We start from the raw sequence: 144,179 nt of genomic DNA, 5'->3' as shown, positions 1-144,179 counted from the left end.
TCACATACCATGAATAGTGAACAGCCAATAATCAAACATTTCCTGGAAAAAAAAAAGATGATTGAAATTTGTTTGCATCAACTATTGGGCACATATTTAGCAATAACAAATGTTTGTAGACATTAGGATCAGTTTGTGAATTAACCACAAACGGAAAGAAGGCTTATGTGCAACCATTAATTCAACTAGCTCTAATAACAATGATAGCTAGCTGCAAGAGTTGAGAATATACAAGTAGCCTTAGGATATCATGTCTCAGGGCTTTGGCTTCACTATAACTCGATTTACTGCACTTGAGCTAGTCTAGCTCCCAATGAGAGCAGCCACACTGCTAAACAGTACCGCACAGAGCAATTCGATTAGCAGCACAGAGTGATGGGATTAGCAGTTGATGAGTTGTGCTAACTCTGTAGCTGCAACTGCACTGTATTGTTAGCTTCAGTGTCAGCAACACTTGAGCTTTAATCCATACCTCTGAGTTCCACTTAACTTGAGCTAGAGATCTGTGTATATGAACAGGAGCTGGGTTAGGGGTAACACTTGAGGTATTCCTCAATACTGCGAATACTGCATTCAGATATGGCCAGGAGACTTGGAAGAAATAGATCTACTTAGACATCTTTAAAGAGTACAAAATGTGTAAATGGTCTTTGAGCTCTCCTTCATCCAATTTTTAATTCTGCGTACCTGCAACTCGTAGGCAGACCAGTAGAGAAGAGGTAATTACTTTCCTTCAAACTGTTATCTGGATATAAATGTTAATGGGCTATTAGCATCACAGGCTCAAGGATATTTGTAGATAGGAAGGATTGGATTTCCTGCAATAGCTCTTCTCGATATTGCTGAACTTAAGTGCACTGTTGAAGGGGACAAATTGGAGGAATTCATTTTTATTGCCTCTCAGTTTGCCTAAACGGGTGGACAGAGATAAGACAGGTAGATCCACTTTTAAACAAAGCTCCCCAATTGGATAAATGGAGACCTCTGCTTAAAAATGAATGGGATGATAAGATCAATAACTTCAGCATCAAGCTTACTTAATTTACAAATAAATTTTTTTAAAAATGTTCTCTCTTTACCTTCAAAAGTCAGACTGGGAGCTGACTGTCCAAGTGGGATCTTTTTGGCTTGCACAACATCAATAGTCATAAGGATTCTGTAACTGGAATATATTTAACAACTCTGTTGACATTAAGGTTAACTGGGCAGAAAGTCTGGTCCAATATACGTATTGTTTCCCTTCTACTTTATTTTTTAAAAAATTACTATGGATAAATGTATGTAAACACCATTCCTGATACTTAGTCCTCACTCAGAGCATTAGGCTCAAGTCATGACTTTCATGCTGACCAGCAAGCCAGAAAAGAATCCTGCTCACACTTCTACAGCTGTATTGGCCCTGTGGTGCTAACAGGATTATAGTGGTAATAACTTATATTTGAAAGCCATGTAAGCAGGTTTAACTTAGGAAAAATACAGGGAAGTGATCTTTTGAGAAGATAAAATTGTACCTACAGCAATTATTGTTATAGAGTCAACATTTACCAATAGTTACCACACTGTGATATCAGAGGTACCAGAGCATTTCCTTACTTTAGATGAGATTCTGATAGCCTTACTCATATTGAATAGTACTTTATTCTGCAAGCAACCCCATCAATTTCAATGGGACTCCTGGAGGAGTAAAGTTAATATCCAGGGTGTTCAAGAGTATCAGAAGAACCTCGTCCATTTTCATGTCTCAGATTCCATGGTCTGGCAACATGTCGACTTTTTAATCGCTATCACAGTAGTCATTTTCCTGACCATAACCAATATTTTAACTTCCTTATAGGCTGTTTTTTAGGAGTTGTGAGTTGGAGACTTCTTTTGAATTTACACTAGGAAATTTTAGAATCCTGTGTCAAACCTTTTTATTTGAAATTATTATTGTTGTAGTGTTAATCAAGATGGGCCATTTCCAGCAGTTTTCCTCCACCCCCACTCTCCTGCTGGTAATAGCTCACCTTACCTGATCACTCTTGTTACAGTGTGTATGGTAACACCCATTGTTTCATGTTCTCTGTGTATATAAATCTCCCCACTGTATTTTCCACTGCATGCATCCAATGAAGTGAGCTGTAGATCACGAAAGCTTATGCTCAAATAAATTTGTTAGTCTCTAACCAAAGTTATTCAATACATTTGTGTATATTTTACATTTCAGAAAAGGCTGATATTTTTCTATTCCAACAAATACTTTAAATTGCTAAATAATAAAAACAAAGCAGGGAGTTTAATGATCCTGTAGACTGTGCACATTTACATATACATATCTCCAGTATAATCACACATATAGTGAACAATGCATACAGTTTACACAAAAGGAGCGATTAACTTCTCATGTGTGTGTAAATCAGGAGCAACGTCAATGAAGTCAATGCAGTTACACTAGTGTAAAGATGGAGTGAGATCAGAAACAGGGTGTTTGATTATATACTGTACAATGTAAATATATTTATTTTGAGAGAGATTAGACTTCCTTATGATTTGGTCAACTGTTAATGAAAAAATATTTACACACACAGTTTAAGAGTGTTATTTCTTTACTCAAGATAATTAAAAGTTAAAATGTTACAGTGTCAGAATGTAAATTGGAAGCAAAGTCCAGGAAGCAAGTTCCTGTATTTTTGTACTATAATTACTTCTCCTGTTGCTAAATTTACTAAATCTTAAGACTGGAGCTTTCGAATTTTTTGTTACCAGCTATCAAGTGTGAAAATAAACTCTAATTATTCAGAAGTTCTTAAACTTGAAAGTTTAGTTTGGTCACTCTAATCATATAACAATAGTATAAGGAAAGGAGCTGAAACATCTGCTACCAGGATTAGCAGAGTTACCAGGACCTAAAAACCCCCCTCTATTATGCTGTCACTAATCCAGTTAGTATCTTCAAGTTCCTTTAGAATTCAGTGGATAGCTAATGTCTTTGAACTTCAATTATATATTTCTAAAGAGAACTCTAGAAACCAAGTACAAGTAAAAGAAACCACATGCATGAGCAAACTTAAAAAAGACAGATTGAACTAGAGAACAGTACCCCGGAGATTAAAGTAAGAGGGTCATGCATTCTTGCTGGTTTTATGAAAAAAAACAAAAACACCATTTTTTGGTTTTGAATAAAAATAAAAGGTGATTTTTGTAGACAAAATGCAACAATTTTGTTTTGAAGAACTGTTTTCACAGCAAAACAACAAAGTTTAGGTGTAAAAATTATGACTTTTCACCTGGGACAAGGTGGGAAAATGTGATTAATTCTAGTGTACAATTTCACTGTCGTCATCAGGTAAGTGTCTAATCCTGATCTGACTATTAATATACCAATTTTCTCAAAAATATCCTGTTGCTTTTTTTTTTTTTTTTTTTAAACAGTAGGGCAGCACTCTCTGCCCTCTCAGGAAAACAAGTACTCCTCTTAATTACAAGAGTTTTACATTGAAGTCAGTGGAGTTACACCAATGGACTTTTGACTTACGATTCAATTCTTCTCCTTAGACCAATGTAAGAGTTCCAGGTTGTATATATTGTTGAGCACATAACAGTAGCTGCTTTCTTTACAATATATGATCACTTCTCTAATAATTTCTTTGTAAATATTTTGGGGCACTTTTGGTCAAGTTCTCCCTTCGCGCTGGCACAACCTTACTGATTTCAAAAGGGATGCACTGGCATGAGTGAGGGAAATGTGCAAGGCACTAACACTACATTTTTTAAGCATTCTGAAGAGTTTAAGTTGTGTCCCTCACTAAAGTCAGTATCAGCTGTACGCAGCTAAAACCCACACCATACTTTTTGAAACTTTAGGGATTCCAGAAATTACTTTGTCACAATAAAATGTTTTAGGAGAAAATTGAAATGAAAATATTAATATACTGAAAGTGAGAATCCTTGAAGATGTGACCTTATTAAATTACTGTTTTTTAAAACCAAACATTAATTTAACATGACTGGTTATTTTGACCTGGAAGCACATTTGCAGAGTAATATCTCCATATACCTTACGGAAAATAAAGAAACCACAGTGAACAAAGAAACAACAACTAATACACAGAAATTTTAACAAAAGTTATGACCATTTTTCTAATTTTGTATTGTTCCCTATTTTTATCCTACATAAAACAATACTCATTAAGGTATGAATGCTGCATATAAAAAATCTGACAAAAATGACTAAGATTATGCAGTAAGAGTTTACAAATATGATTCTCCTGAAGTTAATCACAGGAGTAGGTAAGGTAGCTCTTGTGCTATTAGAAGGGGTACTTATGACACAGGGCAAGATTCAGCTACGTCACATCAAGGACAATATATGTAACCTATGGAAAACTAGGAGGAAGAAGAGGCAGGGTGTGGTGATATCAGAACACAGCCACTAAACATAAAAGCTTTGATTCTATTGCCTCTTATGTCATTTCCTGCAAATCCCCATGCTCAGATTTATTTCTATCATTTTAATGACAACCCACTTGTATCTGGTCTTAAGATAGGAAGGCCACATCCATCTCTTCTTTTTGCAGTTTAAATCCTTGGAGCCTCACATCATGCCCGGCAGAACCATTCCTAGCACTAGCTAAAAAGAAAGTCTTGGGTAAAGCTAAGTGAACATTTTCACACCTACAGCAAAACTGAGGATAACTGTGTACCATTTTGGTCCTGGGTAGATGTCATCATTCCAGTCTGACTCAGCATGCTCCCTTGCAGGTGAACATGGTGTTCTGGTTGAGCCCTTGCTTAATTTTTCCTTCTCCCTGGTACCAGCAAGTCCAGATCATGAGATGCTACGGAGCACCCCCAGCAGTTCTGTCAGTTCCAATCTCTGCCCCCTGGTATTAGACTTCTTGCCTGTATTTGAGTAAGATCCACCTCTGGATTCGAGGGTCCAGAGAGGTCCACCCACTGCAACCCTTCCAGAGACAGCAGGTGATCCTTTATCAGGCCAGACTTCCAGCCAGTGTCTGGGAAACTGCACACTGAAACCAGGCCTTCTTGGATGTCTGCTGCCTAGGAGGTTTCCCTCTCTAGGAGCACCTCTTACAGGTTTCCCATTTTGGTGGTTTCCCCAAAAAGCTCAACTGCTAGGCTCCCTGCTCAGGCCTCTCTTAGGATTTCATCTCTAGAGGAGACTCCTGTCTTCCTTGGAAGTGTTCCCCTCACTGAGCTTGGATAACCTTTATTAGGTCCAGGTGCTCATTTACTAATCAGCCATCTGGGGCAGTAAATTACCCCCAGGTGAGGCCTTCATAAGGCAGTCACAAAAAGACCGCACCCTAATTCCCTGTAAAGGGAAGCTACCCCATAACAGTAAAAATAATAATAATAATTTTTCTCTTGAGGCAGTCTTGTGGAATTTCATAAAAGTGAAAAACCATTTCCCAATTCATGAACCTATGTGTACCTAATTGCAGACACAGAATTGAAGGTCTAAAGCACTACCACTTTGAGGAGAACTTCTCAGAGGAAGAAGAAAATTACTAAGAGAGTACTAAATTATTTGAGTTACACACAAATTATGCAATACTTCAACCTGAGGGTCCATTTCTCCCACCCTTCCTCATACTGAGTGGTACCTACCTGATCCCCACCGGCATTAATTCTGGAGTAAGGTAATACTCAATGTAAATAAAGGTGGCAAAATTGGGCCCTGAGTAGAGCAAGCTAGCTGCTAATTAGGGCTAAGTGGGGACAAAAAAATTCTCAGATGTAGCAAAACCAATGAAAAACAACATAGTTTTTAATAAATAAATAAATATATAATGCTGTTGTGTTCATGCCTCAAAGTTTTCACACAAATGTCTTTCTTTCTTACAGTGAAAGTGGCAAATTTCCTTATCAATATTGTCTTGGAGTAATTTCACAATTCTGCCCATGAGTCGGATTTTGCCATTTTTCATTGCAAAAAGCTATGCTTACCAGCAAAATAAAAGCTGGCTTTGCTGTGCATACATCCTGAACATTATCAGAACTAAGAAACTCAAACTGGGACACTCATAGTCCAAATATAGCAACTCCATCAAGTAAGGTAAAAGGAATTCTTTCTTTTCATAAGCCAGTAGGAATCAGCTAACATTGCTTTCAGCATATCTAACTGTGGTAGCCTGGTAAGCTGTTTGCTAGTAATGCTATAGTTGTAAAATTCAATGGTCTGTGACAGAACACCTGTGAAGGTAATGTTCAAAACATGACTCATAAGAATTCTTCTAATCTTTGAAAGGATGCCCCACAGATGCACTGTGAAGCATTTCTTCTGCATGCAGTACACAAAAAAGTCCTTTGAAAATATGTAACTGCAATGTTTTAACCATAGTTCAGGAGTTATAGTAGGTTGACTGGTTTCAAAGTTACAACACTAAGCTGGGACTCAATGTAAAATACAGAAATTTTAAGAGACCTACATTTTAAACAAGCTTATTTGGGGGCAATATGTGGCAATATTTGTGGTGCAAGCAATTATGAACTATTATATCTTTGTTTTCTCTGTACTGAATCTGACTGTACTGACAGTAATTGTTCAGTGTCGCTGCAGCCAGATACATAAAATACACATTCTGTGCTTTCATAAAGATTTTACTTTTATTCTTTCTTCTTGTTGTTTCAGTGCTTCAGAAATAAAGGTAATTTGAACTGAAAGCATACAGTTGCTTTTTGGGTATGGAAAAACAGAGCAATAATATTATCTTTTTGTAATATTTGGAGAAGTCCGGTCGTTGCACTATGGGAAGAATATTGCTAAGAATGGAAAGATGCAGTGGAAGACAAACAAAGGCTATCTTGCAAATGGATGTGCTGGGGTGGAAACTTACCCTCAGTGCAGTGGCCCTCTGACTTCAATGAATGTGTTTGCAAGCATAAAGGTTACATCAGTTTATCTATTTGCAGACTGAGTTGCAAAGTGAAGTCCATTTAAGCAATGTTCCTTTAAAATTGATTGCGGGGGAGTAAATTAATGGCAGAATTCATGATCTTCCAACAGCTAGCCAATCAAATTATAGCAGTTCATACGAACAGCACCATTGGAAGTGGGGGAAAGTGGTGGTGGCACTGGGTGTGTTAGGAGTGGTCAGGAAATAGTATACAGCAAGCAATGCAATCAAGCCACAGGAGCTAGCAATGTTTCAGTAGTAGGGCAGGTGTGCAGAAGAGAATCAGTGGAGCTGCTCCCATTTACACCAGAGGAGGATCTGGACTGGACAATGATATACAGTGAGTTTTTGAGAAACAGTTCTAGTAGCAGAGCGATGAAGCTTGGAAGAGGAAAAGTCAAAGCCAAAAATAATCTTTCAATGACACAAAATGTAATGGTAATTATAAAAATATGTTTGATTGAACTGAGTCATTTCTATTGGGAAAAGACATGCTTCTATAAAAGAATATTTCATGAAAAATCTAGAACTTTTTAAAGATGTCCCAAAGTATTTTAGGTAATAGACACACTGGAAAAAAATGAAATGTTCATTTCCTGGCCTTTGAGGTATGATCTTTTTCTTTTTTCAATCTCAATCAGCAAGTATTAGGTACTATTTAAAAAATCAGAATAGATATTCAATAAATATTTAGAACTGCAAATTATTTGGGCAGAAGTAGGGATTCCACACCTGGATTTTTATAATTTATCATTCAGCTAGACCATTTTAGGTAAATTGTCAATCATCATGAAGTCTGCATAGGACATTGGTCAGATGACAGCACTGAGGTTTATTAAAATTCCTGTGGTTCACTTAGCCAAAGAGCTGTCTGGCATCACAGAAAAATGACATATTGTGACTTTCAGTTAAGACCGCCATCACTTCAACACTTTAAATAATAAATACATACAAAAAAGGCTGACAATTATCTTTAGATAGAAAACAATAGATAAACAATGAAATAATTTTTATACCAGAAACTAGCTGTTTTTCTTCACCAGATAATAGACATCTCACTGACAGTCCTGATCCCTCGCAGTGTGACATTGCTAGCAATATCTCATGTCAATGTGATGGCTCACACACAGCACAAGCTCTGCATCCGCTTATATTCAGGGGCACCAGAGCAGTGCTGGAAACTAAGCCGACTTCAAAGTTCTACAATAAGCTGTCCAGCCATACACAGCCGCACTGCAAAAAGCCTGCTCTGGAAGCAACCAAGTAAGATGCCAATCTCCATTTTGAAGAGCGTTAATTTAGTATAGGTTTAACAAATAATATGGAAAGCTTGATTTTTCTTTCATGGGACGTCCAGCATGTAAAAGTAGCCATCCTTCAACAAAAACTTCAAAAACAGACTTCAAAGAGAAACTGCAGAGTTACAATTCATTTGCAAACTTAACACCATCAATTTGGGCTTGAATAAGGACTGGGAGTGGCTGGCTTACTACAAAAGCAATTTTCCCTCTCTGGGTATTGATACCTCCTTATCAATTATTGGGAGTGGACCACATCCACCCTGACTGAATTGGCCCTGTCAGCAATGGTTCTCCACTTGTAAGGTAACTCCCTTCTCTTTATGTGCCAGTATATTTATGCCTGTATCTGTAATTTTCACTCCATGCATCTGAAGAAGTGGGGTTTTTACCCACGAAAGCTTATGCCCAAATAAATCTGTTAGTCTTTAAGGTGCCACCGGACTCCTCGTTGTTTTTATATAAAGAGGATCATCAATTAGAGCTTGGATTTCACTGAGTATCATTCGTTATTAGGCATGCAGTCTTCACAGATTGATGGCATAATGAACAATCTCAGAAAAGTTCAGACAGGGAGTATTCTGACTCATTTCTCTGAACAATACTTCTCCTAAAAACTAGTGAAATGTGCATTTTCTTGGCAACTTGGTATGTAGAAATAAGCCACCTAGAGATAAAACGTATCTATCTTTTATCTCTTGAACAGAGGATGGGATCTCTGTTAGTTTTTCTTGAGGAAACTGATATAGTGATATACTTCCAAAAAACATCCTTCCCCTGAGTTCTGGATTTTGCATTTGTATCTCTGTGTCAACTAACATGTGAACATCACACATAGACAGACAAAAGCTCTTTTTTTATTGACTACAAATCTAAGAAAGCTCCTTTGCATTGTTGATTTCAGCTAGTACTTGGCAAACACTGTGCTAATGAAATGTACTCATTTTTGCCAGCTTCTGGCAGGAGGATATTAATAATTAATTGGGCTAAACTCTGACTTTTAGATAAAACTGGCCCCTTACAGCAATCTTTGAGCACAAAAGCGTCAGGTGTCTTCTATAGGATACCAGTGTCCTGGACAGGCAACAGTTTTCTCTAGTTACTCAAATAAACTCTTGTTCAACGTTTTGGTGCTCAATATGCATGTCAGACTTGAGCCCTTACAGTTCAATTCCTTCCTCTCTGAATGTGTTAACTTCTGTCAACTTCAGTAAGAGTTCACACTCATACTTATAAAAGAATGGATTCTTTATGATGTGCATTCCCATAACTCCAGTTAGCAGGGCTAAAATAAAAAACTTCTTGTCTCCTTAGTTTTAATCTTCAAGAGTCACCACCAACTAAAAATCACACTTTTGTCTGATTTTTTTACCTAGTATCACTGTAAGTAAAACCTAAGATTATTATAATTTTTCTCTATTTTAATTTGTTATATGTATGCATTTGACAGTGCTTTGTGTCTTGCCAGTTTTACTGCTTTTTCTGATAGCCATTTGCAGTGTTGTAGCTATATTGGTCCCAGGATATGGGAGAGACAAGATAGGTGAGGTAATATATTTTATTGGACCAACTTCTGTTGGTGGAGGATACAAGCTTTTGAACTATAGAGAGCTCTTCTTCTGGTCTGGGGAAAGAAGCAGAATGTCTGAGCTAAATATAATTGGGACACATTCTTAAGCAGAAGGAGGTAATACATGTTGGAGGAGGTGACTTGAAATGAAGTGGGCAATTGGTGATTAGATTATTATGTGAACAATGTTATAGTCAGTCCATTTGCTGTGTTGTTTCCATGAATCTTTCACACAGCAAAAGAAGAAAGAAAAATTGGGGATTGACACTGCTGTGATTGATGCAGAGGGGGTCAATTTCATGGGTCTAGTGAAGACCTGCTAAATCAATGGCAGAGCCGCTCTGCAGTCAACTCTCGTACTCCACTGAAACGAGAGCAGTAACGTAAGTCAACGGGAGAGCATCTCCCGTCAACCCAGAGTGGTGTGAACACCGCACTAGGTTGACCTAAGCTACATCGACTCCAGCTATATTATTCATGTAGCTGGAGTAGTATAACTTAGGTTATATTATTCACGTAGCTGGAGTAGTGTAATTTAGGTCAACTTATCCTGGTAGCGTAGATCAGACCTAAGACATGAGCATTCAGCATATACTGCAACAATTAAATGAGAAACAAAGAAGCCTCATTCACATTGGACAATTGCTTTATCTTTTTTTCACTTTTTGAGGCTCGTACTTCATTGCTGGAATCTCACATTTTAAGGCACTGGTTACAAACGTGAGATGAATGCTGTAATTTGATACATCATTTTAACTTTATGTCTGGTTAGGAAATATAAAAAAGAGACTTTTTTTTAAAGAAATGCAGTTTAAAAAGCAACTCAAGACTTGTGAAAATACATGGTGTGAAACCTTGACTTTAGGGGGGAGGGATAGCTCAGTGGTTTGAGCATTGGCCTGCTAAACCCACAGTTGTGAGTTCAATCCTTGAGGTGGCCACTTAGGGATCTGGGGCGAAAATTGGGGATTGGTCCCGCTTTGAGCAGGGGGTTGGACTAGTTGACCTCCTGAGGTCCCTTCCAACCCTGATATTCTATGAGTCTATGTTAATGGGTGTTTTGCCATTGACTTCACTGGAGCCAGGATTTCAACCATGGTGGTTATAAGTGCAATTTTATTTTCAAAGCATTGGTGAGAAATAAAATGCTTGGAATGTTGTCACATACTTGAAATCCAATACCTCTCTACTAGGAGAATATGTAAACTTAATAATAATAATACCAGTCTGATATGCATGTCACCCTTCTCAAACTTGTGGTCTTGTAGTCTGCTGCTTGGGAGGAGGAGTTTTCTGGAGGTCCTCAGTCTGTAGGACTAAGCAGTTTTATTCGGCATATTATTATTGTGATAATGAAGAAAAGATATGGTGTGACCATATATGTTGCTTCCATCCTTTGGTGTATCACTTATTAAGCATGAATTAATATTTTGCTGTTTCCAGGGGCCAGTATCCAGAGTTGCACAAACAAACAATAATGGAGGAAGTGAGCAATTTTTAGCTCATGAAACCAAAATAAACATTTTTTTGGTGTTTTCTGGAAAATGTGACAAAATCAACTGGAGTGAAAACTTGTTAATTATTTATTTATCTATGCCTATGTATCAGACCCAGTGTGTTCAAGAAGATAAGCCTGTTCGTGGAACTCAGCCTTTGGCTTGTATGTGATAGTGACAAACACTGGAAGTGGTCTTAAAGCTGTATAGCTGGATTAGTAGTGAATACACACAGGGTTTTTTTAGCTCAAGGCAGCTATCACAAATACACTTTGGGGATGAAGTTTTTTACGTAGTCCGGGATCTCAGTTTCTCAGTAATAACCAAATAGGAAACCATGCTTTGTTTCTACTTCTGAATATGTTAGTGGACATGGTCCAGTTTTACATGATGTGTTGGACAACTGCAAACACGAATTAAGTAGATATTTTTGTCTTTTGTATAGGAAATTACGCAATATTTTCCCCTTCTCTCCAGTCTTTATGGTTAATACTTCCTTAATCAGAGACTCTCCTACTTGATGTTTTTCTCCTAATAATGAGCTTGATCTGAGAGACGAGGGAAAAGAAGTAGACAATTCCCCTAGTTGCAGATAGATTTCAATGTTTGAAAATTCATCAGTTGATTGTTTTTTCAGAGGCTTTATATATTTATCCAGAAGAATGTATTGCTTGTGAAAGGTGCTAGACTGACAGCTCTAGAAATGTAGCCTTATTTATATAATGGTTACTAACTGCTTAGGTAGCAACACGGTAAGCTTCCAACAACTGCCCTGCCACTTGCCATCTCAAGGGTTAAGCGGGTGCTTCTGTTTCCATGTCCTTTCAATCACTGGCCTTTCTGCTGAGATTGCCAACAAAGGGGTAATTGGTAAGTGGCACTGCTATCCACTAGGGACTGGAATGAAAGTCCCTTGTCAGCAACACAAGTGTCATGCTTTCTGTTGTTTTCTTATCAGTGTGAGGTCCTGAAGCTTGCAAATAAAGCAAGTAAGATACTCATTAAATCCTTAAAATTCTGAGGATGAATATAATCACCTTCAGGATCCAGAGATTGGGCTATATATATACCACTTAATACTTCTTATTGGATGTGGAGCTTAACAAGTCAATTTGCAGCAGTCTCATCAGCAAACTGCAAAGCCCTCAGATCACCATCAAATTTGATCAGAGGGCAGTCATCAGTGAAGTGTGACATTGACTGTCTTTGGCCACGACTGCATGTGGGATCTTGCCAATGGCCCCAGGTGTGTAGGCTGGCTGCATATTGACCCTGGCCCATTCCAAATTGGTTCAGAAAGGCCCATGAGTGGCATGGCATATCAAAGCCGGGTACACACTTGGTTGGGTCCATTATAAGAGACTGGTGTCTGATGTCAGCTACAGACCAATCTTCATGCCACATTGACATTGTAGAGAAATCTGGCATAAGTTAGCAGCCCTCAGACTGCTATAATTTATCTGGGGGATTGCCCTTTGCACTTGTGTAAGTGACTATACAAAGTAAAACTTGTGATGCTAGCAGACCAGGTGCCTACTTTTGACAAGGCTTTAGGCCTCAGCTGAGCAATGACAAATTCATTGCTGGAAACCAGTCTGTTTCACCTGTGTGTTAGTATGGTTAAGATGGGTATTAGACTTATAATAATGAGTTTAGTGTTTAGGCTTTATGAAATGCTTTAGTCTCACTTATAATACCTCTATGTAACTATAGCACCCCGGTGGCCAAGATGGAGTCTGCTTTGCAGGCAGCTCTGGCCAAGAAAAGACACAAGCAGGAATGAAGCAGGAAAACTCCCTTCCACCCCAGACACACCTGTTCTAAATCCCCAGAATAAACGCACACACTGGAATAGTACAATGAATATCATCATCATCATGTTCCTATTACACCTCTGGCGTTTAGGGCAGTGACGAAGCTCCTCTACTCCTGTCTGTTTCTGGCAAGTCTTTCAATGGCTCTCCAGCTGTGCCTCAGGCTTTGCAGCTTGGCTTCTGGAGCTCTTTGCCATGTTGGGCGGCCTCATTTTCACTTGCCTTCAGGTATCCATCTTATTGCTACTCTGGTGATGGAATCAATTTTCATCCGAAGCACATGACCGATCCATGTCCAACGCCTCCTGGCAATGATGGTGCTCAGATCCTCTTAGCTGCACTGTGTCAATAGGTCTTGGTTTGAGATTGTTCTGGGCCAAAAGATACAGAGGATTTTTCTGAGGCAGGTTGTATGGAAAGAAGACAGTTTGAACATGTCATACTTTCTCATTCCCCAGCATTATGCACTATAAAGTGGTGTTGAAAGTATGCAGCTCTGATAAATCTTGAGTTTGGTTTTGGTGTTGTATTTTGATGATTTCCAGACTGTATTAAAGGTGGTCCTGAAGGTGGTCCTGGCTTTATTGATATTGTTCTGGATGTCCTGGCTGTTCCACCATCCTGGCTGATAGTGCTACCCAAGTATGTGAATGTTTCTACATTGGTAAGAACATAATCCTCTATCTGTACTGGTGATGGTGAGGCAATATTAAAGGTCATGATATCTGTCTTATTGCAGTTGATTTTCAGTCCAATTTGCTGGATGAATATGTTGAGTCGAGTTGTTTTTTCTTGTATATGGTGTTTGGTGTGTGATAGGAGAGTGACATCATCTGCGAAGTCCTGGTCTTCAAGAGATGAGAAGAGTGTCCATTTAATGCCTCATGGCATGTCTTCTGTTGTACGCCACATTACTCAGTCGATGGCAATGTTGAAGAGGATTGCAGACATGACACACCCCTGACGTACTCCTGTTTTGACTTCAAAACCGAGCTCACTGTGATCAACACTGCATGTAATGTTGAAATAGAAGCTTTTGATTATGTTGATTATATGGAAAGGAATTCCATATGCCCACAGAATGCACCATAGGCTAGACCTGTGAATGTTATCAAAAACCTTCTCAAACTCTATCAAATTTATGTAGAGTTGCCGTTGCCATTCTAAGCCCTGTTCTATTATGTTTCGTAGAGTGAAGATCTGGTCTGTTCATCCACGCCCTTTCCAAAAACCTGCTTGCTCTTTTTTGAGAATGCTATCAATTGCCTCTGATATATGCTGGACTATGATTTTACACAATACTTTGCTTGGCACAGATAGAAGTGTGATACCACACCAGTTATTACAATCACTGAGAGTTCCTTTCTTTGGTATCTTCACTATAACCCATTGGTCCACTCATCTGGCACTTTTTCCCTTTCCCAGACTGATGTAAATAAAGGGGCCAGGATAGATGCTGCTAATTTAGGATTTACCTTGAACAATTCTGTATTTAAGTTATCCTTGCCAGGAGCTTTCCAATTTTTTAAGGCTTTGATGGCTTGAATGATCTCTTCCTTAGTTGGGGTGTCTGTGTTGATATCAAGATCTTCTTCTGCCTCCTGGATGTTTGTTTCCTCTTTAGGTGGCTCTCTGTTTAGCAATTCTTTGAAATGCTCTTTCCAGTGCATTTCTTGTTCTTTTTTGGTTGTTAGTTGGTGTCCTTGTTTGTTCCTGATTAGAGTGTTTGTTGGTGTCTGCTGTTTACCACTGATAAGCCGTGTCATTTTGCAGATGGTTCCTTGTTCACCACGAGTAGCTGCAGCCTCTGTTTGTGTTGCCAGATTATCAATCTGAAGCCGTTTGTCCGCTCTCACAAGGCATTTGACCTCCCGGTGTGCCTTGCTATACTTCTCGTGGTATTTGTCCTTTAGCTTCTGGGATTTTGTGTCTAAAACTTTTTTTCTTCAGGGCTCGTCTGGTTTCTATAGTGTTCTATGTGCTGGGTGTAATCCTGCCTTCCTTCTCTTCTGCCTGTAGCCTAGACAGGCTTCGCTGCTCTGTTTATAAATTCCTGTTACTTTGTCCCACTTCTTGTTGATCTCCTCATCTACATTCCCCTCCCCAATGAATACAGGAGAGGGAAATATTTATTTACAGAGGGATGAATGGAGAAAAACAACAGGTGGGAATATAGGGGGAGCAGTAAAACAGGGTTACATCCAAAGGCCCAGTGGTGTCATAATATGAAAGGACAGACACCGAGTGCTGCATCTGCACAAAGAGTTCAGGAGTCCTAGGCAAAGTTCCAGTCCAGTGGTGAGTCTTGGGTGCTCTTGGTTATCTTTAGCACCAGTGAACTTTCCACAACAAACCCCTCCAGTGCCCTCTTCTGCCACTCTCTGCAAACCCACTCAGAGCGACAACCTCCCCACTTAGCTAGCTACAGCTTCCCGCCTTATTCCCAGTGCAAGGTCACAAGCCCCAGTACTCATGGCCCCATACAGCTCGCTTACCCCTGAACCCCATACAGAACTGCCTTCCATGCTCATCCCACACTCCCCCCCTCAATTCCTCACATGTTCCCGGCTCATCACAATACCCCATGCACTCCATCACAAGGTACATGTTTCACAATGACAGCTGGACATACACCCAGCTATGAGATCTTCACTGGCAAATGTGCTCTTGATTTTCATGTCCCTTGCAGAACGTAGAAATGTTTGCTTCGGCGTTTAATAAAAATGTACTTATAGAAAGAGAAGGCATATTTATAGAAAGAGAAGACATCCTACACATGGTGGTTGCTGCTGAAATTCATACACAGTGTTAATCGGTGTATTTGCATTGTAAAATTAATGCACACACAGCAATCATTACAAGATTCATACTTCGGTGCAAGAAAACAATGCCTAGCTCAATGCATTACAGAAACCCACATTACTGAGGCTCATTGTCAAAATGCTCCTTTAAAGCCTCCCTGATTCAAATAGTTCCCCATTGAGCCTCTCTAACAGCCCTGGTTTCTGGCTGCTCAAAAGCAGCAGCCAGCTGATCCACCTCAAGGCTCCACCCCTGCAGAAACTTCTTATGCTTCGCTTCACAAATGTTATGCAGATCACAGCAGGCTGCTAGGACTATGGGAATATTTTCCTCATTGAGGTCTAACCTGCCAAAAAGGCAGCACCAGCAACCCTTTAAGCAGTCAAAGGCACATTCAATAGCTATTCTGCACCCGCTGACACTGGTGTTGAAACGCTCCTTGCTACAGTCAAGGTTGCTGGTGTAAGACTTCATGAACCACGGGAGCAAGGGGTAAGCTGGGTCTCCAAGGATCACTTCTGGCATTTCCACATCCCCAACTGGAATCTTCTGGTGTGGAAAGAAAGTCCCTGCCTGCAGCTTTCAGTACAGGTCAGGGTCCCTGAAGATGCATGCGTCATACACCTTCCCTGACCACCCTGCGTTGATTTCAGTGAAATGACCCCGGTGAGCCACCAGTGCTTGCAATACCATTGAAAAGTAGTCCTTTCTGTTGATGTACTCCATTGCAAGGTGCTCTGGGGCCAAAATGGGGATATGCTTGCCATTTATTGTTCCGCCGCAGTTGGGAAATCCCATTGCCACAAAGCCATCCACTATTTCCCGCACATTGCCCAGAGTCACAGTCCTTCGTAGCAAGAGGCGATTAATGGCCCTGCACACTTGCATCACTGCAACTCCCATGGTGGACTTCCCCACTCCAAACTGGTTCATGACTGACCAGTAGCAGTCTGGAGTTTCCAGCTTCCACACAGTGAACACCACTTGCTTCTCCACGATGACTGCAGCTCACATTTTGGTGTCCTTGCACCACAGAGCAGGGGTGAACTCTGCACACAGTTCCAGAAGGTGGCTTTGCACATCTGAAAGTTCTGCAGCCACTGCTCATCATCTCATACTTGCATAATGATGCAATCCCACCACTCAGTGTTTGTTTCTCACACCCAAATTGGACTGTCCGCTGTGTGCAGCTGCGCCATGAATGCCAAAAACAGTCTTGAATTGTTTCTGTCTATGGCACACAGCAGGGCAGACACCAGGGTGTCATCATCAGATTTGAAGCTCATGAAATACTGCAGGATAGCTACCCACGGTGCTCTCTGTTTATGTAAGACTACCAACTGTGGACGCACTCTGCTGTCACAGGGAGAATTGTGTGGAAGGTGCAAAAGTGTTTTAATTACAGTGGTGGATGAATGTCGATGTAACTAGGGCCTGCTCACTGTATCACTCTTGTCTGGAGCTACAGACACACACATACTGTCACTCTCCCCCCTCCCATCCCCCGGAACAACCAGCATGTCCTCTTCCTGGAACAATCAGCACTTCCTCTGCCTCAGGACAAGGTTTTAAAGGAGCAATGCTCTTTAAACCCCCAGGGGCTTACATTTATCACATGGTAGATAATAATATTTAAGTTACTGCTTTGTAACTGTAAAAAATGTTTGCTCTTGTGATAAATGAAGTGGGAGTTAGCTCCCTTTTGTGGACACCCAGCCAACCAATTAGCTGTAAAATCCCTGTTTGTAGCTGTTCTCTACATGCTTTACCTGTAAAGGGTTAAAATAGCCCATAGGTAAAAGGAAGTGAGTGGGCACCTGACCAAAAGAGCCAATGGGAGAGCTAGAACTTTTTTAAATTGTGAAAAAAAACTTTCCCTTTTTCTGTCTGTTGTTCTCCGGAGAGAGGATACACAGAGCAGGAACAGGGCTGAACTATGCTGTAAGAAGCTTTAAGTCAGGTATAAAAACTATCAGATCATACCTAGAAACTACTTATTTGAAACCCCAGATATGTAAAAAGATTAGGAATATCTAGGAAGACACAATTAGGTTGATCTCTTTTATATCTTTATGGCTTGTGGACTCCTCTATGCTAACCCCCAAATGCTTTTGTTTTGCTTGTAACCTTTAAGCTGGACCTCAAGAAGCTATCTTGATGCTTAATTCTGTAATTGTTTTTTTTTAATCAAGCAAAAAGCCTAAATTCCAGATGTATTTTCTTTTAAGAACAGGATTGGATTTTTGTGTCCTAAGAGGTTTGTGCATATGCTGTTTAATTAGCTGCTGGCAACAGCTGATTTCCTTTGTTTTCTTTCTCAGCTCTTCCCTGGATGGGGGCATGAAATGGCTTGAGGGTATCCTACAGGAAGGAATTCCCAAGTGTGCCTTCCTAGGTTCAAAGGGGTTTTTTTGCATTTGGACGGTGGCAGCATCTACCCATCCAAGGTCAGAGAGAAGCTGTAACCTTGGGAGTTTAATACAAGCCTGGAGTGGCCAGTATTAATTTTTAGAATCCTTGCGGACCCCCACCTTCTGCACTCGAAGTGCCAGAGTGGGAAATCAGCCTTGACAGCTCTGAAACTGTGAACCCAGTCAGGAGGGATCATCTCTTGCCATCAAGAAGGGCTATCGAAACTAAATGGGCCATTATTGGCCATCACAATACAAAGATTTTGTTAATTTCCCCCATACCCATGAAGAAGCTACATGCAAAGGGCTCATTCCATCAACTTGAATTCTGGAAGAAGGAAATAAAAATAGCTGACAAGAAAATTTTTCATCTTTTGCCGTTTGGACTCTCACAGGGCCAGAGCTACGAAACAGAATATGAGATCCCCAGGGTCAACCTGGATTAGACCTGAAAGACATTCAAAGCTGACAGATTACTACAACTCAGTCACCTTTTGAAACCACAGACTGTAACTAATTTGTGTATATATGTCTGCCTGCTTTACCCTTGTAATAATTCTCATTTCTTTTCTTAGTTAATAAATCCTTAGAAAGTTTACCATAGCATTGTCTTTGGTGTGAGATCTACAGTACAAATTGACCTAGGATAAATGTCTAGTCTCTTGGAACTGGGAGCAGTGTGAATATTTTGTGATCTTTGGTATATAGCAACCATCTATCAATAAGTCCAGCTTGCCTGGGTGGCAAGATAGACTGGAATGGGTGGACTGTCTGTGCTCCATGACAAGACTGTTATAGTGCTCTGGGAGTTCACACTTGTTACTGTGTTGGTAAAATCTAATTATAGAGCAGACAGCCAGTTTGGGGTCTCTGCCTTGCTTCTTGACAGTCTGTCTTGAAGTTGGCACACATGGTGGTGAGCTACTCCAGACAGCATGACATCCAGGAACAGCTGGCACAGCACTGGAGGAATGAAAAGGTGCTTTACTCCACCTGTTTATCCTAGCCCCTACAATTTGAGCTGTGTGTTCCTCAGCCACAACTGAGACTCTAGGACTTCTATTCTAAGGTGAGAGAAAAGCGCCAATTTAATTTAATGCAGCCCCTATCCTTTTGACCAGAAGTTGCATATTGCAATTTTGCACAGGTGTGATAGACCTTGTGCAAGTTGCAACAGTGCAATGCATACTAGCCATTCTGTTTTGGAGGCACAAAGCTCACCATGTTCATGCACAGCAGTTCCTGCCATTGTTGCAGGCTTTGTAGAGTGTTGCATGTATCCCACAATTTCCAGCACAGCTTCCAAAGACAGATGGATATGTATATGACATATAATGCACATTTTTAGTTCACTGGCAGGATTAATTGTACCACTGCAACTGCACCACTTTCATTTCCTCTTCACAGGAAACTGGTCCTGCAACAGTGCAAGGTGATATAATGGTGCTTATACTTGCTCATTTTATAAGCAGTACAAGCCTGCCAGGCTGTTGCAACAGCTAAATGTTAGATGTAGTGTAGACAAACCTTCAAAAGCAATGAAGGCACACACCTCTTCCAAGCAGGTGAAAAAGTCTTACTTCTACCTGTGCTCACCACTTGGCAGCCTCTTTGCACAGAATTGTTTGGGAGTCTGTGACGCTCCTTCCAGTGCTCTGTGAATCAATCTCTCCCTTCTCCCAAACGTCTTGGCCCAGCTTGATATCCTGTCCACAACTGACATCCCAACACAAAGGTGGATATCCATGTCTTAGTGCATCTCCATTAATCTCATGGCGGCCTTCCAGACTTCTGTCCTGTTTGTCTCTCTCCTGGGGATTGTAGTTGTTTGGGGATTATGCCATCCCATATATTCATGGGCTCCCTGCCCGTCTCCCTAAATGTACTGTGTATTTGGTGCAAAACCCAAGCTTGTTACAGGCAGCAATCCAAAGAAGCTACAGAGCTGCTGCCCTGGCAACAAAATTCCTTGCCAGCCTCAGTACAGTGCCATAGTTCCTCTTCCACTGCCTGCATACTAACTCCACCCACTTGCAGGAGGCCCAGAACTTACAAAAACAAAAGTAATAATAATAAAAAAACCTTTTACAATTAAAATAATTCCCTGTCCAGTCCCTGCATATGATTGGTCATTCATTTCTCTCTCATTACATTGGCTGGAACATCCGGTTGACAGGATAATTTCTAAAAATCTGGGACTGCTAGGGCCAAATTTGTTAGATGTTATCTAGTTTTGGCACTCCAGGGAGCCTGAGCCTACCAAATCCCACATGGAGCAGTGGAGGGTCACGGACTAGGAAAGGGGAAAGACAACAACACTGAACAGGAGATTCTTCAGGGAACTTTATTCCACTCTGAATGGAAATGACCTATGAGGAAAGACTGAAAAAGTTTGACATGTTTAGTCTAGAGAAAAGATGGCTGAGGGGAGACATAACAATCTTCAAATATATTAATGGCTACTATAAAGAGGATGGTGATCAGTTGTTCTTCATGTCTACCAAGGGTCTGACAAGAAGTAATCAGCTTAATTTGCAACAAGGGAGATTTAGGTTAGATATTAGGAAAAAATTGTAATGATAAGGATAGATAAGCAATGGAACAGGTTACCAAGGGGGGTTGTGGAATCCCCATCATTAGAGGTTTTTAAGAACTGTTGAGGGAAACATGTAAGAACATAAGAACGGCCATACTGGGTCAGACAAATAGTCCATCTAGCCCAGTATCCTTTCTTCCAACAATAGCCAATGCCAGGTGCTCCAGAAGGAATGAACAGAACAGGTAATCATCAAGTGATCCATTTCCTGTTGCCCATTCCCAGCTTCTGGCAAACAGAGGAGAGGGACACCCTCCCTGCCCATCCTGGCTAATAGCCGTTGATGGACCGATCCTCCATGAATTTATCTAGTTCTTTTTTGAACCCTGTTATAGTCTTGGCTTTCACACATCCTCTGGCAAAGAGTTCCACAGGTTAACTGTGCGTTGTGTGAAGAAATATTTCCTTTTTTTTTTGTTTTAAACCTGCTGCCTATTAATTTCATTTGGTGACCCCTAGTTCTTGTGTTATGAGAAGGAACAAATAACACTTCCTTATTTACTTTCTCCACACCAGTCATGACTTTATAGACTTCAATCATATCCCCCCATAGTCATCTCTTTTCCAAGCTTAGAAGTCCCAGTCTTATTAATCTGTCCTCAAACGGAAGCCATTCCATAACCCTAATCATTTTTGTTGCCCTTTTCTGAACCTTTTCCAATTCCAATATATCTTTTTTGAGATGGGGCGACCACATTTGAACTCAGTATTCAAGATGTGGGCGTACCATGGATTTATATAGAGGAAATATGATATTTTCTGTCTTATTATCTGTCCCTTTCTTAATGATTCCCAACATTCTGTTAGCTTTTTTGACTGCCGCTGCATATTAAGTGGATGTTTTCAGAGAACTATCCACAATGACGCCAAGATCTTTCTTGAGTGTTAATAGCTAATTTAGACCCCATCATTTTCTATGTATAGTTGGGATTATGTTTTCCAATGTGCATTACTTTGCATTTGTCAACACTGAATTTCATCTGACATTTTGTTGCCCAGTCACTGAGATTTGAGAGATCCTTTTGTAGCTCTTCGTAGTCTGCCTGGGACATAACTATCTTGCATAGTCATAGGCGCTGACTTCTACTGGCTCCGGTGGGTGCTCAACCTCCCTCTGCCTCCGGCCCTGCCCCTGCCCTGCCCCCTCCGACCCCGCCCCCACTCCAACCCCTTCCCCAAAGTCCTCGCCGCAACTCTACCCTCTCCCTGCCCCTATTCTGACTTCTTCCCCAAATCCCTGCCCCAGGCCCACCTCTTCCCCACCTCCTCCCCTGAGCACGCCACATTCCAGAGCCTCCCCCCTCCCTCCCAGAGCTTCCTATGCTGCCAAACAGCTGTTTGGCTGTGGGAAGCGCTGGGAGGTAGGTGGAGGGGCGAGGACGTGGTGCACTCAGGGGAGGAGGTGGAGGTGGAGGAGGAGGTGGAGGAGGATCACCCAAGGAGTTGGCGCCTATGTGCATAGTTTTTTATCATTTGTAAATTTTGCCATCTCACTGTTTACCCTTTTTTCCAGATCATTTATGAATATGTTGAATCGGGCAGGTCCCAGTACAGAACCCTGGGGGACACCACTGTTTACCTCTCTCTCCATTCGGAAAACTGACCATTTATTCCTACTCTTTGTTTCCTATCTTTCAACCAATTACCAGTCCATGAGAGGACCTTCCCTCTTATCCCATAACAGCTTACTTTGTTTAAGAGCCTTTGGGGAGGGATCTTGCCAAAGGTTTCTGAAAATCTAAGTACACTATATCTACTGGATTCCCCTTGTCCACATGCTTGTTGACCCCCTCAAAGAATTGTAGTAGATTGGTGAGTCTAGGTATTCTTAGTCCTGCCTCAGCATGACGCGGCTGGACTAGATGACTTCTCAAGGTCCCTTCCAACCCTATATTTCTATGATTCTAGACGTGAGAATACCATCTCTCAATATCTCATATTGGAGGATGGATTTTTCAGCACCTTTTCTAATTGCCAGGTCCTCTTTGACTGTACCAAATCACACTTCACATACCTCTTGATCTCCATGTGTATCAAAGATAACATTCTCCCTACCCCTTCAACTAACTACTGAGCTATAGAAAATACTATAATGCCATAAATTATGGAAACATTGATTTAATAAGCTGACCTTTTTTCCTCATGACTTTAGATTATTTTTCTTTTTTCTTTTTTTTCATTTTTCATTTCATTCATATGAATCTGATCCATTTATTTTGTTATGCTGATATGATTTATATGTATGAGTCTAGTTTGGATACTTTTATATAGTCAAAGCATCTGCCAATTCAATGAAATAACATTTATGGATCAAATTTTCCAACATAATTTCCTACCCTTAAAACAACAACAAAACTATGGCTTACAGGGGAGACTGCCTTTATTTAGAAATGCTCATTAACATTAATATTCATGTTTTATATGATGCGTATAACCTAACCCAGTATAAAACTGGTTCTTTTGCACAACTAAGATTTTTGCATGTTCATTACTTCAGCCTACAGAAAATCACACAGACATTTAATATATTGTATGGTGTCCCTTGTGGTTTATTTGTAAGGATATTTCAATATCCTAAATTCAACATTTACAGTTATGAGTGTCTAATTTTAAACTGGGTCATTAAGACTTTACTGGCTCTAGAGCTTTTTATTGCTGCCTCAAGCAAACCGACCTGCCAGCTCAAGTGTTATAGCCCTGTGGGTCCCAGGATATTAGACAAACAAGGTGGGTGAGGTAATAACTTTTATTGCTCCAACTTCCCTTGGTGAGAGAGTTCAGCTTTGGAGCTTATAAAAAGTGTTTCCCAGACCTGAAGAAGAGCTCTGTGTAAACTTCAAAGCTGGTCTCTCTCACCAAGAGAAGGTGATTCAATAAAATATATTGTCTGTCACCCACCTTGTCCCACCAATATAAGGCACTCCTGGCGGGAAACTGGGAAGGGGGTATACAGATACCTCTCTTGCTACGCTCCTGTCAGAGGGGTTTCCTGGCAGCAGCTGTCGCTAAAGACCCGCCAGTGATTTAGGAGACCCCGATCAAATTCCCTCAGGAAAAAAATAAACAGGCTTCTGCCTTGAGCTGCGCCCAGGAGAATTGGACCCTAAAGCATGAGCCCCAGGATGAATTGTTCCAGTGGGCACCGGGCATTCCTGAGATCAAGGGCGCAAACGCGTTGGAGGGGGTTGTAGACCAGCTGGGACAGCCAGCCAGTGTCTTGGCTTTGCCCCTCACGTCGGTGCCTCCCCCAGATCCCCAGCCGGAAGCTGAGGTGGTTTGGCAGCCGCGTTCACACCCCGTTTTTGTGTTTCCTCGGCAGCCTTTCAAATCAGCGAGATGCGGGAATAACTCTGCGAGAGGCGGCCCCGCTGCTCTGGGGGCAGAAACACCGGCGCTGCCGGGCCAGGGGGGTGGGACGCCGCCGGGGGTCAGGGCAGCAGGGGCGCGCCCTGCGGCGGGACGCGCGGGGACTGCGCCGCCTGCGAGAGCAGCGGCCCGAAGAGCAGCGACCCGAGGGCACCCGCGGCCACCGCCGCAGCATCTGGCGCCTCGCTGCTGCTGGGTTTCCTCCTCCCGCCGCCGCCTCCTCCCACAGGCGGCGGCTGCTCCAGCGGCCGGGACTGGCCACGCCGCGCGCCGCCCCTGGCTCAGAAGCGGCCCCGGCAGCAGGGCGGCCGCGGCGAGCAGAGCAGCGCTCCCCCGCCGGCCCGGCCAGGTGAGTGCCCCTGGCTCTGGGGGGCGGCCGGAGGGGCACAGACGCGCGGTCTCCTTTGCACGTTCACTTACGGGCTGTCCAAGGGCTGCGAAGTTGGGAGTCTCCCGCCGGGGTCCACCCCGAGCGGCTGGGCTGAGGTGAGCGAGGGGGGGACTCGCTGGGGATGAAGGGACCTGGCTTCCTCCCCACTGGCCCGTCTTGCCCCGTCTTCTGGCAGGGCAGGTGGGGGGAAGCGGGTCCCGCTGGGTGCGGAGCGGAGAGGTACCTGGGGGGAAGTTGCCCGCTCAGGCTGGTGTTTGCAAGGGCAGGAGGCTGGCGCGGTGTGTCTGGGGCTGGCCGGGCTGCGGCGGGGGATCTTGTTTAGCAGCCCGGCTCCTAGGCGAACGGGGATGATGCGCAGCCCCTTCCCGCGGGCAGCAGGCGGCATGTACTGTACACCTCTTCACTTGAGCTGGGAAGGAGCCTGATTGTTATCGTGGGGGCCAAAGCACAAGGCGCCTCCTCAGCTTTCTCCTCACTCGTTGTCTGGGAAATGTGACTTTTGCCAGGCTAAAGGAGGAGAAACTAAGTAAGAGCCCCAGGATCTGGCCCTGGGAAAAGAAAGTCTGCTACGAAATAGGGCTCACAGGTGTAAACACAGCTCTCAACCTGCCAAGGACCCAGCTTTAAAATATGCCACTGACCCGCCCATAAGAAGAGGCAATCGAAATAGCAAAGGTGGAAAGTGTGGGGCCATTGATCTACATGAGTTCAGTGGGGTGGCACAAGTGTAAGTGCGGACAATGTCTTGCCCATGCCTTCAGTGGGACCAGGACTTGGCCCAGTGTCTGTCACCTTTTGTTTAGCCACTGTTCTGGGGTTGTGTTTCTGATATCAGGAATAAGCAGTGAGATGGCAGCAAGTTTCATTATGATGTCGACATCAATATTGGTTTGAAATGAGTGGCTCCCCATGTAATTGGGTATGTTTGAGAGGCACTGCTGCAAGGGGTTCTTTCTGTCTAATCAAGAGTGATAAAATGATTAACTTCTCAGAAATAGCCAGTGCGTTTCACAATAGAGCAGTGGTTCTCAACCAGCGGTCCAGGGCCCCCGGTTTCAGGAAGTCCACCAAGCAGAGCCAGCGTTAGACTCTTTGGGGCCCAAGGCAGAAAGCTGAAGTCACACCACATGGGGCTGAAGCCTAGGGCCCTGAGCCCCACCACTTGGGGCTGAAGCCAAAGCCTGAGCAACTTAGCTTTGCAGGGGCCCCTGTGGCATGGGGTCCCAGGCAGTTACCCTACTTGCTACCCCCTAACACTGGTCCTGGCTTTTATATGCAGACAACCAGTTGTGACACAAGTGGGCCATGGAGTTTTTATAGCATGTATCGGGGAGGCGGGAGGGACGGCTCAGAAAGAGAAAGGTTGAGAACCTCTGCAATAGAGAATACCTTATTTCTCTAATGTTTTGACTGACAGGTTTTTAATGTTTGGGTAGATCATACTTTTTAATACCTGCATCATGGCCATGTTTCTGTATTAATCACAGTAGGCCAATTTTGCTCTCGGTTACACATTTTTTTTCTATGGGGTAAATGGGTGTAACCGAGAGCTGAATTTAGCCCAGTATTTGTTATTGCTTATCTTTTCATGTTACATTCTGAAACCAAAATCATGAAACAGATGCATTTTAAACAAGATATTTTGAAAGTCATCTGTGTATGGTAAGTCATTTGATACTCCTGAGGGCATTCTGTGCCAAAAAAATAAAAATTTCCTGCACAATATTTTAAAATTCTGCAAATTTTATTTGTCAAATAAATGTGGAGGCTCCAGCATGGGGAGCCCGCGGCTGCACAGAGGTGGGCGATCACTGGGCAGCTCCCCCCCCCGGATATGGACTCAGCGGTAAGGCTGTACCCAATCCTGACATAGCGCAAGGAGCGGGCCTGCCCCAGAAACACCCCAGGGCCCTGCCCCTCTGTGCAGGTGCACCAGATGTGGGGAGGCAGGCTCAGCAAGGCAGGATCCAAGTGTGGAGGGGCTTAGTGTGTGGGGATCCAGGTGTGGGTTGAGAGGATTCATGTGGGGCAATCTGGGTATGGGTGGCTCATTGGGGGATCCAGGTGTGTGTGTGTGTGTGGGGGGGGCTTGTTGAGGGGTTCTGGGTGCAGTGAAAATGGCACTCTGTAGGAGGGATCAGGTGAAGGTTGGGGCTCAGCAGGCTGGAGGGTCTGGGTGTGGGGAAGAAAGAGCTTGGCGGTAGGGCATGGGTGTGAGGGGCTCAGTGGGGGGTCCAGCTGCAGCTGGTTGGGGCTTGGTGGGGTGGGGATCCAGGTGCAGGTGGCTTGTCGGGGTGGTCCAGGTGCAGCAGGAGTGGGGCTGATGGTGCGGGGGGGAGTTCTGAGTGGGGTCATGAGGCTTGGCAAGAGGGTCTGGGTATGAGGAGGTCTGGATGCATGGGGGTTGTATGGATGGGGGAGCAGCTCCCTGTACAGGGATAACTCCCCCTGCAGCTGAGGAGCGAGGGGTGCAGAAAGAGGCGGGGGTGGGGGGCTTTGCAGAGCTTCCTTCAGCTGTCCCATGCAAAGAAAGAGGAAGTCCCATCCTCTCAGTCCAGATGGGACTAGCAGCTGAGCCTGGCGCAGGGTAGGAGCCACCAGCTAGGTCTTCCCCAGTCCCGCCTACTGCCCCACAGTGATTTATCTCTCTGCCATTTGCCCTGGGCCCCCAAAACATACTGCTGGGGCGGGTTGCATGACCACTCTTCCCTTGTGGCTTCCCTTTGCTTTCCCATCAGAAAGTAATTTTTTTGCTGTGAAGCAAAGAAATCTATGGGTGACATAAATTCTGCACATGCACAGTGGCGCAGAATTCCCCCAGGAGTAAAAATTTGAAACTGTGTATAGTGCAGCCAAACCTCTTATATTTCATGAGGAATGATGTGCATGCTAATTACTGAAACCATCTTTCCCTGAGTTTAGAGAGAAAAGGTGGGCAAAGTACAAGCTTTCAAACTTACACAGGTCCTGAAGAAGAGCTTTGTGTATGCTCAAAAGCTTGTCTCTTTCACCAGCAGAAGTTCATCCAATGAAAGATATTACCTCACACACCTTGTCTCCCTAATATCCTTGGACTAACACGACTACAACATCACTGCATTTCTCTGACTTTGTCATTTTGTTACACTGAATTAAAAGAAAATGTGTATCTTTTTCATCATTTAGAGACTGTATTTATAAATGGTTTTTATATACAATATTTTTCTTTAACTCTTTTTATAGTGCACAGTTTTACATTCATTGTTTCAAGTTGCTGGCTGCTGTATGTGTGGGGATGTTGTTTTGCTTTGTGCAAAGAACACTAAACATCTTGTATATTCTTAAGGTGCCAGATCCGCTCAGATTCCCTTTACTGTTTTTATACCCTAAAATTATGGGCCAAATCCTGCTTGCCTTCCTTTTGTTTTTAATGTCATCACTGGAAATATTTGCATGAGTAAGGTATGCAGGGTTTTGTCCTATGCAAGGTGACACTGGTGGTGTTTTTGTTTGTTTAAAATTTTTTGTCAATAAAGAGTTGGAAACAGTCATTGAATTAAATCAAAGAACAGAAACAGCTAACTTTGACATGTTATCATTAAAATATTACACATTGCTAAGAAAGTACACATATTGTAATTTATGGCTGAAAATAGTTTAAAGAGTGAAACATTTGAGAGATGGCATATATTATAAATAATGTGTAAATCAAGTTTTCTTAGGTGTGAATTGGAGCCGATAAAATCTTTTCACATACATGAAGTGGCAGTTAGATTCTAATATTAATATTTTAACTGGATTTCTATAGGTCAGATGGAACCTGTTAGCAAATTTTTCCTCCTTAGTACATTCCAAATTGAATTTCAGGATTTAGTATTTAATACCTCAATATATGTGGCTCTAGTTGGGTGAGTGGAATGAAGAAGGGACTCAATTCCCACTCTTAAATTAATTAGCTTCATTTATGCCACGTATATTATGGGGGATAGGGGTTTATAGGCAGAACTCCCCTTGAATGCAGTAGTAATTTTGCCTGGCTAAGAACAGAATGGCATGAGAGGAAATATAGGAAGAAGTTCTGACAGTTTTAGCTCTCAGTATGAGACATGAGTAGCAGCCTCCACAAATATGGTGCTTTTAATATTAAACACCATATTTGAGTTATGAATGTTGTATTTTCAGCTAAAAGCTAGACCAGAATGCATTTGAAGGGCAAAATCCTAATCAATAATTTTAATGTATAGAAATATGTCTAAGGGTTTTGCTCTTATCTCAAACACATGAACTCAAAAATATTGCTTATTTTGTAAAATCAATGTTGTGTACACATCAAGAGATTTATTTTTATAAAATATAAAAATAATAAATGTTTTATATGAAATTGTGTATTAATGCTACTCATTTGGGAATCAGGCCTGCATTTCTTATATACCAAAAATTCCTTCAGAGTAAATTAGAGACAAGGTGGGTAAAAGAATATCTTTTATTGGACCAACTTCTGTTGATGAGAAAGACAATCTACAACAATTTGAAGTAAATTTAAATTCTGGGTGCTCAAGGAATACAGGATTGATTATACCCTTTGTGCAAAGACCAAGGGACAAATCCTGTTCTCCGTGCTCATGAGCAGTACCACTCATGTGAGCGGCTGATCAGACTTTGCCTCCAAATGTAAACTAAGGATCCAATTCTGAAATTCTGCAGGACTTCATGTGAGTGTAATCTGCATCAGGACTGTGGGATCAGGACCAAGTTTTTCAGTCACTGTATCTACAATTTGTAGGCATTTAAAAGGTTGAGAGATATTGGACTTTTCATGTGTTTGTTTTAGTCCCCACTTCAAGCTTTTCCATACATCTTAATGGTTATATGAGCTGTAACTACACAGACAGTTCAGGTATCTGGTATATGAGCAACTCTGTGGTGTTGTGCCATTGTTGTTCACTCTTTGTTTCAACAAGTGGGACTCAAAATAGCACCTTATTAAAGTGGTGGTCATCGTTTCTGCTCTTATGATGCTCTTGTGTTTTCGGAGACAACTGTTCAATTGCAGCCTACTGACTATTACAGAAAAAAAATCCTATCACAGTAGTTGGGATCATTTTGTAACTTAAAAAATATGTTTTTGAAGAAAAGAGACAGCAAACCACATGTAGATGAAAGAGTAGATGGGAAGAAAAACATACTAGAGTTCTGGAGAAGTCTGATTAAGTTAAAATACTTATTTACTTCATGGCCTTTAGAAGAAGTTACTAAAATTTGTACTTAATATTTATATTAGTAAAATTAGAATGAGATCATTTTAGTTAATTTTTTAGTCACCAAAACACTAACCACAAATGTAGCATTAGACGTGTTCTCATTTATAGAGTTCTGTAGAGGATATTCATTGAAGAAGCAATCCTGCAATATGTTATGATGGGCGAACCTGAAGTTGTCACACAAGATCAAACATGAGTGTTTAGGAGCAGCACAGACTGCATGTATCAGGAAAATTGAATAATGTATATATACTGATTAGGAACATATTATTGTGGACTCATTAAAAACAAAACCTGGTTACTGGTATCTATGGATATTTTAAATATTCAAAAACCCCATGTTTGTACTGAAAATAGTTTAGGTTGGCTCTCTGCCTGGATTTGAGACTTCTGGGCATGCTGGATTATGGCTATTGCCAAATTTTCCAGTTTAATTTGTCTTCCAACCTTTGGATTTTGGATTGTTCCATGTAGATTTTGCACCAAATTAATTCCAAGTGTTATTGTTGATTTCAGTGGAGTTAAGAATAAACCTGGCCCATTATGTTTGAGATTTTTGAGTTTTTGTTCTGTCATTACAACAGTTATTCTGTGCATACACCATCTTTTTCACAATGAAAGGAAAAAGTGAGATTATATTCATGTTAAACTAAGTCAGTACTTTCCTCAGTGTGACTCATTACTGAGGAAACTCATCACTTTAACTGTTGATGATGAGCAAGAAGGAAAGAACCCAGATTGAGTGTAAAATTCCAGACTGAGTTTGCCAAGTTGACACTTATGCCTGGTCTACACACAGAAATTGAATTGGATTTAGCTAAATTGTTTTCTAAATCAGTGGCTCTCAACCTTTCCAGACTATTGTTCCCCTTTCAGGAGTCTGATTTGTCTTGTGTACCTCAAGTTTCACCTCACTTAAAAAGTACTTGCTTACAAAATCAGACATAAGAATACAAAAGTGTCATAGCACACTATCACTGAAAAATTTTGCGTACTTTCTCATTAGTACCATATAATTATAAAATAAATTAATTGGAATATAAATATTTTACTTACATTTCATGTATAGTATATAGAGCAGTATAAACACGTCGTATGAAATTTTAGTTTGTACTAACTTCACTATTGCTTTTTGTGTAGCCTGTTGTAAAACTAGGCAAATATCTTGATGAGTTGATGTAACCCTGGAAGACCGCTGTGTACCTGCAGGGATTTGCGTACCTCTGGTTGAGAACCACTGTTCTAAATTGAGTTAGTTAAACTAGCCTAATCTTCTTGTGTGGACACTCAGACTGATTTTAAAAGTTGCTAATATTGATTTAGCTTAACTCAGTTATATTAGCCCAACCTCAACTCCTGGTTTGACCTGACCTTTGCCCCTCCCTTTCTCAGACAGTTTTTTGTGGAGCCTCTCTGTCATGTACTCCTTGTACACCCTAGTTTTGCGGGGCTGCTACTAGCCGGTCAGGCTTCTGTACTGTAATATGAACTGGCTACAGAGTTTCCTTCCCAGAGAGATACACCAGATGCATTCCCTATTAATATCTTTTAATACACTGCCAAGAATGGCTGTTGTGAGCTTAAGTATATTATACACAGCACCACTTGGGGGTTGAACAGTAGAATACAATTTAATATCCAGTTAAACTCTCCTTGTAAGGGAGCTCTCCGTGCGCCACATACTGCACCAGCCAGGAACAGCACTATGTGCTGCCAGGAGCTCTGCTGAGACAGCATTTGGTGCAGGAGAGGCAGCATGTGTCTGCCCCTTCAACGGCACATGCACTAAAGTTAGAGTAGTTCCCAGTGCAACATGTTGCTTAGGCCATGCTCCCCCTGTCATGTCAGATCAAAGCTATATGAAGAGAGTGAATCACTCCCTCAAAATGAAGAGGCATTAGCTTCTGTGCTTACCTTTCATTTGGCCATTGGGCTACAATAAAAGTGAACTTTGATTTTTTTTTAAAAGTCTGTTAAATATTGCACCTTGCAGCTCCTAAGGAATGCCAACAGCTGCAAGGATGGGAGATAAAAGACCTGCTGAATCCATAAAGTGATGTATAGGATGAAATCACATCATTTTGCTTTCTTTGCTTCTACTTCTGCTGCTGTATGAGCCAGGTGAGCATGGAAAAGAGAGTGGGGGAGACTGTTTCACTATTTGCATACGTGCACAAACACAGGAAGATGGAGGAAGTTTAAGTGTAAGTTTTCAGGAGAAGGCCAAGAAGTGTAAATTAAGCATTCGTCTCTCTGGCATCCGTGGCTCTCACCATCTTGGAGAGACTGAAGTGCTGTGAAAATATCTGCCTTGCTCACTATTCTGGCTGTGTACATCTCCATCTTCAAAACCTCTTAGGGTATGTCTACGGGGCATCTGGGAGCGAGCCTCCCAGCCTGGGTAGAGAAACTCATGCTAGTGGGGCTTGAGCTAGTTAACTAAAAATAGCAGCATGGACATTGTGGCTTAGGCCCGAAGGCCTTGGTGGTCAGGTGGGCTTGGGAGCCTGAACTTCAGCCTGAGCCATAGCATCCAGACTGCTATTTTTGGCATGATAGCTCAAGTCCTGCTAGCATGAGTCTGTCTACCTGGGCAAGGTGCTTACTCCCCACTGCAGTATAGACATGCCCTTAATGGTTCCTCTTGCATTCCACATCAAATTCAAGCCCTGTAGCTGAATTTCAAGCCTTTGTAAAACTTTGCTTTTCTCACTTGCCACTTCCTCTCTTGTCCCTTCTACTGAACTCAGAATACATGCCTAAGTGCTTCCCTAGTCTCCATCTTTCACTTACCTCCTTGACAACTTGCATGAGGCCCTATATGTTTGGAATTTCCATCCTGACTTTGTCTGCCATGCCTTCACACTTTTCATGAAACCTATAGCACTACTTAGAGTTTAACAACGTCCAACCCCTGAGGCACTGAGACATAAGCAAACATAGCTACTTTGCTGCTTATTGCAACCCTTCCTCCTCCTCTATCCATATTTTGTCTATTTAGCTTGTAAACTCCTTGAAGCAGAGACCATGGCCCCAGTTATATGTTGCCTTAAGGCTTTTATGTTGATCCAGTCTTAAGGACTCTTAATAGATCTCTCTCTGGGGGATACCTTATGTGTAAGTTGATTTCTTGGTCAGTGTAGATCTTGTGAAACAGCTGTAAAATGTCCCCTCTCTTATTCCCCAGCATATGGGGTATGCAAGGTAGGGGGAAAAGGAGAGACTGAGGCTGCTCTCACTTACTATAGACAACTATTTCCAGAATGGCCTTGGAATAAAAAGGAGACACAAAGGTGACTTAAGGCTATAAACTCCCCCATTTCTATACTGAATGCAAGAATTCAGGAACTCAGAATTGGGGTCTTTGTCTCTGGAAAAGCACTATCTTCACTTCTAGTATTATGTAAATAAGTTAAAATAATGCAAAGTCTTACATTAGTTCCATATTAAGGTTAAGATTTACATGCTCCCAAAGTCAGGAAATACAAAAGTTAAGGCTGAATGTACAGTCTTTTGGATTCAAACGAAACAGCCTTTGTGTTTGATTATTTTTTTTATTGTGTCTGACACCAGTCACTCAGCTTGACACTAAGTTTAGGTTCACAAGAGTCTTAGTCACTGAGTAGATGCTTATTGGAAAAACACCCATTACACTCATGAACTGCACATATGAATTTTATATGAGTTTGTTTATGCCATGTCTCAAACTTTAACACAGTTACATGGGTGTAACTCAGGCAGAACTTGGCCCACTGTGCTTGGCTTCTTTGCATTTGTAAGAGACCATCCAATACTAATAACCTAGAATAAGTCAAATATAGATTCCCTCCCAAGGTTTTCCCCCTGATTACCACTAGCAGTTAAGCCAATGTTTTGAGACAGTTTGCTGTGCTGTACGTACAACATTTTGCTCACTTTGAGCTGCTGTTAGGTGTTAGGATATAGCTTTCTTAAAAATGAAGTATTAAACATCTTTTGAAGTATTAAATATTACTTGCATCACTTTTAGCCATTCACAAAAGGCCTACAAAAGCTTAAAACTGAAGAAAAATACTTTGTACTTCTAGACAAATTGATCTGAGAGTGCTAAAGGAGTTGGCGGATGTGATTGCAGAGCCATTGGCCATTATCTTTGAAAACTCATGGTGATCGGGGGAAGTCCCGGATGACTGGAAAAAGACTAATGTAGTGCCTCTCTTTAAAAAAGGAAAGAAGGAGGATCCTGGGAACTACAGGCCAGTCAGCCTCACCTCAGTCCCTGGAAAAATCATGGAGCAGGTCCTCAAGGAATCAATTCTGAAGCACTTAGAGGAGAGGAAAGGGATCAGGAACAGTCAGCATGGACTCACCAAGGGCAAGTCATGCCTGACTAATCTAATTGCCTTCTATGACGAGATAACTGGCTCTGTGGATGAGGGGAAAGTGGTGGATGTGTTGTTCCTTGACTTTAGCAAAGCTTTTGACACTTTCTCCCACACTATTCTTGTCAGCAAGTTAAAGAAGTGTGGGCTGGATGAATGGACTATAAGGTGGATAGAAAGTTGGCTAGATTGTCGGGCTCAATGGGTAGTGATCAATGGCTCCGTGTCTAGTTGGCAGCTGGTATCAAGTGGAGTACCCCAAGGGTCGATCCTGGGGCCGGTTTTGTTCAATATCTTCATAAACGATCTGGAGGATGATGTGGATTGCACCCTCAGCAAGTTTGCAGATGACACTAAACTGGGAGGAGAGGTAGATACGCTGGAGGGTAGGGATAGGATACAGAGGGCCCTAGACAAATTAGAGGATTGGGCCAAAAGAAATCTGATGAGGTTCAACAAGGACAAGTGCAGAGTCCTGCACTTAGGATGGAAGAATCCCATGCACCGCTACAGACTAGGGACCGAATGGCTCGGCAGCAGTTCTGCAGACAAGGACATAGGGGTTACAGTGGACGAGAAGCTGGATATGAGTCAACAGTGTGCCCTTGTTGCCAAGAAGGCCAATGGCATTTTGGGATGTATATGTAGGGGCATTGCCAGCAGATCGCGGGACATGATCGTTCCCCTCTACTGGACATTGGTGAGGCCTCATCTGGAGTACTGTGTCCAGTTTTGGGCCCACACTACAAGAAGAATGTGGAAAAATTGGAAAGAGTCCAGCGGAGGGCAACAAAAATGATTAGGAGACTGGAACACATGACTTATGAGGAGAGGCTGAGGGAACTGTTTAGTCTGCAGAAGAGAAGAATGAGGGGGGATTTGATAGCTGCTTTCAACTACCTGAAAGGGGGTTCCAAAGAGGATGGATCTAGACTGTTCTCAGTGGTAGCCGATGACAGAACAAGGAGTAATGGTCTCAAGTTGCAGTGGGGGAGGTTTAGGTTGGATATTAGGAAAAACTTTTTCACTAGGAGGGTGGTGAAACACTGGAATGCGTTACCTAGGGAGGTGGTGGAATCTCCTTCCTTAGATATTTTTAAGGTCAGACTTGACAAAGCCCTGGCTGGGATGATTTAGTTGGGGATCGGTCCTGCTTTGAGCAGGGGGTTGGACTAGATGACCTCCTGAGGTCCCTTCCAACCCTGATATTCTATGATTCTATGAAACAGGAAATATCAATTCAATTAAGCTTTACTTGTTACATGTTGGATAGACTAGCTGAAACACACATTCAGGGACATACAAACACCTGTAGCAGCCAAAGAAAAAGGTGGTATTTTATTAGAAGATAACTGATTTTTACAGACTACTTGTATGTCTCAGTTTGCAGTCTTAGGTCTTGTCTACACTACAGGGGAAATTCGATCTAAGCTACGCAATTTGAGCTACGTGAATAGCATAACTCAAATCGACGTAGCTTAGATCTACTTACCATGGGGTCCACACTATGCAGTGTTGACGGGAGACACTCTCCCATTGAGTCCCCCTACTTTTCTCGATCCGGTGAAGTACAGGTGTCAACAGGAGAGCGCCATCTGCAGTTGATTTAGTGGGACTTCACTAGACCCGCTAAATCAACCGCTGATGCATTGATCACTTTCTTTTACTGGAAAAAAACTGACTGCCTCCCACGCAAACTTAGGACAACATTTTTTAAAGGATGGTGTTATTTCTGCTGTTAAGTCAGTGGATGGTGCACGTGCCAGATTTTGCAGTGACATAAGACTTTCCAACATAAGCATCCTCCCCATTACATCTCTCTTACTTCAGCCAATATTTAAAAATAAACTAGAAGCTTTACTACTTTCTGATGCCAATCTGGAAAATAAGGGAGCGCAGCAGATGGAAGAAGTTGATAGTCTTATTCTTATCCTGGAGAAAGCAATGGGAAGCACGGAGAGAGAGAGAGAGAGAGAGAGAGAGAGATACATACCTGCGCAGTCCCAGCCATCCTTCCTGTGTCTTGCTCCTTACCTACTTCTTGCAGCTGGCATAATGCATTTTTGTGACAGACAGCCTGTAACAGAAAAGGCTTACTATTCCAACACTTTCAACTTCAACAAAGAAAACATATCAAATTGCAATATGACTCCAGAAGAATAAGAAAGTGCTAAATATGTCTATATGTGAGTGATCTTTTGGAGACATACTGAAGTATAGTATGGTTATAAATGTGAAATCCTGGCTGCAGTGACTTCAGTGGAGCCAGGATTTCACTCCAGATCCTTTTCATATCACTGCTAATGTTCTGCTTTTATTTTAAAACTGTGTTGAGTTAATAAGATTGTTTTCATGTGGCCTCTTTTTGCTCCAATTATGTTTTTAACTTTAAATAAAAGCTAACAAAAATTAGAATAATTAAAACAGAAAAATAAAAATATTAGATTAACACAATTTGTATTAGGATTGTTTGCTAGAGGGAGCTACAAACTTTAACATTACAGTAATGCTATTTTAAGGTATGCAAAATACTGCATGGAGTTTTTAAATAATTCTGTAATGTAGGAAAATATTTGTATTAAAACCAAAGGTCTTTAATGGGGCTCTCTCTAAGTAACTGATGCAGGATTAGAACAAAAGAGAGTAAAGTGCAACAGTAGACAACAGTTAGGTATGAATGAGTGACCATTAAGAATGTCTGAATTTCAAGTGTTTGAAATTATTTTAAATGGTGAAAAGTTGTTCTGGATAAAGCTGGACATAGTATAACAAGATCCCAGTAATTTATTTTTTAAAGCGTAAAGAGTACAAAAAAGAGAAACACTTACTGGTTTAAGGTTTTCATATTTCATTTGCCTACAGTTGTATTAAAAAAAAAACTGTGAAGGCTTTATGGGACTTTTAAAATTCAGTTTCACAAAGAATACAATACGGTGCAGGACAGTAATATTCATAGTTCATCTGTTTCATCTAGAGAGATTGAATTGATCTTAAACCCACTCAAAAAGTACTTTTATCAAAAAAGCAAAACCTCTTTAGAAAATCGCTATTCTGTTTAAAAAGTGCTGGCACAATATGGCACATGGTTTGGAAAAAGCTGTGGATGGCACTATTGCACCAAATAAGGCAATAACTAATAAAGGTCTTCTCTAATTCGAACTAGCACATTGTAAGTAATACTGATAATCATCTTAAATGTCATTACTTCAGAACACCAGTGACCTGTATTTTAAATATATTCAGCTAAATCTGTAGTGATCCTTCCAGAGTTCTTTAGCTCTAGTTGTTGCAGCACTTACAGAGTGTAGTTTTCTCTAACACATTTGGGCTGCTCTGCAACGGTGCATAAGAAATGTGGGGAAGTTCGCTCACTGCAGGTTAGATGTGGCATAGCATATGTTCTCCCTTCCCCACTCCCTCCACTGTGGTCTGCTTCTTCTTGTGACTCATCCTTCTAGCCATGTTATGTTTAGTCCCACCCCTTCTGGTAACAGAGTGCATCAAAAGCAAGCATCCAATCCCTCTGTTCAATCTGCTGTCCTCAGTTCAGGGCCCAGTTGTCCATATGCCCTTTTCTCAGGGCTTACAGTAGACGATATGCCCTTCACAGTGGCTGGTAGGGGAATCCAGGCTCATCTTCTACACTGGGTTCCAGTCCAGAGACTCTAGGACAGGCAGTCAAAGTTCACACTGCCAGAGTCCCTGCTGCCACTTCCCTGGACTTCTTCCTACCAAGGCTTTCCCTGGGGGTTCTTGTCATCCTGCAGGAGCCTTCCTGTTCCTTACAGGTCTCTTTACTCCCTGCTGCCATGAGAGTGACAGCAGAGTTCCTCCCTCTTTCCCTACAACCTCTCAAACTTCAGTCCAAATGCCCCATAGACTTTACCATCACTCTTGGGCTTCACTGCCTCCAGCTGCCTTTCAGCTCAAGACAGGCCACTTCTGGACCCACATTTCACTGTTTCCAGCCTTTCTGGTTTCCTCCTGGCTCAGGACCCACCAGTTCTGACTCCAGGCCTCCCGGGCTCTCTCTGCCTTTAGCCTAAGAGAGGAAACCTCTCTACTGATAAGCTGGGTCTCCTCCATGGCCTTCCTTTCCCACTATCTTGTGCTCCTTTTTTTAATATAAGGATCCAGCACCAACTTAGCTGGGCTTGATCACCAGTTATGCTTAATACCCCTCCAGGTGCCATCCAGTGGCCTAATTGAGCTCAGGCTCCTGTTAATCCATGGTTAACCAGTGCAGAGTTTATACCCCCCATCACAAGAAGCTTCTGTCTAGTGATTCTGTATCGTATGTCCTCCATTTACAAATGAAAATATGCTGTTCTGACTGCCAACTCTGCAAATTCAGCCTGGGCACTGAGAGCCAAGCTGACTTCTTTCCTTTTCCTACATGATCACAGATACTAAACTGTAGGCCAAATTCTGTCCTCACTTATTACCTGCAACCCTTCTGTCTCCAAATTATGTCTTCAATTATACCTTTACAATTCCATTTACAGCTACATGCATCTGATGAAGTGAGCTGTAGCTCACGAAAGCTTATGCTTAAATAAATTTGTTAGTCTCTTAGGTGCCACAAGTACTCCTTTTCTTTTTGCGGATACAGACTAACATGGCTGCTACTCTGAAACCTGTCATTTACTAGTAATAATGATTCTAAAAGTTATGATGCACAGACCAGAACCCATATATGTTCTGTCTACAAATTTAATTGTATTCTTATTACTTGAAAACATTGTTTCCAAATTATTAAATCACATATGTACAAATTGTATTTCAGTAGTTAGTCATAGCTATTGGAATACTATTTGTACAGTAGTGTGGTGTTTGGTTGGGTTTTAAATACGTCTTAATACATTATCTTAGTTGTCTAGTTTCTCGTAGGTGTTATATCAGGAGTGAATGTCAAGGAGGGAATTGGATGAGGTAGGAGCCTTGTGCATCAGTATTCTATGTGACATACTATAGGAAATTTGCTCTTTAATCTTTTGGATGCCCCTTCAGATGTTCCTAGGGTTCAGGGAAGTTCACAAGGCAAATGTTGGGTGCTAAGTAGTACAGCCAATTGATGGTACAATCTATATTTGATGAGTTTGTTGTCTGAGAATATCACTGTGGGTAAATCCCTTGCCTTACAGAGGAAGGAATTTGCCTATAAAACTGGGGTAGTGGTTTACAACTTGATTTTTGTTAGGGGGAGAGGTAGTCTAAAATCTGGGGAAATTTGGTGTATCTCAAGGTAATGGCTGTATACCTACACCTTTTGGATGGGTACCTCATTTATTTATGAATCCAAATAAATAATGATGAAATATATTATGGCACTAAGATCCTGGGAGTTTAACTGATAACATTCCCAGGTTACATATATAAAAGTATTTAAGCACAGGGGTCTTCCTAATCAGTCTTGGGACAATTAAAGTAATTCTGCAGTTCAATCAAATGCAAATATATAGTTTTATTTTTAGAAGTTGTAACAGAGGTGAGCCGAAGACTTACTTGGCATACATTTCCTGTGAATCTCTGAGGTGCTTGTTTGTCTTTAGATTCTCGTGGTTTGTGAATTACTTTTTTTTATCTAGTTTCAACTCATCCTTGCTAAGCCCTGGTCTACACTAGGAGTTGAGGTCGAATTTAGCAGCATTAAATCGATTTAACCCTGCACCCGTCCACACGATGAAGCCCTTTTTTTCGACTTAAAGGGCTCTTAAAATCGATTTCCTTACTTCACCCCCGACAAGGGGATTAGCGCTGAAATCGGCCTTGCTGGGTCAAATTTGGGATACCGTGGACGCAATTAGACAGTATTGGTCTCCGGGAGCTATCCCAGAGTGCTCCATTGTGACCGCTCTGGACAGCACTCTCAACTGAGATGCACTGGCCAGGTAGACAGGAAAAGGCCCGCAAACTTTTGAATTTCAATTTCCTGTTTGGCCAGCGTGGCAAGCTGCAGGTGAGTGCAGAGCTCATCAGCAGAGGTGACCATGATGGAGTCCCAGAATCGCAAAAGAGCTCCAGCATGGACCGAATGGGAGGTACGGGATCTGATCGCTGTATGGGGAGAGGAATCCGTGCTATCAGAACTACATTCCAGTTTTTGAAATGCCAAAACATTTGTCAAAATCTCCCAGGGCATGAAGGACAGAGGCCAAAGCAGGGACCCAAAGCAGTGCCGCATGAAACTTAAGGAGCTGAGGCAAGCCTACCAGAAAACCGGAGAGGCAAACTACCGCTCCGGGTCAGAGCCCCAAACATGCTGCTTTATGATGAGCTGCATGCCATTTTAGGGGGTTCAGCCACCACTACCCCAGCCGTGTTGTTTGACTCCTTCAATGGAGATGGAGGCAACACGGAAGCAGGTTTTGGGGACAAAGAAGATGATGATGATGTTGTAGATAGCTCACAGCAAGCAAGTGGAGAAACCGTTTTTCCTGACAGCCAGGAACTGTTTCGCACCCTGGACCTGGAGCCAGTACCCCCCGAACCCACCCAAGGCTGCCTCCCGGACCCGGCAGGCAGAGAGGGGACCTCCGGTGAGTGTACCTTTTAAAATACTACACATGGTTTAAAAGCAAGCATGTTTAATGATTAATTTGCCCTGGCATTTGTGGCTCTCCTGGATATACTTCCAAAGCCTTTGCAAAAGGTTTCTGGGAAGGGCAGCCTTATTCTATCCACCACGGTAGGACACTTTACCACTCCAGGCCAGTAGCACGTTGTTGGGAATCATTGTAGAACAAAGCATTGCAGTGTATGTTTGCTGGCGTTCAAGCAACGTCTGTTCTTTATCTCTCTGTCTTATCCTCAGGAGAGTGATATCATTCATGGTCCCCTGGTTGAAATAGGGTGCTTTTCTTAAGGGGACACTCAGAGGTACCCATTCCTGCTGGGCTGTTTGCCTGTGGCTGAACAGAAATGTTCCCCGCTGTTAGCCTTGGGGAGGGTGGAGGGGCTAGCCATGCGGTGGGGGGGAGGCAAAATGTGACCTTGTAACGAAAGCACATGTGCTATGTATGTAATGTTAACAGCAAGGTTTACCGTGAAAGAGTGTACCCATTGTTCTATAAAATGTGTTTTTTTTAAATACTACTGTCCCTTTTTTTTCCTCCGCCAGCTGCATGTGTTTCAAGGATCTTCTCCTTCCCAGAGGCTAGCGAAGATTAGAAAGCGAAAAAAACGCACGTGTGATTAAATATTCTCTGAGTTCATGCTGTCCTCCCACACTGACAGAGCAGAGACGAATGCGTGGAGGCTGACAATGTCTGAGTGCAGGAAAGCACAAAATGACCGGGAGGAGAGGTGGTGGACTGAAGAGAGGGCTGAAGCTGAAAGGTGGTGGCAGCGTGATGAGAGGAGGCAGAATTCAATGCTGAGGCTGCTGGAGGATCAAACCAATATGCTCCACCATATGGTTGAGCTGCAGGAAAGGCAGTAGGAGCACAGACTGCTGCTACAGCCCCTGTGTAACCAACCACCCTCCTCCCCAAGTTCCATAGCCTCCTCACCCAGACACCCAAGAACACGGTGGGGGGGCCTCCGGCCACCCAGCCACTCCACCCCAGAGGATTGCCCAAGCAACAGAAGGCTGGCATTCAATAAGTTTTAAAGTTTTAAACTTTTAAAGTGCTGTGTGGCCTTGTTCTTCCCTCCTCCACCACCACCCCTCCTGGTGCTTCTCTCCTCCACCACCCCTCCTGGGCTACCTTGGTAGTTATCCCCCTATTTGTCTGATGAATGAATAAAGAATGCATGAATGTGAAGCAACAATGACTTTATTGCCTCTGCAAGTGGTGATCGAAGGGAGGTGGGGAAGGTGGTTAGCTTACAGGGAAGTAGAGCAAAGCAAGGGGCGGGGGGTTTCATCAAGGAGAAACAAACAGAACTTTCACACCGTAGCCTGTCCAGTCATGAAACTGGTTTTCTAAGCTTCTCTGATGTGCACCGTGCCCTTCTGTGCTCTTCTAACCGCCTTGGTGTCTGGCTGTGCGTAACCAGCAGCCAGGCGATTTGCCTCAACCTCCCATCCCGCCATAAACGTCTCCCCCTTACTCTAACAGATATTGTGGAGCATACAACAAGCAGTAATAACAGTGGGAATATTGGTTTCGCTGAGGTCTAAGCGAGTCAGTAAACTGCGCCAGCATGCTTTTAACCATCCAAATGCACATTCTACCACCATTCTGTACTTGCTCAGCCTGTAGTTGAACAGCTCTTGACTACTGTCCAGGGTGCCTGTGTATGGTTTCATGAGCCATGGCATTAAGGGGTAGGCTGGGTCCCCAAGGATAACTATAGGCATTCCAACATCCCCAACGGTTATTTTCCGGTCTGGAAAGTAAGTCCCTTGCTGCACCTGTTCATACAGGCCAGAGTTCCTGAAGATGCAAGCGTCATGTACTTTTCCCGGCCATCCCACATTGATGTTGGTGAAACGTCTCTTGTGATCCGCCAGTGCTTGCAGCGCCATTGAAAAGTATCCCTTGTGGTTTATGTACTGGCTGCCTTGGTGATCCAGTCCCAAGGGATATGCATTCTGTCTATTGCCCCACCACAGTTAGGGAATCGCATTGCAGCAAAGCCATCCACTATGACCTACACATTTCTCAGAGGCACTACCCTTGATAGCAGCAGCTCAGTGATTGCATTGGCTACTTGCATCACAGCAGCCCCCACAGTAGATTTGCCCACTCCAAATTGATTCCCAACCGACCCGTAGCTGTCTGGAGTTGCAAGCTTTCAGAGGACAATCGTCACTCGCTTTTGTACTGTGAGGGCTGCTCTCATCTTGGTATTCTTGCACTTTAGGGCAGGGGAAAGCAAGTCACAAGGTTCCATGAAAGTGCCCTTACGCATGCAAAAGTTTTGCAGCCACTGGGAATCGAGCCAGACCTGCAAGCCCATGCGGTCCCACCAGTTTGTGCTTGTTTCCCAAGCCCAGAATCGGCATTCCACCACATGAACCTGCCCCATTAGCACCATGATGCCCACATTGCCAGGGCCCGGGCTTTGAGAGAAGTCTGTGTCCATGTCCTCATCACTCACGTCACCATGCTGACATCGCCTACTTGCCCGGTATCGCTTTGCCAGGTTCTGGTGCTGCATATACTGCTGGATAATGCACATGGTGTTTAATGTGCTCCTAATTGCCAAAGTGATCTGAGCGGGCTCCATGCTTGCCGTGGTATGGTGTCTGCACAGAAAAAAGGTGCGGAACAATTGTCTGCCATTGCCCTAATGGAGGGAGGGGCAACTGACGACATGGCTTACAGGGTTGGCTTACAGGGAATTAAAATCAACAAAGGGGGTGGCTTTGCGAGAAACTGAATGGCCCCCTCAAGGATAGAACTCAAAACCTCAAGGATAGAACTCAAAACTGGGTTTAGCAGGCCGTTGATTTCACAGGGGGAGCGAGGGAGGAGAAAATGAATACAAAACAAATCTGGTCTATTTCTTGTTTTGAGCCACTTCATCTATCTTTATAGATCTTGCTGGCAGCAGACTGTGCAGTAGGACCGCTAGCCATCATCAACATCTGGGTGCTCAGCAGAAGACGGTGCAGTATGATGACTAGCCATTTAATTTAATTGGGGATTGGTCCTGCTTTTGAGCAGGGGGTTGGACTAGATGACCTCCTGAGGTCCCTTCCAACCCTGATATTCTATGATCTTCTGCTAGCTGCAGGTTAAAAGACAGTGCACTGCCAGTAGGACTCAATAGCCACGAGACGAAACAAGGGAAATGACTTGGCTGAGTCACTCCCATGTTTGCCCAGGCACCCGGTTGAAAGAGCACCCAGGACTACGTCGATGACGGCTACTAGTCATACTGCACTGACTGCTGCCAAAAGGCAATAAACTGCTGCTGTGTAGCAACGCAGTACCACGTCTGCCAGCACCCAGGAGACATACGGTGACGGTTAGCTGAGCGGGCTCCATGCTTGCCGTGGTATGGCGTCTGCATAGGTAACTCAGGAAAAAAGGCACGAAACAATTGTCTGCCCTTGCTTTCACAGAGGGAGGGAAGGAACGGGGGCCTGACGATATGTACCCAGAACCACCCGCAACAATGTTTTAGCCCCATCAGGCACTGGGATTTCTACCCAGAATTCAAATGGGCGGCGGGAACTGTGGGATAGCCACCCACAGTGCAAAGCTCCAGAAGTCGACGGTTGCCTTGGTACTGTGGACACACTCCGCCGACTACATGCACTTAGAGCATTTGTGTGGGGACACACAATCAACTATATAAAATGGCTTTCTACAAAACCGACTTCTATAAATTCGACCTAATTTCGTAGTGTAGACATACCCTAAGACTCATGACTTATGGTAGCTAACTGCCATTCTAATGGGATATTTCTTTTTGTGCAGTTTTAGGCTCTTATCCTTTGCTCAACTGAGTTTTCCTCTGAAGGGCCTTTCTTTGAGGTGTTTAATTTCTGTAGCACACATGACAACATTACCCATGATATGCAGTACCTTAACTTCTTCCAATTGATAAAAAAATATTGGGACATTTCTTCCTTCAGAATATTTCAGAAGGTGAGGATATTCCAAATTATAGGCTGCGTACTGTATCTCCACAATGCATAATATACTAGTTTCATCATTCCAATAAATCTACCTAAACCTATTGTTCCCAACTATGATGGGATTTCTTTTGTACTAGAAATACTGGTTACTGTATAGCTATTGGAAGCCCTGTCTGATGTTCATGCTGTATTTCTCTTATTAAAGTCTTTTGGGCCAATGTGTATTTTCTGTATTTGACTTCAAGATACATACAGATTGCTTCCATGCTTTTCCAACCACTTCCCCCCCCCCCACTCATTTCTTTTGTTTGGTCCAACCCTTCTGCAGTGCAGTTGGCACTTTTTAAGGTGGATACATTTGTTCTTTCCCTCCCAGATAACACATTCTGATAGACCTTTAAATATCAGCACCTTCTTGCAAGTACCTGCAAAGTCACTGGCCAAGATTTTCAAACACAAGTGCCTAAAGTTTTAAATATCTAAATAGATTTTCTTGATTTTCAAAAGTGCTGAGCGCTCAGCAACTCTCATTGACTGATGGGAGCAGTTCAAAGCTACATCTCCTGGTACCAGCACTTGTCTGTCATAGTTTATCTATAGTGACTATTCATTTTATGCTAATAAAATATTTTAATTAATTTGAATGCTTGCAATGGCCTATTTTTCAGCTGTAACCTAAGTATACAAATGTGCACTTTCTGCAAATAGGAGGGATCCTATCAACCTAAAATAGCATGTTGCTATGGTATATTTTTGAAGATTATATAATTTTGGTGTGTCGCAGAGTATCTGGTGTAGATTATATATATATATAGATAAATGGATATATTTTACAAATATATACTACTTGTATTAAAGGTACTGCTTTGAAATTTTGTTTTAAATTGTAATAGAATCCCTCCTAATTGCAATAAGTGCACATCTATAAACTTAACTTTTGGTTATAGCAGGGGAAAAAAAAGATGCTCAAGATTTTTTGGGTCATTTCCACATTCAAGCCCTCCACAGGAAGAACATAAGCCCCATTTGGGTAGAAATAGCTGACTTCAAAAGATTTACATCCATGTCTCGGAAGTATCATCTAATGTAATATCCACAATCCTGTCCTTTTGCTGATCATTGTTGTAGAATGATTTTTTTTTCCCTTGTGTGTTCTAGGATGATTGCCTGTGGAGCTCAGCACTGCTGTGCTGGCAGAGTCCAGAAGCTTTTACTGAAATTCAAGATTTCTCTAGCTATCATTTTACTTCACGTGTTTCTGGCTACCTCGGACATAGGTAAGATATCTTCTTCCTTACTCATCCAACATTGATAGAGAGAGTGTGTGAGAGAGATTATGTAATCATTAATTTTATGGGTTGGATTTTTTTCACATATGGTCATGATTGGCCAAATTCCACTCCCATAGAAATCTATGGTAATATTCCCATAGCATCAATGGGAGCAGTTAGGTCAAATCTGAGCACTTTCAAATATCTAACTCTACATTTACATTCTTTTACTGTTAATAAGATCAGGTATAAGTAATTTATAATTAGCTATGGTGAGAAAAATAAAAATGCAACTTATTTATTAGTAATATACCATGGAGGTGGTGTAACAGTTTCTGTGCCACTCTTTGGCTGTTGGGTGTTGCGTGGAAAAAGGAAGTGAGGTCCAAAGTATGGAACAAAATCATGTATCAGAATTTGGCAATTTTATGCCATTTTTGATTAAACTAAAATATGGATATTCTTCACAGAGTTATTTTGTTTCTAATAAAAATAAGGGAAGCAGCATTGTTGTGTATGTGGTACAATAGACATGGGAGACCAGTGATTTGGGTTTTATTCCCAGCTCTGTTACTGACTGTCTGACCTTGGACTAGTGATTTCACTCCTCTGTGCCTCACTTTCCTTTTCTAATGATGATTGTGTTCCTTTGTAAAGCATTTTGACATCTAAGGATGAAAAGTGATGATAGATAATTTTAGAGGTAAAGGTTAAATGTTTCATATATAAAATACATGATGGCTTAATTTTAGAAACTGACTCCTATGCTGTGTCATGTATTTACACTCCAGGAAGTCAGAGTTTTTAGAAATTTAAACATATTTAGCAAATGGTGTGACACCATTGACTATACTGGGTTATGCCAGTGGGTGGAATTTGGTACAATGATATGATGGACTAGTTCTGAACATACTGAAGTTCTCCAGATGGCTCTTACTCAAGCACTCAGGCGGAGGTGCCTTGAACCATTATCTCTATAAAAGACATAATATTTCTAGAGCTTTGGAGGAGCAGGTGGAGCTGTGTCACTTCCCACACCTACACAAACAGCTGTAGCCAATGCTCCCCCCAGTGCACCTAACCTGGTAAATGGAGCGATCAATGGCCTTAGCTTCACACCACCCTGAATTTTTTCCATTTTGGTTGCCAGCAGCACTAGGCATTCTTCCATACCTCATTTCATCCCTAATATAAGGTGCCAAATTATGCCTTTTCCCTGTCTATATACACTAGGAGGGAAGGCTGAGAAGGACTTCCAATACTGTCTGACTTCTAGAATACCATACCAGGTGGCATAATTTATCCCCAGATATACAAATAAATCTGCGGGTAAAAAGGAGGGAAAAAAGTAACTTTAAGCAAACAAGTTTTATTTTCAAACTTCCCAGTCATTCAAGAAAAATGTACGTGAACCATTTTAAAAAGGTACCTTGAATGCCTTTTTACACTCCAGTGAAGAAAAATTACAAGATGCAGAAGGTATATAATGAAGTAAAGATTTTTATGACTTCATTAGTTATAACGGCTTTTGTAAATCAGATGTGAACAATTGACAAGCATTTGTAGGTAAATCAATGACTCCTCTTGCTACTTATATGCCAGGTCCTGGCAACATATAAACACTTGATCAACTTTACTCATGAGACTAGTCAGTTCTGTTGCAGCCTTACTAATGTAAATAACTCAGGTGCTTAAGTGCTCCTGTGTTTGTTATTTCTAATTACTTACTAATTAATATTTGCATTTGCTTATAGATGCCAGTTATTATGCACTTGATTATCTTTGCAGAAACACAAAGAATATACATTTATTTAATATGTAATACTTTCACTTAACTAGTAAGTCATTTGAAAATATCTACATGTATCCAATAGTTTTATTGATGCTTGGGACAGCACATTTAATTGCAAATTCCTGGTTTGGGAAAATACTGAGAATCCAAGCTCCTGTGTCAGTTAAAGATGACTATACTGAGAGCCAGTGCTTCACACTCATGAAAGATGTCAAGGGCAGTATTGTTACAGTAGAAGCCATTGAAAAAAGTCTTTTTTTGCCAACCATTATTATTTCACAGTTTTTAAGTATAGGGAAAAACTAGTAGTCTCAGATACCACTATTTAACAGGGACAATTCAATTACCTTTCTGCTTATTCATTAAGCAGAATTATCAAAGGGATTTCTGTGCAAACACTTTCATTACACATAAGTGCCAGAGTGACATTAACTTTGGAGAGGTGAGCATATTTGGTCAGTGACTGATCTCTCAGTGTTTGGTTTGCCAAATTATTCTGCATTCAGATGCAAGAGAAAAATATCAGAGCAATCAACTCAGATTATAATTCATTATTGGTGTTCTGTATAGTGCCTAGGGGTACTGTAGCAAAGTGACAACATACCAGCATGGCACCACCTGCTGGTCATCTTGGGAATTAGCTCTTTCCAGCCTTCAGAGCACCCTGTGCAGGCTGGTGTCTTGCCTGCCACTGGCCTTGTGTCCCTCCCAGACCCCAGTTCCCTCAGGGCTCTGCCCCAGCAGTACCTCCGCACTCTGGGTCTCCCCTCCTAGGTGAGTGGCTACTGCCAGTCCTCATCTAGCCACCACATATCATTGACAAGGGGTTAGGACCTACTATCTTTGCCTATCTCTGGGCTCCCATCTGCAGCCACAGCACCTACCAAGGCCTGCAGCCTAGGAGTTTACCAGGCTAGAGCTCCTCAGCACCTTTTGCACTGCACTAGCTTCACATATCTTCCTCTCAAACACCTAGCCCTTCTCCCTTCAGGGCAGGGGAGAGAGATTCCTACAGCTTCTGGCCCACAGCCCTCTTATAAGGGCCAGCTGGGCCCTGAGTAAGCCAGCCACACCTGTGGTCAGCTACATAGTCAGCTTCCCCCAGCTGTTCTCACTCCTCATATCAGGAGTGGGGTAACCACCTTGCTACAGGTTCTAATAAGGAATCATCGCCCCACAGTACAAGGTGTTGTATGGCAAAGAAGTAAAAATACTATCTCTACCCCAAAGAGCTTTAGTCTTTGTTTATAACAGGAAACAACCCATGGACACAAGAAACAGGTTGGAGAGGGAAGTGGGAAGATAAGGTAACAGTATAATGATCAAGTTTTGCATTTTAAGCTTTAGTCACTGCTTGCCACCTGCAAAACAGTGGTCATCAGTCAAGGTTTTGTAGGCATCACGACAGGGGTGAATCTTAAAGAGTGATTTGAAGGCCACTTAAAGCTATATAATTATTTCATCTTGAACTTTTTATTATTTAAATTTGATACATTTAGGTTCTGACACTGGGCAACTGTGAAATAACATACAGGGTCAATACTTTAAATATTCACATAGGAGCTGTGCTGTCTCAAAGCCTTTACAAGCAGATGGAACAGAGCAAGAACAACAAAAATAAAGAAAACAAAGGGAAAAAAAGGACATTTCTTGAAATATAGTATGGGCAAATTTTACGTAAATCTAATAATGTTAATACATGTGGTCATTACAATGTTATATTAAAAAGTCATTATAAAAGAATTTATTTAAAAGTTACATTTTCTTTATTTAGCTCAGGATGGTTTCCTAGGACAATACAGAGCTGTTTTTAAGACTGCATGTGAAGATGTTTGGTCTCTGTCACCAGGAATTCATGTGCCTGCCCTGAAAGAATTCACAGTCTGTGTGTACCTTAAGCTAGTGACTTCCAGTAATCCCTGGACTGCTTTTGTATACAATATAAAAAGACCTGGTAGCACTACCTCTGCAAATGGGTATGAACTTGGACTTATAGGCGACCGTGACAAATTGACAGTTTGGATGTTTGGCACCCAAATAAACTTAATGGAGAAACTTAATGTGGACACCTGGTACCAAGTGTGCATAGAGTGGAGAAGTGAAGACAAGAAGATGAAGCTATTTATAAATGGAACAGAAAAAAGAAACCAAAAACTGGTTAAAAGAAAAGACCTTATTGCAGATGGGCAGATTTTACTTGGCTGTTCACAATCATCAGCCACATCTTCTGCCATGGGTATGGTTGGTGAGCTGTACATGTTCAGAATGTGGAATGAAGCAGATAAAATATCTGGCTGCAAAGATGGTAATATTATAGGCTGGAGAAAGAAAAATTGGGTCTATAATCACACATTAGAAGAAAGTAACACTTTGCCATGTGGTAAGTACCATATGTCACAATTAAAAACAATATTTTTTGCTAATGCTGGTGTGACCACAGATACCAAACCTCTGTATTTTTTATATTGGTTTTAATTTCATGAAATCTTTTCTCCATAAAATTCTCCAATTGTTAGTTTTCAGTTAAAAATTTAAAAAGGCAATATCAAGGTTTGTAGGCCTTACAGTTTATCCAATTTGTCTAATGTCAAATGTTAAATTATGTCCCCAGTCCTGCAAACAGCTTCACTTTAGCAGACCTTTATACCCACACAAAAAGAAAAGGAGTACTTGTAGCACCTTAGAGACTAACCAATTTATTTGAGCATAAGCTTTCGTGAGCTACAGCTCACTTCATCGGATGCACATCATCCCAGTGACTTCAGTGGGGTTCTGAATGGCTGCAGGGTCTGCCTGAAAAAAGTTAAAGGCCTACGTTAATTTAATGTTAGCTCTGTGAATTAAAACACATACAGGACAATATACAGGATAGGATGCTAATAGTAACATTAACAGGTCCATGTTTTGCACGCAAAGTGTGTCCGATCCTCAGCTAGTGTGACTTGTTATAGCCCTATTGATAAGTTACACCACCTGAGGATCTGGCCTATATTTTTAATTGCTCGTTACCATGCACCATATTTTCTTCTCAGTTTTGTCTGTCTGGTGTCTATCTAGGTTTTTATACTATGCTCATCACTGTAGTGTCTGAACATAATACAGAAGTATTATATTTCAGGTAGAATGATCTTTCTTTACCTCTCTCCTCATCCCTGTTATGGGTGGGAAACTATATGTCAAAAGGTGAGTCTTGCATTTGATCTTGAGGTTGTATGAGGATTTGACTTCAGTAGAGTTGCACGATGTATCAGTAAGAAGGAATTAACCTAGCAAGCACATTGTAGAACAGTTAATATCACTTATTAGAACTTTCTTTTTCATTTTCTGTACATAAAATACATACCTTAACTTAGTCTTAGATTTTATCAGTCTCAATGTCCTCTCCAACTTCAGCTAATGGGAGGGAGAAAGTAAGTGAGATGCAAGTTATAGCCTAGACGTGACGTCACTCTTCATGTTTGCAGTGTTATTGTAACCATATGGGCCCTGGGATATTAGAGAGATAAGGTGGGTGAGGTCATATCTTTTACTGGACCAACTTCTGTTAGTGAAAGAGACAGGCTTTCAAGCTTACACAGAGCTCTTCTTCTGGTCTGGGAAAGATACTCTGATACCTGAAGCAGAGCTCTGTGTAAGCTCATAAGCTCATCTCTTTCACCAACGGAAGTTGGTCCAATCAAAGATACTGCTTCACCCACCTTATCAATCTTCATGTCTTCCAAATATCTTACCCACTTCCTCCAGCAAAAGAGGGAGATATGAAAGTCTGCTGTTTCTAATATTAAAAATACCAAGTAGGAAAAAAAGTTGGTTGGAGAAAAGTGGGGGAGATAAATGTAACGATTCTAAAAATGTCTAATCTAGTTTGCTATTCAGTTTTAGGGAAGATTTTTGGTGATGGTTGCTATATGTGTTTCAATAAGGCATTTTTGAATTCTTTCTCATGCCACTTGTCTCATCAGCAGCTTGAGAGCAGCAACCCCTTTTCCTGTTGGGCCAGGAAGGCAGCTGTAATTTAGCAAAGATATCATTCCTCTTGAAGGATTGTAGAAGTATATCAGATTTGGAGATTTTTGGTTCAGCCACTTTTGAATTATTAATAAGCAAAATAAGTCTTAAATTTCCCTCTAATCTAAAGTGTACATGTTTCACTTTCCCTTTCACTCTTATTTGAAAAGTGGCTGGCTGGATTTTCTTCCCGTTTTCCAAAAGTTCACTTTTGAGATGAAGGCCAAGCATAAAAAGCTTCAGTCCAAAAAGACAGCTATGGGCATGTGAAAACTGTTATGATAGTCATCATAAAGTTATATTAGAAGTAAGAGAGTAACCTCAACTATTCTGCTGAGAAAGGTCTATGTGAAGAGAAGTTTGAATCTGTTAATCTTCATAATATACCTTTTAAAAGAAAAACTGTACTTGGTTGCTCAAACAAGTAATATGTAACATTACTCTGTTGGCTCATATTCAATCTGTGATCCAATATATCCCCCAGATCCTTTTCAAAAGTACTATGCCTAGCCAGTTATTCCCTATTTTGTAGTTGTACATTTGATTTTTTTGTTCCTGAGTGTAGTACTTTGCTGAATTTCTTTACTGAATTTCATCTTGTTGATTTCAGACCAATTCTCCAATTTTTCAAGGTCATTTTGAATTCTAATCCTGTCCTCCAAAGTGCTTGCAACCCCTTCCAGCTTGGTATCTGCAAATTTTATAAGCATACTTTCCACCCCGTTTTCCAAGTCATTAGTGAAAATATCGAATAGTACCAGAACCAGGACAGACCCCTGTGGAACCCCACTAGATACATCTTCCTAGTATGACAATGAACCATTGATAACTACTCTTTGAGTACGTCTTTTCAACCCGTTGTTCACCCACCTCACCATAATTTAATCTAGACCACATTTCTCTAGTTTGCTTATGAGAATGTCAGGTGGGAGTCTGCCAAAAGCCTTCCTAAGATAAATAATGTCTGTGGCTTCTGCCCTATCCACTAGACCAGTAATATTGACAATATAACATAGTGTTCAACTTGCATAATTTGGAGGTGTGTAGGGGTACTACTGGTGGGAGGAAATATCTGCAAATATACACAAAAATAGTGCATAGCCATCCATTGTTATATAGTTGTAAAACTACACATAAACTATGATAAAAACATTATTAATGTTGCAAAGTTAAGCATTCAGAAGTTAGGAAATGCAACCTTAACATGCCTAGCCTCCATGTGCATGCTTTATGATACCATCTTTAATTATATGATCACATACCATTTAAAGACAGGTCCCCTGTTTCAGTCAGTGCACAAGATGGACCTGCTCTGGGGATGAATCAGAGTTGCATCATAAAGAAAGATGTTGCCTATAGGACCCCTGCCTAATTTTTTGTAATAAGGCAGGGGATTACAGGAAGTGCAAGGATGGTTTCATGGGTAAGGCAGTTCAAAAATCGTTTCTTGGGGGGCCTCAAATTGGGCTCCCAAAATTAGTGGATATTTCTTACCTTATTCTCTCTGTGCCTCAGTTCACCATCTGTAAAATGGAGATAATACCACCCTGTCAACTCATAGGGGCTGTTCCATCATTTGGCATCATATTGACACCCCCATGACTTGCCAGCAGGCTTGTAACCTTTAGATCCACTGCACAATCCTCTGCCACTTCAGATAACACCTCTGGCATCTAGTTGTTACTTCCCAGCCCGTGTTCCCCAGTCCCAATGGCTCCCAGTTCCCACCCCATGCTCCTTGTCTAATCTCAGTGCCCCCCCCCACAACTCCTTGGCCCATTCTCTTTGTCCAGCGAGTCACAGTTATTCCCCTGCACCCCAGTTTCCCATCAGATCAGTGTTGTTCCCCCTTCTCCATCCCCCTGCCCCACTGATTCTCATTCCCAGTCTCCTGCCCATCAATCCCAGTCTCTCCCATCCCAAATCCCAATCCTAGTTTCCCTCTTCCTCCACTAGCCTCCTGTCTCACTCTTTCCTATCCCCAAGCTTCTTGTCCCAATCTATCCTTTTGTCCGTCTCTTGTCCCCTCTGTATTCAAACGAGGCAGTTTTCTCTTCCATGCTGCCTGGGCTCAGCAGCAGGGGCACTGAGAGCACTGGAGAGACAGGCTCCCTGCTTTCAGTTCCAGTGCTTGGACCCCGGCATGGCCCACAGCAGCATTTGCAGGGAAAGTCCTGCTCAGCCCCAGGCTTAAATGTCTGCAGGATTTGGGTTCAAAGGAATTTCCATAGCCTCCAAGATCATGACCAGGATGATCACATACCTACTTCCTTCCGCTGGTCTAGTATTGCTTTGCAACAAACAACTTTTAAGTCTGAGGTATAAATGTGACTCTTGCCTCTGATTTAATCACACAGACTCCTGGATCATCAGTTTATGGCAGACAATCAAAATGGTAGAACATATACACTTTGCACAGGTGTCAGTAACTACACAAGTTGCCAGGCAGGGGAGAATCAAGCCCACAAAGTCTGTGCCGGTACTTTTCAGTTTACATTTTTCAGGCTTCTGTTAGCAGCTTTCTTATTTCTGAAAAGTGATAACTAGTGTGACATGTGCCTTATAAAGAAGCAGTGCCACAGATTGAAAACTCAGATCCATCCTTTAAGAATCCCCTTTGGATGCTTTAAACAAATCTGTAATGGAAATGATATCTGCTCAATGTCCCAGATAGGCTTCTGTTTGGTGAGATGCTCTAACATGGACTAGACTAGTGATGTCACAACTATAGTGCATGCAGGGGAAAGCACAAATTGCTATAAAGCTATCTGTGACTTCATTGAATATAAAGGGGGGGGGGAATAGTAAGTTTAAAATTACATACATGTGGAAAGCCTATATTAGTTTTCCTATGTGGGACATTTAGCACAACTCTACAGTTAATTTTTTTAAGGGGTATTTACTTCTAATAATTTAACAATCAGAAGAAATTTACTGTTTAAACATTAAACTGTTAGGTTACATATTAAACAGTAACATGCTTGTACTAATTGTAAATATTAGAGTTGTTATTGTGTTGTATATTTTTATTTATGTAAGGACCACAGAGAGCATGGGATGCCTGTTATAATTCTAAAAAAAACCCCAAACAATTAAATACATTTTAAACCAGGAGTAAAGTAAGTATGGCTTTACAGTCTCTGGCTCGCTCATAGAAGCAGTGTCATTAAAAATATGTTATTTTTCACTACCACTAAGAGCCTAAAAATTGTTGATTTTAATTGCATTCTTTTACATGAACACAATTCAGTTTATATCTAGGCACCTTGCTTCCTCTAGGCTTTCCTGTCCAGTCCTCAAGACTGTATCCTGGTGTCCTCTTCTTTGTGCAGCCCTCTCCCTCTTCTTTACTTCAGCGCTATGATTGTAGTAATCACTCTAGAGCTACTGCAGGGGGTAGGGGAGTTGGTTCATGGGGACAAAGGGACTATTAGTGGCGGGGTAACTTGGAGGTGGTGAGTGGTCTATACAAACCTTCTCTGCCCTTGATTGCCCAAGGGAGAGGACATCTTCTGCCTGACACACAGTTCAGTCTGGCGCTGTCAATCAGAATAGTTTCTTGGGTCTGTGGAACCCCTAAAAGCTACACTGCAATAAAAGGCCGGTGGCACAACCACAGCTGACCTAGCTCATGGGGTGCAGAGCTATAAAACTGCAGTGTAGACATTCAGGCTCGGGCTGGAGCCCAGGCCCTGAGACCCCCTTATTTTTCTGCCATTATCCCCAAATACATAAGAGGGTGGGAGTGGAGTCTGAGACTCCAGCCCTTGGGCAGAAGTTTGGATTGAAGCTACTGGGTAGTCACGGCCAGTGCTCAGCTTGTGAAGGGGAATCCCAAGTGAGGATTTCAACTGTGTTTTACAAGTTGGGTGGAAAGAATTGCTTTGGGACTTATTGCTATGTTTATTAATATACAATGGAGGATATGGAAAGGGCATGAAACAAGCAAGATAGAGATCCTTTTCCAGATTGGGGCTAAAAAAAGAAGTTTAGTTTGTCATTCCTATTACTATATTTTCTTGAATTTAGAAATTTTAAAACCTTTAGAAACCTTTGTGTTTCAACAAGAAGACTAAACATGGGGAAAATTCTGTGACTTTAGTGTCCCTGTTTGCTGACTCACATAGCTTGTGCTTTGTACCCATTAGAAGAGCTTAAATTTGACCTTTCTCTTTCTTTTCCTGCTTTTCATTGTCCTCCCTCTTTTGTGATATCAAAGTGCTCTTTGAAAATCAGAAAAAATGAGGTAATCCGTTTCACCGCAGCCCCTAGGCTATATGAGTGGTAGACTCAAATGGGGTTTATTTAAATAAAGTCCCTGCATTTATAGTGAAATCTTGAAGGGCCATGTCATGTCAGAGCAGGGCTAAAGATATTACACCTACTTTTTCTATGTTTGCTTGGTACAATTCTCAGGGCTGTCAGAATTAGCTGGCCACTTTCACTGCTCATGTGTCACAAAGAGAAATGGGCCCCTGATGAACAAGCACCTTTGTGGTTGTCTCCCGTCCATTTTCCCCCAACAGTCAGTGACAAGTGTCACCGTGCCTCAGTGGGTCACAGCTGAGGATGCCCAATTCAGGACAAACTGCTGAGAAATAAGGCAGACTCACCCCAAACTGGTGGTTATTCTATCATTAGATTATGCCAAGCCAGTAACAAAAGTAAATCTATGTATCACCACACTGGTTAACAGGAAGTAAAAAATGGAGTCTCTTTAGGCATTCCAGCCCTTGTCTCACCATCCAGACACTGAACTCTATGATGAGTGATTATGGAAAATTTCAACCAACATAGGCCTCTTCTAATCCCAAGAGATCAGCCACACAGCCAGGTCAATATATAACCTAGATTTTACCATAATCATGCTGATGCCAATTCTTTTGTAACTAAAACTTAAGGTCTAAATATAAAAGAAAAGACGAGAGTTAATAATAGTTAAAAGATCATATACATACAAATAATTGCCAACTCTTTATATTAGGCTTGTAGCAGTGATGGAATAGACTTCTGGCTTGTAAAATTTCTCTGGTAACTTCCAAAAGATTGGAAGATCCTCAGTCCATAGTTCAAAATGCTCCTTTTAGCTGTAATACTACAGTCCAGAGAATCAGCACAGGAAAGAGGCAAAATGGAGATATCTATAGGGTTTTTTATATCCTTTGCCATGTAACAGAACGCCACTGTCCATCACCTTCAGCCCCCAACTAAAACCTCTCCAGCACATCATCAAGGATCTACAACCTATCCTGAAGGACGACCCATCACTCTCACAGATCTTGGGAGACAGGCCAATCCTTGCTTACAGACAGCCCCCCAACCTGAAGCAAATACTCACCGGCAACCACACGCCACACAACAAAAACACTAACCCAGGAACCTATCCTTGCAACAAAGCCCGTTGCCAACTGTGCCCACATATCTATTCAGGGGACATCATCATAGGATCTAATCACATCAGCCACACTATCAGAGGCTCGATCACCTGCACATCTACCAATGTGATATATGCCATCATGTGCCAGCAATGCCCTTCTACCATGTACATTGGCCAAACCGGACAGTCTCTACATAAAAGAATAAATGGACACAAATCAGACGTGAAGAATTATAACATTCAAAAACCAGTCGGAGAACACGTCAATCTCCCTGGTCACTCGATTACAGACCTAAAAGTTGCAATATTACAACAAAAAAACTTCAGCAGTCTCTCGTTGGAGTCTGTTTTTGAATTGGAATTAATTTGCAAACTGGACACCGTTAACTTAGGCTTGAATAAAGACTGAGAGTGGATGTGTCATTACACAAAATAAAACTATTTCCCCATGTTTATTTTTCCCCCCTACTGTTCCTCACACGTTCTTGTCAACTGCTGGAAATGGCTCATCTTGATTATCACTACAAAAGGTGTTTTTATTCCTCTCCTGCTGGTAATAGCTCACCTTAACTGATCACTCTCGTTATAGTGTGTATGATAACACCCATTGTTTCGTGTTCTCTGTGTGTATATATATATATCTTCCTACTGTATTTTCCACTGCATACATCCGATGAAGTGGGTTTTAGTCCCGAAAGCTTATGCTTATATACATTTGTTAGTCTATAAGGTACCACAAGTACTTTTGTTCTTTTTCTGGAAATTTACTCTCTGTTTGTGGAAAGTTACTGGCCTAAGATGGAGTCCAGGGTCACATGAGCATATTGCATGTCCTGACCTGGCTTGATGACTCACAGGGGGTAACCATTGCCCATACTCTTGCCAGTGCATTCACAGGAAGAGCTATCTGGAGGGAATGAGTTTCTTCTATGGCCCAGTGTGAGAGCTAAGTGTCCTTGATGGGACATCAACACATAGCTGTCTGGGCTTAATGTAAATTTTCCTTGGTGGGTTTTCCCCAGGAATACAACTCATATGTATGATGCCAGTACATAGCCAATATTCATAACTTCAGATACAAAAATGATACATGCATATAAACAGGATAATCATACTTAGCAAATCGTAACTTTTCCATTGACGCCTTACATGCCATACTTTGTACAAGATTTGTTGCAATTGTATAACAGTGGCAATATCAATAATATAAATGGTCATATTCAATCATACAGCATCACAACAGGTAGCCCATCTTTTCTTCCATAATGCCACCTTTAAGTCACCATAGGCCCTAGCGCCCACTACAAGCCCTAAGATGTAAAACTAAAACTGCTCTGAAAATATCATATGCACCTGAGGATCCAATCTACATGGAAAGTAAATGGGAATTTATGTGTGTGGAAGAATTTCAGGATTGGGTTTTTATTCCTCACCGTTATTGTTACCTTGCGTGACAGGATGTTTTGCTTTGACAAAAATTGTGGCAGTTTATTCATTGTTAGCAGCACTTTGCCTTTTTACAGAAAAATTGGATTAAATATGAATCTGAGCATTTAATATGATGTTAACTATACCTGTTTTTTATCTATATATGGCTGGAGTGCCGCTTTTAACCATTTAGAATAGTATCTGCATTGGTCTTTCTGAGTTAGAGCTGTTCAGTTTAGTTCATGAGCAAAGCTTCCGAGATTCAGTCATGGCAGGAATTTCCACTCAGTGGCAGTGTCATAGTAACATTAACTACAAATACAAAGCCAAAAAACCAAACTGACATTTTATTTCTGTTTTGAAATAAAATTTTTCATCTTGACAGTTCTTGCTGGAAGATAGAATTATTTTGTTGGAATTGACATTTCTCCACAAAAAAAATTCAATTTTGATTAAACTATATTTTTCAGTGGAAAGATTTTCAGCACAAATTTTTTTGATCAGATCTAATTTTCTAAAACCAATCTATATTTGTGTTCCTAACATGTTCACATAATATATCTGAGAGTCTAAATGACCTTCTAACACTAGGGATCTGCCTCCAGGAATTGGTTCTTGGCCCTACACTATTTAACATCTTTTCTCAGTCTCCTGATAGAGTGATGGATTAGCCACTGGGCCAACGGGGCCTGTGCCCAGGAGCCCTGGCCAATTGGGGGCCTCCAGAAAAATGCCTCCCCCCCACGCCCTGACCCGCTCTACAGTCTGTACTATGTGGGAGATTGGTCCCTTCCGGCATTTGAATATATCTATATCGCTAAATAATGTACAGTCTTGATCAGCTAGATTTTGGTATTACACAACACAGAACCCACTAACCACATTCTGTGGCATTGGGCCAAATATGAGTCACCAAATACTGTGTTCCCTGTTCAGTTGCCAAGGTGTACCTTGGAAAACTTCCATCCAAATACTGACCCAGCCTAGTTTGTAAAATATGACATGAACAGAGGGGATAGTGATGTGGCTGAAGTAGTCCTGTGTTGTATTATAGGCTGTTCTGTTCAAGCTCTATTCAAAATCAGAAATTTTGTGTAGTTCTCTTTTTTGGTACGGACTTTTGCAGTGGAAATTTGAAAATTTTCAATTTAGTGTGGAGCTAGAAGAAAATTGCGACTTGGAAAGTCAAACTTGGAAGGTTAGAGCTATGAAGAAGACTTCAGTTTCTTCAATTAAAATGAATAGGAAGCAAAGTAAGACAGGACAAAAGTCTTTAGTATGTCAGTATTACCTGTTTAGCTAGATACTAAATGCCTCACCAGTATTAACAAATTTATCCGCCCTGCAACTCAGAATTGCTCTAAATTATGTGTTTACCATTTGCTTTGAAAAGAAAAGGAGTACTTGTGGCACCTTAGAGACTAACAAATTTATTTGAGCATAAGCTTTTGTGAGCTACAGCTCACTTCATCGGATGCATGCAGTGGAAAATTTCCACTGAATGCATCTCTTCCACTTCATGCATCCGATGAAGTGAGCTGTAGCTCACAAAAGCTTATGCTCAAATAAATTTGTTAGTCTCTAAGGTGCCACAAGTACTCCTTTTCTTTTTGCGGATACAGTCTAACACGGCTGCTACTCTGAAACCTGTCATTTGCTTTAAGGGGCCATTGTGGGAACTGGGTGCTATTGTGGTGCAAGGAATCTTATTCCCCAGGTAAACCTTATACAGTGGCAGTATGGAGGGTAGTGGTGTAAAAACTGCTAAGCTGGATTTATATCTCAGAAAGACTTCTCCCTGTCCTTACACATGGAGGTCATTCTCCTGGAGTGGGTACTGTGGCTTTAGGGCCTATTTGTGCTGGAGCAGTGCAAAGTGGTACCAGCACAGGCTAGGAGTTACTGCTTTTGTTGTTTAATAAGGAATGTTATTGACCATAACTCCATCTTAACTCAGTTTGTGTTATTGGCTCTTCTTAAAAAATCTCCTGGAAATATGCTGTTTTTTCTTTTGTATAAAGGGAGATACATACCGGTCTGAAGAACGCTATTTTCTCTTTAGACTATACACAGATGATGAGATCCTCATGTAGCAATCTCTGCTTGTTGAAAATACTAAAATCCACCATTGTAAATTCATATTATGATGTTCAAGATGACTATATTTTTTTACTCTAGAAAAAGATGTGAGGAGATGGTGACATCAGTTATTTATATAAGGACTTTCTCTTTCCCTATCTCAACAAATTAATAACCTGAGAGGAAAATCCTACCTCCTTGGCACTAGTACAGTTTTTGTTATCAAACACTTTGTATGTCAGCCATGGGGAAATCTTAGACTGGACTTTTTAGCTTTCTTAAAATAAACTTTGGCTACTTCTTTGTCTAGAACTTAGGCCCAACAATGTGGGAGATGATTTGAAAATTTTAAGAGAGTTTGAATAATGCATAGATTTTAAAAAAAATATTTTTACAGTCTTAAACTGATATTCACGAATCTGGTAATGTAAAAAGTATAATTTATGTTTATCCAGAAAGATCTGCTTGTTTTATTTCTGTTGAGAAATGGCAAAAACCTGAACAACAAAGAAACTGTTATTCATCTAATGATTATTTGGCAAATTAGAATATAAAATACTAACAATGGGCCTGAACCTGCACTTTGACAAATAGAAAACCCCACTCGCGGTAATAATTCCTATCCATACTCCCCACACTGCTGTCGGAGAAGTGGAGGCAGGCTTGTGATCCAGAAGAAAATGCTCTCTCCCCTTGCATGCGGTGCCTCCAGATCTGCAACTGGCTTATAGTTTATTACTCCAGGAATAACCGGCTCTTTATGTATTCTAATGCATTCAGTGATTAATGGTGCTTGACCTGATAAACATTACAAAATCCACATAGGGGGCTGAATGAGGAGGAGAGTGAAAGTAGAAATTTGTTTATATGGTTTCCTGTTGCTGTGACCTGAGTAGGGAGCTTTAGTCCTAGAGAATATGAATAAGTAGCATTTTGTTTTTATATAAAAGGGATGCTGTTGCTCTTCTGTTTGTTCCTCCCAAGCATGTCCCCTTCACATAGTTGTTTTCATGGTAGCAAAACTATTGTAGGGGGAAGAAGAGGTGTGAGTTCCATGGGCCCTACCCTGAAAGATGCTGACCATTTCAAGATGCGGGATGCTTTAAGGAGCTTAGTACAGTCAATGCCCATTAATTTAATTGGAACTGAGGACCTTGGCAAGAGGTACTCAGCACTTAGTAAGATTGGGCCTGTGGTGAGCAAGCCTGTGCAGGAGATGGATTTTACTTTTTATACTAGCTTGCATGCACACTGGAGCATAATTCTCCTTCTCACCCACTTAAACCCCACAGATTGATTCCAATAATGCTTATTTAGCTGTTTCCATCTTAATAATTAATTTATATATTTTATAATTTTATAATTTTGAAAAGGTATGGAAGTAGCTGATGGTAAAGAGAGGTGTCATGTTCTGTGTCTACAGGAGGCAATGGACAGGGAACGCAGCAAAGGAGTTAGGCTTAGATTGCAAACTTTTCCATGTGGGTGACAAAAGGCGGCGTAAGGGAATCAGGGTGGTTGTTAGAGGAGAGCTGAAGAAGATGTTATTTGAAAATTACGAGAGTAAGTGACAGACTGATGGCTGTATGAGTCCAAGTTAAAGAGTGAGTCGTGTTTGTGGTATTGGCATATTCACCTCCACAAGGATGTGATGAGGAAGAAAAGAAGAGTCTCCTCCAAGACTGGCAGGCACTAGTGGACACAGCAGCACCTGAGGGGCTGGGTGATCTGAATGCACACAACAGCCAGAAACAGATGGTGCTGTGAAATGTGTTTAGGAAAATGCAGTCTATGCACTATAAATGAGGAAGGGAAAGAGCTACTAGACATTTGTATTGTCAACCAGTGGATGATAACTCATACATGGTTCCAAAAGAGAGTGAGTCATTTGTTTACATACATCAGTGGTGGAAATCAAAGCCAAATTGATATGATGTTGGTAAGGAAATCTCAGAGGAATTGAGTTATGGACTGCAAAGTGATACCTAGCAAGACGGTAGCACTGAACACAAACCTCTTGTGGCAAAAATTCCAGCAAAGTGTTGGACAAGGAGGGAACTAATCTCAAAAGAAACAATATTAAAGTACGGGAGTTAAGGGGAAGTCCAGCAGAGATGTTTGTGCAAGCAGTACAGGATAAATGTTTGGCTGAAAAGGAGTGGAACCACTCAGAAGAACATGGATTGTGTGGTGGAAGAGGTTTATGGACAATACAGGTCGGGAAAAGGCAGGGAAGGAAAGGAGTAGTGCTGGATTGATGACATGCAAGTAGAAATCTGAAAAAAGAAAATGGTATGTAAAGAAAAATAAATGACTCCATTGAGAGTAAATGAAAATAAATACAAAGAAGCAAAGTGAGCTGCCAAGTAGGCAGTGAAGAAGGTCAAAGAGAGTGCCCTAGATGATTTGTATGCCAACCTTGTAAACAGCCCCTAGATGGCTGGCAAAAAGACATATAGCATTGCAAAAATAAGATGCAGAGAGAAGGAGGATGGTATTATAAGACCATTTGTAAATGATGATCAGAGGAGACTGCTAGAAAACACAGGAACAAGTGAAGTTGATGTGGAAAAAATACTTTGAGAGTCTCTTAAATGAGGCTAACCCTTTTAGGGAAGAGTTGCCAACATGTGGTATAGCAGAGGAGATGAGAAATGCAGTCTAGGAAATGAAAAATGGTAAGGCAGTGACAAAGGACCTGGCAAAAGTCTTGGGTGAGAGAGGCATAAGATGGATGAGCAGAGTGGTTAAAGCTGCAAGCCGAGACAAAAGAATTCTCAAAGACTGGTGCAAGTCTATCTGGGTCCCAATACAGAAGAAGGAAAGCATCCATGAATGTGGAAACTACCAAGGGATAAAGCTATTGTTACATGAGATGAAGATACTTGGACACATCTTGGATGCTAGGATTAGGGCAATGGTGGAACCCCTCCTTGAACAAGAACAGTTTTGCTTTAGGAAAGGATGAGGAACTACAGAGCCCATGTTTATAGTTCGGCAAGGGATAGAGAAGCAGCTAGAGTGCCAACAGGACAGCTTCTGGGCTTTTATAAATGTAGGAAACTCTCACAATAAAGTAGGATTGGAAATAAAGTGGACAGAAGAATTCTGACACCAGTGCTGGGGAAATATGCAGTGTCAGAGGATTTAATAACTATGGTGAATGCCCTGTATTGATCACCTAAAACAGTGATCCAAACATCTTTTGAAATGACAAGTCCCTTTGAAAGTCTTACTGCACCAGTGGTTGGTTCTAAGGCCACTGCTGTTTATCATATTGATGGACTATATAAGCAGGAAGATCCCAATGGGAAAAGGTGAGAAGCGCTATATGCAGATGACACAGCAAGAAGGGCACCCTCAAAGAAGACCTAGCGGAAAGAGCAAGCCAGTGCCAAGCTAAACTGGCACGGCATGAAAATGAACATGAACAATACTGAGGACCTGTGGGTCATTTGAGGTGCCCCAGGGAAATGAACATAGAGATTAGTAAGTAGACTGACCAGTTCAAGCACTTTAGCAATTGGGTCACAGAAGATGATGAGTTTGAACATGAGTGGGGAGTGCTGGAAGAGTGTGGAATAACATCTCAAGGTTTGTATATGACAAGCATATGCCACTGAGACTAAAAGCCCAACCATATAGAACAATGTTGCACCCTGCAATGGTGCAGAAGCATGGGCAAAAAACAGATCATAGGTTCAATGCCTATGGGTGTTTTGAGATGGGATGTCTTTGCACCATAAGAGGAGTTACACGAAGAGACAGATTTCAGAATGAAAGTATTAGGATGGAAGTCAAAATCCATGATGTGGCTGACAAAATCCAGGAAGTCCGACTTCACTGGTTTGGACACGGGCAGAGGATGAATGAAGGGAACCTGGTGAAAATAGCATGGCAGGTGAAGGTGGTAGAGAGACCCTGAGGAAAGCCAAGGAAGCAATAGTTGGATTGCATCAAAGAAGATGGAAAGCAAGTGAATTTTAGTGCTGCCTTGGACAGATGAAGATGGTGGATGCTTGCATGGAGGCAACCCCAGTTGATGGGATAAGCAGATGAAGATAATTTATATAGTATTCCATTCACCTTCACAAGCAGCTGTTTTGTTTAGCATCTCATCACTATTATTTCCACAAAGATAATTATACATATTACTTAAATAATATTACATCTTAAAGAACTTCCATAAAGACCAATGTGGAGTTAGAAAGAGTTTTATAGATGGCATAATGCCTAATCACAATAATATTAAAAAACCCAAACATTTCCACAGAACAACTCTCGAACACAAAGTTCTAGAACACACTTCTTATGGGATTAAATATTGTAACTTGACTTTGATTCTATCCTCTACAGGACTTAAAACTGATATCTGCTTTTTTGCACTCAGGAACATTGTGTCTGCTTGATCTTAGTGTAAATAAATAGTAGTTCTTCATACTTCATATTGAATCATAACAATTTGGCTTATAAGGCAATTTTCACCATGCCCCTTTTCATGGCCTCCAATGTGGGGGCCAAATCCTGATTGTCTCACTCAGATAGTCCTATGACAAAATTGATCCCTGGTGTAACTTCAGTTAAATCAACGGCTCCACTGAAGTCAGTTTGACTTCAATAGGATTACTGTATTTATGAGACTAAAGTGATTTGGCCTTTATGTTGGACTTTTTCCTTGAGAAAATCCTTTCCTTTATCAATAGGACAGAATATTAGCTAAAACTAGCAAGCAACTTGGGGGGAAACTGCCATAAAGCATACATGGATGGTTTAATATCTCTGAGGATATTTTTCATCTAGCTGTATTTCATAATTACTGGTTTCAGAGGGGTAGCCGTGTCAGTCTGTATCTGCAAAAAGAACGAGGAGTACTTGTGGCACCTTAGAGACTAACAAATTTATTTGAGCATAAGCTTTCATTTGTTAGTCTCTAAGGTGCCACAAGTACTCCTCGTTCTTCATAATTACTGCTTTTAGTTTAGCTCAAAATATCATGTCCAGCAAAAATGAGCTGAGGTTTCTTTACATTTTCTAATACAAATTGTCTAATTTCCATAGAAAAGAGACTCTCTTTATTGGTATTAGTATGATCAGAGTGATACCTCCCATATAAGGACTGTGTTGGTATTCCAAAAGAGCTTTTGTATCTCTCTCTCCTCTTGGAGCCGGAGCGGTTCTGCTAAAGTCCTTTTAGCAGTTAGGTATTGCCCTCTACTGGTGAATACTCCCAGTTAACACGATTGAATGGAAGACCAATAAAGATGGTTATATTTTTAGCTGAATAGATTCCGCTTCCTCTAACAAACTGTGTTAAATATTTTTTCTCTACAGCAAATGATGTAACTTCAAGATCATCAGTTGCAAAAACTTCAGTATCCATATCTGGTAAGAAAATCACTAACTATAACATTCTGATTATTGCAAATTTATGGCAGAGGAGTGTCCGCCTCATGATAATTGAAGTAATGCAAAGAAGCTACTGTGTAAATAAGTTACTATATTTCATCAGTCTAGTTTTATTTTTTCATAAGAATAAAATTGTCTGTACCATCTAGACAAACTCTTCTATTCTTAGTGGAATCACTCCAGTTTAGCACTAACTTTCTCAGGAATGGAATGATAGATTCAAGTTGCCTGGCCAATAGCCTTTGACAGCCCACTAAATAGTGAATAATTTGTGGGGGATGGAAGGGAAGGTGAAGACAACATGGAGATTTCCTCCCACCGCACAAACGCAGCTGGTAGAAATACCAAAAATGCTTTTCAAGATGTTCAGGAATATGTTCAGGGGATAAACATCATCCATAAAAATATTATTTATAGCAGAATGTGGGTGAATAAAATTGATACACAAGCACACAGCTCGCTGTTTACTGTTTAACGCTATTGAAACTTTTTTGGCATCTGTTACTTTTTAAATAGAAATCATTTTATATATGTATGTATTTTTATTACAAAAGACAGCCTTGCTGTGCAGAATTGGTCCCTATCTGCCACATTTCCAATTAATTGAATGTCCATGCTAAACAAAATGCTGTAGCTAAGGCCAAGGTGCAATTTCCATACTGATGCCTCATTTATTGGTTGCTCACAGAATATCCCCTGTCCCACTGCCAGCTGAGACAATATCTATTAGCAACGTCCACCAGTTCTAATCCCTGCTTTTGGGTTACTCAGTTGTTCTAGAAAATTAATTGTAATCATAATAGTCCATCAGAATCCTGATAGTTGAAGGGCCATTTGTGCCAAGTTATTAATCCCATGAGCAAGGAGTAAGGGGGTACTCTACAAGGGATTTTGTAAAATGGTAGGCCAAAATAAATTTATTTCCAAAATAATCTAACCTATGAAACAGGAGCCTTTTGTCCTCCTTTGTATCATGAAATAGGTTGCTTATGTCTTGTGTGCAATTCTCTCTTAATTGATGTAATCGTTATTCTTTAGTATATTTATCGTGTTTGTTTCTTTGACGACAATCGCCTTCTTAGCAACACTTTGAAAAACATAGTACTGGTCCCTTCTGACAGATTGACAAGCAGTTGTTGTATGGAGCCCTTCGAAGTTGTCACTGAGGTGTCACATGGTACATCTGAGCTAGGTTGCCCTCTGAACGCTATTTACTTCTACACTATATTGTGTGGAAATACTTTTAAAATGTGTGTGTTCAAGAATAAGCTTTTGCATACATCCCTGACTTTCCAAAAAAAACCCCAAATTTCTGCATTTCTGTTTTATGGCTTGTATTAATATAATTTTATTTTGTTTCATGTATATAGCTGAAGTATTTATTTACATCCTTTTTCATTTGTTATCAAACACATCTTATTTGAGGTACAATAAATAATTCATATTACATATAGTTTGCCACAGTCCAGTATAATTGGGAATCTTTTTTTCAAGAGAGTCACAGGACTAGACTGGCAGGGCTATACAGGCAGGGCTGCATTCAGCAATAAAATTGTGGTGGGGAAGTTAATTGCTACTGGCCAGACTCATCTCTCTCTTTTATGAGTACTAAACAAAACCAAGGACAAAATTATCAAAAGAGCTCAGCTACTAACAACTTCAAGTCGGGCACTTAATCAGTGGCCAGGTGTCTAAAAGTGCTCAACATCTATTGTTCTGAATGTCAGCTGCTGGGTATTGAATATTTTTGAAAAAGTGGCCATTTCTAGGTATTTAAATTGGATCTTGAGCTCTTGTAGTTCTGTCCTGAGTTATAGGTGATGAGCAATTGAAAATCTGGTCCCAGATTCTCACAAAAAAATGAAATCACTGATTTTATGCCTCTTCCCAAACCTTTTTCCCCTTTGGCAGAATCAGCTATTGGTATTTTTATCACCTACTCTATTAACGCTTCAGGCAAGATTTTTATTAACATATCTGATATCTAGATGTATCTACCCTATGTTTTACTTTTTATTTTATTTTTTATTACTTTTTATTATTATTGTTATATTTCTTTCACAGATACAACTTCATTAGAAAAGACAAGCACTTCAGGTGAGAATTATTCTACCCACTACAAACTGTAGAACTGGGGACAAATTCAGACCTGATGTAAGCAGACAAAACTCCATTGTGTTTAGTGAGGTTATGTGTGTTTTTAACCAGTGCTGAATTTTGCCTTAGGACAATTTTTCAAAACCTCAAAATATTTTGTTATTATTTTATTTATTATTTGTATTACCATAGCACTAGGAGCCTGAGTCAAGGACCAGGACCCCACTTTGCTAGCAGCGATTTAGCAATTCCGTAGTTATGATTACATTGGAATTTGGAGTTGTGAGAATGAAGGGTTGGCTTTTTAAAAGCTCCCAAGGAATGTCCACACTGCATTTGGGAGATAGCATAGATTTGTGCTAGTGGGGCTAGTGCTAGTGAGCTAAAAATAGCCCGGTCTCCAGCCCAGGACACAGTGTCAAAGCAATGTCTCCACAGCTATTTCTAGGGTTCTAGCATGAGTCTGTAGACCTGAACTGGGAGGTTTGCTCCCAGATGTGGTGTAAACATACTCTGAGTGACTTATGAACATAAGTCATCAGAGGAAGGATGGAATGGACTGCTTAGAACTGATGGTAAAATAATATAGGGCCTTTCACCTCTAGATCCCTGGTTCCAATCCGACCTACCTGAGTAATGTTAAAAAGGCATTAGCATGTGACTGCCATGCCCTGGCTTATGTGACTTCTTTCTGGACAATTGAATAGATCATAAAAATCACTTCAGTTTGCTGTGATTGACATCCTTCTTGGTAGCATCAGTGCAGGCCAAGGATTGAACTGGTAAAGGGATTGAACAAGCCTGTCTCACTTGCAGTGGTGGATTAGCCGCTGGGCCTATGGGGCCCGTGCCCAGGGGCCCCGGCCAACTGGGGGTCCCGGAACCAGCCACCAGGCGGGCAGGGAGGGGAAAGTCCCTGTGCCCCAACCCCACTCCCCGGCAGAAGCCAGAGGGCAGCAGGAGAAGCCCCCAGCGTTCTCCAACCCTGGCAGAAGCCAGGGGGGCAGCGGGGAAAGCCCCAGCACTGGGACCCCTGCTGCAGCCCTAGGACTGGAGAAGTGCTCGCTATCTGTCATGGCCTCAGGGCTGCGGGAGCTTTGACTCCCTGCTGTGGCCTGGGGCTGTGGCGGGGGACAGAGCTTTTCTGGTTTTGGGGCTGCAGTGAGGGGGGCAGAAAGTAGCAAACAGGTTGTGGGGGGGGGGTGGAATGGAGGAGACCCTGAGTGGAACAGGGGTGGGCCCCAGGGAAGGGACAGAAAGGGGTGGGGCCATGGGCAGGGCTGAAGGTGGAAGGGGTGGGGAGGGGCCTTCCCCTCTTGCTCTGGCCCAGGGCCCCAGGAAACCTTTATCCATCTTCGCTCACCTGCTGGTGGTCCCACAAGAAGATGAGGTTCAGACACATTGCAGATAAACATAGCAGTGTATCTGTTCTGAGAATAAAGGGAAGACTTCACTTACCATGGCTGGCAATACACAATTCTTCCAAGTACCAAACAAATGTAAAAATAGTCTCACCATAGTCACACTTCTTATTAATAGTACCTAACCCTAGCTGATTGACAGTCAGAGATGCCTTTTGCATATACTGAAGCTATTAGTTTGACATCACTCGATCATTTACAGATGTCTGTCATGTTTTGAGACCTGAAGAAGAGCTTTGTGTAATTCAAAAGTTTGTCTCTCTCACTAGCAGAAGGTGGTCCAGTCAAAGATATTGCCTCACCCACCTTGTCTCTCTAATATTTTGTAATGTGGGTTGGGCCTCTTTTTTTTTTTTTTTTTTACTTTACCAGAGGATAATAAATGCCAGAAATTTTTGACACTGGTTAGATGAGTCATATTAGAAGCTGAAGAAACAAAGTCTGTTTTTATGGAGGTGGCTCTATACTGTAAATAATACTTTAGGTAAAATGGGAACAAAATATATGCCATCCTGAGTTATGGAATTATTGCATTTTTGGTTTGTGCTCCATTGCCAGATGACATTAGAAGAAACTTTGTTTGAGGAGAGAAGCAAAGGTGGAAACGTGGCATTAGGTACAGATGTCAGATTGCTCACTTCATCGGATGTAGCTGTAGCTCACGAAAGCTTATGCTCAAATAAATTTGTTAGTCTCTAAGGTGCCACAAATACTCCTGTTCTTTTTGCGGATACAGACTAACACGGCTGCTACTGTGAAAGAGGTCAGATTATCTTCCTCAGAAATTAGCAGAAAATAACATCTAAAAAGAAAATTTGACCCATTTTGTAACAACAATTTAATGCGTAATTCCTACCCGAGAGTTAACCAGGGACAAATATAGAGCAAAACAAGTTTTCTTTGTGATTGTGTTGAGATGACTCTTATAAAGGCTGTATTACAGAGTATGTGCATTTTATTGTTAGCATTGAGGGGCATTTCCTTTTCTTCCTTGAATTTCAGGTTACAATGCCAAAGAAGCTGACTCACACCTGTAACTCATAGTTAAAAGCCATGAGTAATAGAGTGAGAATTTTTTTGGCCATAATTCAAGTAGAAGAATCATGACTTACTGGTTTTATCGCTAACAGATAGGAAAGAACTGTAGAGTTTTTTTTTTCCTTTTTAAATTAAAAGAAAAATCACAGTCAAATACAATGTGTATTAATGTACACATGCCATAGAACCTGACTTGCAAATTTCAAGCATGCTCTCCACTCTGTGGTATACCCTCACCAGGCTTTGAGGTTGAATTTGTTAATAATTCTGTAATAGATCTTGTAGCAGTTTCATGGGTCTTCCCACTAAGTGGTATTACAGTTCAATAGATGGGAACCAGATTTGTTTCTGTGATGACAAATCACCTTGTTAGGAAGCCGTTCAGAAAAAATCATATTACTGGTGTCTACCTGCACACTGACAAGCAGTTGTGTAGAGCCCTTCAAAATAATCATTGAGATATCACAAGCTGTACCTGAGTTACATTGTCCTCTGAGCTACACTGCCCTTTGAACACTATTTACTCTTGTATTGCAATGTGGGAAAAGACATTTTAACTGTGTACATTGAAGAATAAGTTGCTGCATACATTCCTGATTTTTCCCTGCATTTCTTTGTTCCTGCTTGTATTGATATAGTTTTCTTTTGTTTCATGTATGTAGCTAAAACATTTATTTATTTCCTTTTCATTTTTAGCAAGACCAGCTAATTTGAGGCAAAATAGATATTTCATATTACATACCGTTTTCTATATTTCAATAAAATTGGTCATCTTTGCTCACCTTGACTGGCAGGGCTATCACAGCTCAAGGTTGAGTTGAAACGGAAGAAAGGTGAGGAAGTTCATTGCTACTGGCCAGTCAGTACCAGACTAATCTCTGTCTTTCATGAGTACAAAAACACCAAGCGCAAAATTTTCAAAAGAACTCAATTACCAGCATCTCCCATTCAGTAACTCATTCAGATTTTCAAAAGTATTCAACACCCATTGTTCTCAATGTATACTCAGTATTTTTGAAAATCTAGCCACTTTTTTTAGGTGCTTAAATTGGAGGTTTAGCTTTTTGAAATTCTGTCCCCATTTACTGGTCTTGAGAGTTTGAAACTCTGGCCCTGACAATCTTAGAAGAAAATAATTTAATAAAGCACTAACTTTATGTTTGTCTATTTTCTTTTCTCTTTTTTCCAGCAGAATCCTCTATTGTTACTTTTATCACCTACCCCATCAATGCTTCAGGCAAGAAATTAATATTTCTCATATCTAGATATATTTAGCTTAAGTTTTACTTTTTATTTTGTCATTTTTATAATTTTTGTATATTTTTGTTGTATTTTTCAGCTACAAGTTCAGATACAAGCACTGCAGGTGAGAATGATATGTATTACACAAATAAGAACTGTAGAATTAAGGCCAAATTCAGACATGGTATAAGCAGACAAAACTCCATTGTGTTCAATAGGTTTGAGCTTGTATAAACCAGGGCTAAATTTGGCCAGCTTTGAACTTTGAAAAAAGGTTCATTATACTGGGTGTTTAGCCACCCCACAGGTAAGGTTGCACTGGTTGAGTTTTTTAAAAAACTGTTAAAATAATATTTTACAGTTATCCAAAATATACTCCTTTCCCTTTCAGACAGAACTTTAAATGTGTTGCCAAAGCCAAACCATACAGGTACATGCGTATTTTTATGGAGGGTTTTTTTTTTATTATTAATTTGTATGTTAGAAAATATTTAGGGCTATTGGTTCTGTTTGAAAAGTGAATTGAGTGCATTTGCTAAAACTACTTAAAATATTTTTGAATGATTATTAAATATCCAACACATTCATTATTCACATTTGTATTTTGTCTATTACTGTGGTATATGGGCACACATTTCATGGTTTAAATTGTGTCAGTAATGTTCCAGACAAGAGGGGCATCATTTACCCACTCCCCTGATCTCTGAACTTAGGGTATGTCTACACTACGAAATTAGGTCGAATTTATAGAAGTCGGTTTTTTAGAAATCGGTTTTATATATTCGAGTGTGTGTGTCCCCACAGAAAATGCTCTAAGTGCATTAACTCGGCGGAGTGCTTCCACAGTACCGAGGCAAGCGTCGACTTCTGGAGTGTTGCACTGTGGGTAGCTATCCCACAATTCCCACAGTCTCCGCTGCCCATTGGAATTCTGGGTTGAGATCCCAATGCCTGATGGGGCTAAAACATTGTCGCGGGTGGTTCTGGGTACATATCGTCAGGCCCCCGTTCCCTCCCTCCCTCCGTGAAAGCAAGGGAAGACAATCGTTTCACACCTTTTTTCCTGAGTTACCTGTGCAGACGCCATACCACGGCAAGCATGGAGCCCGCTCAGCTCACTGTCACCGTATGTCCCCTGGTTGCTGGCAGACGTGGTACTGCATTGCTACACAGTAGCAGCAACCCATTGCCTTGTGGCAGCAGACAGTACAATACGACTGGTAGCCGTCATCATCATGTCCGAGGTGCTCCTGGCCACGTCGGCCAGGAGCGCCTGGGCAGACATGGGCGCAGGGACTAAATTTGGAGTGACTTGACCTGGTCATTCTCTTTAGTCCTGCAGTCAGTCCTATTGAACCATCTTATGGTGAGCAGGCAGGCGATACAGATTGCTAGCATTCGTACTGTACCATCTTCTGCCAGGCAGGCAAGAGATGAGGATGGCTAGCAGTCCTACTGCACCGTCTTCTGCCGAGCAGCCATGAGATGTGGATGGCTTGCAGTCCTTCTGCACCATCTGCTGCCAGCCAAAGATGTAAAAGATAGATGGAGTGGATCAAAACAAGAGATAGACCAGATTTGTTTTGTACTCATTTGCTTCCCCCCCCTCCCCGGTCTAGAGGACTCATTCCTCTAGGTCACACTGCAGTCACTCACAGAGAAGGTGCAGCGAGGTAAATCTAGCTATGTATCAATCAGAGACCAGACTAACCTCCTTGTTCCAATAAGAACAATAACTTAGGTGCACCATTTCTTATTGGAACCCTCCATGAAGTCCTGCCTGAAATACTCCTTGATGTAAAGCCACCCCCTTTGTTGATTTTAGCTCCCTGAAGCCAGCCCTGTAAGCCGTGTCATCAGTCGCCCCTCCCTCTGTCAGAGCAATGGCAGACAATCGTTCCGCGCCTTTTTTCTGTGCGGATGCCATACCAAGGCAAGCATGAAGGCCACTCAGCTCACTTTGGCAATTAGGAGCATATTAAACACCACATGCGTTATCCAGCAGCATATGCAGCACCAGAACCTGGCAGAGCAATACCGGGCGAGGAGGCGACGTCAGCGCGGTCACGTGAGTGATCAGGACATGGACACAGATTTCTTTGAAAGCATGGGCCCTGCCAATGCATGCATCATGGTGCTAATGGGGAAGGTTCATGCTGTGGAACGCCGATTCTGGGCTCAGGAAACAAGCACAGACTGGTGGGACCGCATAGTGTTGCAGGTCTCAGACGATTCCCAGTGGCTGCGAAACTTTCGCATGCGTAAGGGCACTTTCATGGAACTTTATGACTTACTTTCCCCTGCCCTGAAGCACATGAATACCAAGATGAGAGCAGCCCTCACAGTTGAGAAGCGAGTGGCGATAGCCCTGTGGAAGCTTGCTTGGGAATCAATTTGGAGTGGGCAAATTTACTGTTGGGGCTGCTGTGATGCAAGTAGCCCACGCAATCAAAGATCTGCTGATATCAAGGGTAGTGACCCTGGGAAATGTGCAGGTCATAGTGGATGGCTTTGCTGCAATGGGATTCCCTAACTGTGGTGGGGCTATAGACGGAACCCATATCCCTATCTTGGCACCGGAGCACCAAGCCGGCGAATACATAAACCGCAAGGGGTACTTTTCAATAGTGCTGCAAGCTCTGGTGGATCACAAGGGACATTTCACCAACATCAACGTGGGATGGCTGGGAAAGGTGCATGACGCTCGCATCTTCAGGAACTCTGATCTGTTTCAAAAGCTGCAGGAAGGGACTTTATTCCCAGACCAGAAAATAACTGTTGGGGATGTTGAAATGCCTATATGTATCCTTGGGGACCCAGCCTACCCCTTAATGCCATGGCTCATGAGTCCGTACACAGGCAGCCTGGACAGTAGTCAGGAGCTGTTCAACTACAGGCTGAGCAAGTGCAGAATGGTGGTAGAATGTGCATTTGGACGTTTAAAGGCGCGCTGGCGCAGTTTACTGACTCGCTTAGACCCCAGCGAAACCAATATTCCCACTGTTATTACTGCTTGCTGTGCGCTCCACAATATCTGTGAGAGTAAGGGGGAGACGTTTATGGCGGGGTGGGAGGTTGAGGCAAATCGCCTGGCTGCTGGTTACGCGCAGCCAGAAACCAGGGCGGTTAGAAGAGCACAGGAGGGCACGGTACGCATCAGAGAAGCTTTGAAAACCAGTTTCATGACTGGACAGGCTACAGTGTGAAAGTTCTGTTTGTTTCTCCTTGATGAAACCCCCCGCCCCTTGGTTCACTCTACTTCCCTGTAAGCTAACCACCCTCTCCTCCTCCCTTCGATCACCGCTTGCAGAGGCAATAAAGTCATTGTTGCTTCACATTCATGCATTCTTTATTCATTCATCACACAAATAGGGGGATGACTACCAAGGTAGCCCAGGAGGGGTGGTGGAGGAGGGAAGGAAAATGTCACACAGCACTTTAAAACTTTACAACTTTAAAATTTATGGAATGCCAGCCTTCTGTTTTTTGGGCAATCCTCTGGGGCGGAGTGGCTGGTTGGCCGGAGGCCCCCCCACCGCGTTCTTGGGCGTCTGGGTGTGGAGGCTATGGAACTTGGGGAGGAGGGCGGTTGGTTACACAGGGGCTGTAGTAGCAGTCTGTGCTTCAGCTGCCTTTGCTGCAGCTCAACCATACACTGGAGCATACTGGTTTGATCCTCCAGCAGCCTCAGCATTGAATCCTGCCTCCTTTCATCACGCTGCCACCACATTTGAGCTTCAGCCCTGTCTTCAGCCCGCCACTTACTCTCTTCAGCCCGCCACCTCTCCTCCCGGTCATTTTGTGCTGTCCTGCACTCTGACATTATTTGCCTCCACGCATTCGTCTGTGCTCTGTCAGTGTGGGAGGACAGCATGAGCTCAGAGAACATTTCATCATGAGTGTGTTTTTTTTTTCTTTCTAATCTTCACTAGCCTCTGGGAAGGAGAAGATCCTGTGATCATTGAAACACGTGCAGCTGGTGGAGGAAAAAAAAGGGACAGCGGTATTTAAAAAGACACATTTTATAAAACAGTGGCTACACTCTTTCAGGGTAAACCTTGCTGTTAACATTACATACATAGCACATGTGCTTTTGTTACAAGGTCTCATTTTGCCTCCCCCCACCGTGTGACTACCCCCTCAACCCTCCCGCCTCCCCATGGCTAACAGCGGGGAACATTTCTGTTCAGCCATAGACAAACAGCCCAGCAGGAACAGGCTCCTCTGAGTGTCCCCTGAAGAAAAGCACCCTATTTCAACCAGGGGACCATGAATGATATCTCACTCTCCTGAGGATAACACAGAGAGATAAAGAACGGATGTTGTTTGAATGCCAGCAAACATACACTGCAATGCTTTGTTCTACAATGATTCCCGAGTACGTGTTACTGGCCTGGAGTGGTAAAGTGTCCTACCATGGAGGACGCAATAAGGCTGCCCTCCCCAGAAACCTTTTGCAAAGGCTTTGGGAGTACATCCAGGAGAGCTGCGAATGCCAGGGCAAATTAATCCTTTCACATGCTTGCTTTTAAACCATGTATAGTATTTTAAAAGGTACACTCACCGGAGGTCTCTTCTCCACCTGCCGGGTCCAGGAGGCAGCCTTGGGTGGGTTCGGGGGGGTACTGGCTCCAGGGTCCAGGGTGAGAAACAGTTCCTGGCTGTCGGGAAAACCGGTTTCTCCGCTTGCTTGCTTGCTGTGAGCTATCTACAACCTCATCATCATCATCATCTTCTTCGTCCCCAAAACCTGCTTCCATGTTGCCTCCATCTCCATTGAAGGAGTCAAACAACACGGCTGGGGTAGTGGTGGCTGAACCCCCTAAAATGGCATGCAGCTCATCATAGAAGCGGCATGTTTGGGGCTCTGACCCGGAGTGGCCGTTCGCCTCTCTGGTTTTCTGATAGGCTTGCCTCAGCTCCTTAAGTTTCATGTGGCACTGCTTCAGGTCCCTGTTATGGCCTCTGTCCTTCATGGCCTGGGAGATTTTTGACAAATGTTTTGGCATTTCGAAAACTGGAACAGAGTTCTGATAGCACGGATTCCTCTCCCCATACAGCGATCAGATCCCGTACCTCCCGTTCGGTCCATGCTGGAGCTCTTTTGCGATTCTGGGACTCCATCATGGTCACCTGTGCTGATGAGCTCTGCATGGTCACCTGCAGCTTGCCACGCTGGCCAAACAGGAAATGAGATTCAAAAGTTCGCGGTTCTTTTCCTGTCTACCTGGCCAGTGCATCTGAGTTGAGAGTGCTGTCCAGAGCGGTCACAATGGAGCACTCTGGGATAGCTCTCGGAGGCCAATACAGTCGAATTGTGTTCACAGTACCCCAAATTCGACCCGGCAAGGCCGATTTAAGCACTAATCCAGGGGTGGAGTAAGGAAATTGATTTTAAGAGCCCTTTAAGTTGAAATAAAGGGCTTCATCGTGTGGACGGGTGCAGGTTTACATCAATTTAACGCTGCTAAATTCAACCTAAAGTCCTAGTGTAGACCAGGGCTTAGAGACAAATGAGCTAATTCTCCTTTCACATGCAAAAGTTTTATTCTGAAGTAACTCAATCATCTTTTATAAGAAGTTATTATGTATTAATGCTAGGGCAAACAGGAGGAGAGTCTGAAATAAACATGGGAACGAGACCTGGCAGCTCATTTAAATGATCAGTATTATATTGGCTTGTTATCAGAAATTCTTATATTTAATTTATTTATTTTTTCTACAGAAACTACTAATATCCCTGAATTTAACTTCTCCACAACAGTAGGTAAGGCTGTATATTGCTGTTAAATTGTATTTTGAGTGGCATAAAAGCGTGGTTTATGAGCTGTGGGAGTCTATGTTCTAATATTTTGAATATTATTTTTTTAATATTGTATTTCACATTAGCAATCAGTCTTACTGTGGGCCAAGTTCATATGATTTCATTGTGTATATACATGAGAACTGAGATTGTAAACCTACAGGATCCTTTCATAGAACATTCAGTAACTGAAATAAATGGATTTACTGTTACAGTTTTATCTGAATTTCCCAACTTGTGTTTGATAAAAATTTTCACCTCAACATTGGCTTTCTCTGTTCCTGCTTCTATGGATACATTTTCTTCTATTTTACGTATATAGCTGAAGCAATTATATGCATCCTTTTTCAATTTTTAGCAAAAATGGCTAGGAACAATGGACAATTATATGACCATGTTACACATAATTTACCAGAATTCAGAACAATTGGTAATCTTTGCAAGAGAGTCACAGGACTAGACTGGTAGGGCTGTCACAGCTTCAGAAGAAGAATGGTGGGGAAGTTCATAGCTACTGGGCAGGCTGTACCAGACTAATCTGCTATACATGGGGCAAATATCCAAATGCAAAATTTTCAAAAAAAGCTCAGTTACCAGCAGTCCCCATTCAAGCACTCATTCAGATGTTCAAAAGTATTCAGCACCTCTTGTTCTCAGTGGGTTCTAGGTATTTTTGAAAATCTGGCCACTTCCTTCAGGTGCCTAAACTGGAGTCTTAACTTTTTGAAATTCTGTCCCCAGTTGTGGGCATAGTAAGCTTAAAAATCTGCCCACATTTTCTTACAAACAAAAATTTAAGCACTAATGTTATGCTTCTCTATTTTTATTTATTTTGCTGCAGAATCCTCAATCGTTACTTTTATCACCTACCCCATTAATGCTTCAGGCAAGATTTTCTTAACATTTCTCATATTTTGATGTATTTAGCTTATGTCTTACCTTTTTATTGTGAACATTTTAACTTTTTTCTATTTTTGTTCTATTACTCAGATACAACTTCACTAGAAAGATCAAGTAACGAAGGTGAGAATTATTTTACACAAATACAAAGTTTAGAATGAGAGCCAAATTCAGATCTCTTATATTCAGTAAGGTTGTACTTGTTTAAACTAGTGTTAAATTTGGCCCATGATCATTATTTTCACAACCTTAAAAATGTTTATCATATTGGCTGGTTAGCCACCCCCCTTCATTAAGTTTGCATTGTTAGAGTTTTTAAAATATAAAATACATATGATACTGTTAATCAAAAGAAACTCCTTTCCTTTTTAGATAGAACTATAAGTGTATGGCCGGAGCCAAACCAGACAGGTAATGCTTATCTTTACATAGTATTTTTCTCCTTTTTTTTGTATTTTAGAAATTATGGAGGAATGCTGGTTCTGTGTTGAACAGTGAATTCAGTAAGATTGCTGTGACCAAGGTCCCAGTGGAGCCACGCTGAGATTACTCAATTAGGGCAAATGCAAAGAATGGGGCAGATAATTCCCAAAACTGGTGGTTATTCTGATACTTTAGATTTACCAAGCCAGCAACAATATCTTACTACAATATCTTACTTGTTACCCAGAAGCCAAAAACACAGTTCCCTTAAAGTAACCCAGCCTTGGGCTTCCACCCAGACTGCCAAGTCACATACGATGAGGATTACTGAAAATCTTGTTCATCATATGAAAAAGTTCTACCAATTCCAAAGGATCAGACACATTACCCATCAAGTTAATGAATATCTCAGATCGTACCCAAATACATACTTACAGCCAATTCTTATTAACTAAACTAAGATTTATTAAAAGAAAAGAGAGAGAGTATTGGTTAAAAGATCATTATACATACAGAAATGCATAGAGTCCTTAGGTCAGTTTCATAGTAGAGATGGTGAGCTTCAGAGTTGCAAAGAATCCTTTCCAGAATCAGTTTATCAGGTTATAGTCCAATATCCACTTTGAATATCAGGGTGATCCAGAATGCACTGGAGACCACAGTCTTGCGACTTAAACTTCCCCTGAGAAAGTTTAAGCAAATCTGAGATGAAAGGATCAGCTCCCAAAAGCCCTTTACACATTTTCCAGACAGCATGCAGTCCTTGGGTAAAGAATAGTTGCTTTGAAGAAGAATTACCTATTTCCTATGTCTACACAGGTAACTAGTCGCATTCATCAGCATAAGGTAATTATGCATAAAGAGGTTCATAGACAGTTTGCTACAAGCTTCAAAGAGAAGTATAAACAATGAAATTATACACCCAAGCTCCATCTAAATGTTAATATTCCCATTTATCTGTGCATCAATAGATATAGAAACAGACAGGAACCATCTATTTACATGGCTAACATCTAACAAGATATAAGTAAACACAAAGCTCTAGTCTATTTAACATGGCTATGTTAGTTATTTATAAGGAATAGCCCTAATTACCATTTATCTACTTCTCTAATATGTCTTTAAATGCTGAATTTGGGTCATTTAGCTAGCAAGTTACTTAACCCTTTCTGGCTCTGTGTCATAATTGCTAAAACTACTCAAAATATTTTTGAAACAATTTTAAATATCCACCTCCTTCATTACACACATTTATAAGGTGTCCACCATGGTGGAATATGGGAATATGTTTCATGGTTTAAACTGGGTCAATCGTATTCTAAACAAGAAGGACATAATTAACTCGCTTTCCTGATCTCTGAATTTAGAGACAGAGGCCTAATTCTTCTTTCACTTGCAAAAGTTTTATTCTGAAGTAACTCACTCATCTTTTAAAAGAAATTATTACTGATTCATGCAAGTGCAAACAAGAGGAGAGTCTGAACTAGAAATCGGAAAGTGACTTGCAGCTCATTTATATGACCAGTATTTCACAGGCTTTTTATTAGAAATTCTTGTATTTATTTATTTTTTTCTGCAGAAACTACTAATATCCCTGAATTTAACTTCTCCACAACAGCAGGTAAGGCTGTTATATCCTTGTTAAACTCTATTTTGAGTGGCAGAAAAGGATGATTTCTGAGCTTTGGGAGTCTATGATCAAGTATTCTGAATATGACTTTTTTTATTATGGTATTTCATATGAGCAATCAGTCTTGTTTTATATCGTGTTCATATGATTTCATTGCATATACGTGAAAGTTGAGATTTTAACCCTACAGGCCCTATCATAAAACATGCAGTAACTGAAAGGGATAAATTTAACATTGCTATTGAACCCTATCTTTGAATTTCGTAACTTCTGTCTGATTAAAATGTTCCCATTAATGTACTGTAGTTTTAGCAGCTACTATCTGCTGCACAGATAATCCACAGGCTCCAAAATACCTGAAAGCCTCCAATTCAGCTATTGACAAGGCCCAGCTTGACTCAGTTTATTATATCTGTCAAGATCACACAGTTTGTTTTGATTGGTTGCTGTTATCCAGTGAAGCCTTTAGGATAAGGTAATGGGAGCATGAATTGAGGCCATGATTCAGTAAAGCACAAATCCATTTATCTCACAGAGTAGAACAGGAAGTATGGAACAATCTTTCAGAACAAGAGAGGACTGTGTGGCCGTAGAACCCGTGTTGTTCTGCTGTACCTGCGTGTGAAAGGGGTAGTATCCCTATGATGAGTTATGCATCTCTAGTATGGAGTGCAGCTCAGACCTGCAGTGGCAGCACGCAAACAGTATTTCTGGTGGTTGGGGCATCAGAGTGTGGAGGGGCAAGGGTTTACGATATGCTGGGCCAGGAACCATGTTTCTTGGAAAAAAAACAAATTGTTTTTAAATTGGTTGAGGATATCAAAACTGAGTTCAAAACAAGTTTGGAAATTAGTATCTTCTAACCTATGTATGAATCTAACAGATTGGGTTATCCTGAGTGGGCTAGGCACTGGCTTTAAACTATTCAGCAGACACAATTTGAATCACAGTGTGAACATAGAATAAAATAAAATCACAATGATGATGGCCAGCAGGTTTTGCAGGGTTGAGGCATAAAAGCATGTAGATAGCCCCCAAACTTGCTCTATGGCATTTATTGCATCCTTACGATTTATTATTTTCATTATGGTAGCACAGGCAGACTCTAAACAAGATGAGGGCCTCATTGTGCTAAGGCACAACCTTTTCAGACTACTGTATCCCTGCAGGAGTCTGATGTGTCTTGTGTATCCCCAAGTTTCACCTCACTTAAAAACTAATTGCGTACACAATCAGACACATAAAAATACAATAGTGTCACAAGCACACTATTACTGAAAAACTGCTTACTTTCTCATTTTGTCTATATGAAATTAAGTTTGTACTGACTTCACTAGTGCTTTTTACGTAGCCTGTTGTAAAACTAGGCAAATATCTAGATGAGCTGATGTACCCCCAGGGGTATGCGTACCCCTGGTTGAGAACACTAAGGCATTGTATCAACACAGAGAAAGAGACAAATCCATTCTTGTCAGCTTTGTGCTACTATCTAAATTATCTAAACTGAGTCTTTCTAATGTATTGCTTTTAATACAGTGTTAACTATTTTAATAAATTCAGTTACCTTTATTTCTTTTAGGGAAATTATCTGCAAATATAACCTTCAATGTAACTGATAGTGTTACTCTACCAACTACTGCCAATACGAATGGTAAGTGGCAAACTTATTTTAATTTAAAAAGTGAGCTGAGTGTGTTAGTATTTTTGTAATACTGTATAATGAAGTGAGTTTATAAAATAATTAAAGCTTCACACAATGTTTAAAAAGTGCCCCACAGGCCAGGCGTAGAACCTTTTACTTTTGTAAAATAGGTTTAAAACTGTATCATGCAACAATCTAAAGTCACGGCCTTCAGATGGCTGTCCATCTACTAAAGTAAAAAAAAAAAAAAGTGCATTACATAGATTAGCTCTGTTTATTATGTAGCACAAAAAACATAAACCAGGCTTCCCATTTGGCATGTGATGATAACTTCAGCAGAGAAATCAGGAATTGATTGGGAATGAAGACTGAACTACTGTCTCACCCCAAGAAGTGGTGCCTACACAAAAGGATTGAGGAGGGTTGGTTAAGTAGGGTGTGGAAGCTTGCATTGGCTGAGCTGATTATTGTTTGGTTTCTTTGTAGGTATAAGTAGTTGTAAAAATGGTAAGTATGTGACTTACTGTATATGCAAACATATTGTACCATGTGAAAGAAAAAAAAATTCATATCACAATAGGATAAAATAATGGGATGGACCAAAAAGAATAGTTTTTGAATCTCATGTGTTCATGAAATAAATAGCCAGAGTAAGACCATCAAAAACACATGATAGGTTTTTAAAGTGGTTGAGCATAGTAGTATGTTAAGAGTCTGTTCAAGATATGCTGATTTATATTACATTGTGGTGCATAGTATATTAACCTTATTAGCTTAACTACACATGTTTGTTTAATTTAATATTCAACAACAAAACTGTCCAGATAAATGGGCCTTTTCTTCACTCTTTGCACCTGGAAAGTTGTAATATGGATTACAGAAATGAATGTCTTATTTCATTGTTTAGAGAAGTAGCTGCTTTACCCGACTTTGGATGATGTCTGTCTGTCTGTCTGTCTGTATCTATGATACTAAATTAACTTCCCATTCTAAGTATAGGGAATCAGTGGCACATTGTCTCAGATACTAGTTTGTGGAAAATATAATTGCTGCTTTGTTTTCTTCTATTAAATGGTGATCACTAAAATATGTTTTTATTATATATAGCGAGAGTATGTTTATGTGTATGTGTGTAGATATACTATGTAGTTATGCTGGGGGAAGAGTTACAGAACAATTTAGGTAGATATACATTACATCTGAATACTGGGACTTAGATACCCTTTGATAGGTGCCTTACAAACACCAATAAAGCATAGATAAAATGTAAAATATTTTGCAAACCTCAAGACATTTAAGTTTATACAGACATTCATCATTTAAAAACATAATATATAATTACATATGTTGAACAAGATTACATTTGAATTCAACTGTATTAATTTTTTTTGCAGAAACAAAACTATCTGATAACAACTTACATAATTTATCAGCCATCTGTAATGATTCAGGTTAGTGGGTTTTTTCCTTAAGTGTATCATATCCAAATATTTATCTCTTCTGAGCAGTGAGGCATACATGCAATATATTTATAAAATCTCTAAAATATCCTAGGTTTGAAATTCTTATATCCTGGTTGCCAACCTAGAAAAAACAAGTATGTAACTTTCTCTTACAAAATCATGTGCAATATTAAAAATAATATTCAAGAAAATATTTTCTGAGTTTGTATTTCACAAGTTTAATACTGAAGGAAAATTATTAAATTTATAATTTCTCTCATCCACATGTAAATGTAAAGTTTACATACTACTAGTACCTATCATTATCAAGCTTAGGAAATGCAAAGAATGCATTTAAAATTGTATTATAATAATAATATCATTAACGTTATTTTAAACCAGGGGTGGGCAAACCATGGCCCACGGACTGGATCCGGCCCCTCAGAGCTTTGGATCCAGCGGATGGGATTACCACCCCCATGGTGCTACAGGCCCCATGCCACTCCGGGAAGCGGCCGGCACCACGTCCCTGCGGCCCCTGTTGGGGGGCGGGGAGGGCAGGGTAGAGGGCTCCGCACGCTGCTCTTGCCAGTGGATACCTCCCCTGAAGCTCCCATGGGCCGGGAACAGGGAACCACGGCCAATGGGAGCTTCGAGGGAGGTACCCACAGGCAAGAGCAGTGCACAGCGCCCTCTGCCCCCCCGCTCCCAGGGGCCACAGTGATGTGGTGCCAGCCGCTTCCTGGAGTGGCACGGGGCCGGGGCAGAGACCAGGGCAGGCAGGCAGGGAGCCTGCCCTGGCCCTGGTGCGTGCCACTGCCACCCTGGAGCCGCTCCAGGTAAGCGGCACCAGGCCGGAGCCCGCACCCCGAACTCCTCCTGCACCCCAACCCCCTGCCCTGAGCCCCCTCCCGCATTGTGCACCCCCTCTTGCACCCCAACCCCCTGCCCTGAGCCCCCTCGTATACCCCGCACCCCTTCTGTGCCCCAACCCCTTGCCCTGAGCCCCTTCCTGCACACTGCACCTCCTCCCACACTCCCTCCTGCACCCCTACCCCCTGCCCCAGCCTTACGTTCATGGCCCTGCATGCAATTTCCCCACCCAGATGTGGCCATCAGGCCAAAAAGTTTGCCCACCTCTGTTTTAAACAGACAGTAAAATCGTGTTATATTTAAAAATAAGGATAAAAAGGAAACAATAGAAAGCATATGTAAGTATTGAGGGAGCACTGTAATATGTTCAAAGTTAGATGTATTACACAATACAATACAATATGAAAATTAAAACTAAGGAAACTAAAATTGACAGACTCATAATTAAGAGGGATTTTGAAGAGCCAAGACATAAAAACAAATAAGAGATTTGTTAGGTATATTGGCAGCAGAAAACCTCTTGATGGGTCCACTGGACTATTGGGAAGTAAAGATAGAAATTAAAGAGCGTGAGGACTTTTCAGAGAAACTAAATGATGTCTTTGTATCATTACTGATTCAAAGAAATAATTTAGCTTCTCTGCAAAGACCACACAGTCCGCTGGGAAGATATCTTTTTCCCTTTAGTGACGTTTTTTCAAAGATTGTGAAGTAAAAAAGGAAGGTGCTATGAAAAACTGATAAATTAAAGAACAAGGATCAGTTGGTGTACATCCAAGAGCTCTGAATGAAATATCTGAGCATCTATTAGAAGTATAAAATCTCTCATTAAAATTAGCTACTCCAAGTGAAGTTAACAAATGTACTCATTTTTAAAAAAGGATCTAAAGGTCAACTTGGAATTGCAGACCAATAGGCCTTACTTCAGTACCAGGAACAGAGGTTGAAAGATGGATTAGAAAAATACTTATAGAACACTTAGATGAAAGTGATATGATATGGACAAACAAGCATGGCTTCTGGAAAGGAAAAGGGTACTTCTCTAAGCTACTTTGAGCGTGTCAACAAAAGAATGGATAAAGGAGTATTTGTTGGCACATATTTGGATTTTCAAAAATCAAAAAGTTTTGTTAAGGAAATTATCTAGTCATGCATTGAGAGGGAAAGTACCATCATGTTCCCCTGGTACAGAGCTGCCTAAAGATGACATAGCAAGCTGTATATGGTGAGCCTTGAGTGGCGCACAGCTGACGTAGTGACTCATATATGACACTCCCAGTCCCAGTAAATCATGGCTGGTCTAAGAGCCTTTGGAGCCATTGGCTGATGGTTTTAAATTAGAGTAGCCTAAAGGCTGCTCTAATTTACACTGACACTGGACCAGTGCCTAGACTTCCCTATTCCCTTCAGCAACACCCCGACTGGTCACAAGGGGGGGCTCATATAGGAGTCACTACATCATCAGTATGCCACTAGAAGATTCCCCCTAAACTAGCCTGAAACATATAGAGCAGATTAAAATTGGGGAAGCAGTATAAAGCTGTCCTTATGCAGCTCAAGGTCTGGGTCACTGTGTGTGCAGTCTAGTTTTTCTATCTTGAAAATGATACAGGAGAAATGGAGTTCAGAGATGGGCAGCAAAAAATATTAGAGACCCAGAGAAACTAAAGATATTGGGAATATTTAGTTTAGGTAGGAAATGAATAAGCATGGCAAAAGAATACAGAATAATGAATGGTACAGAGAAGGTAGATTCAATCCTCTTATTTATCTTCTCACATAATACAAAACAAGTGAAATGTATAGTTCTCAAAATGGTTCTAAATCAAGCAGTTAACCATGAACATTATTATTAACTTTGTTTGTCTTTTTGTATTTAGTTTTCTACATGGGCTCTGTAAAATTTCAGTACAGTGAAAAAAGCAATAACACTTCTGTAAGTGTTGAAATAGTAAGTCCTAAGAATTTTTTTATCCATTCTCCAGTCTATCCATTTAAATTAATCTTATCCTAATATGATTTTTAAAATGTTTTGTAAATTGTTAACTCTTGTATCACAATTTGCTTCACAATCTCTAATGGTTCGTTTGGTACCATATCTATGTAATAGATGCCCGATGTCCCTTTCAGAAAAATGTCCGCTATGTGCAGTAAACCTAGAAATATTAGTTGTTGATGTGATGCTTCCCAGAGGTACCCAGGGCTGTGGTGCACCTTGCTATGACCTGCCTTTAGCATAAGGAAGTCTTGTCTGTGCCTGTTGTGTATCAGCTCCCTTTCTCCACTGACCATGGGCAGCACAAGTGCTCCCCATGAGGCTTCACAGACCCAGCTGTTAATTTACAGGTTAGCAAATGTTACACCTCAGCCCTCGAGTGTCTCCCTGAAGTATCCAGCCTCAGTCCACTGCTTTCAAAGAAACAGTACACCCCAGCTTACCAGTTCCACCTCAGATCACCACTAAACTTAGTACAGAGCATTAAGATAAGTTTGTAGTGAAATCAAGTATAAGTTTATTTAACAAAGCATAGTGATTCAAGTTATAGCAAGTAGAAGTGTTGGAAACAAATATTTACATATAAAATAAAGTAACCCACATTCTAGACTAACCATGTATTGATCACCCAAAGTCCTTCAGTGGTTTAGAGCCAGGCTTGGATGACCCTCCTTACACGAAACAAGCATGCTGTCAGCTTTCCTTCTCAGTGAAGGACTCAGTGTGGTTTTTTGAGATATACCAGTGCTGTCATTCATCTTTATTCATAAATAGGACCCCCTGTTGTTTATTTATTCCTGTAGATTTCCTCTCTTGTAGATTTCACAATCTTGTCTTTTGCCTGTGGCTCAGTATGCAAACAGACCTACACTGGGAGGTGTACAACAGAAAAATGGCCAGACAGAGCGATAGGTGTCTGTTACCTCCCGCCTGAAAAGAGAGTTTCTGGGATATATCACCTCCTGGTGAGAGGGGCAGTGGGTATCCACAGTGGGTCCAGGCTGTGGCCCTGCCCATGCTCCCCCCTGAAGCCAGTGGAGGCTCAGCTCCAGCCGCGGCCTGGAGCTCAGGCTCAGCCAGTGGCTAGGGCAGCCAGGGGCAGCTCAGGCCAGCTGTCGGGTGTCGGGCCCACTATTGTGGCCCAGGGCAGCCAGCAGGGGTTGGACCAGCCAAGTCGGCCCTGGGCAGCTCAGGTATCAGAGACGCCGGTGGTGGTTACGCCAACCGCCTTTGTCTGAGGCAGCTCAGGGGTCAGACCCACAGGTGGGGGTTGGGCCAGCTGGGGCAGCTCGGGCTGGCATAGCTGGCATGGCTTGGGCTGGCCCAGGGGTTGGATCAGGCTGGCCAGGGTCAGGCTGCCCGGGGTGGCTTGGGCAGTCCAGGAGTCAGGCCCGCCAGTGTGGCCTGGGGCAGCCAGTGGGGGTTGGGCCAGCCAGGGTGGCCTGGGGTAGCTCAGGTCTCGGGCCTGCTGGCAGGGGTTGGGCCAGCTGGGAGGCCGGAGCAGCTGGAGTGTGCCAGTTAGCACAGCTTGGGCTGTGGGATGCTTGGGACTCCAGCTGTGGGGAGAGTAGGGACTCGGTGGGGGGAAAGGGGGCCTCGGGTGGAAGGGATGGGGCTAGCCTCCCCAAAGGGCGGGTTCACCCGCTGCCCATACCTGGTGACCTCCCTTAACTCCAAGACCTTAAGAACATTGTTTTCCATATAGTTATATAATTCCTTAAATATTCTTAAATATTCCTTAAATATTTTCACTCCATGCATCTGAAGAAGTGGGTTTTTTACCCACAAAAGCTTATGCCCAAATAAATCTGTTAGTCTTTAAGGTGCCACCAGACTCCTTGTTGTTTTTGTGGATACAGACTAACATGGCTACCCTTATGATACAATGATTATGAATACCCGTGGGTTACTGGTTTTCGGTAGACACCTCACCTGCCACCCTTCGGTGAACTATCCTACATATATCTGGCCCAGGGGATCCCTCAAAAACCCTATATACCCCCTGTGGTCTCTGCCAACTGGCATCCAGTGGTTCCTGGGTCACAGCTCTTAAGATGTCTGTTAAATCATGTTTTACAGTATGCTCATGATGAGTGCTTTTAAACCTTTGCAATTTCAGACTGTTGGGTTGAGTAAGATGTACATTTTAAAAAAATTCTATAAGAATTGTATTTTTAATTATTATTTGAATCTGTGTTTCTAACAGATTGATGATGTAACCAGCAGCCATAAAGTTACAAAATTAATTCCATTTACCACACCTAATCTACAAGAATCAAAGTAAGTAACTTATAATTATCATCATAAGTTGACTCTTCAAATTCTGCTGAATAGTGGTTGTATTTAAGATTAAGCGAGAACTGTTATGTCATCAGTAGGTTTTTCACTTCTCATTATTCCTGTATTTATTCTAGAATGAATAATAGTTTAAGGAATGTATACGGAATTTCAGTATTTTCTCACAGCATGAGTAAAATTTACATTGCTTAGACTATTCTTAGTTTTAGTTTTATGTATTGGTGTTTTGATATTTTACAAATAGTATTATTTGCTATCCTTATGTAGACTCTTATCCTGCAACTTCAGTGGTGCTCCTTATTTAGACTCTTGTCCTGCAAATGCAGGGGTCTATCTTCATGGAGTCCTTTGCAGGATCAGGGCCTTAGTAAGAAAATAACAAAGTGTGTTGAAGCTGTATAAAATTCACCATGTGTACTGACAGGCTGATTAAAGGGAAAAAATCTGATCACTTGTATGTTATCAGCTGTGAATTCAAATGTGGGTGTTCATCAGGAAAACCCAGTTTTGGTCTCATTCTGCTTAGAAAATGAAATATTATTGTGCTTGTGATTGCCTACATGAATTTGTCACATTCACCTTGTTCTGTTTTGGACTCTGGTGCCACTTCTTCTTTCATAATATTCCGAAGATATGTACTTTGCTTTCTTTGCAAACATCCAAAACCTTGGTTGGGCAAAACAAAGCTGATAAGATCATTTTCCTGGCCATTACTCAAATTCCTCCCTCTTTGACTCTCTCTGCTGGCTCTTCCTGTTTCACTGCATCAAATTCAAAGTTGGAATAGCATGGGTTTGAGCAAGGTTGAAGTGGTAAACTAGAGATTGGAATTCAGAAAAATTCCCTTGCAAGTTGGTGCTTATTCTATAGTTGAAGGACAGATCTTGTTTACAGAAGGAGCCTACAGGACTCTTCTGTTCCCATGCCCTGCTTCAATTACAAGTTCTGACTGTGTTCCACATACTTGCTCGTTAGCAGAACATGAGTCAGAAATTGTCTATTGCTCAATATTAAATTACTTTAAAATAAGTGAATTGACGATAATAAAATAAGTTTATGTGGGTGTGATGACAGAGGATTAAACTTAAATTCCTCTGACATTGTCAAGTAGCAAACAGGAATTATAGGGCTTCATCCAAAATGCCAACCAATTCTTTTATTTACAAATACTGTTTACTACAATATTAGAAATTTGCACCATTAAAGTAATTATACAATTTTAAAATATGATTTTGAGTTAGCATGTTAGGAAATCATTGCCAAGTAAATTTCAAAGAACATTTCAAGAAATATTATATATCTTAACATTCTTTTAGTTCCTACCATTTTAACTTCTGTTAATATCTTCTTTATAAACATAAGTAGAATCCACCATTTATAGTTAACCTTTGCTTTTAAAGAATTTCAGAATTCAACAAAACATTGCAAGAACAAAGTGAGGTAAGCACTTTTATTTGTGTGCCTATTTGTTATTATAGCCATTTGGAAAAGTGAACTTCCTATTTATTTCTGATATTCTCAGTATCTGATGATCAAACATGTTTTCTACTGAAAGAATAATTAAGTTTAATTTTATTTTTCCTTCCAGTCTTCTGTTATGGAGTGTGCTGCAGAAAACCAAAGGTCTGCCATGTTAAAATTTTAAATAATAATTTTACCCCCTAAGATCCTGCACTGTATTGTGTACAAAAAATGGATATGTAGTAGAACTGCCTTCCTAGCTAGTTTGGCTCAGGTGTGGGGCTGATCCTGCCTCAATTGAAGTAAATGGAAACAGGATTGAGGCCCCATATATACAGACTCGGGGACAGACAGAGAGACCCTGGATCAAATCCTAGTCCCATTGAACTCACTGTGGATTTGTCCCAAAGTGTCAGAGAAGGGAGGAAGATTGGCCAGAGTACATCTTTAGGGACCATTACCAGTTAGTGCAGGTTAGGATAGCTGCCAGGATAGGCTAATTTTCAACATGGTGTGTAACAGAGCAGAGGATCAAGGAACTGTAACTAACTCCTTGACAGCTTCCTCCCCCACTCCCGCCCCGCTCCTGCCGCAGCTTTGCTCATGCAACATAAAATGCCCAGACTAGCAGGGAGGAAGACCAAAGGGGTGGCACTCAGGATAGAACAGGACATTTGTCCCACCCCCCTGATGCCCAATTTGCTAGTTTGTAGGGGGATAGCTGATCGTTTTTGGTCACCCACACATATCCCCAGCCCTGGGTTATAATCCTTTTTCCCTGGGCATGGGCACCATCTTTGCTGGCACTTAATGACTTTCCAGTCTCCCTCTCTGTGAGTTATTGGTCTTGAAGTAGGGTTGCCAACTTTGGTTGGATGTATACCTGGAGGTTTCATCAGATGACAATCTTTAATTAAAGATTAATCTTTAATTTCTGGAGACTCCAGAACAATCCTGGAGGGTTGGCAACCATATCTTGAAGGTGGCATAATTTTGTCTTATGTACTGTGGCAGTATTTCCCAAACTTGGGATGCCGCTTGTTCAGGGAAAGCCCCTGGTGGGCCAGGCGGTTTGTTTACCTGCCGCGTCCGCAGGTTCGACTGATCGCGGCTCCCACTGGCCGCAGTTCGCCACTGCAGGCTAATGGGGGCTGCAGCAAACGGTGCGGGCTGAGGGACGTACTGGCCACCGTTTCGAGCAGCCCCCGTTGGCCTGCCGCGGTGAACTGCAGCCAGTGGGAGCCGTGATCAGCTGAACCTGCGGATGCGGCAGGTAAACAAACCAGCCCAGCCCGCCAGGGGCTTTCCCTGAACAAGTGGTGTTCCAAGTTTGGGAAACACTGTACTGTGGGCCTAGCCAGAATGCTCCTCTGTGGGATCTGGAAGGAGTTTTCCCTCCAGGCAGAACTGGTTGATGTCCTGAGAATATTTTGACTTTTTCATATCTACTGGGAGGCGTGGATTGGTAGGAAGGACATTTGAATTGTTTCCAATGTTGCTCAGTGCGAGGTAGGGTAGTTGCTGACTGGCATGCTCCTGGGGGATATCTGATTTTGGAAGGGAAGTCTCTTAAATCTAGTGCAGACAAAAGAATTTCTAGTCTCTACCTTCAATTGTATGAGGGGGGCAACTGGTTGGGTCCCACAAATGACATAGAGGTCAGGCAGAGGCTGACTGATTTCTTGTTTGGGGTTATGATGTAAAGCCACAACCTCTTACACTGGCCCCTCATTTTGAGTGGTAAGATTTGGGGGTACTGATCTCATCAGTATTCCTTTGGCTAAACAGAAGTTTCATCTTGTCACTTAAACTCAGTCACTATGTTGTGTCTTCATTCATCTACTTGTCTGTCTTAACTGATTGCCGTGGAGAATCTGGCCTTAAGACTTAGTTGGCGTCTGTGGAACAAGGAGAGAGTAAACCAGTACAAAGTGATACTTTCTGTCTCTCTATTTTTAAATTGAAAAGGGTAGGTTGTTAGCATAATAATATTCCTCAGATTTGAAAATAGGTTGGGAAAATGGTACTTGAATTCAGATATTGGCAGTATTTTTGTATACAGCATCCAAAGTTAAATCTGTTTCTTGTTTACAATTCATTTTCTTCTCATTGCAGTGTATCAGTCTGCAAGTTTATAATAAAGCTGGCCAAGACTGTTAATATAAGTAGTTTAATAGCACATTTAAAAGACAGAGCAGAAATACACCAAATTGGTAAGTTGTATTTAATATTTAATATATTTTTATTACAGTGTCCCCCTTCAGTCTAAGGATAATAATTTTAAAGATGGCCATGTAAATGTTTTAACAGAAAATATATTTTAAAAATAAAATAAGAGTTTATTACAGTTAGTTGCAGGTACAGTAAATGTGAAGTATCTCTCTGCCATGTTTCATATTTTGGATATTTAGATATGGAAATGTATTTAGTGTTTGTATTTATTGGGGAGATTTTCTGTTAGAAAAACTGCTGATTAAGTTTATACAACAAATTAATGAGCGACAGGTTGCCACACTACTTGATAAGGTACAGGTATTTTTATGGTAGTGGGTCATTCTATCTTTTTTTAAAATCACAAGTCATGAAGTTGTTCATTCTACACTCCATTTGTTTGCACATGCCAAAAGAGCCATCTCCACTGTCTGTAACAGCTTGTGCCACTCCGCAAAGATGTGTCAAGTTGCAGTGGGGGAGGTTTAGGTTGGATATTAGGAAAAACTTTTTCACTAGGAGGGTGGTGAAACACTGGAATGCGTTACCTAGGGAGGTGGTGGAATCTCCTTCCTTAGAAGTTTTAAGGTCAGGCTTGACAAAGCCCTGGCTGGGATGATTTAGTTGGGGATTGGTCCTGCTTTGGACTAGATGACCTCCTGAGGTCCCTTCCAACCCTCCAAAAGAGCTATGATGGTGTACTAATATTTATATTGATTTATTACATGATTATGAATGTGAAAAAAAGCTTGACACAGACTATCTCAAAATGTTTTATGGAATTTAAACGGTCAAAATTATGATTTTCAACAATTGTATATAATGGTTATGAGTGCTACTGGACAAATCAGGATAATGCTTTTTTGTGTCTTTGTCACCATAGAACAGTGCTTCTGTTCAGCTCTGCAATCTTGGCCATCAGCTGCTGAAGAGTTACAAATATTGCAATGGTAAGTATAAATAGCAAAGGCTTGTTTTCCTATTTAAGGAATATTCTGATTTTTAGTCTGGGATGCATTAGCAAATATCCCAGCCACAACATAACAATTGGGAAGGGAATCTCCATAAGTAAAACCCATTGAAATTTTCCTCTCCTTTTAGCTCTCTCATGTGGGTTTTCCCACATGCTATAAGGTCCAAAGTCCAGATATCATCCACAAAGTAGGCACCCAGTGTAGTATTGCTATTACAATACCTACATTACTGGTGAGCATTTAACAAAATAGAATTCAGAATTTGTATCCTCAAAGTGTGACAAATTAACAATGTTTGTTGCCAGAGTACCACACACATCTGATCTGATGCACTATTGTAATGATGTCATTTAAAAGTTTCCTTTACTGAAGCCTTATTAAATTGTGTTCTTTAATATATAAACAATGCTAAGATTGCCACAACTTTCATACCATTCTTTTATTTTTCTACAGTGATGGACAAGACAGAGTTGTATGTGCTGCCCCTAGCAAACTTGGCCCTCCAGCTTCTCCTGCTGCTGCTTCCAGTAAAATTTCTATTGACATTCACCGTCATGATATTCATCCCCCCAAACATACCACTGTTTTTTCTCCTCATCTTTCAACCAAACCTAGTACTACAAATCACCTTTTGACCAAACTTATTGCTACGCATTCCACCACACCTACCGCAATTCCCCCTGCTACTCCTTCTCCTGCACACACCACTACAATTCCTCCTGCTACATCTTCTCCTACAAGTACCATTACAATTCCCCCTACTATGCATTTCACCACATCTCTCACCAAATCTACCACAATTTCTCTTCCTACGTCTCCAACCAAACCTGCTACTGTAGTTCCTTCTGCCATTTCTTCAACCAAACCTATAACTGTGGCTCCTGCTCCTTCCACTGAACCTACTGTCCAGTCTCCTCCTGGTATTCATTCGACCACTGATAGCCAAGCTACCGGGGCCAACGGTACAACAGGTAAATATGACAAGCTGATAGATTGCATCTTTTGTCTGAGGGAGTTTTTCCCCTCACAAAACTAAGATCTTACCTGTTTAATAAAGTTTCAAAACTGATTTAAGTAACATAGTTCTGAAAGAGCCTTGTGCTGTTAAGAGTCTTAAGCAAACCTAATAGAGTACAGTACTCTCTTTGGGACAGGTTCTACCACCCTTACTCATGTTGCCTAGTGCCTTACTCTATTGTTATCAATGAGTAGACTCATTGATAACAATAGGAGTTAAGGCTCTATGTGACCTGTTTCTAGCACCACACACTGGATAGGCAAAATGCAATAAACAAATAAGAGAGTGACAGAACTGGTCAGAAAAGTCTTGAAATAAGTTTGAATTTAAAATAAGTCTTCATGATTTTAGAGGCTTTTATGCTTCAGTGAAAAAAACATAGCAAAAAAACAGAAGACGGATGGGAGGGGGAAAAAGAATATAGTCGCAGGATTGAAAATAAATGTATTCTTCAGATAAATTACCAAGTGCTTTCATATATTTCTTTCTTTCCTTTAAAAGAAAGAGATTCGGATTCATGGCAAAGAATTCACAGTTGCTGTCATAAAAAAGAGCTTTGTGGAAACAAAGCAGAATTATCCATCAATACTAGATCCTCCTTAAAAAGTTGTAACTGGGTGGGAATATCCTCTGAGATTTTAGATATTTACATTTGTGTATGTTGTCTCTGAAATCCCTACTCTAGATCTTATCCTACTCCCACTGAAGTCAAAGATAAAACTTCCAGAAAATAGTTAATTAGAATGTCATTAAAGGCCAGATATATCATCATCAAATGTGCCTGGTCTACTGAGGACCACTGTGCCAGCCAGAGTGACCATGGCTGATGGTATCATACCAGATATTGTAGCAAGAAGTTCCCAGATCTGACTCAGTCCTGTGAATCAATGAATCTCTGGGGTGGCCCCTCAGGCAACATCAGGTAGGGTCCAGGCATACACCCCTTTGCGTGTCGATGGAGAGTTTGAGAGCACGGTGTGCTGGGATATTTTTGTCCATCCCGGCGAGATGGCAGAGGAGCATGCAATGGTGATTTTGAATGCAGTGAGTGACTGGTGGAAGGGCAGATCTCTGCAAGATTATGGCATTTTGCACAAGTCAAATCACTTTATGCTCAGGATTTGGTGATGACAGTGCATATGGAATGCCTCAAGCTGCTCCAACTCTGCCTGTAAGAGAGTCCAAGTTTCTGATCAATATAGCAGTATGGCAGTACACAAGTTTGATAGATCCTGAACTTTGTCTCAGCACAGAGATGTTTTTGCATCTATAGGCAAGGCACGGACTTCATGTAGGAGATGATGAGTCCTATTTGTCAGAGGACATCTGGTTTGCTCTGATGGTTTGAACTCTGCTCGTGGCCTAGGTAGATGAACTTATAGGCGCTGTCCATGGTGCTTGACCCCACCTTTATTGAGGATTCTGGTGGTCCAGCTCCAAGGTTCTGGACATTGGTCTTCTGCCATGAGACATTCAACTCCATGGTGTGGGCAGCATCTCAGAAATTTTGAAGAGCAGGGTGGAAATTCTCTGGCTTCCCCATAAATAGGGCAGCATCATAGGTATACTCTTGGTCAATGAATGTGGCTTGACCAACCTTGATTCTGATGTTTGGAGTGGGAAATCCTAGTATTCAGTCAATAGCTCAGAAGAAGGCTGCAAGGGTGAGAACACATCTCTGCTGCACAGCTGTCACTTTACTCTTAACAAGCACAAGAGAGTTACAGATCTTTTCAAAATAGCAAGTCCTGAGATGCATCCTCCCCTTGACTAGTCTCACTGCTCCCATGACTCTGAGGTTTGTCAGCCCTTCAGACTAGGCAGAGTGCTTCCTGCCTTCCTTCTCTCCAGCCAGTCCTCCTTATGTGTAGGGCAGCCAAGATTATACCATAACTGTAAATATTTTACCAGTTAATGCATATTTTCTAACAATAGCTCTCAATTTAAGGATATAAAATTAGAATTAGCAGGCTGAAAATTAGAGACTAGTTTAAACAAAACTGGGTCTATTTACACCGGTGCTGAATTTTCATCTTCTTTATATATGTGAATATTATAATTCCACAGTGATTTAATTAGTGATGAATGTCCACCTTCTGGGCTAGGCTTGCTGTGTGATAACAAGCTGGGTGAGGCAATATCTTTAATTGGACCAACTTCTGTTGGAGAAAGATACAAGCTTTTGATCTTACACAGAACTGCCCTTCTGATCTGAAGAAGAGCTCTATGTAAGCTTGGAAGCTTGTCTCTTTGTCCAAGAGAAGTTATCCAGTAAACAATATTACCTCATCCACCTCATCTCTCTAGTATCTTCGACAGGTCTTCAGTGACTCAGCCCTCTGGCTGAGTCACACACGCTATCTGTAGGTGGAATAGAACAAACCCCTTTCAGGATATACAGTCTTTAAATTGTCCCAGCCCTGGTATAGGGCATATGCCTGGGGCTTCCTCCCCAGAGACATTGTCTTTCTGGAGCCCTCCCTGGTCTCAGTTCTTGCTTAGGGTATGTCTGTACTACCCGCTGCATCGGCGGGCAGCAATCGATCCAGTGGGGTCGATTTATCGTGTCTACTTTTAGATGCGATAAATTGACCCCCGAGCACTCTCCCGTCGACTCCTGTACTCCAGTACCGCGAGAGGCGCAGGCAGAGTTGACAGCAGAGCGGCAGCAGTCAACTCACCGCAGTGAAGACACCGCAGTGAGTAGATCTAAGTACGTCAACTTCAGCTATGTTATTCACATAGCTGAAGTTGCGTAACTTAGATTGATTACTCCCTACCCCCAGTGTAGACCAGGCCTTGGTCCCCACAGCCAGCCAGGAGCTTCTTTCTATCTCCCCCATTCCCTGCCACACTGAGCTGTCCATGGTCCTGCTACTCTTTCAGCCAGCTAGGAAAATGGTCAGCTCTCTTCCCACTCCAGGCAGCAATTGACTGCTCTGTTTCTGCTGCTTCTTTTTATATGGCCCTCCAGGGCTCTGACTGGCCACACCAGCAGCCCCTCTGATTGGCTGCTTCCCCTGCAGCCACTGTCTAGAGGACTTCTCTTCTGCTCTTTTCTGGGGCTAGGTGAGGCAGGGCTACGCGGTCTCCAGCAGGGGGCCTCCAGACGTAGTCCACCCCTTCACAGTAACTCACCAGTAAGTGTGTGTTATAAGTCTGCCTCTGTGCCAGTCTGCAGAGAATAGGAATCTGTTACAGCCTTAGCTCTGGAGTCTAGTCTCTTTAATTCAATCCTTAGTAATTTATGCTTTTAATTCTGGAGGCCCAGGGGTTCAATCCATGGTATATCAGCCTAGATCAGTCGTCTCCAACCTTTTTACACCAAAGATTACTTTCTGAATTTAAGGGCAACCCAGAATCTACCCCGCCCCTTTCCTGAGGCCCTGCCCCTTCTCTGAAACCCCACCCCACTCACTCCATCCCTCCCTCTCTCTGTTGCTCACTCTCCCAAACCTCACTTACTTTCACTGGGCTGGGGCAGGGGTTTGGGGTTCAGGAGGAGTGCAAGCTCTGGGAGGGACTTTAGGTGCAGGAGGGGGCTCCAGGCTGGGGCAGGGAGTTGGGGTGCAGGAGGGGTTATGCGGTGCTGGCTCTGGGAGGGGGCTCAGGGCTAGGGCAGGGGCTTGGGGTGCAGGAGGAGGTTCGGGGTCCAGGAAGGGGTATGAGGTGCTGGCTCGGGGAGGGGGCTCAGGGCTGGGGGTTGGGGCGCGGGCTCCCACCAGGCAGCACTTACCTTGGGTGGCTCCCGGTTGGTGGTGCAGCGTGGCTAAGGCAGGCTCCCTGCCTGCCCCAACCCCACCCAGGCACATCGGCACCTCCTCCCCCCCCGCCAAGCCAGTAGTGCACCAAATGGCCATGCTGCTCCTGGTAGGGGCCATGTGACCCTGCACCCCCTGGAGGGGGCACGTGACTCCACACACTGCCCCTCTCTGCAGGATTTGCCCCTGCAGCTCCCATTGGCCACAGCTCCCCATTCCTGGCCAATGGGAGCTGCGGAGGTGGTGCTTCCAGGCAGAAGCAGAGCACAGAGACCCCTGCCCCTCCACCCTGCGGGGCTGCTGGAGCATGCTGGCCGCTTCCAGGAGTGGTGTGGGGCCACAGCAGGCAAGGAGCCTGACTTAGCGGCAGGCAGCCCCACTGTGCCACGGTGGCCAGAGATCACGATGGACTGGGAGAGTCTCCTAGGATTGACCAGTCGATCACAATCAACGGGTTGGTGACCACTGGCCTAGATGGTAGCCATCACATAATGGCTCATTTTTTCTCCTCCAGTTTATTCCCTTTGGCATACACAATATTTTGACGGTTTTCAATTAACGTACACTATTTTTCTTCTGTCATAGGAAACATTTTGGATAATCTGTCAAATATTACACATACCACGATTAATCCCTCTGAAGTTGAGAGCATAATATCCCACATGGAAAGTGCTCTGTCAGCCCAGAAAATAGAGCCAAAAGTTGCAAGAGAGATGATCAACACAATTAGCAGTCTCCTAAATGCTCCATATTCATTACTATCCCCAATGTCTAAAAGGTATGCATTTTTGTAAACAGATGAACTGAATGTTGTGTTTGTCATCTTGGTAAAGTAACACATTATAGGTAGCTCCTTAAATGATGGGCAAACTATCAGCCTACACCTTTTTTCCTCCCCCAAACTGAACTTTGATATCAGAGGCATGATTCTGATTCCACTGGTTTTACACTGATATAAATCCATGGTCATCACTGGAATTCCTTCTTATTTACACTGGCATAAAAGAGATCAGAGAAAAGCTCCGATTGTTTTCAGAATATGCTTGGCTTGCTGTTTCACAACCTGCTTGAAAATGAAGAGATAGGTGCATTGTAATACTAAGCATATTTTGTCTTAACAGAATAATAAAAATAGTGGATGCCATTGGCTTAAAACTGAACTTTTCAACAGAATCCATTAATTTTACTTCCCCGGCCTTGGCTCTAGCAGTCACCAAAGTCAACAGCAGCAACTTCAGCAAAATGTCATTCGCTGTCCAAGATTCATCAGATCTTCAGGTAAAGCCACCTATGATTTTAATCCTTAAAAATTTAAATTCAAACTCTTTGTGGATAAAGTTATATTAAAACTTTAATTTGTTTTGCATTTGTTATATTAAAAAATAGAGAGAGAGATTTAATCAAGAGAATCTGAAATCCAGATCTCTAACACTAAACTGGGAGGAGAGGTAGATACGCAGGAGGGTAGGGAGAGGTTACAGAGGGCCCTAGACAAAATTAGAGGATTGGGCCAAAAGAAATCTGATGAGGCTCAACAAGGACAAGCGTAGAGTCCTGCACTTAGGACGGAAGAATCCCATGCACCGCTACAGACTAGGGACCGAATGGCTCGGCAGCAGTTCTGCAGAAAAGGACCTAGGGGTTACAGTGGACGAGAAGCTGGATATGAGTCAACAGTGTGCCCTTGTTGCCAAGAAGGCCACTGGCATTTTGGGATGTATAAGTAGGGGCATTGCCAGCAGATGGAGGGACATAATCGTTCCCCTCCATTCGACATTGGTGAGGCCTCATCTGGAGTACTGTGTCCAGTTTTGGGCCCCACACTACAAGGAGGATGTGGAAAAATTGGAGAGAGTCCAGCAGAGGGCAAAAAAAATGATTAGGGGACTGGAACACATGACTTTATGAGGAGAGGCTGAGGGAACTGGGATTGTTTAGTCTGCAGAAGAGAAGAATGAGTGGGGATTTGATAGCTGCTTTCAACTACCTGAAAGGGGGTTCCAAAGAGGATCCATCTAGACTGTTCTCAGTGGTAGCTGATGACAGAACAAGGAGTAATGGTCTCAAGTTGCAGTGGGGGAGGTTTAGGTTGGATATTAGGAAAAACTTTTTCACTAGGAGGGTGGTGAAACACTGGAATGCGTTACCTAGGGAGGTGGCGGAATCTCCTTCCTTAGAAGTTTTTAAGGTCAGGCTTGACAAAGCCCTGGCTGGGATGATTTAGTTGGGGATTGGTCCTGTTTGAGCAGGGGGTTGGACTAGATGACCTCCTGAGGTCCCTTCCAACCCTAATATTCTATGATTCTATGATCTGCCGTATGATATTTGTTAGTTATGTCTGCTGTAATCAGGGGATCTTTATTAACTATTTTCTTCCACTAAGACTTACAGGAGAAAATTTCTGTATCGATAAGAAGCCACTGTCCTAGCAGAAGCTAACAATATTTCACTAACAAGCTGTTAATAAGGGAACAGCCAAAACACCAGAAGGATTTGGCAAAACATCCCCCTCCTCCTGCAGCCTAAAATCATGAATAGTTTAATCACCCACCCCCAGAGCACTGAAGAATTTCAAGGAGTTTTGCCAGATGGCCTCACCTGTCAGAAGTGGTATTAGAATTACTTTGGCTGCCTGGAAAAGAACTATTAAGTTGCTTAATTGATGAATTTCATATATATTTGCCAGTTTGCCTTGCCAAGAGAAAAGTGCTTGAAAAGGTTTAACACCACTTTCTCACTTAAAAGCCTATCCACCATCCGATTTTGGGATAATTCTAAAGGGCACACTACAAACCTTTAAGACTTTGTCTGTGAGAGATGGAAATTTCTCAACAAATATTAGAGTACTGTTTGTCTTCCCAGGCAAGTCTGATTTGAACAATAAGTGGTACTTGTATCCCTCTAGAATATTATAAATAATGTAAAATAATCACAAGATCTAAGTTCTGCTTTGTTTTCCTTAGAATGTGTAAAGTATAAGTATGTGGTGAGACTAGGAAGGAGGTAGTAGTGGAAGCTTGACATTTGCTACTCCTGGGAGAATTCTGTGCCACTGTGGACACACAGAATTCATGTCGTCGTCCCACCCAATCCTCCCCCCCCCACACACACATTTCTTTGCTTCCCCACAGAAAATGATGGGGAAGCAAAGGAAAGCTGCATGACCAGTCATGAGCCCCTCCACAGCAGTGCAGGTGCATCATTTCGGGTGCCTGAAGCGGCTGGTGGAGAGGTAAATCACCACAAAGGGGAGCAGAACTGGGATGCCCCAGCCAGTAGCTTCTAGCCTTCGCTTGGCTCAGCTGCTAGTCCACGCTGGGTTGGGGAGGACGGGACTTCCTCTTCCCCTGCAAGGAGCAGCGAGGGCTGGGTCAGACCCACCCTCAGCTGCAGGAAGCTCTGTACCCCTCCCGCTTCCTGGCCTAATGCTCCTCAGCCACGGAGGGAGGGGTCACTGTACAGGGAGCTGCTCCCCCGTCTGCCCAACCCCTGTGCATCCAGAGCCCCTCTGCACCCAGACCCCACTTGTGGACTCCCGCCCCTGCACTCAGACCACCCCAGCTGAGTCCCCTGTACTCAAATTCCCAGCCTGATGGGACCCATCCCCCTGCACATAGACCACCCTGACAAGCCCTCCATATCCAGATTCCCAATCCACCGAGCCCCAACCAGCTGCACCCAGACCCCCACCCCACCAAGCCCGACTCCCCCACCAAACCCCACTCCTTGTTGAATCCCAACAACTTTCACTTGGATCCCCCCGTGCAGAGTCCCATTCCCCCTGTATCTGGAACCCCTTAATAAGCCCCTGTGCATCCAGATCCACCCCGCACACAGACCGCCCACCGAGCCATCTGCACTCAGATTGCCCCACATAGAACCCTCTCACCCCACATTAAGCCCCTCCACACTTAGATTCTTCCAGGCTGAGCCTGCCTGCCCCACACCTGGATTGGGGGCCAAGGTTGGTTGTGCGAGACTTTGCCCTTCTCGCTTGCTATCTTGGTGCGCCTGGCATGGAGGGGCAGGGCCACAGGGTGTTTCTGGGCCAGGCCCGTCCCTTGCACTGTGTCAGGGTCTGGTGCAGCCTCACCGCCCAGTCCGTGTCCAGAGGGGTGAGGAAGCAGTGCAGGGTGATTTCCCACTTCCATACAGCCAGTGGCCTGTGCTCCCCACTGCCATGCTGGAGCCTCCATATCTATTTATTGACAATAAAATATGAAGAATTTTAGAATATTGTCTGAAGAATTCTTAATTTTTTGGCGCAGAATTCCCTCCGGAGTAATTTGCTAAGTAAATCTCATGATGTACTGGAAGGTTTAGGGACTGGTAATGAGATATGCAGAGCTTTTCAACAAATTTGTATCTAGCCTGGATTAGAGTGATGGAAATGCATTTGTAAACTTAATTGGGGTCTCAGTGCTAGCAGCCTGAGAGGTCAGACACTGGGTTCTGGAGTTTGAATTACTCTTGCACGCTTAGAAGTGACCCGTTCCTGACCTCATGGGCAGGATTGATGCACATTGTTAGGGCATTGTTGGGAAGCTTGCACAGCTGTTTCTCGGCTGTGACTGTTCTTTGGATTATACATATGACTTCTGTCTTGAGTTCTGAGAGTCTCTGACACCTTTCATGAGCTCTAAACTATTTAAGTTGTACAACTACAGTATCTTAGCAACACTAGTTACCTCAGAAAGCTAAAACACATTTAATCTTAAAGGTGTACCCCAAAAGTTTAGCTAAAAGTTACCATCATGTTTGTATGACATTACATCTTTAAGGTCTTGAGAAAACTGAACTACAGGTTATTTGGTTTACCGGCTAGAATGAATGACATCACCAGTACTATACACAAGGGAATGAAAATAAGCAATTTAAAAATAAATAATTGTTTCAGACCTTTGCTTTGTATAGTCATAATTAAAGATGGGCCCACACCTAGCTCTGAAGACACCCAAATTTTGAAGGTGTTCAAATTATGATCCTAAATTTAAACCCAAATTTTACAAAATGTCCTTAGTTTTATAATAGGCCAAATCAAAATTCTGATCTGCAGACCTTTAACTTTAGGGCTTGATCTCATCTCCTAGTTATGGTGTCAGATGTCGGGCAGCAAATGATGATAAAGTTGGGATAATTGTCTCAAATTTTGTTTAAGATGCAGTATTAAACTTCAGTTACAAACAGTGGCTATGTACAGCTCTTTTGGATTCATACAAAAAGGGTTGGGGATTTCTTTTAAAAAAATCAATTTTGCAGTAAACCTTTAATAACATTGTCATCACTGCCACCTTCTTCCCGAAGTATGGAATTTAAGTAGTTAAATACTGCTGTAAATTTCTGTGCTACAAAATACCAACTTTGGATAAGCTAAAATATATGTAGAACTATATGTCTGTTTCCCAACTTCCTCCTCTTTACCATCTCAGTGTTTCTTATAAAAGCATACATTGTTTTCCCCTCTTCTCTCAGTCCCTGGAATGGCTCCTTAAGAGCTAGATTGTTTTTTTGTTTGTTTGTTTTGTTAAATTTCATTTATTGTTAATATTTTATGATTTAACTGAAATCCTGACAGAATTCTGCAGGGCATGGAGGGATGATCTTTCAGTGGTGATGTTTCTGTTTAAACTGAAGTCCACAGTAACCACATGTTCCAGTTTTTATATCTTTGTCGAAATTTATGTACACTTTAGGATGTCCCAGAGCTCCACCACCACCATCACATGATATCACTCGGCTTTCAACTTTATTCACAGGCTGCTCTGCTATTAAGTCAATAGCAAAGGTCTCATTCACCTCGTTCTGTCGTTCAATAAATTGAACCTTCCTGTAGTCATTCTCTTCATAAACCTGTCCCATGTGCTTCACGCTCTCACCACTCTCAGACACGCATGCGCCTTAGCCTCTTTGGGGGGGAGCGGCCACCACTCGAACTGGAGCGCAGCGCCTTAGCAACAAGAATCCGCAGAAGGTTGAGCAGGACGCTGGCATTTTGCCCCAATGCAGCTGTAAAATGCCCACCACCTGCACAGTTCCTACATTACAGCTACCCAGATTATGGCTCTGGCTCCTTTGCAAAGCACTACCGATGCTCTGTCCTGATGAGCAAATGGATGGAGCCATAGCTGGGTGCAAGAGCTGAAGTATGCTATACCCTTTACAGAGCTGAGGTAAATTATTTCTCTCCTGGAGCTAAAGAAGAGCAGGGGATGCAGCTAATAGGGAGGTAAGGTGTGTGACAAGAATTTTCACATTGGGCTGGAGAGTGAGCCTGTCCCACAAGCACCCGGCAGCAGCAGCTCCTGGTCTGCAGGGCTGGGCCCAGCTCCCTGCTCTGGGCATTGCAACATGTCCCACGTACCATGTTACAATGCCATTCACTCTGATTTGGCTTGACCATCCCTACATCACAACAGGTGGGTGGCTGGGCCAAATCTGAATGGCCCTGCAACCCCATGCATTAAGGCTCAATATCCAGAACGGGGAGTTGAGCTAAGCCCGGTGGGACAGGAACCGCCGCTGCTGGGGGTGCATGGGTAGGCTTGCTCTCCAGCCCACGACAAATGGTCCATCAGCCCCCACCTCCAAGTTGCAAAACCTAGCTCTGCCACTGAGGGGAAATAGTATGATTCTGAGTCATGGTTCCTTCCCAATGGTGCTCCTGGGGTGGCACAGCTATATAATAGGCTGTTCCTATACTCAGGATTGAGCCTAAGGCACAATCTAATCTTCTGTTAGCAACAAAAATTGTTGTTCCTTTTTATGTTTAATTTTCAGATTGCTCTAGGCACCCAAGCACCTATAAATAGCGTTGGAGCTATTGCACTGCCTTCCTCATTGCTAACAAACTTGTCTTCTGAAGATATGCCTCTGGCTTCTAGAATTATATTCAACTTTTTCGAAAAGACAACTCCATTTCAGGTAACTTTTTGGGACCCTGTACATGAGGGATCCTTCACAATATTCTTTAACTCCATGTTAGAACTGATCGAAAAATGGGGGGTGAGAGGGGCAAATGAGCATAAATTTTCACAAAAAATCATTCCTTTTCTCATCAGAAGATTTTAACATTTCAATCATTTTTGCCCAGCTCTAATCACTGTAATAACTGAAATTGTGTGTGCACGCATGCGCTCTATTGTATTTAATTTTTTTCTACTCTTAGTTACCTTTTTGTTGTTTCAGGATTCTTCACTCGAGAATCTCTCTCTAATCAGCAATGTCATATCATCAAGTGTAGCTAACCTCACACTTAGCGACTTGAAGGCAAATGTTACTGTCACTCTAAAGAACACCATGCCTACTCAGGTATGACTTAGGTTTTAGCAGTTTACAAAATGCCATTTTACTGAATTGTTTTAGAACTTATGCTAGGCTGAATATGCAGGCTGCTTCATTTGCTCTGGTTCTTTTGTGGTTTTCTCATCTAAATTCAAAAAAAGAAAAGGAGTACTTGTGGCACCTTAAAGACTAACAAATTTATTTGAGCATAAGCTTTTGTGAGCTACAGCTCATTTCATGGGATGCATGCAGTGGAAAATACAGTGGGGAGATTTATATACACAGAGAACATGAAACAATGGGTGTTACCATACACTGTAACAACAGTGATCAGGTAAGGTGAGCTCTCCTGCTGGTAATAGCTCACCTTACCTGATCACTGTTGTTACAGTGTGTATGGTAACACCCATTGTTTCATGTTCTCTGTGTATATAAATCTCCCCACTGTATTTTCCACTGCATGCATCCCATGAAATGAGCTGTAGCTCACGAAAGCTTATGCTCAAATAAATTTGTTAGTCTCTAAGGTGCCACAAGTCCTCCTTTTCTTTTTACGGATCCAGACTAACACGGCTGCTACTCTGAAACCTGTCATCTAAGTTCAGTGGCTTCAAAATTTCCAACAGATCTCGTGTTTTCATAATGTTAATTAATAAACATTTTTGGTTCACAATTGATTTGCAGTTATTCTGTGATTTTTCTCTATTCTATCAAATTCCTACCCAGTCAGCATTATTTTATGTTGTTTCCCCTCCAATGAATGAACATCTCATGAGTGGGGTTTAGGCAGTTATGGCCAACAGGGAAACACTGGCAACATGGCTTTCACAGGGGCAATGCAGTCAGGAAACAGCATATTGCCTTGGCTTGGCCTGTGTGGTTGTCCTTAAATCCACAGATTTGGGTAATCTATAAATTTTGGGGGCTGATATTCCCTACTTGTTCATGGATGGGTTAAAATCTGCCCGTCTGCCAAGAAACACTCTGTGTTGAAACTGGCAGAGATTCCAGTCCCTTGTGTGGGATTTCCCCAAAGCTAGCTCTCTGTAATCAGAACTTGCACTGGTAAAAAAGTTGAGCCCAATGCAACAATGTAGTATTGTTGTTCCTAACAACATTATATATCACTTACTAGCTGCAATGTTCTAAGATCTTCAAGAAAAACACAACACTTTTAAAACTCTAACATTTCAATACTAAAACATGACCAAAAAATCTTTTAAAAAAGAACTAATTCCTTGGTACTTCTAAAATCAGAAAGAGATGAGAAATCCCAGAGGCAAACTTGTAGACATCACATATTCTGCCCTTATATTGCGTATCCTAAAACGAAAACTTCCATTCCCTCCAAACTAAGAGTCTGATTCTGCAGACACTGATGAGTAGCTCGTATTCAGATGAGTAATCCCTTTGAAGCCACAAATAAGATGTGCAGGGCTGTGGTGTGTCACAGGACAGTACTCTCCCCCCTGGATTTCTTGGTGCAAACTGTCCTCACACACACACTGATAGCTAGCTCAACACTATGTGCTTTATTTATAACATGCTCTGCATGTGTTTGTTCCCCCACAGCATAAGGCAGCAGTTCCCCAAACCTTTATTTAGTACCCAGGCACAGAGAGAAGAGAGATCTCACTTCTCAAGCTTCTCTGGCCCTTCTTTTCAAGCCTTCTCTTCCTGCTTCTTCTTGTCTCTTTTTTTTTTTTTTTTTTTAACAGTCCTCAGCTGAGGAGCTAAATCATCTTGTTAACTGGTTAGTTACCTGGTGCTTAACCAATTATCTCCTTAATTTGGCCCTTGTAGGGACCCTTGCAAAGTGCACAGAGTGATAAGTCAGCCTTAGGTGACTCACACTCTGTCACATGGTCCAAGAGGTTAAGATAATATTTAGGATGTGAGAAACTTGGAAAGATTAAAATAAAATCTTCAATCTGCACTGTGCATACAGACAACAAAACAGCAGGTAGTTAGGAAAAGCCCCTATTCCTACCACCAATAATCATTTTGCACAAGCTGAAGGCAATAGAGCTACCCATATAGCCCAATTTTAGTTTGTTGTGTATATCCACATTTCTGTACACCTTAGGTAACACAGAAGAAATAGCTTTTCCTTATTATGTTGTATTGCTATAGACAGTCTTTACTTCTCTGTCCATTTTACACTCATAACTGCCTTGCTCATCACTTATAATTCAGTAAAATGTGTGTATTTTTTTCAAACAGGATAATTTAAAAGTTAGATGTGCATTTTGGGACTTAAATAAAAATGGTAAGTATTTGATATCACCGTTTCTAAGTGCCATGCCATCTCAGCTGTGTTAACTTTTGTTAACCGTTTTAAGAGATATTGTAAATATTATCAGTAATGGAATCTTGTTATCTGTTACAGCTGGCAAAGGAGGCTGGTCATATGAAGGATGCATGGTTAAAGAAAGGAGAGCAAATGAAACCGTTTGTACATGCAACCACCTCACAAGCTTTGGAGTTTTGCTGGTAATTAGTTATAAATAATATTCCAAACCAGTATATTTGGATCCTGATTCAGGAAAGCACTCATGCACATGCTTAACTTTAAGCGAATGAGGTTGTTGAACTGGGGGCATGAATAGAACCATTGAAGTCTAAGGGTTTGTCTACACTGCAATTAGACACCCACAGCTGGCCTGAGTCAACTGACTTGGGCTCGCTGGGCTTGGGCTAAGGGGATGTTTAACTGTAGAATAGATGTTCGAGCTCAGGCTGCAGCCCAGACTCTGGGGCCCTCCTACTTCGCAGGTTCCTAGAGCCTGGACTCCAGCCCAAGCCCAAAAGTCTACACTGAAATTAAACAGCCCCTTAGCCTAAGTCCTGCAAGACTGAGTCAGCTGGCATGGGCCAGCCACAGGTTTTTAATTGTGATGTAGACATACTCTAAGGGTACTTAAGTGCCTTGATAAATCAGGGCCCTTAATTTTAAGCAGTGATTATTCTGCAGGAAAGAAGATGGGGATAAATCAAAACTAAAGGGATACTCTTGGGTCAAATATAACCCCATATTTAGTTTTTTTTTAAATTCAGCTTGTATTTAATCTAACACGAACAGAAATGTTTCCATGTTTTTTTTTTTTTTAAATACAGTGGAATGGGGTTTTGTTTGTTTATTTCAAAGAAGCATACCCCTTAAAGATAATTTCTGTTTTCTTTTTAGGACCTGTCTAGAAATATTACTTTACCACCCATCCAGACACTGGTTCTGACTTTTATCACCTATATCGGCTGTGGCCTTTCTGCAATTTTTCTTTCTGTTACTCTTGTAACCTACATAGCCTTTGAGTAAGTACCTGCAGAGTTAAACTTACATTATAAACTTGATCATGATTGTCCATAACTACCGCTCTGAAGGACAATGGATGAGTCCTTTCTTCTTCAAGTGATTGCACAGGTCCATTCCAATGTAGGTGTGTGTGTGCCCCGAGCACAGTCGCCAGAAATTTCTTCCTCCATGGTACCCATCAGTGTGGCTCTGGTGCTGTGTGCTCATAGTGCTGGTTAAAAGGGCCCAACTGACCCTGTGCCCCTCAGTTTCTTCTTACCGCCTGTGATGGTCGCTGGAACTGTTCCCCTGGCTACAGTAAGCTTTTCAGTGGACTTCCTTTCAGATTGTTGTACATAGTGTGTTTCCAGTTATTAGAGGGGTAGCTGTGTTAGTCTGTATGCACAAAAACAACAAGGAGTCCGGTGACACCTTAAAGACTAACAGATTTATTTGGGCATAAGCTCTCGTGGGCAAAAAATCCACTTCTTCAAATGCATGGAGTGAAAATTACAGATACAGGCATAAATATTTATTGGCACATGAAGAGAAGGGAGTTACCTTACAAGTGGAGAACCAGTGTTGACAGGGCCAATTCAGTCAGGGTGGTTGTGGTCCACTCCCAATAATTGATGAAGAGGTGTCAATACCAAGAGAAGGAAAATTGCTTTTGTAATGAGCCAGCCACTCCCAGTCCCTATTCAAGCCCAAATTGATGGTGTTAAGTTTGCAAATGAATTGTAGCTCAGCAGTTTCTCTTTGAAGTCTGTTTTTGAAGTTTTTTTGTTGACGTATGGCTACTTTTAAATCTGTTATTGAGTGTCCAGGGAGATTGAAGTGTTCTCCTACTGGCTTTTGTATGTTACCATTCCTGATGTCTGATTTGTGTCCATTTATTCTTTTGTGTCGAGACTGTCTGGTTTGGCCAATGTACATGGCAGAGGGGCATTGCTGGCACATGATGGCTTATATCACATTAGTAGATGTGCAAGTGAATGAGCCTCTGATGGTGTGGCTGATGTGGTTGGGTCGTATGATGGCATCGCTAGCGTAGATATGGGGACAGAGAAGGCAACGGGGTTTGTTACAGGGATTGGTTCCTGGGTTAGTGTTTCTGTGGTGTGGTGTGTAGTTGCTGGTATTTGCTTCAGGTTGGGGTGCTGTCTGTAAGCAAGGATTGGCCTGTCTCCCAAGGTCTGGGAGAGTGAGGGATCGTTGATGATGCGCTGGAGAGGTTTTAGCTGGGAGCTGTACATGATGGTCAGTGGTGTTCTGTTATTTTCCTTGTTGGGCCTGTCCTGTAGCAGGTGATTTCTGGGTACTCTTCTGGCTCTGTCAATCTGTTTCCTTTCTTCCCCAGGTGAGTATTGTAGTTTTAAGAACGCTTGATAAAAATCTTGTAGGTGTTTTTGTCTCTGTCTGAGGGGTTGGAGCAAATGTGATTGTATCTTAAGACTTGGCTGTAGACAGTGGGATCGTGTGATGTGCATTTCACACACCCAAGCCAGTAGGAAAGCACTTCAGTCTCCCTGGACACTCAATAACAGATTTAAAAGTAGCCATACATCAACAAAAAAACTTCAAAAACAGACTTCAAAGAGAAACTGCTGAGCTACAATTCATTTGCAAACTTAACACCATCAATTTGGGCTTGAATAGGGACTGGGAGTGGCTGGCTCACTTCAAAAGCAATTTTTCCACTCTTGGTATTGACATCTCCTCATCAATTATTGGGAGTGGACCACATCCACCCTGACTAAATTGGCCTTGTCAACACTGGTTCCCACTTGTAAGGTAACTCCCTTCTCTTCATGTGTCAATATATATTTATGCGGGTATCTGTAATTTTCACTCCATGCATCTGAAGAAGTGGGTTTTTTATCCACGAAAGTTTATGCCCAAATAAATCTGTTAGTCTTTAAGGTGCCACCAGACTCCTCATTGTTTCCAGTTAGTTAGCAGAGTTTTCTCCATACCTGGTGCCAAGGCATGCCTTGGTCACTGGGCTTCAAGTCCTGTGTCACCTGCAATAAGGCAATGCCCCTGAGTTGTTTGAAGTGCTTGGGTGAGGCTCACATTGGGGACTGGTGCCAAAATTGCAGGGACTTTAAACCCCGTACCAAAATGACTGGCAGGGTATATTGAAGTTTTGCCTCATGGAGGCGGCGCTGAGACCTTCCTCCTAGCTGAGCTGGTCAGACTTGGCACTGAACACCTCAGTTTCACTGAGGAGTGGTTTTCCTATGGTGTAGGAAACCTGGCACCATTTGCTAGCCTTGGTGCCGAGGAAGGGGCACAGGGGGCAGCCAGCCAAGAGGGGACATTTCCCAACTCCAGGCCTGGGAAACAGAGCAGAGTGCAACCTAAATCAGGCCACTCCTCTGCCTTGGCATCAGTTGGCACTGTTGACTCCAGGCCTTATGCGGGTATCAGGAAGCAATCCACTTATGGGAGTTCTGCATAGCCCATGTAATTTGTCTTGAGGCTTCTCACCTTTCAGGAGTGCAAAACGAACTGGCAGATTGCCTCAGCAACCTCCAATCATCATAAGTGGTCCCTTTTCCTGGACATCATGAGGGATGCTTCCCAGTGGTGGGGGACTCCCCAGATAGACCTGTCTGCAACTGGGCTCAACAGAAAGTGTCACCAGTTTTGCTCCCTGCGAGTCCACAGCCCAGGTTTGCTCACAGATGCCTTCTTGCTCCCATGGACAGGTCACCTGTTCTACGCTTTCCCCTCTATCCTACTCATGCACAAGGTTCTGCTAAAAACCAAGCGGGATCGGGCGTGGGTCATTCTGATAGCCCCACCTTGACTCCATCAGCACTGGTTTGCCACACTGCTAGGCCTTTCTGTGGCTGCTCCAATTCTACTCCTTCTATATTTGGACCTGATCTCCCTGGACTACAGTCTTCTGCTCCACTCGAACCTCAGCTCCCTCCACCAGGGCTATGTACCTCTCAAAATGGAGGCGGTACTCCATATTGGCTTCCCAGCAGGGAGTCTCACCCACACAGTTGTCTCTGCAGGACATGCTCGACTATTTGCTATGCTTGAAACAGCAATGTTTAGCAATTTCCTCAATTAAGGTCCACCTTGCAACGATTTCAGCATTTCATCCCCTGGTGGAAAGCTGGTTCGCCTTTTCATGAGATGTCCATCCATTTCCCCAAGGGCCTGGAAAGACTATACCCCCAAGTACAGGAACCCATCCTTCCATGGGACTTAAACCTGGTCTTATCAAAACTTATGGGTTTCCTGTTTGAGCCATTGGCAATATGTCCCTTGTCATACCTTTCATGGAAGGTGGCTTTCTGAGTGGCCATTACTTCGGACAGAAAAGTCTTGGAGATCTGCACCCTCACATCGGAGCCTCCATACATGGTTTTTTTTTTAAGGATAAGGTGCAGCTGCGTCCTCCAGCTTCCTCCTGAAGGTGGTTTCCCTGTTTCATAGTAATCAGGCAATCTTCCTGCCTGTTTTCTCCTCAAAGCCACATGCAAGTAGGGAGGAGCAATGTCTTCACACTCTGGGTGTTAGACTGCCTTAGTGTTCTACACAGAGAGGACTAAATCATTCTGTAGATCCATCCAACTCTTTGTAGCGATTGCTGAAAGGAAGAAAGGTGTCCCTATCTCAGCTCAGACTTTTATCGTGGATTACATCGTGCATTTGTACATGTTATGAGCAGGTGGGTGTTCCACCACCAGATATCCTGACTGCCCACTCCATGAGAGCGCAAACAGCAGCAGCAGCAGCAGCAGCAGCCTTGGCTCAGGTCCCTATTCAGGACGTTTGCAGAGTGGTGACTTGGATGTCAGTGCATACATTCTCTCGTCATTACACCTTTACTCAACAAGCTAGGGACGATGCCCATTTCGGTCAAGCTGTTTTACGGTCAGCATGTCCATGAACTCTGATCCCACCTCTTATGCAACTTTTTGGGATTTATCTACATCCTTAAATTGGAATGGACATGTGCAATCACTCAAAGAAGAAAAATCATTTAATAACCTTTCTGTAACTGTTGTTCTTCGAGATGTGTTGCACATGTCTATTCCAGAACCCACCGTCCTACCCCTCTTTTTCGGAGTTGGCTGGATAGAAGGAACTGAGGAGGTGCAGGGTCATCTGGGCCCTTCATACTGGCACTACGAATGTGCAGCACCAGAGCCACTCTGACAGGTACCACTGCCACTGAGGGAAAAATTTCTCGTGACTGTGCTCGGGGCATGCACACACCTTCCTTGGAATGGACATGTATAACACATCTCAAAGAACAACAGTTAAGCAGAGGTTAGTAACTATTTTTTCTAGTAGGTTTAATTTGTACCTCAATAGTAGTACACAGAATGGGTACACTTTAAGGGGTGTATATCAAGAATTGATTCTCACCAGGGGAGAGTATATTATAAATAAAATAATTACCATGCAGTTTTGTATAGCTGGAAGCCAAGGAGCTGGGAAGGGGTTCTACAAATTGTCCTCATAAAGTGGAATGTACAAGGAGTCTTTTAAAAATAAGGTACATATATGCACAATACACTTCCAAAATATCAACATGTTGTTAGACTGTGTCGCTCTTGTGCAATAAAATGCAGTTACGCTACACTAGCTTTCCCTGTAAGTTGTCAGAACCTACATGTTACTAGAATCTCAGTTATTCAGTCCATTAGGCCAATTATACATCTTGAGGGAGAACCCCTGGGCATGATTTATGAGCATCCTTTTATAGTACTTTCCTACTCACCTATCATTAGATTATTATTTGCCACTGTCAAGGTTTCCAGATGTCCTGAAAGCCTTTTTACAGGTTTAGTCTAACCTCTTAATAGTAGAGAATGTGATGAGTGTTGTTGTGGTGAAGTACTCCAACAATAAGAAGCCTAATATACAAAATAGAAAAATATGGACAAAAGTAATACAATATTTAAACAAACATTAAACTAAGACAAATGAAATTTAAGCAAGAATGTTTGTATTTATAAGAGTTTAGAACCTGGTTGTAACAAGAATAGTGATGTCACAAATATTAACCTTTTCATTCATAAATACTTCTTAACCATGCGTAAAATGTGTTCTCTTAGTGGCTCTTCTGCATTAAGGACCAAAGAACACAGAATCAATGTGAGATCTACAGTAATGCTCGTAGAATGATGAAAGCTTATATCATCTCACTCATTTTCTTTTTAGGAAAATCCGGAGAGACTACCCTTCCAAAATCCTTATTCAGCTGTGTGCTGCATTACTTCTACTCAACCTAGCTTTCCTCCTTGATTCATGGATTGCTCTGTATAACATACGAGGCCTGTGCATCACAGTTGCTGTATTTCTTCATTATTTCCTCTTGGTTTCCTTCACTTGGATGGGCCTGGAAGCATTCCACATGTATCTTGCCCTTGTCAAAGTGTTTAATACCTATGTACGGAAATACATCCTTAAGTTTTGTATCGTTGGCTGGGGTATGTATATTTTTCTGGTTTTGGAACCTAAAATAAATATAGGTTTCAGAGTAGCAGCCATGTTAGTCTGTATTCTCAAAAAGAAAAGGAGTACTTGTCGCACCTTAGAGACTAACAAATTTATTTGAGCATAAGCTTTCGTGAGCTACCTCCGATGAAGTAAGCTGTAGCTCACGAAAGCTTATGCTCAAATAAATTTGTTAGCCTAAAATAAATATAGTTTCTTTACAACAATTTTGGTGGATGGAAGACGATTTAAAAGGAACAACAAAGCAAGTATCAAATACCTGTTGCCTGTAAGAATCTCAGATGCATTATCAATAACAGGGTTCTATTTACTTCACTATTCTGTGACTTTAGCATGTTGCAGAATTCACCCCTTGTTGCAAAGTTTTTCAGATTGTAAGTTCTTCTGGGGCATCCACAATATATTGTGGATGCTATTGCAATTCAAATGAATCATAAATTGTTTCTGTTGGAACTACAGTTGCAGCTGCCTGAGAGCCAATTACACATTTGACTATTTCCATCTCCAACCCCCAAAGCAGATGGTATCTCTTCCATTGGGGAAATTAATGTTATTGCTCCAGAATATCAACTACATATTCTACCTCTAGAGTGCTACTGTTTCTAAAAAAAAGGTAGCAAAACGGTGCCTACGACTTAAGTGATGAGAAAACCCTAGGCCTGATTCTCTTCTCTTACCCATTATTGTAAATCAGGAGTAACTGCACTGAAAACAATGGAGTTAAACTAGTGTAAAACAGGTGTGAGAGGCAAAAGCAAGCCCATTGTATTTCATGTCCTTAAATCTGTAATATCAAAGAGCATATGTAACACATGTTGCTAGTTTACTGTAGGTTGCAAGTGATATAATTGGATCAAGTCACAGAATATATAGTCTTGTTCAGAAAGATTAAAACTTCAAATGTGTGCCAGTTTATTTTGCCTTTTACAAAGTAAGTTATCATGATATAACAGTCTCCGACAGCCTTCATAACCTGGCCCTAGGTTTCATAGGATAATATAGTAATTTCATCTCATAATTCTGAGTGAAAGTTTTGTGATAACTATTATCTAATCTTTCAGGTGTACCACTTTTAGTGGTAGGCATTGTATTGGCTATAACACCAAATAACTATGGGCTTGGATCATATGGAAAGTTTCCTAATGGCTCACCAGATGAATTGTAAGTTAAAAGATAGGCATATTTTAAAAGTGAATGCTAACAGAATGCTTTTATCTAATGGTTATGTGTGAGTGTGTATGTGAGCTTCTTTCCTGATAGTGACACTTCTGTGAATAAATCTCTGCAGTATATATTAAGTTTCTTCCTGAAACTGTTTGCAAGGCTCTGATCCTGGTCACAAAAGAGGGTATACTCCAAAACACTGGCATGGAGCTAGAGCATGAAAATAAGGTGAAGGCAAGACAAGAGAAAGAAAGGAGATGGGGGATGAAGAGTAGAGTGTAGAAGAAAGCAAGCCTAAATGTGAAAAACAAAACAAACAAAAAACATCATATTGCCTAAGGAAACGGGAAACCTAAACCTAATCCATTGGTGTATTTTTTTTTGCTTTAGCCCTTGGGATTCATTCAGATAGATGATGATGGACACTGTTATAAATACCTAGATAGAGAGATGAAAACTTGAATCAGTGTATGTGGCCTTGAGTATTGCAGGATGAAGTGTTTTCAACAAAATATAGCCATGCCTAATACTATTCTTTACCTAATACCTATTACTAAAATGAATGTCTGATAATATGATCTTTCCTCCTTTGTTTTTGTATTCTAGCTGCTGGATCAACAATAACATTGTCTTCTATATTACTGTTGTGGGATACTTCTGCATGATATTCCTGTTGAACGTCAGCATGTTTATAGTGGTGCTGATTCAGCTTTGTCGAATCAAAAAGAAGAAACAACTTGGAACTCAGAGAAAAACCAGTATTCAAGACCTCAGGAGTGTTGCAGGCCTCACATTCTTATTGGGAATTACTTGGGGATTTGCCTTTTTTGCATGGGGTCCAGTAAATCTGATATTTATGTACCTCTTCGCTATCTTTAACACGTTACAAGGTAAGTTTATGCTTTGTTATGGCCTTTTGTATAAAAATGTAATGAATAATTCCATTTTAAGAAATGCTTTATTATGCACAAGTGTTTACCAAAAATTATATCTTTGCTGTTACGTAATATAAAAAATAAAACTACCTTGAAGATGACCCTTCTTAATTGTTGTATTACATTTAAAGAAAATTAATGCAAAGCAAACACTTTCAGAAGTGACATGCTGTCTTTCTGAGTGCATTGTAATTACAATTATTGTCTTAAGGTCCATTCATAGAATCAGAGAAGCTACAAGACAAAAGACCTATTGGGTCATTTAGGCTCTGATGTAATTGATTTGCTTTTGAAAATGTTTACCCTATGTTGCATTTTCAAATGTGAGTTAGGCATTTAGGACCCAATTTTTAAAAGTAATTAGGTGTTGTTCCATTCAGCATTGCAAGGTATCAGTGACTTAGATGGCTGAGTCCCATTTTCAAAAGTAACTTAGGCACTTAGGAGGCTGATTCCAATTGGCTTTCACTGTGACTTACACTTCTCAGAGCCTAAGTCACTTCTGAAGATGGGACTTACCTGTCTAAGTCACTTAGGCCCAGATCTGAAAATCCCACTAATTTCAATGGGAGTTAAATGTCTAAATATCTTTGAGGATGTGGGCCTTAGGCCTTGCAACAATGAGCAGAGCAACATCTAAATGCCATTAAAAATCTGAGCATTAGGGCCAAATTGAAGTGCCCAAAGCAGCAGATTTTCAAAAGCAACTAGGTGCCTAAATCCTGTTGAAGACAATGGGAGTTAGGGGTCTAACTTACCCTGAGAACTGGTCCAGAAAATGCTAATCTCTGTCTTCTCCAGTCCAAACTTGTAGCTTCTCCTTTATTTTTCATTCCCTGTAATCTAATTTAAAGAATTGCACAACCACATTCTTCTTTGATAAATTGTAGCTGGAAGGCAGTGTAAATATTTCTGACACGCTTTCTTTGAAAAGTGGAAGGTTTGGAAGCAAGTACAGTTCCACTCTGTATAGGAAGCCGTGAGTAGCAAGTGTATTTGTGACCTGGCACAGTTTGAGGTACTCCCACATTGTGTGAGTTGCATCCTTCCAGGAAAAGATGTGGCTTTCAATTTGTGGTGAAGAGGGCTACAATTACTGTTATTTGAGCATGAGTTGTTAGCCTATGTGGGCTTTCAGTATGACTTAATTGTGATTGGTTGGGGGGGGGGGAAGCGAGGGAAGGGGAGACCAAAAGCTGCCTCGTAACCTTGAATTTGTATTTGTTTAATAAAATTTGCCCCAGTGGCTTATCAACACGGACACTGGTCTGTAAGTGTGTTCTATTGATTCCATCACCACCAGCAGCAATATATTAACTCCAAATAAAATACGGACAAGTTCCACAAAGTACGTGGAGAAAGCCAAAGTTATGCACTTGATTATACCTCCTATTTGAAATTGTACAGCTATAACAAGACTGTGTTGTTATCTTGTCTTGATTTCTGTACTGGAAGATTCAAATAAACATGTAGCTCCACACAGATCTTCATGTTTTAAACTCCGTTACCTGATGCATTTGTATTTTTGGTACTCTGTATCCTCCTTATATCTAATACATATCGTGCAAGTGTAATGAGAAAAAGCATTTTCAGCTAATGGCATCAGTCCATTGTTTAGACTATCAGTGTTTCTTCTGAAAAAGAAGGTGTGAGAGCATTTGATTGGAATCAGTTGACTTGAGAAGAAACAAAAGGAAAATGATACATCCATTTAAAAAAGTTACAAAACGGCAAAAATTCTGTGGCTTGAAGTAATATTCTGACATTTGGTACTTTGCAGGATTCTTCATTTTTATTTTCTACTGTGTGGCAAAGGAAAATGTCCGCAAACAATGGAGACTATATTTGTGTTGTGGAAAATTCAGGCTGGCTGAAAATTCTGGTAACTATTAAACACTGCTTTCTAAATATGTAAATTATATAATTAAAGTCAGGTGTAAAGTCCCCATTGTCCTGAGCAAATATTGTTATGCAATAAATGGCATAGATCTGGAAATATTGCTATCTACTACTTTGTTTTATTTTCCTGATGCATAAAGATTGCATTTTATTTAATTGCAAAATACTGCTGTATAAAGTATTAATTTTGATTGATTGGGACTCTGCATATGTGTAAGGCTGCAGCCTTGTGGAGTCCTTTGTATGACTGGGACCTAAATCAACCCCCAAAGATCTGCTTCCTCAAAGTCAGTGGTAGCCTTAGGAATAACTTCAGTGGGAGCAGGGTCAGAAGCAGCTTTGAGAATAATGTGTGTTCCTATCAATTTGGGGGGTGGGGGGTGAGTCTTTCTTTGTACCATAATTGTCTTTGAAAAGTTATATGCACCCTTACACAGTTTAAACTCAAAGGTGAAGTACTGCGGTTGCAGTTACTGATAATCTCTAAATGGGCCTACAGTCACAAAAGTATGATTAGTGACTTTTTAAAACTAAGAAATTAAAAAAGAGAAAATGTAAATTCTTACACATCTAGAATTATGCAATTCCTAGGAGAATAGTTTTCTATCTGAAATATTGGGAAAAGATCTTTGGTAGAAGTTAAGTTAAATTGCATTATTAACTGTACTCTTGCATTTATTTTTGCTTGAATGTACTGCACTATTTTCTGTACCACTTATTCTACTATAGATTGGAGTAGAACTGCTACTAATGGTTTAAAGAAGCTGACTGTAAACCAAGGAGTATCCAGTTCTTCCAATTCCTTACAATCAAACAGTAACTCTACTAATTCCACCACACTGCTAATGAATAATGATTATTCAGTTCACGCAAATGGGAATGGTATGTATGTTGCAAAATAGTACTTTTCAAACTATATCCTTTTGTTATTTTAAAACAGTTTTAGGCTCTCTTGTGGCAATTTAAGGTGGGCAGTGAACCAATTATTATTTATGAATACAGAATCAAAATGTTTGTGTGGTCTTATAAATAATACTACAATTATCCAGTTGATATAGCAGTACTTTTAAAAAAAATACTTACTTCTCATACTTAATGTGAACTGGTGATTATGTGCAAAATTGTAAATGGTATACATTACTCAAATACCCAGCAGAGGTGCTCTTTATACCCTGCTTGTCAGCTGAAGACAAAACTAGCAGTGGAAAGCTTTAAGAACATTTTAAAAAAAGCTTTATCAAGTTGTATCAACTATTAAAGAAAAAACAATCTACAGATAAAAAAAAATGTGATGACACCCAATAAAACACTTTTTAAAAACATGAAAGCTATCATTTGGGAGTGCTATTAGTGTATGAGGGCTTGATCTGCAGAACCCCTGCTATCATGACCAGGACATCCACATGTAAACCCCTGTCATAAATATAAAGGGAAGAGTAACCACCTTTCTGTATACAGTGCTATAAAATCCCTCCTGGCCAGAGGCAAAACCCTTTCACCTGTAAAGGGTTAAGAAGCTAAGGTAACCTCGCTGGCACCTGACCCAAAATGACCAATGAGGGGACAAGATACTTTCAAATCTGGAGGTGGGGGGAGAAACAAAGGGTTCTGTCTGTCTGTGTGATGCTTTTGCCGGGAACAGATCAGAAATTCAAGCCTTCCAACTCCTGTTAAGTTAGTAAGTAATCTAGCTAGAAAATGCATTAGATTTTTTTTTTGTTTAATGGCTGGTGTCAAGGTTCCTCCCCCACTCTGAACTCTAGGGTACAGATGTGGGGACCTGCATGAAAAACCTCCTAAGCTTATCTTTACCAGCTTAGGTCAAAACTTCCCCAAGGTACAAAATATTCCACCCTTTGTCCTTGCCGCTACCACCACCAAACTAATACTGGTTACTGGGGAAGAGCTGTTTGGACGCGTCTTTCCCCCCAAAATACTTCCCAAAACCTTGCACCCCACTTCCTGGACAAGGTTTGGTAAAAAGCCTCACCAATTTGCCTAGGTGACTACAGACCCAGACCCTTGGATTTTAAGAACAATGAACAATCCTCCCAATACTTGCACCCCCCCTTTCCTGGGAAATGTTGGATAAAAAGCCTCACCAATTTGCATAGGTGACCACAGACCCAAACCCTTGGATCTGAGAACAATGAAAAAACATTCAGTTTTCTTACAAGAAGACTTTTAATAAAAATAGAAGTAAATAGAAATAAAGAAATCCCCCCTGTAAAATCAGGATGGTAGATATCTTACAGGGTAATTAGATTCAAAAACATAGAGAACCCCTCTAGGCAAAACCTTAAGTTACAAAAAAGATACACAGACAGAAATAGTTATTCTATTCAGCACAATTCTTTTCTCAGCCGTTTAAAGAAATCATAATCTAACACATACCTAGCTAGTTACTTACTAAAAGTTCTAAGACTCCATTCCTGGTCTATCCCCGGCAAAGACCAGCATATAGACAGACACACAGACCCTTTGTTTCTCTCCCTCCTCCCAGCTTTTGAAAGTATCTTGTCTCCTCATTGGTCATTTTGGTCGGGTGCCAGCGAGGTTACCTTTAGCTTCTTAACCCTTTACAGGTGAGAGGAGCTTTCCCCTGGCCAGGAGGGATTTCAAAGGGGTTTACTCTTCCCTTTATATTTATGACACGCCCCCCAAATCTCAGCTAGGGTGAAACACTGGCTGGGATTTCTTCCTGGAGCTCTGTTTTTCCTCGAGTTAATAAGACACATGCATCTCTAAATATACTACCAAGTACATAAAAACTAACAATATTTTCCACATCTCAAGGACGATTTTAACCAGTTGATTCTGGGAAACTTTCACGGGAGAGTGCATCAGCCACTTTGTTAGAAGCTCCTGAGATGTGTTGGATGTCGAAATCAAAATCTTGGAGAGCTAAACTCCACCGAAGAAGTTTTTTGTTAGTTTCCTTGACTGTGTGAAGCCACTTCAGTGCAGCATGGTCGGTTTGCAGGTGGAAACGCCGTCCCCAAACATATGGGCGTAGCTTTTCCAGAGCGTAGACAAGGGCGTAACATTCTTTTTCAGTGACTGACCAGTTGCTTTCCCTCTCAGACAGTTTTTTGCTGAGAAACACTACAGGGTGGAATTCTTGATCAGGTCCTTTCTGCATTAAAACTGCTCCCACACCACGCTCGGACGCATCTGTGGTTACTAGGAACGGTTTGTCAAGGTCTGGGGCCCTTAGTACAGGGTCAGACATGAGTGTCGCTTTAAGCTTGTTAAAGGCCTTCTGGCACTTTTCGGTCCACTGAACAGCATTTGGCTGTTTCTTTTTGGTTAGGTCTGTCAGTGGGGCGGCGATTTGGCTGTAGTGCGGTACAAATCGTCTGTAATAACCGGCCAAGCCTAAGAAGGATTGAACCTGTTTCTTTGACTTTGGGACAGGCCACTTTTGGATAGCATCCACTTTGGCCTGTAGGGGGCTGATAGTTCCTTGACCCACCTGGTGTCCAAGGTAAGTCACTCTGTTTAGGCCTATTTGACACTTCTTAGCCTTAACAGTTAGTCCTGCCTCCCTTATGCGCTCAAGGACTTTTTGTAGATGTTCCAGGTGGTCTGCCCAGGAATCTGAAAATATGGCCACATCGTCAAGGTAGGCAACTGCATATTCTCCTAATCCCGCTAGGAGACCATCTACAAGTCTTTGGAAAGTGGCGGGTGCATTTCGCAGCCCGAAAGGGAGTACATTAAATTCATACAGCCTGAGATGTGTGGTGAAGGCTGACCTTTCCTTGGCAGATTCATCTAGCGGTACCTGCCAGTACCCCTTGGTTAAGTCCAAGGTAGAGATGAACTGGGCCCGTCCCAGTTTCTCTAATAGTTCATCTGTGCGTGGCATTGGATAGTTGTCTGGGCGAGTTACAGCTTTTAGCTTACGGTAGTCCACGCAAAAACGTATTTCCCCATCTGGTTTGGGAACTAGAACCACTGGAGATGCCCATGCACTTTCAGAGGGGCGGATTACACCCATCTGTAACATATCCTGGATCTCCCGTTCTATAGCAGTTTTAGCTTGAGGAGACACCCGGTAAGGTTGGACCCTAATTGGGTGAGCATTACCTGTGTCAATGGAGTGGTATGCCCGTTCAGTCAGTCCTGGGGTGGCTGAGAACGTTGGCGCGTAGCTAGTGCACAGCTCCTGGATCTGCTGTCGCTGCATACGCCCAAGGGTCATGGAGAGGTTCACCTCTTCCACACCACCACCACATTTCCCTTCGTAGTAGACACCTTCGGGCCACTCAGCGTCGTCTCCTCCCTGGGCTGTAAACTGACAAACCTTTAATTCTCTGGAATAAAAGGGCTTTAGAGAATTAATATGGTACACCTTAGGCTTTCAGTTGGAGGTGGGGAATGCTATGAGATAATTAACAGCTCCCAGGCGCTCCTGGACCGTGAATGGCCCTTCCCACGATGCTTCCATTTTATGGGCCTGGAGCGCCTTTAAGACCATGACCTGGTCCCCTACTTTGAAGGAACGCTCTCTGGCATGTTTATCATACCAGGCTTTTTGCTCTTTTTGAGCATCCTGTAAGTTTTCTTTAGCAAGGGTTAAAGAGGTTCGGAGGGTGTTTTGTAGGTTGGTTACAAAGTCCAGAATGTTAGTTCCTGGAGAAGGTGTAAATCCCTCCCATTGCTGCTTCACCAACTGCAATGGCCCCTTAACCTCACAGCCATATACAAGTTCAAATGGGGAAAACCCTAAACTGGGGTGTGGTACAGCTCTGTAGGCAAAGAGCAACTGCTGCAACACTAGGTCCCAATCATTGGAGTGCTCATTTACGAATTTACGTATCATGGCCCCCAAAGTTCCATTAAACTTCTCCACCATGCCATTTGTTTGATGGTGGTAAGGAGTGGCAACCAACTGATCTACCCCATGAGCTTCCCAAAGGTTTTTCATAGTTCCTGCCAGGAAATTAGTCCCTGCATCTGTGAGGATGTCGGAGGGCCAACCTACCCTGGCAAAAATGTCTGCTAGTGCCTGGCACACACTTTTAGCCCTGGTGTTGCTTAGAGCTACTGCTTCCGGCCATCGGGTGGCAAAATCCATGAAAGTCAGTATGTACTGCTTTCCTCTGGGTGTCTTTTTCAGAAAAGGACCCAGAATATTCACAGCTACTCGCTGAAATGGAACTTCAATGATGGGGAGTGGCTGGAGAGGGGCTTTGACCTGGTCTTGGGGTTTTCCCACTCTTTGGCACACCTCACAAGACTGGACATAGGTAGAAACATCCTTGCCCATTCCCTCCCAGTGGAATGACCCCCCCAAACGGTCTTTGGTCCTGTTCACCCCAGCATGGCCACTAGGGTGATCGTGGGCTAAGCTCAAGAGCTTGGCCCGGTATTTAGTTGGAACTACCAACTGTCTCTGAGGATGCCAGTCTTCCTGGTGTCCACCAGAAAGAGTTTCCTTGTATAAAAGTCCTCTTTCTACAACAAACCTGGATCGATTAGAAGAGCTGAGAGGCGGTGGGTTGCTCCGTGCCGCCGTCCAAGCTCTCTGGAGGCTTTCATCTGCTTCCTGTTCAGTCTGGAACTGTTCCCTTGATGCTGGAGACATCAGTCCCTCATTGGATTGTGGACCTAGGCTTGGTCCCTCTGGAAGCGATATAGGGGATGGAGCTGTTTCTGTTGACTGTGAACCGCTCTCCGCTGGTGCACTATGTTGGGATTCAGGCTCTGGCTGAGCCTCTTGTGTAGGGTTATCGGCTGCTGCCAGTTCAGTTTCGGTGGGGCCCTCTGGTGTTGAGGTTGCAAGTACTGGATTCAGTGCTGACACGGGGTCTGGTGTTGGTTGTTCGGCTGGTTCCGGTTCTGGGACTGGTTCCGTCTGGGTCTCTGGGACTGGATCCACTACTGCTGTTGCAGACATTGGCCTGGGGTCCGGGTCCATCACCTCTGACCGGGTCCTGATAGAAGTTTCCGGAACAGAGCTAGGCCTCACGGCTTGTTTAGCCTGGCTGCGGGTGACCGTTCCCACCCTCTTGGCCTGCTTCACATGATTGGCCAAGTCTTCCCCCAACAGCATGGGGATGGGATAATCATCATAGACTGCAAAAGTCCACATTCTTGACCAGCCCTTGTACTGGACAGGCAACTTGGCTGTAGGCAAATCGAAAGAGTTGGACTTGAAGGGTTGAATCGTCACTTGGATCTCTGGGTTGATTAAACTGGGGGCCACTAAGGAAGCATGGATAGCTGACACTTGTGCTCCGGTGTCCCTCCATGCGGTGACCTTCTTCCCGCCCACACTCACAAGTTCCCTCCGCTCCAAGGGTATCTGGGAGGTATCTGGGCCTGTGGACCTCTGGTGTGATTCCGGTGCAATGAACTGTAATCTGTTGGGGTTCTTGGGGCAGTTGGCCTTTACATGCCCCAGCTTGTTACATTTAAAACATCGTCCAGCTGACGGGTCACTGGGGCGAGGAGGGTTGCTGGAGAACGGGGTGGTGGGACGATAAGGGGTCTGGAGGGTTCTTTGGGAGGTAGGTGGGGCTTTGGGCGGCCCCCGGTAATAGGGTGGGGTCTGGGGTTGTCCCTTCTGGTCTCCGCTCCAACTGCGACCAGTTTTCTTCTTCTCTGCCACCTCCACCCATCTGGCTCCAATCTCTCCTGCCTCAATTACAGTTTTGGGCTTCCCATCTAGGATGTATCTTTCTATTTCCTCAGGAACACCCTCTAAGAATTGTTCCATTTGCATTAGGAAGGGCACATCTACTGGAGATTCAACACTTGCTCCTGATATCCAGGCATCCCAATTTTTCACAATGTGGTAGGCATGTCGGGTAAATGACACGTCTGGTTTCCACCTTAGGGCTCTGAACCTCCGATGAGAATGCTTGGGTGTTATCCCCATTCGACTCTTGCCTTGGATTTAAACAGTTCATACTCGTTCATGTGTTCTCTGGGCATTTCAGTCGCCACCTCAGCTAAGGGTCCACTGAGCTGTGGCCTCAGCTCTACCATGTATTGGTCGGTAAAGATGCTGTACCCAAGGCAGGCCCTTTGGAAGTTTTCTAAGAAGGCCTCAGTATCATCACCTGCCTTGTTTCCTTGTAGGTGGGGAACTTTCTGGGATGGGAAGTGGTACCTGGAGAAGGATTGCTAGGGTTTGTTGGTATATTCTGCTGAGCCTTTATCTTCTCCACCTTCTCCACATGCTTCCTCTCTTTTTCCTTCTCCTCCTCCACATGCTTCCTCTCTTTTTCCTTCTCCTCCTCCACATGCTTCCTTGCCTCCATTTCCCTCTTGTGGGCAGCCTCCTGTACCTCCTTCTCCAGCCGCATGAGTTCTATCTGTCTTTCATGTTCCCTTTGTTTTTCCTCAGCCTGAAATTTGGCTAATTCCAACTGTAGTCGAGCCGTGGATTTTGTCATTCTAACCTCTCTGTTTTTAACTAGCTTTACACCCGAGGTTTAGAAATAAACAAACAAAACTTGGCTGTAAAATTTTGCTGTGCTGGAATAGAATACCTATTCTCTGATAGTGATTGTCAGCCTACAAAAAAGACAATTCCCTTGTCTCTGCTCTGGGCCCAAATCAAAACAAAAAACCTCCAACTACTTGGAAACCTGCTTACCCAGCCCAAAGAAAAAGCAAATGGGTAGAACACACCCCCCCATTTAATTTTAGGAAAAAAAAAAACTCTGGGTTGGAAGACTGTGAATTTCCCTGCAGGAGTTAAGTACCCTGCCTCCAGGCAAAGAAAACCTGCAATTCACAAAGATAATCCCCTTTTGTCTCTGCTTGGCCACAAAGCAGAGAAAAAACAAGCTGCTTTCAGTTTCAGCTGCTTTCTGGACTTCCTTTCCAAAGGAAAAAAAAATTTCCTTTTTAAAATCTGTATTTCTAGTTCAAAAAATCTCAACTGGATCTCAAAATGATTTCAGGTTAATCCCACCACTATGCCACCATGTCAAGGTTCCTCCCCCACTCTGAACTCTAGGGTACAGATGTGGGGATCTGCATGAAAAACCTCCTAAGCTTATCTTTACCAGCTTAGGTCAAAACTTCCCCAAGGTACAAAATATTCCACCCTTTGTCCTTGCCGCTACCACCACCAAACTAATACTGGTTACTGGGGAAGAGCTGTTTGGACGCGTCTTTTCCCCCCAAAATACTTCCCAAAACCTTGCACCCCACTTCCTGGACAAGGTTTGGTAAAAAGCCTCACCAATTTGCCTAGGTGACTACAGACCCAGACCCTTGGATTTTAAGAACAATGAACAATCCTCCCAATACTTGCACCCCCCCTTTCCTGGGAAATGTTGGATAAAAAGCCTCACCAATTTGCATAGGTGACCACAGACCCAAACCCTTGGATCTGAGAACAATGAAAAAACATTCAGTTTTCTTACAAGAAGACTTTTAATAAAAATAGAAGTAAATAGAAATAAAGAAATCCCCCCTGTAAAATTAGGATGGTAGATATCTTACAGGGTAATTAGATTCAAAAACATAGAGAACCCCTCTAGGCAAAACCTTAAGTTACAAAAAAGATACACAGACAGAAATAGTTATTCTATTCAGCACAATTCTTTTCTCAGCCGTTTAAAGAAATCATAATCTAACACATACCTAGCTAATTACTTACTAAAAGTTCTAAGACTTCATTCCTGGTCTATCCCCGGCAAAGACCAGCATATAGACAGACACACAGACCCTTTGTTTCTCTCTCTCCTCCCAGCTTTTGAAAGTATCTTGTCTCCTCATTGGTCATTTTGGTCGGGTGCCAGCGAGGTTACCTTTAGCTTCTTAACCCTTTACAGGTGAGAGGAGCTTTCCCCTGGCCAGGAGGGATTTCAAAGGGGTTTACTCTTCCCTTTATATTTATGACAGCTGGTAAAATAAGCTGTGCTGAAGGGAATGTATATTCCTGTTTTTGTGTCTTTTTGTAACTTAAGGTTTTGTCTAGAGGGATTCTCTATGTTTTGAATCTGATTACCCTGTAAGGTATTTACTATCCTGATTTTATGAGGTGATTCTTTTACCTTTTCTTTAATTAAAATTCTTCTTTTAAGAACCTGATTGATTTTTTATTGTTCCTAAGATCCAAGGCTTTGAGTCTGTGTTCACCTGTACCAATTGGTGAGGATTATTATCAAGCCTTCCCCAGGAAAGGGGGTGTAGGGCTTGGGGGTATATTTTGGGGGAAGATGTCTCCAAGTGGTCTCTTTCCCTGTTCTTTGTTTAAAACCCTTGGTGGTGGCAGCATACTGTTGAAGGACAAGGCAAAGTTTGTACCTTGGGGAAGTTTTTAACCTAAGCTGGTAAGAATAAGCTTAGGGGGTCTTTCATGCAGGTCTCCACATCTGCACCCTAGAGTTCAGAGTGGGGAAGGAACCTTGACAACTCCGTATGAGGCTGGGGAAGCAGAGTAAGAAAGGGAGAATGGGACAACAGAGGCTATAAAATCTTCTCACTTAAGAGGTCATAGCCAGAGGGCTGCATTGCTATTGGCTACTGGGCAAGTAATGGAGCTCAGTTCCAGTATTTTTCCTGTGACTTCCATGGCCAGTCTTCCCTAATGGAAATGTATTTATGTGTTGCAGAAAACGGTGCTTAAGGACAAAGTGCTTCATGACTTACATTCCAAGTATGCATGCTTCCATTTAGGACAAACAGAATGCTGCCCACTAAGTTGTTAGTCTCTGTAGGCAATGTGGATATACTCATTCCCTATCCATCTCTCCCCTTTCCTGGTTCATGAAAATGCAGGTGTTCAGATGTCACTGCACTCCATTTCAGATGCAAATTGGAGTGGCTAGTGAGAAAATTAGATATGGACATAATTTGAATGCACCCACAAAAAATGAACCTCTCATGGCTGAAAGTAATCTAAGTTTTGCATCTTTATCTAATGACAGCACAAAAAAGAGAGCATGACTTATGCCAGGGGTGGCCAAACCGTGGCTTGTGAGCTCCATATGGCTCTTCTACAGTTGAAGTGTGGCTGGCAGAAGCCCCACATTCCTCCCCATTCTCTGCCTACCAGACTGGGGGAGGCGGGAGCTTGGGGCTTCAGCCCTGTGGCGGGTGGTGGGGCTAAGGACTTCTGCCCTGCAGGGAGGGGTCTCAGGGCATCAGCCCTGTGGCAGGCCCACCGCAGGCCTGAAGCCCTGAGCCCCAGCAGGCATGCCCATGGGGCTGCAGCCTTGAACCCCAGCAGGCACCTCCCACAGGGCTGAAGCGCCAAGCCCTAGCAGGTGTACCCTGGCTCTCGAACTGCTGAAGATTGTCATATGTGGCTTGGATGGTCAGTAAGTTTGGCCACCCCTGACTTATGCTTTGGCCATGTTGGTTGTGCACTCTGATGGTGCAGCATTTCCTCTTTCCATGCTGAAAATAAAAGTAATGATTCAGGTTATCCCACACTGTGGAGCACATAGGTCATCATATGTTATAAGACATGAATACTGTACTCCTGGATGCCTAAAGGCCAGTGTTTCTTTCACTCAGTCAAGGGTTGACTCTCAACACTATTGTAATTGCTCAAATTGTTTTATAGGCAGTTGATGACCTTCACAGACTGGGTACTTTGTTTGTATGATTAGTACTGGGATGTGGCTGTAGTTGTCCTTTAAATGTTGTTTTTTAAGTACATCTGAAGGAGGAAGCTTGCAAAACAGCCAGTGATGCCATTGAATGATAGAGATGCTAAAGGAGCACTCAAGGAAGACAAGGCCATTGTGGAGAAACTAAATGAATTCTTTGCATCAGCCTTCACTTAAGAGGATGAGGGAGATTCCCATACCTGAGCTATTCTTTTTAGGTGACAAATCTGAGGAACTGTCCCAGATCGAGATGTCATTAGAGGAGGTTTTGGAACAACCTAATCAATGAAACAGTAATATGTCACCTGGACCAGATGGTATTCACCCAAATGTTTTGATGGAACTCAGATATGAAATTTTTGACAGGTTTCAGAGTAGCAGCCATGTTAGTCTGTATCTGCAAAAAGAAAAGAAGTACTTGTGGCACCTTAGAGACTAACAAATGTATTTGAGCATAAGCTTTCATGAGCTACAGCTCACTTCATTGGATGCATGCAGTGAAAAATACAGTGGGGAGATTTATATACTTTATATTTATAAAGAACATGAAACAATTGGTGTTACTACACACTGTAACAAGAGTGATCAGGTAAGGTGAGCTATTACGAGCAGGAGAGCGGGGGAGAAAAAACCTTTTGTAGCGATAATCAAGGTGGGCCATTTTCAGCAGTTGACAAGAACGTGTGAGGAACAGTAGGGGGAGAAATAAACATGGGGAAATAGTTTTACTTTGTGTAATGACACATCCACTCCCAGTCTTTATTCAAGCCTAAGTTAATTGTATCCAGTTTGCAAATTAATTCCAATTCAGCAGTCTCTCGTTGGAGTCTGTAAGCAAGGACTGGCCTGTCTCCCAAGATCTGTGAGAGTGATGGGTTGTCTTTCAGGATAGGTTGTAGATCCTTGATGATGCGTTGGAGAGGTTTTAGTTGGGGGCTGAAGGTGATGGCTAGTGGCATTCTGTTATTTTCTTTCTTGGATCTGTCCTGTAGTAGGTAACTTCTGGGTACTCTTCTGGCTCTGTCAATCTGTTTCTTCACTTCAGCACGTGGGTATTGTAGTTGTAAGAACGCTTGATAGAGATCTTGTAGGTGTTTGTCTCTGCATTTGCTCCAACCCCTCAGACAAACACCTACAAGATCTCTATCAAGCGTTCTTACAACTACAATACCCACGTGCTGAAGTGAAGAAACAGATTGACAGAGCCAGAAGAGTACCCAGAAGTTACCTACTACAGGACAGGCCCAAGAAAGAAAATAACAGAACGCCACTAGCCATCACCTTCAGCCCCCAACTAAAACCTCTCCAACGCATCATCAAGGATCTACAACCTATCCTGAAGGACGACCCATCACTCTCACAGATCTTGGGAGACAGGCCAGTCCTTGCTTACAGACAGCCCCCCAACCTGAAGCAAATACTCACCCACACAACAAAAACACTAACCCAGAAACCTATCCTTGCAACAAAGGCCGTTGCCAACTGTGTCCACATATCTATTCAGGGGACACCATCACAGGGCCTAATCACATCAGTCACACTATCAGAGGCTCGTTCACCTGCACATCTACCAATGTGATATATGCCATCACGTGCCAGCAATGCCCGTCTGCCATGTACATTGGCCAAACCGGACAGTCTCTACATAAAAGAATACATGGACACAAATCAGATGTCAGGAATTATAACATTCAAAAACCAGTCAGAGAACACTTCAATCTCTTTGGTCACGTGATTACAGACCTAAAAGTGGCAATTCTTCAACAAAAAAACTTCAAACCCAGACTCCAGCAAGAGACTGCTGAATTGGAATTAATTTGCAAACTGGATACAATTAACTTAGGCTTGAATAAAGAGGTCTATAACATATTGACTAGTGTGGAGAAAATGAACAAGGAAATATTTACGCCTTCACATAACACAAGAACTAGAGGTCACCTAGTGAGATTAATAGGCAGCAGGTTTAAAACAAACGGAAGGAAGTACTGCTTCACACAACGCACAGTCAACCTGTGGAACTCTTTGCCAGGGGATGTTGTGAAGGCCAAAACTATAATAGGGTTAAAAAAAGAACTAAATAAGTTCATGGAGGATAGGCCCATCACTATTAGCCAGGATGGGCAGGGATGCAACACCATGCTCTGAGCGTCCCTAGCCTCTGTTAGCCAGAAGCTAAGAGTGGATGACAGGTGATGGATCACTCAGTGATTGCCTGTTCTGTTAATTCCCTCTGCAGCACCAATTGTTGGAAGACAGAATACTGAGTTAGATGGACCATTGGTCTGACCCAGTATGGCCTTTCTTAAGTTCTTATTTTATGTTCTTATGTTCTCATATCCTGACACCTTATATTAGAAAAATAAGTTTACATCTTTCATATTTAACAGTGCTTTTGGATAATAATGTTAGGTAGAGTAAAATCTTTAGCTTGAATTCAAATGTCTACCATTTTCACATAATATTGTCCATATATGTAGGCGAACTACATGTTGTGAAGAAATCATGAAACTTGAGGAAATAAATCCTGAATGGCATTTTGCCATGTTCTCATTAGCTTTCCAAATTAAATGAATTTGTGAAATAGTTCCTTTTGTCCCATCCCCCTCTAAAACCTTCCTCCATTGTTTGATACTAGCAGGATTAATGCACTTGGTACCTGACAATTCAGTTTACAGGTAAAACACAAAACAGTAATTCTCACAACCATTAAGACAATGTGGGTGAGGTAACCTCTTTCATTGGACCAACTTCTGTTGGTGAGAGAGACAAGCTTTCAAGCCACACAGAGCTCTTCTTCACGTGTACCTTTCCAAGATCTGAAGAAGAGCTCTGTGGGGCTCAAAAGCTTTTCTCTCTCACCAACAGAATTTGGTCCAATAAAAGATATTACCTCCCCCACCTTGTCTCTCTAATATCCTGGGACTGACACAGCTACAACTACGTTAAATAGAGACTTACAATACGCACCTAAGCCTTTGCTGTACTTGTGCATTGTGGCAACTGAGCCACAAATCCCAGCACAGCTTTCCAGAGCAGAGGATTTTTGGTCCTCAGTGGTATTTTGGAATTATAGACAAACTCCAATGGTTTTAATAGGTGAGCAATTCCATTGATCTGAGGTCATCTCCCTGTCCTGTCCAATGCTGGTCTCTCAGATGACACAGAGTCCATGGTCTGCTTCTGCAGTTAGGTTCTGTCCAGGCTGAGGCTCTCGGCATATGTCCTGAGTTGGTACATCATCTTTCTGATGATGCACCATTGCAGATGGAGGTGATGGACCATCATTTCCTAACCCACCTGGAAGCCTGAAAGGCTTTTATGATAGACACTACCACACATGCATGGAAGTAAGCCGCTTATTTTTACTTAATTTTTAATTGAATGTTTTGAATGCTGTGAGTCTGACCCTGCAGCCTCCATTCATACCAAAAAGAGTTTTAAGTGGGTTGGATGAAGCTTTAGACCCTGTATTACATATGCCCTGATGGTTTCCTTCCTTTTTCTTTCCTCTTAAGATATGGGGGTGGGGGGGTCAGTCATCTGGAGAGAGAGAGTCCACCTTGCAAGCCCTTTGATAAACCAGTTCCTTCCACTCATCGGCCTCTCATAGGGCAGTTGTACCTGAGGAGAGATAAATACACTGATGGAAGGACAGGAGTATACTGATGGTGGATAGAGTAACGCAAGATGGTAAGTTTGGAATTTTGGATGTATACAGGCTGTGGCTTTGCTTAGTTAGTGGATCTCTAATTTATAATTTTGTACTGTCACTTCACACTAATGTCTCTTCTTCTGCCTTTCTCTTGCAGATTTGCAGAGTTTGTGGGAATGGGTGTCTCCCAGATGAACATGCAAATCCCATCACTCAGCATTGTTTTTCAGTCTTTCTGTTACCTCTGCCTGGTTTTGCAGCCTTTATTTTATTACAAGACATGAAGAGGAATAAAACTATCATTTATCTTATCTGTTTATTTGTATGTGTTTCAGTGATTGACAGTTTTGTGCATTAAATTGTGTATGTTTGGGTTTTATATCCTGTGTATTTTTCCAGCTTTCTTTAGCAGATCCAACACCAGCTCAGCAGATTTGCAGGGAATTGAGAATTACCATTGGATAGTTTGCTGTCATCATTTTCTAAAACGATGAGAAAAAACTAGTCCTAATCAGAGCCAGATCAAGGCATAGGTATTATAGGTCTGAACCAACAAAGCCCTAGCTCCTGGAGATATGTGAATTACATCAGAATCTGAACTTTAATTTAAAATAAATAAAATAAGTTTCTGGCTCTTATTGCAAAGAAAAGCTTGAAAATATGACCCAAGTGCAAATGATACAGTAGGGTGACCAGATAGCAAGTGTGAAAAATCGGGACGGGGGTGGGAGGCAACAGAAGCCTATATAAGAAAAAAAAACCAAAAATCGGGACTGTCCCTATAAAATCGAGACATCTGGTCACCCTATGATACACTGACATCTGCTTGAATCTGTAGGGAGCTTGGAACAAGAGCTCTGAGAGACATGTACGCTACACAAAACCTCCCCCAACAGAAGACCATGTGGTAGGAGGAGAAGAGAGCAGCAGGCCAAGCCCTGTCACTCAAACAGGAAAAATCCTGTCTGCTGGGTTAAGTACTGGGCTCCCAGTGCTGACGCTCCTGGGAACTAGAATGCAACCCTATTGTGCTGCCCCTGCCTCTTTGGGGCAGAGCCATGGGGGAGTCCTGTGTTCTGCTGTGCCTCTGCCCCTGGATGGTCTTAATCTAGCTTTGGTGTTGGCTGGATCAAACCACTGTCCCTCACATGGAAGCATATTCTGCAGCCGCTACACCAGTCTTAGAAATTCACAGTTCTGTTTATTTAAGAAAACTTCATTCTCCTTTGTTAGTCAGAAGGATATTTTCATGCACTGGATCTATGACCTCAGATTAAGGTATTCATAAATGTTATTTTTTAAAAAAAGTTTTGCCAATACTCATATTAATAGCAATGTTTTTATCTTTAATGAATACAGTTTCCCGCATAAATAACAGCACTGCAACTTCTGCTTGTGAGCCCATTCCTGAATATTTGCTTAACACAAAACACTCTGTCTCAAAGGAAATGTTTGTTCATTTTTTGTTTTCCTCAACTTCATATTTTTCTTCACAACCAACCCACATCCTTATTTTGTTTTCATATCTTGCCATCTCCTCTGGTTCACTAACAATGCATGGAGGAAAATAGTTTGAAAATGCATTCATCATTTTCTTTTGACTTAATATTAATTAAATCAATTGTAGTAACTGTGGTGAAATACCCTGGAACTTTGAAAATCATTTGAACATAACACAGTCCTTAAAAAGCCTACATAAAATATTAGCAATCATATGTATGCTATGTCTGACTTCTGACAGCCCTTTCAAGTTGGCCTACTTTACAAGAAAGAACTGCAGAAACTCTACTTTGAAGCATTTGCCCAGTTGGATTTTGTTATTAGAAAAACAAAATAAATGGAAAAGAAAGAGTAAAAGTTAAAATACAACTGAAGTATCTAGCATGCAATGTATAGAGATAAGAGATCCATATCCAAGGATTTAGGACTCTTAGAATTTCAGGAATTCTGGAACCCTTTAAATATTCTCAAAGCTTCTGTTCCACTGAGCTGATAAGTCACAGTAAGTGCAAGTATACTTGTTCATAGCTGTGGCAGCACCAGAAACACTCAAACTTTCTATCCATATGTGGGTTTGGATGCACACTGTGCAAGACCTGTATCTCATATGCTTCAAAGAAAGCAAATTCCACAAACAAGACATGTTTTAAAGAGGTAAAAGCTCAGTGCTCCAGATGTCTTGCAAAGCAGCTAAACTCTTAAAAACATTAAATTAAAAATTAAAGTTTTCATTCAAAATTGTTTTAATTATTGTTTTCTGGGTTCCATGTTTCTAGTAATTAATCTCAATTGATGTAATCTGATGAAGTGAGCTGTAGCTCACGAAAGCTCATGCTCAAATAAATTGGTTAGTCTCTAAGGTGCCACAAGTACTCCTTTTCTTTTTGCGAATACAGACTAACACGGCTGTTCCTCTGAAACCTCTGATTATTTTAATTTTCTTGTTGTATTTTATGTACTGCTACATTACATTTACCTAATTTAGCACATATATTTTTCATTCTGGTGTAAGGCAGTTGGTTCCCGTTTGTGTTGTTTGTGCTTTGGAATTAGACAGTATCATTATATAAATTATATCACATATTGTTTGACTAATATGGGGACAAGATATCAGTGGGAGATAACTATATGAGTAAGGTGAGAAGGATTTGGGCCCTCTCTGTAATGATCTATACAGTCTGGGTCAAATTTTGTCCTCAGGCCATATGTGAAAATTATTATATAAGAAATTAATTACAGAACAATCCCTACTTAAAACTCATCCCAGGAGGCAAAGAAAAGTGAAATATGACATTTTAAAGAAATATGCATGTTTTTGGTGACTTTTCACTCTGAATCCTTTCTGACTTATGCCATGCTTCTATTTTTGCAGGTAATGTCTCCAGTGAGAAGAACGGTGTTTCTTTCAGTGTACAGAATGGCGATGTGTGTCTTCATGACTTTTCAGGAAAGCAACTCGTATTTCATGAGAAGGATGATGCAGACCACAAAAAAACCCGTGTCTCACTCAGAAGGACTTCAAAGAGGGGAAGCCTACATTTTATTAAGCAAATATGATTTTTTTTTTCAAAGCACATTGTTTTACAAAGTAAAACATAGATTTTTACTTTAACCATTTTACATAATGTGAGAAGACCAGAAACTGATCCTTATTTAATAGACGGTACTGGGGCCCTGAGGCAGTCATATATTGGGTTGATAAGGAGAGTTATAATTTTTAAAAAAATCATTGCTACTATTTGTCAAGGTACTTCAAATACTACATCACAACTGGTACAATTTCCAATTTGATTTTCCATTCTTCCTTTTTTCCCCCCAAGGTTTAGTTTTAGACTCTTATTTTGTCAGTATAACTACAATTAGTATATCTGAATACAATACACAGTATTGTAAATGTAAATGTAGGTAACTACAAGTTACACTTAAACAAGATTAATTTATCTTTCAAAACGTTATTTTCATTGTCTACTACAACATTTTTAAAATTATAGTTGCAGATTTTATAGCATTGTAAATAAGCTAAATAATATCCACCTTTAAGCATTTTATGGTATTTTTTATATTTATTTCTTGTAAAATAAATTTTAAAATATTCCTTTGTATAGAAAAATTGATGTTTTGTTTTAACTTTATTGTTAGAATGTAGATAAAGTTGATTTCAATTAACTTCTGAAGATCCTACATTATATATTCATAGGTAATTTGTTCAATATGTGAAATAACTTACAGTGGTTACAGTGTGAAGATGTTTACAAGACACAGAACTGTAAATATGAACACTATCACTATAGAACCACTGACTGGGACCCAGGAATACAGTGCGTGAGTGTCTTTTCAAGGGCTAAAACTCAGCAGGAGGAAGTGATTTATAAAGTAGGCAATAGGCTACTAGCTATATACTTGAAGTGAAATCCTGGCCCCATTGAAGTCAATGGGAGTTTTGCCATTGATTTCAGTGGAGACACTATTTCACTCCTAGTGGTTGTAACAGAGATAAATAAACGGCCAGTTCTCAACTGCAATATTTAGAGAAAGATGATTATCATTTAAAAGACAGTAGCTGTTATTATTTAGTAGCCAAGACAAGTGTTTGTTTGGTTATTAAATTTGATAAAAGATCAATTTCTCTCACATCCTGAGCTATAATGCAGGTTTCTATTTGTTGTTGGTCTATGCTGACAGTCAAATCCTGAGGTCCTTACTCAGTGTTTACTTGTTACCTACTCAGCTAAAACTTCTAATGATCTTCAGCAAGCGTTTATGAGGAGAGACTAAAAAGACTGGGACTTTTAAGCTTGGAAAAGAGATGACTAAGCGGGGATATGATAGGTCTATAAGATTGTAAATGGTGTGGAAAAAGTGAATAAGGAAGTGTTATTTACTCCTTCACGTAACATAAGAACCAGGGGTCATCCAATGAAATTGATAGGCAGCAGGTTTAAAACAAACAACAGGACACAATGCAGAGTCAACTTGTGGAACTCATTGCCAGGGGATGTTGTGAAGATCAGAAGTATAACGGGGTTCAAAAGAGAATTAGATGAGTTCATTGAGGACAGGTCCATCAATGGCTATTAGCTGAGATGGTCAGGGACACAACCCCATGCTTTGGGTGTTTGTAAATCTCTAGCTTCCAGAAGCTGCATCTGGATGATGGGATGGATCACTTGATAAAGTACCCTGTTCTTTTCATTCCCTCTGAAGCCTCTGGAACTGGCCATTGTCAGAAGACATGATGCTGGGCAAGACAGACCATTGGTCTGACCCAGTATGGCCATGATTCTGTTCTTATGTTTGCCTGAATAAGGACAGCCGGATTTGGCGCTATATGCATAATATCTCATACTAGATAGAGAATGCCTCATTCCTCCTTATGTTCTTGCACAAGGGCTGGGTATAGCTGGAGTCCTTGGGTCCAGGAGTGCAAAGACTGCTACCAGCTAGTACCCACAGTAGTACCAGCCCCTCTGAAGGAGATTACTAGGGGGCTGGGTTATGCTGGCTCTCTACAGGGGAGGAACAAATGTTGTACTTCCTTTGAGGTTGGTGCACTTCCAGCATTCCCTGAGGAACCCTGGAAACACTGTTCTAGAGTGGTGAGCATAGGTACTGCCTCCTAGTTTGGACTCTGATGCAATGCAACAATTTGAACTCTTAACATTCTCACAAATGTCAAATCCTTCTGTGTTGTTACAATACATGGATTCTGTTTGTCACCTAATTCTGAGACTGCCCTGAGCACATTTGTGTAGGGACAATTTAAAACATTTGTTCTGTTTACCCACAAGGGTTGTAACTGCATGTGAACCACGTGTAAGAATGATCATGGTACTACCACACAAACACTAATAATCTAGGCATACATTTCTGTGAACGCTTTAACTATTTGGCTTAGGGGCCTTTACACTGTTTCTTATAATACAAGAAAATTAAATTTAATATTTTCAAATGTAAAAATAAATAAATTTGTAGTAAGTAATGGGCATGAGCTATGGAATTTATTTCATTTAGATAATATGCAACTATAAATTATCTATTTACATTTCTCCGAATAATGTGATCCAGGTTACCTGTCCTGTAGGAGGAAATGCTATCAGGCCCTCTATATTTGTTTAGGTTCCACCTTTCATGGTTTTAGCAGCCCTACTCTTTGTAGAGGAGGTCTGAAAATGAACCCACCCAGAGCTGGTTAGTGCCACCCTGAGTCTGCTGGAGGTGAGAACTTGGGGATTGGTCCTGCTTTGGGCAGGGAGTTGGACTAGATGACCCCCTGAGGTCCCTTCCAACTCTGATATTCTATGAACATGGTGTGAGAAGTACCAAATGGCTATGTTTCTGTCCACTATTCTGATTGCCTGCAAAAAAGCATGTTACACCACCATTAAATTGCTTGGATTCTTAACTTGGTTTTATTTTTGCATCCAGTGTGTCCTTGACTTTTTCATCCTTTTCATTTGATTTCTTGCTCATAGGAGATATCACCTACATATACCCTCTCTATTAAAATAAGTAAACATCTCTCATATATAACAATGCTTTTGATTAATAATGTTAGGTAGAGTAAAATCTATAGCTTGAATTCAAATGTCTACCATTTTCATTAATATTAATATTGTCCAATATACTGTATCACTTTCGCTCAGTGAACAACCTCCCCACATAACCCCGTTTGAGAAAAATGTCCGTGCAACCACCTTTGTAAGAACTCATTTGGTAGTGGGTAAAGAGATGTTCTGTGTAAATTTTCATCTGAAATATCTCATACTCCCTCACAGAAAGCATGTTAAATGCCAGTACATTCCTTAAACATTTTAGGGCTGTATTAATCAAAGTTTTAAATAATACAAATTATTAATCATTTGCACTTATACAACCACTTCAGATGTGTGCCTGTCCAGGACCATGCTGTACTCTCCAGTTTTCCCAAAAATAGCACTGCTATTTAAATGGCATCTTCTGCTAATCAGAATTTCTTCTAAACAGCGATGAAAGGCCGTCCACCAGGGCTTCTGGGCTGGGAGTCTACTGAATTGGCAGAGGGAAACACTTTCCTTGGACTGTTTGTTATGTCTACACAAGTCCAAAGAAACAACTGCTTGCTACTGAAGTCAAGGTGATTAGAAAACATGCCCAGTAAGACACTACTTGATGTACTGTCAATGCCTGTGTCTTATAGAAGTGGGCAGGTGGCTGGGGGGGCGGGAAGGGGGTGAGAGGAGGAGAATTGGAAATGCCTGCTTCTGCTGCCAGTCTGCCAAGTAGGGGAGAGGTAGCTGTGTAGATGAAAGCATCCCAACTGAAGACAGACAGCTGGTGAATTGCAGCAGGGGAAGAGAAAGAAAACCCAGAACTCTTTTAGACTCTGCTACTGTCCTGATAGATAGCTGTTGCCAAAATACTATTTATAGCAGGGGTGGGCAAACTTTTTGGCCTGAGGGCCACGTCGGGATTCCAAAACTGTATAGAGGGCCCTGTAGGGAAGGCTGTGCCTCCCCAAACAGCCTGTCCCCCGCCCCCTATCTACCCCCTCCCGCTTCCCGCCCCCTGACTGCCCCCCTCAGAACCTCTGACCCATCCAACCTGCCCTGCTCCTTGTCCCCTGACCGCCCCCTCCCAGGACCCCCGCCCCAACCACCCCCCCGGGACCCCACCCACATTCAATGTCCCCCTGCTCCCTATCCCCTCACTGCCCTGACCCTTATCCACACCCCTGCCCCCGACAGGCCCCCCAGGACTCCCACGCCTATTCTACTGCCCCCTGCTCCCTGTCCCCTGACTGCCCTCTGAGACCCCCCTGCCCCTTATCCAACACCCCCGCTCCCCGCCCCGTTACCATGCTGCTCAGAGCACCAGGACTGGCAGCCGCACCGCCCGGCCAGAGCCAGCCACGCCACCCACCATGCTGCCCAAAGCGCTGGCGGCATGGCGAGCTGAGGCTGTGGGGGAGGGGAGACAGTGCGGGTCGGGGGGGCTAGGGGCTAGCCTCCCAGGCTGGGAGCTCAAGGGCCAGGCAGGACAGTCCTGCAGGCCAGATGTGGTCCACGGGCCATAGTTTGCCCACCTCTGATTTATACTGTGCCACAGGGTTTGCATGACCTATTACTGACAAATACTATGATGGCCTTATTAGGGTTTGGGAGTTCAATCCAGACCAGTGACGGGTTGTGTCACCATCTTCCCTGTAACCTTGGGTGCCTCACAATTCTTTTCAGAGTAGCAGCCATGTTAGTCTGTATCTGCAAAAAGAAAAGAAGTGCTTGTGGCACCTTAGAGACTAATAAATTTATTAGCATATAAGCTTTCGTGAGCTACAGAGCTGTAGCTCACGAAAGCTTATGCTCTAATAAATTTGTTAGTCTCTAAGGTGCCACAAGTCCTCCTTTTCTTTTCACAATTCTTTGCCAGTGTAGCTTCCAACCTGGGCCACTCAACAACGTTACCGGCATGCAGATCACGCCCGAAATGTCTGTGTGCTAAACAGCCCAGGTTCATCAGCTCTGACCCCAGCAGCCTGTCTGCAGCCATAGCCCCACACTGGATTCAACCAGCTTTGGTTACTACTTGCAGGGTGACCTCAAAACACACCCTGTATTTTCCCAAAACCATGTGCCCTGAAGTGTCCGACCCTCTCCTGGACAGTTCAGAGAAATAATAGGGTTCATTTGTTCCTCTAAAGACACAAAAACATGACACAGCTTATTAACTTAACTGGGGTGAGTACACCCTTCCCTTAAAACACCTCACTGAGTTGGTTTATAGTAAAATAAAACAAATTTATTAACAATAGGGCATAGGTTAAGTGATGCTAAGTAAGAAGGAATAAAGTTAGAAAAGGTTACAAGCAAATAAAAGTGAAAATAATCTAAAAGACTAAAACCTAACCTAGCAAGACACAGGCTTTGTGATGGTTTCAAACACCTATCTTCCTTCTTCCCAGCCATGGCTGACTTTCCCTCCATCAGGAATTTCCACAGAAGTACAAGGTGCTTGCTTCCCTTGTCTTCTTAGGTGAAAGATCTTTATGTTAGCAAGTCTCTCACCTATATTCAGTTTCAGAGACTTCAGCCCCTCCTTGGTTGAAGGACCCGTCTTTCTCACCTTGCAAGAGCGCTGTTCTGCTTCAAGGAATTTCCCGGTGGATGCTCCACTTCAGGTGAAAGTGTGTCCTTGCACCTTTGGTTAGAGAATCTCAGCAGCAGAGCTCATCTGGGTTGTGCATGCGCTCTCCCAATCTTGCATCATTACTGGCACCTATCTAGCACATCATGACTAGACCCTCTCTCATTTCTTTCTCAACCATCCTTGGCCTGAGAGGGAGCTCCCAGCAGTGTTAAAATCAATAGTTATCTTTAGGATTAGAATAGTCTTTTAGTATGCAAGTTAGATTTAGTTATCCTTTTCTCCCCATTTTTTTCTTTCATTCAAAAAAATGTTTTTCCTTCCTTCTCCCTCCCCCCCAAGTTTGAATAGTTTAAGTTCACCCTTAGGGCTGAACTGCTACAAATCAATGGACTTCAAGCATTGCCTTTCTTGCCAGAAGGCGATCCTGTCTCAGACAGACACTCTCAATGTGTCCAGTGTCTAGATGAGATACACGTCCCACAAAAGTGCTCTCACTGCAGCAACTAAAAGTCTCAGGCCAGGAAGGGCAGACACCTAGGTCTTAAACTTATCCAGACAGAGAAGTCTCTGTGATTAGCATTCGATCCCAACAGTAGACACCCTCCCTCCCCCAGACAATAGTCTCCTACGACCCCTTCTGCAAGGCAACCTTCACCCTCCTCACAGAGGAAGGTTCACTCCTCCAAAAAGGCAGCAAGGAAAAGAGCATCAACCTCCCCTCTTAAAGAGCTACCAAAGAAGAAATGGTCTCCGGCTCGTTCTATATCCTCGGTACCAACTGCACCATGGCTGAGTAGATTCATAGATACTAACGTCAGAAGGGACCATTATGATCATCTAGTCTGACCTCCTGCACAACGCAGGCCACAGAATTTCACCCACCCACTCCTGCGAAAAACCTCTCACCTATGTCTGAGCTATTGAAGTCCTCAAATCGTGGTTTAAAGACTTCAAGGAGCAGAGAATCCTCCAGCAAGTGACCCGTGCCCCATGCTACAGAAGAAGGCGAAAAACCTCCAGGGCCTCTTCCAATCTGCCCTGGAGGAAAATTCCTTCCCGACCCCAAATATGGCGATCAGCTAAACCCTGAGCATATGGGCAAGATTCACCAGCCAGATACTACAGAAAATTCTTTTCTGGGTAACTCAGATCCCACCCCATCTAACATCCCATCACAGGCCATTAGGCCTATTTACCATGAATATTTAATTACCTAAATCATGTTATCCCATCATATCATCTCCTCCATAAACTTATCGAATTTAATCTTAAAGCCAGATAGATCTTTTGCCCCCACTGCTTCCCTTGGAAGGCTATTCCAAAACTTCACTCCTCTGATAGTGAGAAACCTTTGTCTAATTTCAAGTCTAAACTTCCTGGTGGCCAGTTTATATCCATTTGTACTGTGTGTACAGTGAAAGCCAGTGACCCCGAGCAGACAGGCTCAGAGTTGAGACAAACAGAAGCCTAACACTTCTGCCACGGCACCAACGGAGGCTCCTAAAGTTGCAGCACCGATGCACTCTCCACAGGCTATGGCGCCACCTTCAGCTCCCAGGTCGGCACCAACGCCTGCAATTACAACGGCATCATCGGCACTGACCACCTCCACACCGAAACCACTGGCATTGCACCATTTACTGCACCACAAAGACTTACTTATCTCAGCAACGCTGGAATCACCAGTCTTCGATACTGACGTATCTCCGGTATACACGGTACCAGGTCAACCCACCTCACTTCTGGCCCCTCCATTTTCCAGCGAGGAAGAAGACAATGAGGAGAAGGATGCTTTTTCACCACATTCTTCTCCCATGCAAACTACATCAGCATTAGGCCTACCTGTACAGCCTAAATCTCACCACAGGGTTGACACCCAGACCTGGTATGGCCACCCATGGATGCCTATGCCATTCCCCATGCAGTGGCCCTTCTGGGTGGCATACACGAAACAATACCCCAGGCTCCCAAGCTCCTACAGGGAGAGGATTAGATCTCCCCCACCACCTTCAGAGGCTGCACCATCAGAACCCCTTGAGGAAAGCTTTGAAGAACAGGAGGAGGCCCTGGAACAGGAAATGACACCACCAGTCAACATTTCCTCCTCTTCCCCAGATGAGGCCGTAATGCCTCCACCACCCACAGCTGCAGATGATTTCAAACATTTCCAGGAGCTCTTCAAAAGAATTGCCGATTCCCTAGAGATCCCTCTCGAGGAAGTCCAAGAGTTCCAACATACATTACTGGACATTCTCCAAACTTCATCTCCATCAAAAATTGCACTTACAATAAACAAAGCACTTATGGAGCCAGCTACAAACATATGGCAGACCCTGGCAAGAATACTGCCCACTTGCAAGAGACTGGATAAAAAATATTATGTCCCCTCAAAGGGGATGGATGGACTTTTTATTTTCTCACCCCACATAAAACTCCTTAGTGGTTGATGCCGTCAATCAATGGGGCAGACAACACCAATCCAGATCCACCCCCATATAACAAAGAGTGGAAATGGTTAGATCTTTTTGGCCATAAGGCCTATTTGCCTTCACCCTTTGTTAGCTTGATGGGTCTGTTTACTGCTCATATATAAACTGGGGTAAACACACATTCTTCTGTTTAGGATAGACTTATTTAACAACTTCCCCTGACATACTTGATTTATGCACACTTTAGTTATAATTCCAGAAGATATTCATAACTCTTAATGCCCATCATGTACACATGTCACACAAGAATATTATTGACCTGTGAGTTATTAGTTTTCAAATGACACCTCAAAGGCATGTTTTGTACAAAGATAATTACAATAGCATGCAGGGTGTGAATAGATGGTTGCTTAGTATCCCAGTTTGCATGACATTACTGACAGATGGAAAAAAGGAC

At 42.0% G+C, this 144,179-nt stretch overlaps 1 protein-coding gene across 12 annotated transcripts; it reads left to right on the top strand.

Annotated features, from left to right (window-relative positions):
* Positions 1-24,300: 24,300 nt before the first annotated feature.
* On the top strand, positions 24,301-138,573 carry ADGRG2 (adhesion G protein-coupled receptor G2). 12 transcript variants are annotated; one of them, XR_012669720.1, is made up of 37 exons: positions 24,301-24,601; positions 45,940-46,058; positions 49,619-50,224; positions 66,068-66,121; positions 68,207-68,239; positions 71,888-71,935; positions 72,038-72,064; positions 72,332-72,370; positions 77,666-77,707; positions 78,585-78,629; positions 78,734-78,766; positions 79,016-79,054; positions 80,646-80,687; positions 82,276-82,347; positions 82,825-82,845; positions 83,733-83,789; positions 86,534-86,604; positions 88,856-88,929; positions 90,348-90,387; positions 90,536-90,570; positions 92,524-92,621; positions 93,503-93,569; positions 94,047-94,564; positions 98,958-99,150; positions 99,494-99,650; positions 105,150-105,293; positions 105,558-105,680; positions 107,877-107,922; positions 108,043-108,146; positions 108,841-108,965; positions 114,139-114,407; positions 115,497-115,596; positions 116,206-116,489; positions 118,315-118,416; positions 119,163-119,315; positions 121,747-121,920; positions 135,544-135,631. XR_012669720.1 is itself a non-coding variant. In XM_048862384.2 (36 exons), exons 2-36 carry the CDS (start codon positions 45,941-45,943, stop codon positions 135,726-135,728), a joined length of 4,149 nt encoding a protein of 1,382 aa, XP_048718341.1. In that variant the 5' UTR covers positions 24,302-24,601; position 45,940; the 3' UTR covers positions 135,729-138,573. The 12 variants fall into 12 exon arrangements, 11 of the variants coding, with proteins under 11 accessions (XP_048718341.1, XP_048718328.1, XP_048718367.1 ...); XM_048862384.2 differs by lacking the exon at positions 121,747-121,920 and having other exon boundaries at positions 24,302-24,601; positions 86,534-86,589; positions 135,544-138,573; XM_048862371.2 differs by lacking the exon at positions 121,747-121,920 and having other exon boundaries at positions 24,302-24,601; positions 135,544-138,573.
* Positions 138,574-144,179: the final 5,606 nt, after the last annotated feature.

Source organism: Caretta caretta, chromosome 1 (genome assembly GCF_965140235.1).
Source record: "Caretta caretta isolate rCarCar2 chromosome 1, rCarCar1.hap1, whole genome shotgun sequence".
Lineage (NCBI taxonomy): Eukaryota > Metazoa > Chordata > Testudines > Cheloniidae > Caretta > Caretta caretta.
This window is presented reverse-complemented; position numbering and strand designations above follow the sequence as displayed.

Excerpts from the sequence above, each read along its gene's own strand:
- ADGRG2 (XM_048862371.2), top strand. The coding sequence starts at position 45,941 with ATGATTGCCTGTGGAGCTCAGCACTGCTGTGCTGGCAGAGTCCAGAAG. Across the intron at positions 50,225-66,067 it reads AAGTAACACTTTGCCATGTG|CAAATGATGTAACTTCAAGA; the intron begins GTAAGTACCATA and ends TTTTCTCTACAG. Across the intron at positions 78,767-79,015 it reads AGAAAGATCAAGTAACGAAG|ATAGAACTATAAGTGTATGG; the intron begins GTGAGAATTATT and ends TTTCCTTTTTAG.